This window comes from Lycorma delicatula, chromosome 6, assembly GCF_047948215.1.
Source record: "Lycorma delicatula isolate Av1 chromosome 6, ASM4794821v1, whole genome shotgun sequence".
Lineage (NCBI taxonomy): Eukaryota > Metazoa > Arthropoda > Insecta > Hemiptera > Fulgoridae > Lycorma > Lycorma delicatula.
The window spans coordinates 121,541,282-121,652,323 of record NC_134460.1 but is presented as its reverse complement, the minus strand read 5'-3'; the positions used below and the strand labels follow the sequence as shown (position 1 = coordinate 121,652,323).

At 29.8% G+C, this 111,042-nt stretch overlaps 3 protein-coding genes across 5 annotated transcripts in view; 2 read left to right on the top strand and 1 right to left on the bottom strand.

Moving 5' to 3' along the window:
• LOC142326184 (putative 2-oxoadipate dehydrogenase complex component E1 homolog) overlaps positions 1–12,516 on the top strand; it is a 59,169-nt gene extending 46,653 nt beyond the window's left edge. For all 3 annotated transcript variants that reach the window (XM_075368457.1, XM_075368458.1, XM_075368459.1), the window contains 5 exons: positions 3,797–3,999; positions 5,622–5,742; positions 7,559–7,750; positions 11,392–11,477; positions 12,270–12,516. In XM_075368457.1, the coding sequence (XP_075224572.1) occupies positions 3,797–3,999; positions 5,622–5,742; positions 7,559–7,750; positions 11,392–11,477; positions 12,270–12,377 (710 nt within the window). In that variant the 3' untranslated portion in view covers positions 12,378–12,516. The remainder of the gene's footprint in view (positions 1–3,796; positions 4,000–5,621; positions 5,743–7,558; positions 7,751–11,391; positions 11,478–12,269) is intronic.
• Positions 12,517–31,122: 18,606 nt separating this feature from the next.
• LOC142326183 (poly(A) RNA polymerase, mitochondrial-like) lies at positions 31,123–33,312 on the bottom strand. The gene has a single exon (XM_075368456.1). It carries the CDS (start codon positions 33,113–33,115, stop codon positions 31,271–31,273), a length of 1,845 nt encoding a protein of 614 aa, XP_075224571.1. The 5' UTR covers positions 33,116–33,312; the 3' UTR covers positions 31,123–31,270.
• A 445-nt stretch (positions 33,313–33,757) lies between these two features.
• On the top strand, positions 33,758–91,735 carry l(3)72Dn (UTP4 small subunit processome component l(3)72Dn). The gene is made up of 16 exons (XM_075368454.1): positions 33,758–33,967; positions 34,544–34,718; positions 35,212–35,283; positions 39,316–39,400; positions 41,968–42,166; positions 46,100–46,218; positions 47,814–47,957; positions 48,844–48,914; positions 54,395–54,628; positions 58,436–58,634; positions 63,958–64,058; positions 72,040–72,135; positions 79,094–79,279; positions 84,864–84,950; positions 87,297–87,437; positions 91,178–91,735. The coding sequence occupies exons 1-16, from the start codon at positions 33,864–33,866 to the stop codon at positions 91,295–91,297; spliced, it is 2,133 nt and encodes a 710-aa protein (XP_075224569.1). The 5' UTR covers positions 33,758–33,863; the 3' UTR covers positions 91,298–91,735.
• The last annotated feature ends 19,307 nt before the right edge of the window (positions 91,736–111,042 follow it).

The following is a 111,042-nucleotide window of genomic DNA, read 5'->3' as shown; positions in this document are numbered from 1 at the left end:
TTTATTTAAATTATCTCAAATTTAAATTCTCTATTAGTTAAACATTTTTGTTTATTTGGAAATTAACAAATTTATTTTATTTCAAACCATAAAAAAGTATATTTTTCTAGAAAAAGTTTTCTTGGTTTATTCCGTTTTTCTTAAAACCTAAGTAAAATAGAGGTCTGGGACTACTTTTATTTAATTTTTTTTAGAAAAAACCCGTAAGAGAGCACGCAACTTACCCCTCGATTTATCCCCCTAGAATTTTAATAAAGTTTAAGTTCACAGAAAGAGCTAAAAGATTCGTGAGCCGAAACTCGCTAACGAACCGTACTCTGACTTGTTTATGTGAATGTGAATTGTTTTTTTTTTTGCCTTTTTTGCACTCTATCCGACGAACAATATTTTTTGTAGCTTTCCGTATTTCGGTTTGTTTTGTGTTATTTACACCGCATTTAGAATCTAACACTTCACTTGTGTTACACTTAATCTGATGCATTGATGAATTCAAGTGGCCCACAATCCAGAGTAGTCCAGAGGGGTGTTAAGTTAGATTATCTTGAGGCCAGTTGGTAATTATTAAAATTTGTCAGTTGATGAGTTATTGATAAGTTATTTTACGCCAAACATAAAATAGTATGTTTTTCGATCCCAATCTTTTGACTAACTACACATTTCTATAAAATTACTTAAAATACAGTTCTGGAATATATTATATTCCATTTCTCATATCACACACACTTACTTTGTATGTATATGTGTGTATATGTGTGTGTATGTATGTATGTATGTATGTATATGTGTGTGTGTGTGTGTGTGTGTGTGTGTGTGTGTGTGTGTGTGTGTGTGTGTGTGTGTGTGTGTGTGTGTGTGTGTGTGTGTGTGTGTGTGTGTGTGTGTGTGTGTGTGTGTGTGTGTGTGTGTGTGTGTGTGTGTGTGTGTGTGTGTGTGTGTGTGTGTGTGTGTGTGTGTGTGTATCAATCGCTTCCTCATCTGCACTGCGCAGTAATTCTACAGGTATTCTGTCTATTCCAGGAGCCTTTCTGCCATTTAAATCTTTTAATGCTCTCTTAAATTCAGATCTCAGTATTGTTTCTCTCATTTCATCCTCCCACCCATGTATCGACTTTACCTTTCGTATTACATATTGGTGTACCATCTTTGTTTAACACATTATTAGATTTCAATTTATGTACCCCAAAATATTCCTTAACTTTCCTGTATGCTCCGTCTATTTTACCAATGTTCATTTCTCTTTCCACTTCTGAACACTTTTCTTTAATCCACTCTTCATCGCCAGTTTGCACTTCCTGTTTATAGCATTTCTTAATTGCCTATAGTTCCTTTTACTTTCTTAATTACTAGCATTCTTATATTTTCTACGTTCATCCATCAACTGCAATATATCGTCTGAAACCCAAGGTTTTCTACCAGTTCTCTTTGTTCCGCCTAAGTTCGCTTCTGCTGATTTAATAATTTCCTTTTTAACATTCTCCCATTCTTCTTTTACATTTTCTACCTTATCTTTTTTACTCATACCTCTTGCGATGTCCTCCTCAAAAATCTTCTTTACCTCCTGTTCCTCAAGCTTCTCTAAATTCCACCGATTCATCTGACACCTTTTCTTCAGGTTTTTAAATCCCAATTTACATTTCATTATCACCAAACTATGGTCGCTATCAATGTCTGCTCCAGGGTAAGTTTTGCAGTCAACGAGTTGATTCCTAAATCTTTGCTTAACCATGATATAATCTATCTGATACCTTGCAGTATCGCCTGGCTTTTTCCAAGTGTATATTCTTCTATTATGATTTTTAAATTGGGTGTTGGCAATTACTAAATTATACTTTGTGCAAAACTCTATAACTCTGTCCCCTCTTTCATTCCTTTTGCTCAACCCGTATTCACCTATTATATTTCCTTCCTTGCCCTTTCCAATGCTTGCATTCCACTCTCCAACTATTATTAAATTTTAATCTTCTTTTACGTGTTTAATTACTTCATCAATCTCTTCGTATACACACTCTACCTCATCATCATCATGGGCGCATGTAGGCATATAGACGTTAACAATCTTTGTCGGTTTAGGTTTTGATTTTATCCTTATTACAATGATTCTATTGCTATGCGTTTTGAAATATTCTACTCTCTTCCCTATCTTCTTGTTCATTATGAAACCTACTCCTGCCTGCCCATTATTGGAAGCTGAGTTTATTATTCTAAAATCACCTGACCAAATATCCATAAGCAGCAAACTATAAACAATATTAAAAATTAAAGAATGCATAAAAAAGAAATGAAAAAAATAATAAACAAAGAAGTGTTGTTTACTGGTTGTTGTGCTTTATATGTAGCTGAATATTATTTGATAACTGTTAAAATGAATGCAATACAATTGATGAAAATCATGAAGGATTTTCATAGGGTACATACCGATGAAAATAATAAGAATTTGTTGACTACACTTTATGGTTAATGAAGACATAGTTATTCCTATGAAATAAAAATATAAAAATACAATGGATATCCTGGAAACATCCACATTATTGTATGATTTGCTCTCTCCCATTAAATAGGTAAAATTTTTACTTTCACTCAAGGATGAGTTAAAGTCTGAATGTTGAGTGACTAAAAACAAAACCTGGCTTGAAGACAAATAATTTTGTTTTTCATCTATAGCATCAAATTCCCTCAGTATTATATTGTTATTTGAGGGAGCTTCAAAATATTCCTGAAATATTTATTTTATAAAAACTCATGAATAAATTGGAAAATTTTTATTTTATATTAACCTTCAAAGTAGTTTCCTCTAGTAGCTATATGCTTTTGTTAAATTTATTCAAAATTTAGGGAAGTATCCCTTGAACTAGATTAAAAAAAAAACCACTGCAATGTTGTTACTGGTATAATAGTATTATTTTTCTTTCAAAGCAGGTTTTAAGTGAGAAAACTAGTAAAAAATTAGTTACTACCAGAAAAAGTCAAGTGAATGTTCAATAAACTCCTTGATGGCAGGGATAAATAAGCTGGTAACATTTTGGAACAATTTCTTGATAAGCAATTGTTGATAATATCTGGCAACTTCTTACTGATATTTTTATTTCTGATGGCATTTTCTCAAAAATTTATTTTAATCACTTCTAACATGCTCAATGATTTCATTAACAGTCCCAATACAGAGCTTATTATCAATTTCATCTAATTAACTCTCATCGAAATGCTTGCACCATTCATAAACTTATGTATTTCCAATGTCATTTCACCATTTATGTTTACAACTAATACTAATGTATTTTATGGTGATTTTTGGAGCAAACTTTTATGATTATATACTATTTAATGATGAATATTTTGAACTATGATGGTGTCACTTATGTTGTATAAACAGACAGATGGTAACGAAATAAGAAGACTCCGTCCATATTCTGATGTCATTAATAATCCAAAAAATAATTCCCTAACATTATTATTTCAAACAAAATATGCTTATTTTAGAAAACAATTTGAAACTACCTCATACAAATGGTTCCAATTTGAAATTCAGTGTATTGATAAGTTAAAAATTGTTATTATCAATTATTGTTATAATAACATTTGGGAGTATTTATTATTTTTTTTTTTTACTGTAATATTTTTATGTAAGTAATAAATCTTTTTTTTAGAATTATTCATATTCTCTTTTTTAATATTATAAACTCTAAATAATTAAATTGTTGATACCAGAACTTGAGTGTAGTATAATTTTAGGTTTTTTATTATTTTTTTCTATAAAAATTTATATAATTTTATGAGAATTTAATGTTTTAAATTTTAGCCAAATGGATGCAATTAAGTGGATTAGTTATGTTATTACCACATGGTTATGATGGTGCTGGTCCTGAACATAGTTCTTGTCGTATTGAACGATTTTTACAGTTATCTGATTCAAGTGAGACTCATCCTGATGGAGAAGATGTTAATATGCACATTGCTAATCCAACAACACCTGCACAATATTTTCATTTATTACGCAGACAGGTTGGTTCATAAAATTTATTACAAATACTTAAAATATCTTAATATTAATTTATACTCTAGAAATAGTCTGAGAGCTTGATTAGAATCTGTAAATTTTAGATTATGAAATATGTTACAATAAAGTAATTTCTAATGTTTAATTTATGATCTTATTTCATATTTTCATATTCGGGACCTTCTATCATTATAAGTATTTAATAAATATGGAGGTCAATGGATGACACTTTTGTTACTTCATTTCTTGAACCTTGTTCAACTGACAGAACTCTCCAAGAATTATTAGACTGTATTGCTGTTCTTATTTCTAAGAGTGTTAGAAAGTGTGTGACTGGCTGCACCTATCTCCGGTTGCTTGAGTAGAGAGCATAAAATAAAGAATTGATCGCTACGGAAAACACAAGTAATCATATAGTGCAGGTGAAGCTGCGATCGGGAGCTAGTGTACAATATTTTTCTATTAATTCAGAATTATTGAAATTAAATTCATATTTATGACAGGAACTTGTTACAATTTGCTCGAACAGCTTATGTTAGCACACTCAGTAATATATATAGTGTCTTGCATCAGTTGTAGCTTGCTGACTTATTTCTAGAAATTGCCAAATCATTAAATTGGTAAAAATGCAGATAAACATCCTATATGGGACTTGATTTTTTTATTATAAGATGTTTTATTATATTACCAAGGACCAGAAAAAGAGGTTGTATACTATTAAAGAAAAAAGAAACTATGGAAATGAAAATTCTAATCGGAATGAAAATTAGTTTTTAATATAAGAAAGAATGTTGGTTAAATAATAAAAGTTGCCTTGTTTTATAAATAGATTAATTTAAAAAAAGTGAAATACACATATACTTACTTTTTATAAAAAGTAGAGTTTATTAATTATGCCATTAATAAAATACTGTTTTGAATATTAAAAAATCTGATGTGGACACATGACTTCCTTGCATGCCTATTAAATTACATACACATATTTTTTTTACAATCAAAGGTCAATAATTATTAATAAATCAATATATTAAAATTAAAAAAAAGGAAATGAAGTCGAGTTCGAACCGATGTGCCGTCCCTTGTACGATCCAAATATTTCATTAATTAATATTTTATTTGGCTATAACTCTGGAACCAATGAAAATAAGTACCACTTAATATCTTTGAAAAGCTTTTAATGAGGGCTGATTATTGCAGTTAAGAAAAAATTCAAAATTCAATTTTTTTTGGATTACGTACATATTTTTTTTTTTGGAACTACTTACAGACGTCACACCGAAACTAGTCAAAATGGATTCAGGATGGTCAAATGGATATTTCCATTGAAATCTGAAAACCAAAATTTTGCGCAATCACAATACTTCCTTTACTTCATACAAGTAAAAATTTAACTTGTTTCCTGTAAATATTCTTGCACTTTCAAAAAACCAATTATGTTTATGTCTTGTAACTAAATTTGTCTATACAAAAGTTGAAGAGCCAGTAAAATAATAGTTATCAGAACTAAATTTTGTATTTTTATTTTATAAATATATTTCTAATAAATTTGCTTTGGTAGAATATATAATTTATATCATTTTAAACTGTTTTTATTGATTTTTATATTATTTTATTTTTATTGTTATAGATGATAAGAAATTATAGGAAACCATTAATTGTAGTTGCTCCAAAAACACTTTTGAGATTACCGGAAGCGACATCTCCACTTACAGCTATACAACCTGGTACTAGTTTTCAACCAATTCTTGGTGAGTAAATGTAAATAAACAATATTAATATCATTCTCCTTTATTTATTTAATGATGATGATAATAATAACAAGAAATGAAATATTGTTACATATTAAATGGATTCTTCATGCTGATGATCAATTAGATTCTTAGAGATCATCCAAAAAATTAAAATCATGAACATCTAGTTCCATTTTTAATATAAAATTAATGAAAGTTTCCATATGACAGGAAAAGCATTTTGTAATATAGCTATGTGGACTTGGACACAAAATGGTATTTTCAAAATCCTTTCAGATCTATTGTTTCAATAGAATTTAAAGAAAATACTAATATCTTTTTTTATAAATGATAAAAGCTAAAATCTTTTTATTTATTAACTCTTTCATTAGTATATTATATGACCACTATGTCGTGTTGCCTTCCTGTACAGGAGAGGCTAGCAGTTTGAGGCCAGACCAGATCAATTATATTCAAATGCCATCAATTCCTTGACAATTTCTTCTGGTCACCAGCATGTTATGAAGTTCTGACTAACAGCACATCCTGGGCTGAGTGGTAATCCAAGGATGTAATAAGAATGAAAAATACTCATTTATATTAAGAAGAGATGCAGCAGTCAACATGCCCTTATTAAATAAAGATATACAAGACATCTGTCATTTATAGAATGTGATACAAATAAATAAAAAAGTAATAAGTTCTTTACTTGTATACTTGTTAGAAGAGCATAAAAATTTGTTTTTTTAATTGTACTTATAATCTAAAAATTTCTCTTCATTAAATCATAGTGTTCTTCGGTTATTAAAAATATCTGATGTGCTTGTTTATAGTGGTTGTCTTCCTCAAAATGTGTTCTTTGTTATTAGTTACACTTAATCTAGTACTTTGCATTCTCAAAATATTTATGGACTAAAATATTTTTAAATTGGTTTGCAGCTGTGTGATTTCTTTCTTAACTTATTTTCATCTTTCAAATTACAACCTGTTAAGTGAGATCTTTAATTTGGGAGTAACCAGAAATTATAGGGACCTATCTACGTCTGGTAAGGTGCTATCCCATGGATTGTATATTCTATATTCTGGTATATTGCCACAGAGATTGTAATACACAGAATTTTTGCTTTACCAAAACATATAATTGCATATCTGGATAAAAAGTTGGGGGCTTTGGTAAGTTCTAGAACTGACAATGTTTTGTGGTGATAGTTTCCGGTTACATAATTTCCATAGGTCTGGTCTTTTGAGGCAAACATCTCACATGATGGATTCCATCATCTTGGATGATGCATTTTTTGATAATATTTATTTGACCATCTAAGGCATTCTGATAGTGTAAATTTCATGACTGTTGAAAAAAGTCAGTATCATTTTGATTCTACTCTCTATACTTGTTTTGCATTACAGAAATAATCATCCAATTTTGATGAAATTTTTTAAAAAAACTTTGGTAAAATCTCATTCTTTTATTTGTGTATTCACTGTATCATTGTTGCGACATGCTTGTTCAATCTTGCATATTGTTTTAACTTTTACCGCAACATTTTTGGTAGTAGTTGAGCAGCAGTGTTACTTAGTATATTATATTATATTATAATAAATAAAATAATAATACGATGAAATCATTTAACAAAGTTATACATAAGGCTTTGTGGTAAAAACGACTTTAGTGATCAGGCTATAAAAGATTATATATATCTATCATGATTAATTTCAGAACTGTAACAATCCCCATCTCTTGACTTAAATTTTTTGTAAGAAAAGTTATGAACATAATACTTTTTGAACAGTATTTATATTAATGAATAATTGAGTTTTTTTTTATTGTTTGTAGATGATACCTGGGCTATTGATAAAGAAAAAGTTAAAAAGGTTATATTTACCAGTGGCAAACATTATTATAATTTATCAAAATATCGTGAAGAATCAATGATCAAAGACACTGCAATAATACGTTTTGAAGAACTCTGTCCATTTCCTCTTTTATACATCCAAAATATTATCACAAAGTACAATCGAGCTAGAGGTACTGCATTTTTATTATCATAAATTTATTAATTTATATTTTGTACTGAAATTTAAGACCGAAATCCTGAGACACAAGGTACAGACATTTTTGCACCAAAAATCAGACAAAAGAAATCACGACTGATTTCCCACTTTGACAAGTTACTTTATTTTACCCTAGTGCTGTTTCAAAATGATTAAATGTTATCATTATAACTTATTAATATTGTTATAAGATATCTTATAAAAATAAATGGCTTAACTGTTAAAAATATATAAAAGTTAAAATAAAAATATATATATTGAGTTTGTACCCTAACTCTTCAGAGCTTCGACAGCTTTAGGCAGGCATTCCTCAGTATACCACTTCCCTGTAACTATCTTCTGAGCTTCCAATACAACTTTCTCTAAAAATCCTCTCATACTAAAAATATATGGCCAGCATTCTTTCCTTCACTGATCTGGATTTTCTAATAGTCATGGGGTCTCCTCATTGTCTGACGCCTACATTTTGTTCTGAGCTTTGGTCAGGACATCATAATAGTACAGTCAGATTTTGTCACCTATAACAATACTGTTCACAAAAGGAGGTTTCCTATTTTCAAATTTTTTTAGTATTTTACAACACAATGAAACATGATGTGCAAACTAATCAATGATCAAATTATGTGACATGCAAAGGGTACAAATACTTTCTAACTTGAAGGTGATCTTGCAGAATAACATGCACTGCTGATGCATTAATGCCTAAGGACACCTCTATTTAATGGTACGTTGCATGCTGCCTGTCTTGAGTGTCTTCAAGGCCAAAATTTCCTCTTTCAAACTCTTGGTACCACCTAAATATTGTTGTACGATGAGGACAATTCTCTCAAAGCATAGGAGTTCATTTCCTCTAGTCACTGATCAATATTTAACCCATGGAAAATTGCCTAATATTCAGATTTCTATCACAATGACCTCTTTTTATTAACACAGCCAAAAAGCAAATGACATCGAGTAGAGTGGCTGTAGTGCCAGTTGGGTGGGACCTGTCTAACATGCATTAACTTGTAATTGTCTTTGATGACCTGATTCCCAGTGTCCTTTGTTTATATATATATATTTATTTATGGTAATACATAATGTTAGTATTACATAGTTTTAGTCAAGATTTTAACCCGCTTAGTGGTGAGTTTATGTGAAGCAGATATATATATATATATATAAAATCTTGTATCTTTTTATTCAAAAATTCTTATAATTTTGTTATCATTTAACTTTTTTGTTTTATAACCTAATAAAATCAAAAATAAAAGGTACAAAAATTAAAAGAAACAAAATTTTCCTAGTCATAAAAAATCACACTTAACATATTACTTATACTTATACACTGCATGAAGTGAAAAAAAATTCAGCAGGTTGGATAGATCAATGGAACTGAAAGAGCGGATCATATTAAAAAAAGCGACAGACATAAGAGGAAGTTAAAGTGTTGTTTGTAGTAGGCAATGCAAGCACATTTTTTAAGTAGAATATTCTAATATTTTATCTTATACAATATTTTCTCTGAGTTGCTCTAAAATGACTTATATTCTTTAATTTGATTAAAATGATTTATCCAATTCTCTAATCTGGGTAATTAATCATCTTAAATTCTACAAGAGCTATTTTGTGATGCTCAATTCTAGTTCATATTCAGTTAAAGGGATATTTACTTGAGTATTTTTTTGTCTGTATCTGTGGTTAATTATATAAAATAATTTTTTTTTGTAAATGAATTTCAGCAATTTTAAAAATTTTAGTTTTAGAAAAGTTATCAAAGAAATTATACGAGCATTTTTGTTGTACAATAAAGTCAACAATTCATCTTTTTTACATCTTTTTTAAATCACATAGCTAATTATAATTTTTGTAACAAATTATCTTGCGCAACATTTTATACATTTTACTGATTTAATAAATCATAAATTTAAATAAAAAATATTTTTATTTAATATGAAAGTAAAAGTAAATGGATAATAAGAAAACTAAGACCAAAAGTAAATGGATAATTAAGAAAACTAAGACCATAAGTTTAAGAAGTTCTCAAGTATACTGAAGGGATAGGTGTTAAAAATTACTTTTTTCAGCTCTGTTTATATGTTGGGAACGTTTAACAATATTTTAATCTTGATCAATTTAATTGGCTATCTGGTTTCTTAAACCACTTTAAAATGACATCATTGACAACAGCATCCAGTACTACTATAAGCATAAGTTATCTTATAGAAGATAAGTATATCTTCTATAAGCATTTTTTGAAGTATTTTGAATACATAAATCTAGATACTAGATCTAGGAATCTCAATGCTAAATCTAGAAATGTTATTATTTAAAAAACTGTAATTAACCTCATTTGTACTTTATGGCTGATGAAGCACATTTACAGCTTAAATGGAAAGTCAGTTAAAAAAAGTATTAGTCTGCAAAACCCTTCATCAGCTTTATAAGAAAATAATTACAATGAGGAAACTGGGTAACAGTATACTACTTTTGGTAATCATAATTTAGGTTTAATATTTTTTTATGAGATTGTAGTTGCAAAAGTAATACCTCAAAAATTTCAAAGAATTATAAATTTGACTGATGTTGATCGCAAGAACTGCTTCTTTCAACAAGGTGGAAAATCTAATATGTCTCATAATTCATTAATCTGTGTATATGATGGAATAAAACGTCAACAAAGATTTATAGTACGTACATTTTTTGGATTAATCTATATGCTTATCTGAATAAAAGTGAGTACTAGCGGTTTTTTAATTTGTTTTTTATATTGAGATGAATAGAGAGGATTCTAGAGATAGAATGTGAGAGCACAAGAAATAGTCTAGAGAATGAACGAAAAATAAATATTAAAAAAAAATCAAGAAACTGTTACAAATAGGAAAACCTTTTTGAACAGAGTGTAACATTCAAAATTATTAAAATTCTGGAAAATAGAAAAGCAGCTTGGACAACAGATCTTGTTTTGAAACCATTATACTTGAAAGAACAAGGGAATGGATCAGCTGCTTTACGTCAGGACAGCCTGTAGGCTCGCAAGAATATACTTGCAAGTTTCATATGTGTGACAACAGTAAAAAAGAACAAGTCCTGAGTATTCAGTTTTGTGATAAAAGTATGACAGTGTTTTGTTCTAATTAATTGCAAAAACTGTTTTGTGAATTCAGTGTGAACAGGGAACAAGATTGTAAAAAGTATAAGCTAGTTTATTTTGTAAATAGTAGAAGTGAATAATCCTATATTCCTTGTATAAAGTTTATTGATTTATATTTCTTAATACTTCTTTACTTACTAACTTTCTTTACTTACTTCTTTCTTTACTTCTTATACTTCTTTTTTTGAATTAATTTCCATTCATTCTAGGAAATTTTTTAAATAAAATAGAAATATTGTTTGTGACATGTAATTTACTTTTGTAAATAAACTATATTTGTAAGAATTTTAACATGTATAATCTCTTTTTATTCTCTTTGAACAGCAACATACAACAATATTATTGTAATAGTCTATTTGTTGCCACAAGGCTGACAGTAGTAGGCTCTTTATAGAAGGCTAATTTTTAGTAGCTCATTTTCTACTATAGTAAATCAAATTATAATAGTTTTAATTTGACAATAAAAAAAAAAAAATTTTCAGCATTTGTATGGAGTCAGGAGGAACCACAGAATATGGGAGCCTGGTCTTACATTAAACCTCGTTTTGAAAATTTAGCTGGAAGGAAGGTAAGTTTTGTACTTTTTATTTTTATTTAATCATTTACCTATAAATGAATAAATTGAATAAGATCTAATAGATGCTTATTAGAATAAAACCCAACTAACAGTAGACTAAAGAAATATTTTAAAATAATAAAAATTTAGAAATAAATGTACATTTTGATTTTTAAATTATTCATTAGCAGTTTTACTGAGCTGTTTTTTGAGACACTATGAAATACTAGCTGCTCTCCTTTTTACACTGTTATTACGCATTTTAAAAGATTGTGTTGTTAATAGAAAGTAATAGTAAACACTTAGTCTGTAGTCCTGGCAGGGATCTCTTTGGGGTTCCTCATTAGAGGTGAGGTGTTAAGACCAAAGTCCCGGTGAGGGGAACCTTTTGGGATGGTCCTGGCTGCCTGGGCAGGGCCTGAGGTAGTTTGAGGCGATGGCACTCCTTGGAGCTGAGCTTATACTTTGTCACGAATCCAGCTCCAAGAGGTGGGGAAATTGATGGAGGAAAAAAAAAATGGTAGACACTTATCTGAACTAATGTAAATATATACATAAAGGGTCACTAAATTAAACACAATAAACAAAATTAAAATTAAATTAAACAAAAATTAATTGTAAAAACGGTTACAGTAAGGCACAATACAGTGCTGTATTCACATCGTGTTCTCTGTTTAATGATACACCTTAGACAAACATTATGCACTACTCTGTTAGATTAAAAACATTAGCAAGTTCATGAATCAAACTTAAAATACTTGTATATTGCCTTTATAGCAGTTTCTTATTTAATTATTTTTACAGATAAAATACTGTGGAAGGAAACCCATTGCTGCTCCAGCTGTCGGTATCGGAAAGATTCACAAAGAAGAAGCTGAATATGTTATAACACAACCTTTCCAAATGAAATAAATGTGCTTGAATATCAATAAATATTTTTATAATAAAAATATAAATCTGTAATTGTTTCTTTTTAATTTCTGTTATCTACATTTTGTTTTTGATGGAAGTTGTAACAATGTTATTTGTAATACATAATGCTGTTTGTTGATTTATTTTTATGAAAACATTTACTTTCAGTTTGAACCCAGATGTCATTTCAGGTGTTTTAAGTCTGCAGGAATATAATGGATAATGGTAATGGGATTGATGCACTTAAAAGTGAAAATATTGGGTGATAATGGAAATTTACAATATATAATAAATGATATGTAATTATTATTGAACTGTAATACTTTTTTTACTCTTATGACCAGGGACATGCTTTTGTAAGTAGTTTTAATGAGAAAAATGATAGGTGAAAAACTGAAAGACCCTTGCCAGGTATTGAACCTGAGAACATCTAATACAGAAGTCAGCATGCTAACTGTCCTGGGTAAGGCAATAAACTACTTACTACCATAGTTGTTTCCCTCTGTAGTTAATAGTTTCTTTTCTCTACTCCTTTCCACTTTCCATATCCTTCACATCTATCTTTTCTCTATACATTATTGTGGCATTGAATTTTTTTCATAAAATCTCAATTCCTAAAACTGTTCTCAATATGGCTGAATACAAAATGAAATCTGTGGTGTGACAATTTAACGCTTCACTTCTATCAATTTTAGGAAAGGAGGTTTTATGTTTTTAAGAAGGCTAATGATATGTTGTAAACAGCAAAAGTACTGACAGAAGCTATGTGTCTCATCATTGGTTGGTGGTAAGTAAATACAATATTATTAATTTATTAAAATTTGGCAACCAATTTACAATACATATTTGAAATAATTAACAGCAGATGTGAAAGTTTATCTGGCAACAAAAATTCCAGGTACAAATCCCTGTCAATCTCAGCACTGTATGTTTCCAAATTTTATCATTATACCATGCAAATGTTTTATGCTTATCTGGTAAATGAGTAATATATACATATATATTTATTTATTTTATTGTTATTTTATTCTTCAGAATTTTTTAATTAGCTCTGTTTCTATTATTACCCAAGTTGAAAGATTCTTACAGTGTCCAGAATACCATAGATAAAGTAAGACAAATATTCAAAGTTGTCTTGGCATATTATTCTTTACCTAAGTTTTTAAGTCAATGATAAATGATTGATAGCTTTCACAAAATAGTGATTTAAATAAGTTTGAGGAATTAAAAAAAATAATATTTACTCAAATTATCAAGCAAAAGATATACAGTATTAATTATTAAAAAAAAAAAAAAATTGTAATTTAATAACATATTTAATACCAAAAAACATATACTGGAATTATAATTTTCCTATTTATTAGTGTGGAGACTAATGTACAGGTACTGCTACTGAGTGTCAACTAAGAAAAGAAAAGACAAAGATAGTGTTACAAGGCATTAGTTAAGGCCCTCTGGATTGCGGGAGTATATCACATTTTAACCCTAGGATCTGAAAATAATTTTCATGAATTTTTACGTGAAAATATACTGAATATCAGAATGATATCAGACTATAAAATAAAACTGAAATAAAAATCCTTAAAATTGGTACTTTTAGTGAAGAGTAAAGCTGGAGAAAACCAGTTTGAATTACAAATTTTCTTGTTTCATTGAAATTAGTTAAAAATATTTACATATAATAAAAAAAGCCCTTAATACCGTAATGCTAAGTAAATGGTTTTTGACTGGAATGACTAGTTTTAAAAATGAAAAAGGTGAACTAATGATGAAGTCACAAGGTGACATTGAAGCTCCAGCTAAGTATTTGAAAAAAATTCTTAATTGCCCAGTTCCAAAAGAAACATTTAAATTTAACAAAATTAAGTGTAAAACATCAAGTTCGTAATCGCCAAAACGTAAAGAAATAAAAGAAATGATAAAAAATCTAAAAAAAGATATAAGAAATGATCAAAAATCTAAAAAAAAAAATTATCAGTGGTGAAGAAAATATCATTGTGGGAATGGTAATAATGTGGCAGATTAGAAATACTACTAAAAGCAATATAGGATAGGAAAAAATCACAGAAATTATGAAAATGTGTTAATGCATTCACTCCATAAAAAAAGGAAATAAAACTGTCCTGAATAACTACAAAGGTAAATCACTTTTATTTATCCCATATAAAATACTATGTAAAGCACTATTAAACACATAATTGAAAAAAGAACTTGGGATTAGTTGATAAATGATAGAAGAATTGATTCCAAACCTCCGGAGATGGCTGGATTCCAAACATAGGGATTTCAGCATGATTACCTCAGATATCATGAGGACTATACGGGGATCAGTTATTTGGAAACTATATTATTATTAAAGTAACCCTATTTCATTTTAAACTTGTTAAATCTAGTAAATGGAAAGTGAGGTACTGTAGCTTAGCTTTGACTTGACCTATTATTGTTAATTAAAAGAATGGATACATTATTTGGCCACATCAAAACACAACCATCACAATTATATGTATATTTACTTAAACAACTTTGTCTAGAAAAATGTAACTTCATGATTGTGATCATATTGGCTATATGTTTTTATTTTAATTAAGAATGCTAAAAAAATATGGAACACAGTTAAGAAATAAAAACAAACAACAATACTTCCCGTAAAACAATACTCCATCACTTTTACATGAATATCACATAGTACCTACATGCAATATCTTGGATTTTATAAATTCACATTTCACTAAGTAGAGCCAATTTAACAAATTGGCTGGTTAACAGCCAATAACAAATATAATAGGTAGTCTAAAAAGTAGTGAGCCTTTTGTGTACGAGATGGTGTTAGCATCCCAAATCTCAGGGTATATGAGTTGCAATGGGTCAGGTTGAACATCACTTGACAGCTGGCAGCTGAAGCTAGTAAATGTGCACAATGTGTTGGAATTCTTATACTCAGACATAAGGTATTGTGCTGTGAAGACACTTTCCTCAAATTGTGCTACATTTTACAATTTTATTTTGATGAAGGTGCAAATGCTATGCAGGCCCATGAAGAAATTTTTGCTGTTTATGGGTAAGATACATTTTCAAAAATTACAACCAAAAGATGGTTTAGTTGCTTTCGTTCTGGAAATTTTGATGTCCAAGATGCTCCCCACAGTGGGTGACCAATCATAGAAAAACTGAATGATATTCTCACAAAAGTTTAAGAAGACCTGACATGTAAGCACTCACAACATCACCAATGACCTAAACATCCATCATATTAGTGTTAAACCACTTGGAGAAAGCTCGCTACAAGAAGAAGCTTGAAGTTTGGGTGCCACATGTCTGCGAATCCCTACTGAAATGTAATGAAATCGAGCTATTTCTGAAGCAGTTGATCACAAGTGATGAAAAGTGGATAACCTATGACAACAGTGTGCGAAAAAGATCATGGCCGAAGCTCTAAGTCTGTGGCAGCCTACACTGATGCCCAGGAGGGTTATACTTTGCATTTTGTGGGATTGGAAGGGCATTGTGAATCATGAGCTGCTGTCGCCAGGCAGAATGATAGCCTCAGACCTGTACTGTAGACAATTAGTGCAACTGCACCTAGTAATTCAAAAGAAACTGCATGAACTTGTCACAGAAAGGGTGTGGCATACCCCACTGATAATGCTAGACTGATATATCTTTAGCTACCTGTCAAATTGAGAGAACTTGACTTGGGGGGTTATAAAGCATCCGCCATACAGCCTGGACCTGGCACTATCAGTCTGTGTAGAACTCCCTGAATGGTATTATGTTAGTTTCAAAAGAGGCCTGTGAAAACCACTGACCAGAAACCACAGAAGTTCTATACCGATGGGAATATGGTGTTACCGGAAAAATGGCAGGTCATCAAAAAAGTGGTGCGAACAATAAATGTATTCTTAATTTTGGCCTCCAAAGGCTCAATACTGTTTAGACATCCTGATATATAACTAAGATTCAACTGCAACTAACTTACACTACTGTTTGTAAAAATATAACTTCTATCAAATTCTTACTGAATAAATTACAGACCAACTGAAAATAAATTTTATAAAATTTAGCATCTCCATCTATTTTATAAAATAAATTATAATTTTTATTTTATTTATAATTTATAAATTAAACATTTTTCATGTTACATTATCTGATTTTATTAGTCAGTTACTTGCCTCAATTTCTAGTTGCAGGGTCTAAACATGTAAAACAACATTCTGTTTTTCCTATTTTTAAGAAAAGTGTGCAGAGAAACTTCAAAAAATTATTAGCCGATATCTATATTTTCTGAAATTTTCTTTAGTACTTACTTGAAAGAGTAAAATTTTGTGTTAAAAAATTTCTTAACAGCAATGTTATTTCTATTAGCACCAGTATGGATTCAGCTACTTAATTATGATTTGGGATACAAAGAAATTAAAAAAAAAACTATTCATTAATAAAATACTTGTGTATTTTTACAAAATTAATTGAGTGATTTACCAAATCAGTTAACATTTCGGAATGGTTTCATAAAACCTCTGAGATTAGTTAAAACAACTTGTTTTACAGATTAATGAATTATCTTACATGGGTTGACCATTGAGTTTGAAAAAAAAATTAATACTCTTGTTGTTTATAGATTTAAAAAAGCTGATTCATCAGAACTATTCTTGCCTGTACATGGTATTTATTTGGAAATATTGCAGACAAATGCATATGAAAGTAGTTCAGACGAATCAAAATAAAGCTACTATATTAAGCTTTTCAGGATGATGGTTGGGATATACATAAATGATAGTAATCTAATGCTTTAGTGTTAACAATAATGTAAGTAATTTGCACATCTACAATGTTAATAAAACAGCAATTAAAAATTTTCATATTATATTTAACACACACTTACTATATAAAGATTTAAATCATTATACACCATGAAAAAAACTAAAAACAAATAGGATCTCTAAAGAAAATAGACTGTTTATTTATGCAGACAATTAAATAATAATGATCTATTTATGATTAAACATTCTTCTTTAAAAAAATGTGCAGTGCATAAAATTCTACTGAAACATTTAAAACTTTACCCTACTTATTGAAAATCACTTATTCATTTTTTATAATTAGATATTTTAATATAAAAAAAAATCAGCCAAAGTATTGCATGACATGCCCGTATATTAATAATAAAAATTTGAAAAGCAAAGAACAATAAAACAGAATATAAATATTTTTTGAGGTGGGGAATAGATTTTAAGAAAATTTTTTCTAAAAATATTCATATGCAGATTAGGTTTAACAAATTTGCTTAAAAAAGTTCTCTAAATCTTACAACCCCTTCAAAAAAGGCTAAAATTAGAAAAAGAATTTTCAAAAAACTTTTTTGCATTAGGAAAATAAATTTAAAAAAAAATGTAGACATTTCTTGATAATTATGTATAAATGAACTTTAAAAAATTCTTGAAAAATATTTAAACTAAAAGGAAAGAACAAAAGAAAGAAAAGTATATATTTCAATTTTAAGAAGTGTGGATTGATTTTTTAAAAATAAGGCAACAAATCTGCTTTATAAAATTCTCAAAAATGCCCCTAAAGAAAATCAAAATTGGTTGTTTCATGATATTCCTGCTTCCCTTACAAAATGTTGAAAAAAATTACTACAATCAATGACTCATCCGTAGAAATTTGATCTAAGTCAGTTTGGTTAATCCTGAGATATAAGGCCAAAAGGACACATACATACATATCTTTTTTGGTCTAGATAAATTAGTTGAAACAAAGATTTGCAAAAAAACCCATTTTTGAAAAGTCACCATACTTTTCCTCCTTTCAGGAAATTTTCTCCTTTTATATATTATTTATTTTAATAAATAATGTATAACAAATACAGATGATTCAAAGAAACGGGAAATTTTGAAAGTTGTGTTGGTAGCCGTGGGCGATTGGTACCACTTGATAAGTGGCGCCAGCCTCTCTAACCTAACCTGCCATTTAGTTGTCATGGATCCTTGGAGTGGTGCGCAACGTGATTTGCTATCAAAGCGTTTCACGAAAACAATGACAGTGTGGAGAGAGCGCGTAAAGAATTTCGCCGTCATTTTAATCTGGGACGCCACGACTGTGTTCCATCAGCACATGCAATTAAAACATGGATATCTAATTTTGAGGAAACTGGTTCGGCAATGAAAAAGAAACCTCCAGACCGTGAGCGAACCGTCCGTACACCACAGAATGTTCAAGCTTTACAAGATGCTGTCACACGAAGTCCACATCGGTCAATCCGTCGTCTCTCAGCATCTTTACAATTGCATTGTTCAAGTGTTCGAAGAATATCAATGAAGGACTTGCAATACCATCCATACAAGTTGCAGATCGTACAGGAACTGAAAACGAACGATGCAGTTGTGCGAGCACAATTCTGTAATGTAATGCTTCAGAAGATAAATGATAACGAAGAGTTTGTTCGCGAACTGTGGATGTCAGACGAAGCGCATTTCCACCTCAGTGGATTTGTTAACTAGCAAAATTTCAGATACTGGGCACAAGAAAATCCTACGCAGCTACACCAGCGTCTGTTGCACAGCCCGTGACTGTGTGGTGTGCTATGTCATCTTACGTTGTTATAGGCCCTTATTTTTTTGAGGATGACAACGGTCTTGCTATTACAGTGACGTCGGCTCGTTACGTAGCCGTGCTTGAAACCTTTGTTGTGGAACAACAAAAGAGATTTCCACCAATCTTTAACACAGCCTGGTTTCAACAAGACGGAACAACGTCACATACTGCACGAATATCGATGTCAGTTGAGATGTTACGTCAAACCATGAACAATTTAACGAAGAGACTTCGTGAGTGTTTACGTAGAAGAGGGCACCTGCAAGATGTCATCTTTAAAAAATAAACTAAAATGTACGTATCCTAAAATGGCAACATTTGTACAATTACATGAAATAAAACTCATTTTCAAAAAAAAAAAAATTTCATTAACGTTATTTCATTTTTTTAATTTCCCGTTTCTTTGAATCACCTGTTTATACAATATTAAATTATAAAATATTTTTTATATTTAGAATTTTTTAATTTTTTAATTATTCCTTCACTGATATTTTAAAATGTAGTAATGAATTAAAAATATACTATAATATATAATGCATAGCATATAAAATTAAAAACATATTATAGACTTGATAATGAATTGTTATCAATAGTGTAAAATATATTTTTTGTAATTAGTAGTATGATAATACCTCAGTTAGGTGTAATTAATCTACATATTAACTTTGCCTTCCTCTATGAATCATGAGACCTTGCCGTTGGTGATGGGGCTTGAGTGCTCAGGGATACAGAGTAGCTGGACCGAAGGTGCAACCATATCGGAGAGGTATCTTTAAGAGCCAGACTAAGGAATGATTCCTGAAAGAGGGCAGCAGCTCTTTCAGTAGTTGTTAGGGGCGTGAGTCAGAATGATTTAAACGGCCATATCAACATCACTCAGTCCTCCGAGTACTGCGCAGCTGAAAGCAATGGAAACCTACAGCTGCTTTTTTTCCAAGAAAATGTGGTTCTCTGCATTTTCATATAGCAATGATGGAGGCGCCTTCCTTGGTAAAATATTCCGGAGGTAAACTAGTCCCCTGTTCGGATCTCCGGGTGGGGACTACTAAGGAAGGGGTCACCAGAAAAATAAAAAATAACATTCTACGAGTTGGAACGTGGAATGTTAGAAGTTTAAAAAAGGTTGGTAGGCTAGAAAATTTAAAAAGGGAAATGGATAGGAAAAATGTGGATGTAGTAGGAATTAGTAAGGTTCGGTGGGAAGAGGAAGGAGACTTTTGGTCAGGTGATTTTAGAATAATTAACTCAGCTTCAAATAATGGTCAGGCAGGAGTAGGTTTCATAATGAACAAGAAGATAGGGAAGAGAGTAGAGTATTTCAAAACGCATAGTGATAAGGATAAAATCAAAACCTAAACCGACAACGATTGTTAACGTCTATATGCCTACAAGCGCCCATGATGATGATGAGGTAGAGTGTGTATACGAAGAGATTGATGAATCAATTAAACACGTAAAAGGAGATGAAAATTTAATAATAGTTGGAGATTAGAATGCAAGCATTGGAAAAGGCAAGGCAGGAAATATAGTAGGTGAATACGGGCTGGGCAAAAGGAATGAAAGAGGGTACCGACTTATAGAGTTTTGCACAAAGTATAATTTAGTAATTGCCAACACCCAATTTAAAAATCATAATAGAAGAATATACACTTGGAAAAAGCCAGGCGATACTGCAAGGTATCAGATAGATTATATCATGGTTAAGCAAAGATTTAGAAATCAACCCGTTGACTGCAAAACTTACCCTGGAGCAGACATTGATAGCGACCTAATTTGGTGATAATGAAATGTAAATTGGGATTTAAAAACCTGAAGAAAAGGTGTCAGATGAATCGGTGGAATTTAGAGAAGCTTGAGGAACAGGAGGTAAAGAAGATTTTTGAGGAGGACATTGCAAGAGGTCTGAGTAAAAAGATAAGGTAGAAAATGTAGAAGTAGAATGGGAGAATGTTAAAAAGGAAATTCTTAAATCAGCAGAAGCGAACTTAGGCGGAATAAAGAGAACTGGTAGAAAACCTTGGGTTTCAGACGATATATTGCAGCCGATGGATGAACATAGAAAATATAAGAATGTTAGTGATGAAGAAAGTAAAAGGAACTATAGGCAATTAAGAAATGCTATAAACAGGAAGTGCAAACTGGCGATGAAGAGTGGATTAAAGAAAAGTGTTCAGAAGTGGAAAGAGAAATGAACATTGGTAAAATAGACGGAGCATACAGGAAAGTTAAGGAAAATTTTGGGGTACATAAATTAAAATCTAATAATGTGTTAAACAAAGATGGTACACCGATATATAATACGAAAGGTAAAGTCGATAGATGGGTGGAATATATTGAAGAGTTATACGGAGGAAATGAATTAGAAAATGGTGTTATAGAGGAAGTTGAGGAGGATGAAATGGGAGAAACAATACTGAGATCTGAATTTAAGAGAGCATTAAAAGATTTAAATAGCAGAAAGGCTCCTGGAATAGACGGAATACCTGTAGAATTACTGCGCAGTGCAGGTGAGGAAGCGATTGATAGATTATACAAACTGGTGTGTAATATTTATGAAAAAGGGGAATTATCATCAGACTTCAAAAAAAGTGTTATAATCATGATACCAAAGAAAGCAGGGGCAGATAAATTTGAAGAATACAGAACAATTGAGAGGAGAGTGGAAGAAGTGTTAGGAAAAGACCAATTTGGTTTCAGGAAAAGTATAGGGACAAGGGAAGCAATTTTAGGCCTCAGATTAATAGTAGAAGGAAGATTAAAGAAAAACAAACCAACATACTTAGCATTTATAGACCTAGAAAAGGCATTCGATAACGTAGACTGGAATAAAATGTTCAGCATTTTAAAAAAATAGGGTTCAAATACAGAGATAGAAAAACAATTGCAAACATGTACAGGAACCAAACAGCAATAGTAATAATTGAAGAACATAAGAAAGAAGCCGTAATAAGAAACTGAGTCCGACAAGGATGTTCCCTATCTCCGTTACTTTTTAATCTTTACATGGAACTAGCAGTTAATGATGTTAAAGAACAATTTAGATTCGGAGTAACAGTAAAAGGTGAAAAGATAAAGATGCTACGATTTGCTGATGATATAGTAATTATAGCCGAGAGTAAAAAGCTTTTAGAAGAAACAATGAATGGCATAGATGAAGTCCTACGCAAGAACTATGGCATGAAAATAAACAAGCACAAAACAAAAGTAAAGAAATGTATTAGAAATAACAAAGATGAACCACTGAATGTGAAAATAGGAGGAGAAAAGATTATGGAGGTAGAAGAATTTTGTTATTTGGGAAGTAGAATTATTAAAGATGGATGAAGCAGAAGCGACATAAAATGCCGAATAGCACAAGCGAAACGAGCCTTCAGTCAGAAATATAATTAGATTACGTAACAAATTAATTTAAATGTCAGGTAAAGATTTTTGAAAGTATATGTTTGGAGTGTCGCTTTATATGGAAGTGAAACTTGGACAATCGATGTATCTGAGAAAAAAAGATTAGAAGGTTTTGAAATGTGGTGCTATAGGAGAATGTAAAAAATCAGATGGATGGATAAAGTGACAAAAGAAGAGGTATTGCGACAAATAGATGAAGAAAGAAGCATTTTGAAAAATATAGTTAAAAGAAAAGACAGACTTATAGGCCACATACTAAGGCATCCTGAAATAGTCGCTTTAATATTGGAAGGACAGGTAGAAGGAAAAAATTGTGTAGGCAGGCCACGTCTGGAATATGAAAGCAAATTGTTAGGGAAGTAGGATGTAGGGGGTATACCGAAATGAAACGACTAGCAGTAGATAGGAAATCTTGGAGAGCTGCAATACATATATAATATATAGCTATAGTATTATATACCGGGATAGAATAAATAAACATCCCGGTAATATTTATTTTATTTAACTAATATATAAAGAGTTATTCACGAAAAATGTAATAAATATTTTACGACGTGAACTAAAAAAACATTTATATCATATAAACATAGGTTTGGGAATTCTTTTGTTAACGAGTGTAGGCTGGCGAATGATTTCTTCGTGAATTCTGCGTCTTGGGTAAAATTAATCCAGTTTCATTCCCATTATTTTTTTTTAATTTTGTTCATAAATAATTTTTGTTTTTATAAACAGAGATAGATTTGATATAAATAGCAAGGATATTTTTCAAACAAAGAACAAATTCAGTATTTTTTTTGTAGAATTTTATTTTTTTAATAATTAATCAAGAGTGTAGCACCGTTTTGGATCGCAGCACCACAATAAACATAGGTTACTGAGTAATAAACATTTTTTTCATAATTTTATCGTGTATATTGTTATTTCTGTGGCATTTCTACCAAACATCTACTTTTTCTGAAAAAAACGTGCTTGAGGCTTTTAACTAGTACTTACAAAATAGGCTTGAAGCCATCAGGATTAAGTATAACTTTGTATTTAATTAGTCATTTAATATTAAAATATTTATAAAATAACTATTTTAAAATTTGCAAAAATAAAAATTTATTAGGTATATTTTAATGATTTTGAAAACACTAATATCATCATAATAGTTTTAATATAATTTTGTACAAGAAATTACAAAAATAGTTAGTAGTCGTTTATAATCAACATTAACTGTTTTTTTATTTTAATACACTTTGAATGATGGTTTATAAATATATCAAAAAAGTGATAGTCCAACCATGATTTTCTTCGTAACCTCTTAATAGGTAGCATGAATATCTTAACGAGATGAATCAATCTTTTTCCAATATAGATGGTAACATTTCCTTTCTTCTTTCTTCTTATAATGTATATTATATATAGTTTATAGATAGGTCATTTTGTACATTTTTATTCAGACTTTATGAAATTGGCCGATATATGGCATGTTTTAATTTGTCGTTGGTAATCATTAACGAATTATCAGTTAATAATAACCGAAGCACTACGTTTTATCCTTCATCTTAATATCTTCAAAACTAACAAAAAATTGAGATGGGGGCCCACCACCCCACCTCACTTAATCCCACCCCACCAGTATTGTTATGGTTCAACCATGTTTACTCTTATTATTTTTTTGAAGTTATCTAACTTTTATATAAATACCTTTTATTATTATTCCTTATTCTATTTCTTTGTTGTTATCTTTAATGTATCTTGTTTTTCTTTAGTTTATTTAATTTCGATTAGGATTTCTTTTTGTTGTTGGTATTCCCCTTTATTTCAAATTGCAGTGGTTTTTTTGGTGTTATTTCAATGCTCTCTTTATCTGTGAACTTTTTCTTTTTTTTTCTTCTATATATTTCTTTTGATGTAGCTTTTATATAATGTCAAACGAGCAGCAGAGATTCAATACGTATAATTCTATCAGAAATTCTAATAGAACTGAATTAAAAATTAAATAACAGTTGCTTAGAAACTGTATAAACAATGCATACATATAAATTATCTATATAAATAAAAATGTAAATGTTTGTTTGTTCACACACACACACACACACACATATATACTCACACACTCTCTCTCACATACATACACACTCACACACAGACACACACACACACACAATAACATTCTCCTATAGCACTGTGGTGCTATAGGAGAATGTTAAAAATCAGATGTGTGGATAAAGTGACAAATGAAGAGGTATTGCGACAAATAGATGAAGAAAGAAGCATTTGGAAAAATATAGTTAAAAGAAGAGACAGACTTATAGGCCACATAGTAAGGCATCCTGGAATAGTCGCTTTAATATTGGAAGGACAGGTAGAAGGAAAAAATTGTGTAGGCAGGTCACGTTTGGAATATGTAAAACAAATTGTTAGGGATGTAGGATGTAGAGGGTATACTGAAATGATACGACTAGCACTAGATAGGGAATTTTGGAGAGCTGTATCAAACCAGTCAAATGACTGAAGACAAAAAAAAAAAATTAACTTTGCTGGTTCATATTTTGTAGTAAATAAAAGGCATTGTCCAGCTGATGATTAAATTTTAATTTTAATAAGCTTTAATCATTAAATGTAACATTTAAATAATTTTACATTACATTGTTGAAAAAAGATATATGTTAATGAATGTGTATGTTGACAGTAAGAGCTCAAATTTTAGACTGAACAATGCATTAATAATAATGAATTACTAATATAAAATATCAGCTGATAAAATAGGCTAGCTGACATACAAATTTATTTAATTTTACAAAAGAGCAAGAAGAACAAGGCAGTTTATGTATTTATAAATTTATAAGAAGAAATATTAAGTAAATGTCAGTTGTTGAGTGAATTGTAAGAACTTAATACTTTAACGAATAAGACGGCAGCAATTCTTTTAATTATAAAAATAATGAAGAAGAATTGATACTTCAGTCTGAACATACTGCCCGCCAAAAATCGATGTTATAATTTTTTATAACATTAAAATGAAATGTTATAATAATTTGAAAATAATAATGTTTGATTTGTTATCTCAAAATGTCATACAATAATATGATGTAAATAAATGTATTATACATTAAGTAAATGAATATAATTGATTCATCAATGGATACATTCATGCTGCATAGATTCATTAATCTTGATGTGTTAGTCATAAATAATAAGAGTAATCATAATGCTCATAATATTTACCACTTGTAATAATATACATAAATAATATATATGTTCTTGCACACTTGTATCTATAATCTATATAGACTAGGATTTCTTTAAATGTGGTGTTCGTGATGCAGGAGAAGATGTGTTCAATGGTCTGAATAACCCATTGATAGAAAGTGCAAATAATGATGACTTATTGCATATTTAGTGACTTATCGCATCTAGCACACATACATTATCTGGGTTTTGTATGTGTTGTCTACATGTGTGTGTGTTCTCTGTGTATAGTATATATGTAGAGTGTAAATATTACATTAATAACAATATGTAACACTTATGACCATAACATAAATCACAATTTAAAGCATATAATACAATATAATAATTAAACCATTATTATCAAAACAAATATCAATCAAGAAAATTATTATTTTAATATTCTCATTTATTAACATGTGATGTATTTTTTTAAATTTTAAATACATAACATTCAAATTGTCAGACAGTGGCAGCAATCACAACTTATGCACAGGTGTTCAGAGCTGACCATTAGCAGAATTTAAATCGATAACCCTGCTAGGTTGACAGAACCTGAATAATGTGTTACTTGCAGAATGTAGATAACTGTAGTTGTGGATTACTTGCACGAAGTGGATGTGTGTGTTGATTTCAATGCATGGTAAAGTATTCTTGTTGGTGATCAATACTAAATTTCCAACAGAAAGGTTATGTAATAACTGGCGTTGCTGCAAATAAATTGGAAGAATTTTTTAAGTAATTGCAAAACGGCCTAAATGATTAATTGGAATTTTTTGGAAATTAGGTTCAAAAAAAGACATGAATGGAATCCAATGAAACCATTTCGGTGATAATGACTGATAATTAAATTATGAACGATATATTTTGTCAGAACTGTCGTGAGAAAAGACTTGAGTAGGTATACCACTAATTGATATGAATCTTTTAAAGATTGCGATAAATAACTGACGTCAAGTTAGACATTAATTCCAGATGAATACTTTGATAGCAAGACATAAAGCTAGAGATAAGCCTTAGTGATGAAACATATAAAAAACATGACAAGAATTGATCAGGGCTTTAAACCTCTGCCTGCCATGAAGAATCACAATTGGACAGATTGAATCATGCTACTATTTATAAATGAGAAATCAATAGATTCATTATTGTAAGTGCCTAGTAAACTTCCAGATTTACCAAAATACAAAACATTCAATTTAAGTTTACACACATCAGAAACATATTTAATTTTATAATGAAATATAATATAATGATAGATTATAATCGAATTATAACAAATTTATTATAAACTGTTGCTATCTCTGTACACTATTAAAGATTGTTTAATCCATTTTAGCAATTCAATTGTTTACCATCAATCATTAACTCTAATCTAAAGTCTACAATTATTTGATGTCCTGTTAATACAGTAATGAATCTTTGACATGATCACCATCATTCTTGTTTTTTGTATTCACCGATACATAAATGTAATGTGATGATATTTGAAAAATGATTCTTCTTTTATCTTATTTATAGATGTCATGCTATTTTAATGAACAAACAACTGATGTAAAGCTTTCTTGAATATTTCTAACCTGAATTATTACAAACCACGTTGGTATTCATCAAATTGCAACTGGACATCTTAAGTAACTAAACAGTTTAAAATTGATTGAATTAATTAATGATTGAAGATCATTTATTGATGTTTATTTATACTGCTTATGCTATGATGATCTAAGTGTTAACAGTAGAAATGATTAATATATAAATCCAACCTGATGTTTCTACTATATTATTTTTGCAATTCAACTTACTGGTATTTGAAATAGAATAACCTTTATTAAAATAACCATTACCTTTTAGATCTAAATAATTTAATGTAGGTTTGTTTCTATAATCAACTTATTATTGCTCGTTTCAAAATCATAATTTTTATTTATTTCAATTTCTTGAAAAGGTATTAAATTTACACTGCTTAATAGATGAAAAGATAGTCTTGATAAATTTAAATAAAGATCTTGAATGTTTTTATTGGTATTAACATCTGCCTTGTTTGTTTTTAACATCCATCTAATAGTGTTATAATTATTTTAAAATAAAGCATTGGTTTTGGAGCTGTTTTAATGTTTAACTCGTTTAAACTCCATTTGAAATTGATATAAAGTTCAATATGTTTCTTGAAAATCATTAAATTGCAATTCAAGCTGAGTTGCAACAATGATATGTCTTCAACACAATACCTATTTCATATTTTAAATTCTATATTGATGTAAAGATACAATGATGTAAATGATAATTCAAATTGATAATTGATGTAAATGATAATTCAAATTTTAATAAATGATTATTTGGCATACTCATATCATTCATAAATATTTTATACGCCAAACTTATTATGCTTTAAATTAAATTTTAAAGCAGATGAAAATGTATTTTTTAATATTATTTAAAAAGGCATTTGTAAATTTAATAATTTAATAAAATAGATTTTTTTTTTGTGTTCTCAACAGAAAAATCTAATTTGTATTTATTGTTAATGAATAGAAAACATTTTAAAATCTCCATAATAGTTTATCTTGAAACCAATGGAATTTTAAAAAGTCATTTAACAACCTTTGCCATTCCTGTCAATACATGATTGTGCTAACTACCCAGTTTAAACAATTTATATGTATAAATAAATGAATCAACATTAACATTTTTAGATATCTTATCTATAATTGATTTTTTTTCTTTCTTGAACAAAATGTTAAATTCTAAATTATTCTCTTTATTTAAACCATGTTTTTTTTTATTCTGTAATAAGTGTAGGAATATTCTATGGAATATTTGAAGGAAATAAACTTGTCTGAAGAAAACTTGTTTGCAAATAATATTTGAGGACCTTGTATTAAGTCCATTCTCAATACAAATTACATTTTGATGTGAGCTCTTTTCTGTTTCATGCAAGAAAACCTGCCTCAATAAGTAGTTCCTATTATTTTTTTTAAGTCATTGTGCATATAACATTTGCTCCTGATGAAAATTTTTTTTTTTTTATAATGTCTGAAATGACAATAATTATGAAGGCATGGATTACTACTGTAGAAAGGACAGTTAATTCAAAATATCCCTTTGATAGTGGCATTGATCTTGTATTGTTATAAACTAGTTGATTAAAGTTATAATCATTACAAGTTAACATTTAAATAATAATTTATACAGTGTTGAAAAAGATATATCTTAATGTATGTGTATGTTAACAGTAAGAGCTTTAAATTTAGACTGAACAATGCATTAATAATAATGAATTATTAATATAAAATATCAGCTGATAAAATAGGCTAGTTGAATATACAAATTTATTTATTTTTACAAAGAGTAAGAAGAATGAGGCAGTTTATGTATTTATAATTTTATAAGAAGAAATACTAAGTAAATGTCAGTTGACTGAATTGTAACAACTTAATACTTTAACGAATATAAAGACGGCAGCAATTCTTTTAATTATAAAAATAATAAAGATGAATTGATACTTGAGTCTGAACATAAATGGTGGTATTTGAAATATTTAGATCTTGCAGCAACAATTAAACAACCTAAACTTATGTTCCATAATGTATAAGCATGATCATCTGCTTTCTAATTTTTTTTAAATTTCTAAACTTATTTCAAATAAATCCATTAATCTTGGAATACCCTTTGTTTACATTTCACTGACCTTTTTTAACGTCAGTTTTTATAGCTTCTTTTGAGTAATTAGGGAGGAAAGATGATAATAGTTAAAAAAACGAAGTCAAGGATTATAGTCTACTGTGTCGCAACCATTTGTATTTATATTTGAAGATAATTATTTATAAAGTAATTAAAAATTTTACATTAAAAGTTCAAAAAATTATTTTTTTTGAGTTGCTTGTAACATAACAGTATTATTTCTGTTACGCATAAAGCAAATCTCTGGACAAGATCTCTTCGGATGATCAAATTGATTTCATTTGTAAGATAATCAAACCATGCAGTTTTGCTTTGAAGCATCTAAATAAGATTCTAAGCTTGTCATCATTATTAAATATTTATTGTGCTTGCATGTATTATCATCTAAATATAATGTCATGTCTGGATAACATTCTGACCTTCAAAAAGTCAAAATGAGTCTTGAAGATATTAGTTTTGAAAAATGGGTTACTAAATGGGTTTGGGTCCCTGTTTATTCTTATTTTAGGTTTATTCTTAAAAAAACAATAATATCCAAACTGCCAAAATGAACTATTTTGTTAAGTCAACACATTACTTTACTTACAAGAAAGGGCCTTCCTTACTTTGCTTTATTGCCATTTTTAATAAATTACTGAACTATTTGAAAAATCCCCCCCAATTTATTAAAAATATGATTAAAAGATTTTATTTTTCTAAATAATATTACTCAGTTAATGCATTTTTAAATAATATTAATTAAAAAATAAACAAAAACCTTGAATTTCCTGCACCATTCGATGTGTATATAAAAAAACGCTCAAAATAATTTTCAATACTCTTTTAAACTGTGAATTATTTTTCAGTAATTTTTTTATTTTAATATTATTTCATTTGTTTATATTTTAAATAATTAATATGAACTTCAATCACATCTATTTTTTATGTTATAATTTATGTATTTATACTTACAATTTATCTTATATAATAATGTGATCTATGTAACACATATTATAGCCTTATTAGAATAAAGGATTTACTTAATATGAAAATCAAACTTCTAGGCTCTTGTTCTTTCAAAGCAAACAATATTTGGTTCAGTTAAAGAAATTTACTTTTATTAACATAAATTAAAAAAAAGTAATCGAAATAGAATGACAGCTTTTCATACATCCTTATAAAAAAAAAAAAAAAAAATGAATTGTGTAACTTATCTAATTTTGCAGGGGGAATAAATGTGCCCACTCCACTAATAAATCATTTTTTTTTTACATTAAAAATTTACTGGCATTATATCTCATAACTATGTCATATTACTAAATTTCAAGTTTTTATGTTAACATTGGGAGATACAAGCAATAACTGAAATTTATCTTCTCCAATTGTTTTGATATATTTATAAAATTAAAACATTTATTACCAATAACAAACTATTAAATTACAACAAAATTAGTGAAAACCAGTATTTATAGAGATAAGGCAGTCCCTTTATACCACTTCATGCATTTAAATATTAAGGTAGTAGTAAATATTGGCAATCACTCTACCAAATTTCAAGTTTCTTTGATATTAAAGACAAAATATAAACATACATCTTTGTAAACAATTTTTTGCCAGATCTCGACATTTTATGGACCCCTAAGACAGAAAATATACCATTTCAATGTTTAATTTTTGACATGACAGCAATATTTTTCCTATTTTAATATTCTACAACAGTAGGGAAACTGTTGTAGATATAAACTTGAAACTTAAAGCAAAATATTTTAACTATGTATCCCTGCTGAAAATATTTAATAAAAGTAATTAAGGAATCAAACTGATTTTCTTTGCTAAATTGTTATACCGGAAATCAAATTTTTAAAATAAAAATATGACATAACAGTAAAAATAAATTTATTGTTAATTAACTTTTATAATAAATAATAAAACAAATTATGCTGTACAATTAATCACAAGATATTACAGTCTTAAACAAATTTATACAAAAAACAAAACTGTTTTCTTTAAAAAGAAAACAGTTATAGTTATCTTTTCCTAGTTGTTGTCTTTCTGGGTAATTTACCCTGGTGATATAAAGAGTCACTTTCTTCCATATTTTTTGAATCTACAATTACATCATCATTACTTTCTTCACTAAATAAATCACTAACTGCAACTAATCGGTTAGCTGACACTTGCTTTTTTTGTACAGAAGAATAAAATATATCTTTACTTTTAGACTTGAAATGTTGTGATTGAAACAATGTTATTAGGCCCCAATCTTCTTGAGAGTCAACATTAATGTGCTCAATTTGTAATTCTCTATCTAAATATCTTGCCGCATTACAAATTTCAATTCTCAGTCTCCCTAACTCTTCAGGACTAACATTTTTACTGACATTTAAATGACTTTCTAATGGATTAACAATGTACAGCGCTGAATGTTCTTGTTTTGGTAAAGCTTTTCCCAATTTTAACGAAAGTGCATGTGAATCAAAGTCAAACTTTACATAAAAATCAAAAAATCCTTTAAGTAAGTCAGCTAATGATGATTTATTTATCAAAGGATTATCTAATAATGAATCAATATCACGGAGAAATGTACAATTAACATCTTCAGCAAATCTTTTATCTTCAGGTCTTGAAAGCTTAATAAGGTGATCTAATGTCGGTATAACATTAACAGTTTGTAAATAGAATAATGTTAATAATGTTAAAGAAAAGTTTGTAATCCAGCGTCCTGGTGTTGGATTTGTTAAATTAACAGTTTGGGCCCAACATCTTACTGTGTAAACCAATGGACGTACTCTGTCATCAATAGATCCAAAAATATGCAGTAATTCAGACATATATACTCCTGTCATATTTGTTAATGAAAGATCACATTCAATTCCAGTATATTCTTGCTTAAATTTCAATATTGGCACTCTTGCCATTAAAATTCTTCTCACATTACTACATCCGGGAACATAACGTTCAATTAAGTCTCCAACTGATTCAATATATCTCTGTTGCTGAGTTCTATTATTGACTAATGATGTTTTTGTTTGAAATATTAATCTACTGTTTGGTATAACTTCTTGGGGTTGAAACTCAAGACGAAGAACTACATCTAAATCACAGCCGAGTTTACCAAAACTATTAACTGTTGAACCAAATGGTATGGCATTAATGAATGGAAATAATCCAGATAACGTATTTTCAATCTGTAATGCTGTAATAAATCTCATTCTAGTACCTAAATCATCAAGATGCATTGCATTAAATAACATTAACATCTGATCAGATATATCATTGCAGGATAGTAACAAAGAAGACAGTTCTTCAAAGCTAGGAGATTTAACATTACCAAACTGTGATAACGGTATGTGTTCTAGATTTATATGTGCATCTTTTTTTTTCTTTTTCTCATTACCATTAGCTTTAAACCACAGAAACTGTGAACGTACAGGTACTATTTGTGAATTATCCATATGATTCGATTTAAAAACAACAGCATGAGCTGAATTTTCATCATTAAATTCAACTATAACAAAATGTAAATTTGGCTGCATTGTATAATGCATCATCTTATTTATTAAACCGAACTGTGAACAATATTCATGTAATTGCACACATGACTGTTCTGAATGAACTTGAACAAGAATACTCCTTTTGGCTTGTAATCGTCTCATTTCCAACATTTTTTCAAACTGTATATATTTTTTACTGGCCACATTATTATTGACATTTAATTCAACTTTTTCAGAGTGAGTGGATCTACATGAATGTTGAATACTTTTCTTTTTTCCTAACAAAAAACTTTTAAATAAATTACCAGAAACATTTTTATTATATTTACTATACGGTACAATTCGAAAATTAAAACAACTTCGAAGTAACACAAACATTTTTACATACCGTTTATTTACTTCCGAAAAAATTAATGTCTTTATAACATGCTAAAAAATTCTAAATCACCAATTGTTTGATTTCATGTAGGTCAATTAATAACATTTAACGATGACTACTGAAACCATTACATCCCTAAAAACTTTCATAACACACAAGCACAAAACAACTGGGACTTAACCTTAAAGAACTTAGCTTTCCACGGATTCGAAACGATCGAAGTATTCGATTATTTGTAACGCTATTAGCTTAGTCGATATTTAAGCATATTGTATTACAGTGTTTAAATAATGTTAACCGTTAATTCTGATAAGCACTGGTGATTTTATTTAAACTTTCCTTGACAAAAATTATTTTAGTATAAAAAACGCTAAACATGTACGATTAAATTGGTTTAACAGGGTTTTACAATACAATTATACTAAAAAAAATTATTTAAAAGAGCTACCTTATAATAAATAAATGAAAAATCCTTCATTTAAAACAGAATAAATGAAATTGTAATTAATAAGTTATAACATTTTCTGAAAATAAATGTCTCATCGATACAATTAACAACTTATCTTCAATTTACTGAAAATCGATTAGTCGAAAAATTGAATGTTCGTGATCAGTAGTTGCATGTTTACATATTTGTAGGTTATGTTTATTACAACATGCGGTCCAACATAGGTTAAGAAAGAATAAACTTGGTTTTTAGCGGTTTTCTGATATTTTTACCTTTAAAAAACTTGTTTGCTTACCAAAATGGAAGCACATCGTGTGCATAGGTTAATGTGTTATAAATTGGAACCAAAAGCTATAATGAATATGTCTTATAATGAAAAGACAGATCTTTTGGCTGTTTTAAGGTAAGGACTATATAGTTAGTTTTAGACTGTTTATTTTCTTATATACGAGCTTTTAAGTGTAAGCGAATCATGTTAAATGTTTCTAAGTCGCATTTCAGGGAATAATTAATATTATATCAAAGAAAAAACACAAATCTACTGGTTATACCAAAAATTGTTTTTGCCCATGATATTGAACATTATTTTTAAATATTTATTTTTTAATGATTAATCGAACTAAATTTATTTAATATGACATTTGAAAACATTGATTTTATAACATATTAAATTAATTTTGACATTAAAATAAATTAATGACTTTATACGATTCTTAAAAGGAGTAAAAGTGCAAAAATGCTTGGAAAAGAAGCCGAGGTAGGGTATGTGAATGTGAAAAGGATGACCACTGTTGTCTTCTATCTTTCTCTTTTAAATGGTTATAATCTGTTAGTTAGACTGATACTAATGCTTCTGTAAGTCAATGATTGTAGGTTTATTCATTATAGGTATTTGAATGTAATATTTTTAGATTGTACATTTTGTGTAGTGTGGTGGGTGTTTTATGAAGTGCATTTATTTTTTATATTTTGTGTGTAGAAGTGATAACAGAATAGAAATATGGAACATGGAGACTGCACCATTTATTCAAGCTACAATACTACTCAAGCCACAAACTAAATTACGAAGTCTTGCTTGGTGTAAAAGACGTTTATTTGGTGCTGATCTAGATGGATCTGTTAAGGAAATTGATACCATTTCATTAAAAGAAAAGGTATTTATTTAATTTAAACATTTTTAATATATTTTAGAATAATAAATTATACAAGTATATATTTAACATTATGTAATTGGTCTTATTCAAAACTATTTATTTTATTGGAAGGTACCAAATTTGCCAGTCATAAGTCTGGAAGGCTCTGGTTTCCAATCCATATTGCAGAAGATATTTTTATTTACATGCTATAAATTTTTATTTTTATTCAGTAGTAGGTTGGCAGTATTAAGAATGGCATCTGACTGTGAAAATCCTGCCAAACCGCTCCTGTTTCATTGCACAGTCGACTAAAAACGTAAGGCTTTCTCTGTCTTTTATATTTACCTTCAGTGACTAGTACATTTGGTTTTCACTCTAGTATTTATGCACAAAAGCTACTGAAAGTGTTTAAATTTGGAGTTTAGCATACATTAAAGATTAATTATAACATGTAATTTTGCATTTGTCATGGATAAAAAACAAATAATAGTTTTATTTGTTATTGTTTCAGAAATCTTATCCAGTTACTTCAGGTGGACCTTGCCATTGCTTAGCTGTTAATAGGGCAAATACACTTCTCGCAGTATGTTTTTATTATAGATAATTTAAATTTGGATTATGGTATTTAAAATGTTTATATTTAATATATCCTCAATGAGACCTTTGGTATTGAATGTTAACTAACTATCAGGTCTCCCTAGTCCTAGACATGTTAGCATATTGTGCATAATTTTTTCAGCTTTACAGGAGAAATGTTGTCTTGGATGCGTTGGCATATCTGTTCATTGGTTAAGGCTCACAGAACAGAATATTCTTCAGACAAACATGTTGATAAATTTATTTGTATAAACTGAAGAGTGAGGAGGACATTGATGGAAGCCAGTATCCTACTTTCCTTTCTGCTTACCGTAAGCAGAGGTTATCAAAATAATGGTAGTTTAGAAATAGTTGTGCATGCGTGTGTATGTGTAAAAGAATACTTCTTTTATCTCAATGACTATTTTATTACATTCAAGTCCAGAACACTGCTTGGCCAATATGTAGGATTTAGTTTAGTATACAGTTTTAGACTTAAAGGCATTCCAAATAAATTAATATTGTAGTAATAATATATGGTGTTATTTTATAACCCTGATCAGGTTTTTTTTAATCTTTCATGTTATAAAAAAAAATAAAAAATAGTACTTGTAAGTTTTAATTTTTTTTTCATTTTTTAAATATACTTATTTTTTTGTTTTTTTTTCATTTTTTAAATATATTTATTTGTTATACAGACTTCATTTTAAATTTTTCTATGCCCTATTTATAATTTGTTAAGTTATTTATATATTTATACTATTGAATGTAAGATAATTATTTTATGTAATGTTGTGTAAGTACAGTTACATATAATTTATAATTATAATTTATAATTATAATTTATAATTTTCTCTAAAGAGAATATATATATATACTCACACACACACATTCACACACTCTGTCTCACATACATACACACATATATAAACACACACACAATAACATTCTCAGAATGTTAAAAATCAGATGGGTGGATAAAGTGTCAAATGAAGAGGTATTGCGGCAAATAGATGAAGAAAGAAGCATTTGGAAAAATATAGTTAAAAGAAGAGACAGACTTATAGGCCACATACTAAGGCATCCTGGAATAGTCGCTTTAATATTGGAAGGACAGGTAGAAGGAAAAAATTGTGTAGGCAGGTCACGTTTGGAATATGTAAAACAAATTGTTAGGGATGTAGGATGTAGAGGGTATACTGAAATGATACGACTAGCACTAGATAGGGAATTTTGGAGAGCTGCATCAAACCAGTCAAATGACTGAAGACAAAAAAAAAATTAACTTTGCTGGTTCATATTTTGTAGTAAATAAAAGGCATTGTCCAGCTGATGATTAAGTATTAATTTTAATAAGCTTTAATCATTACATGTAACATTTAAATAATTTTACATTATGTTATAATTTTTTATAACATTAAAATGAAATGTTATAATAATTTGAAAATAATAATGTTTGATTTATCTCAAAATGTCATACACATTATTATAATTTATAATATTATTATTTATTTATAATTTTCTCTAAAGAGCTAATTTTCATAATGTATATTTTTGTCTTTGAAAGTCAGTATTTATAATTAATGTAGAAATATTGAAAGATTTTCAAACTTTTAAAGATATAAGACTGTAATTCTATTAATTTGAATAAAATTTACTACCTACATCATCATACTGTTGAAATCACTTACGAGAATTCTATTCACTGTATTAGCAATCTTGCATCTTCCTGATAAGAATAACTTATCGGCTTTATTTTTTTTAAAGTCAGATGGTTACACAATCTGTCTAGTGAAAAATTTTTTAAACTGCTATCCTGGAATTTTCAATTACTTTTAAATAATTATCTTCAGATAAGTATGTATTCTCTGCACCCATATTATTGTACATGTTAGAGACATGATTGATAAATCTGGGTGAAGAATTTAAAATATTAACATCTGATTTCTAAAATACCTCTTAGGAAAAAAGAAAGACAGGGTAGAGAACCATATATATTTCATTCTACTGGCTGGATTGGGCTGAGTTTTATTTTTATTTTACTTGGAAAGACCCACAGATATGTCATAAAGCGTCATTGGACCCTGAACTTGAGTCTCTGAGAATTTCCTTAAAAAATCCTCATGTATTACTTAATTGAGCAACTTTATGAGATTATTAGGTCCATTGATGCTTGATAACATATCTGTGGGCCATCCCAAGCGAATAAAACAATAAAAGTCAGCCCAATCGGTTTGGACTAGAAATAGGATTTGAGGATGCGTTTTATCTGTGGTAGGAAAGAAAAGAAAAAGGGTTGTAAGTGGATTAGGTGTTAGCTGATTTTTTAAAATATGTAACTTTGCTGAGTAATAATAAAGCTGCACAGCAGCAAGGGGCCACAAGTATGAATATTAAGATGCTTGGGAATACAGGAAAAGACAGATGAATAGACTGAAGTAGTTTTATTATTTAAGTAGATTGTAGAAAGGAAGGATATTTAAAATCTATTTTCAACTTATTAGTGGTAAAAATGAAAATAAAAAAGTAGATCAGAAAATAAGTAAATGTGTATAGATATGCAAGAAAGTTGTTAAGAAAGTATGATATAAGTTTGGTTTTTTATGGAATATGGTAAAACAAAATGACAATGGCTGTGTGTACACAGGTGTGGTAGTGATTCAGGTGATTAAAGATACACTGTAAATAAGTAAAGAAGTATTACTCCATTCCTTTATTATATATAAAATAAAAATAATTATTTAAAACTGACTGTCACCATTTTGTTTCATATTCATTCCAAGTCGTGTGTAGGTTACCCATTACATTTTGCAGTACGACCACGTTAATTCAAATCACCTCTACTGTTATCCATTCTTTAAGGTTCTGGAGGTTGTGTGTGTGATGTTTAGAAAATGTCTTATTTCAAGTAACCCCAAACAAAAAAAAAATCTTATGCAGACTGTTCTGATAATCTTACGGATGACAGGAATGTTGCCATTCTTTGAGATGACATTATTAGTAAACAATTCCTTTTATACTGTGATAGAGGCCTTGAATTATGACTTGTAGCACGAATTTGATAAAATAAAGTACTTTGATTAACAGAATGAAGAGTTAATTCAGGCTGAAGGAAGTTTCCTAATATGTTAACACAGCATAGTGAATTTACTGTAACTGCATTGTTCATTACAGTCCTGAAAGAAATATGACCTATAATAAAAATAATGACTCTATAATTTAAAATTTAGGAATGCCACACTGTACTGTAATTTTGACACTATGAATTGGTTTTTCATATTATCTTTGATTTACATTCTAACAGTAGTGAAAGTTTTGCTTGTGGTGAAACCCAAAAGATGGAAGTGAAAAAAAATTCTTGTGGTACATCCAAAACCTTTCCAGGCTTATAGTACAAGTTCACTGGCTCAATCATAAAACCAGTATATATATTTTATCTTCTTTTTATTAGCACTTAACCTTTTTAATTTATACATTTTACATAAAGTAATTCATAATGTCCAAGAGAACAACAGTATGCACAACTTAAATGTTATATGGATGGTACTGGAGATTTGGATGTAAAATTCTCCTTACACTGGTATGAGAAATTGCTATTCCCTTTGATACTGTGTGCTGTTGTGGTGACTGGGTAAAGCGCATCTACTCACGCATCATTTTCTTACATATGTATACTTTTAACACTTTGTGTTCTCAATGTGGAACCTGTTTCCTGAAAGTTTCCAACTCATGTTTTTATTTTGTAAGCAAAAGACACTGGATCATTATGAGGAATGTTAAGGAATCATAGTATGCACTGCTTCACAACTTCATCAGAACTGAGTGTTAAAACAAGAGCTACAAAAATGGAGGTACTTTCATTCTCCCCCACTCATCAATGTTACTGCTGAATTTCCAGCACTGCTGAATCCTCTATATTATAATTAGATAAGTAGTGAACTACAATTCACAAAACTGCAAGTTTATTATAAATTTATTTGTTTCTCTTAGTTTTTATTAGTATCATTTTTTTAATATTTTTTACTTTTATTATTTGTAGGTTGGAACTGAATTAGGTTACATAAATATTTTTAAAATAAAACAAAATGGTTTGTCATTTGATAAAATAACCCAAACAGAAAGTAGTAAGTATACCTAATTTGTTTATATTACATTTATTATTTAATTTAAAAGATTTAGTTCTTATGTAATTTTTTTTTTTTTTAAATTAGATATCTTTTATTTGTGCAGTCTGTGCTGTTTTAAAATTAAAAATTACTGTTTAATTACTTGTTTACAGTGTATGATTTAGATACTTTATTTCATGACTATCATGTCGTCTTGTATAATTAATCCCATACTTAATGAAATGATATACTCACTAACAACTCATTTCTTGAGTAGTTTACAGTGTAATAATAGTTCTTTGAGTAATATTAAGGGGTCTAATTTGGCCTTATTCGAGTACAAAGCATTTTCAATCTCAAGTCAGTTACATATCATCTTTAAACCTGCTTATTTGGACTTAAAGTGACATCAGATCATAATGTCTGTTATTTTGCAAACTTTCCATCTTAATCATTCAGAATGATTTTGTTTATTATTTCTTCAATTTTTGCTACATTTGAACATCCATTACAGTAGCCATCTTTGCAATTTGTTGACTGTATTAGAATTTAGTATTCCGTAATTTAATCGCTTGGAAAAAAAATTAAGCCTCACCAAGTACAACATCTCACTTAGCTTAATCGTTTACCATTTTCCCCTTAAAAAAAATAAAATTGTATAATAGCGCAAATCTTTTATATATATGAGTATAAAAATGCTTGTGATATCTTTTATTTTGATAATAGGCATCTTTTATTTTTTCCAGTAAAAATCAAAATTAAGTAACATTATACTGAAACTTGACATGTCCTGATCTATTCTCAGTCCCTTGCCTTGGAACCTGGTATTCGATAGATTTTTTGTACTGACATTCCCAAGAAGGGATCATGGCCCAGGCTTTCGCCGATGACTGTCTCCTGTTAATTCGTGGTAACTCACGATTGCAGCTAGAAGGCCGAGCACAGGCGGCTTTGTCTACCGCAGAGGGCTGGATGGAATTCAAAATTTAAAGATTTCTATGCCCAAGACGAAGTTTATGCTTCTCAAGGGTGCAGACAAATTATCATGCAGCCGTAACTCCCGTATTAAGTATAAAGGCTGTGTGATCAGCCAAGTTCGAGTTCCTAAGTACCTAGGTGTTTTGTTTGATGAGAAGTTGCTTTTAGCAACCACATTAGGCAAGTAGTGGTGGACACCATCTCTGTGATGCACAAGCTTAGGAGGATTGCTCGAAAGTATTACGGGCTGTCGGGCCATCATTTGTACATGGTGTTCTGAGGCATCTTCAAAAGTGTGACCTCTTACACGGTGTCCATTTGGGTGCATAGGTTGGAAAGAAATCGAGCACTTATTTAACATTTAAGGAGTGCCCAGCGCTGAGCCTTAATTGTATGCACTGGTTTTAAAACAGCCTCTAACGAGGCTACCACTGTATTGGGAAAGGCTCTCCCAATCGATTTAGTGGTGAAAGTTTGGGCGGCCATGTGGAAATTGTAAAGAGGCAGGGAGGCCGAGGTATTTGGGATGTGGTTTTGAGCTGGGCCTGTACCGAAGCGGAATGCTGATCTCAATGCACCAGTTCTAAATTTTGAACAATTGCCCATCTCCCGCTCTGTGAAGGAGGCTTTACATCCTCGTGATGGAAGCAAGAATGGCATACAATGACTAATAGAACTTCCTTGTATAGATTTATACAGGATCTGGGGGGATGGTATGCCTCCTTCGTTTTTTAAGGGCAACAGGAGGCTGTGCTCTCCAACCATGTAAATTTAAACCAATATTTGTTTCGGTTCCACCAGGCAGCTGATGAGTTGTGTATCTGTGGGAGTCCAGTCAAAAGAACACATGATGTTAGACTGCCCAGCTCTTGGGGGGGGAGGGGGTGTCAGAAATCAAAAAAATGGAACTGGAACTTCCAGGAACTTCCTGGAACTTATAGGTCAAGGGGAAAATTGGCCACTCACAAGCGGCGAGTCAATGTGGCGAGAGCCGCATTGTCAGACTGTGTGGGAGTTCCTTTTGCGGTTGCTTTGTTCAACCGACATCAGTAGTTTAAGGGAAAAGACTCCTAATGCGCTGCTGTAGGAAGCTAATTGAGAGATATGTCTGGTTACCAGCCAAATTAAGGGTCCAAGCGCTTTAATGGTGGACAGGTACTTTCTGGCATTCAGCTGTTTTGAGGCTCAGTAGCCATTTATGGCGCAGACATTCAGTCTTTATCCTTTAGGGGGACCGAATGGGGTGGTGGTGGGAGAAATGCCAAGCAAACCAACTTCATCTAAAGAATGTAGCTGTATGGCAGCAAGATGTTTTTGCTCATCATCCTAACTAACATATACAGGTCTTTCACGTTATCTATTAAATGATCACACAGATTTTTACTTCTCTTTTTCGTTTTGCTCTTGGTGTACCTTTTTCTACTAGTTGCTTTTCCTTGCAGTTATCTTCTTTTCCATCGTGTTCGCTTTTTGATCCTGTTCAAAGGATTGCTTGTTTTGTACATATTTATGCCTTTATTTGTCTTATATATTCATATATATTACTGATTTATGTATGTTTTTTAACATTTCACTGATAACTTTTCCTGTTTTATTTTTAATTTTAGAACGAGTGTTATCTATATGCTGGGATGCAAGCAGTCAGTACATTATAACGAGTGGTGTTAATCATATTAGATTATTTAATTATGAAGATGGTAGTCTTATATATAACATGAAACCAGTACAGCCAAGTAATTCAAAAAAGCTCTGTGTCTGGTGTATCACTATAACAGATGACTTTATTATACTTGCTGGAGATTCAAGGTATTGTTAATTTCACTTGTGTCATGAGTTACTACTTCATTAATTAATGAAATCAACAGGTTGTCTTTTTTTGGGATATTATGACTTTATATATATATATATATATATATATATGTAAAAATATTAAGTCTCAAAAAAAAAAAAGACAATATATATATTGGAAGATATACTGTGTATTGAAGATATATATATATATATCTTGATTTTGTTGTTGGACCAGTGAACTTGTACTATAAGTCTGAAATGTTTTGGATGTCCCAAAACAAAATATTAAAATATTTTCCATCATTAGAATTTATTTCAAGAAAAAATTGCTTATTTTTTTACGATCAAATTTATGAAGTGAAATAATGCACACTACTTAATTCACAACACTACATAATTTTTCTAATGAGTGTCAAAATTAGGAACTGAAAACTGAACATTAATGTATTGTAGACATTTTATAAGGAACTAAGCTATTTCAAAGAGAGAAGTTTTGTGCATAACCTTTCAACATCCTGCTTTTCTATTCCATGTCCACCAGCACTTGAAACTGTACTAGTTACACTGTACATTTGCCATGTACTTGCAGGTTAATAACCACTTTGTAATGGTAAAATAACACAAATGACTTTATTTTATTCTGTAGTCACTTTCTGATTATACAACAATTATTGTACATAAATGACAATTACAATTTACAATTTTGTAATTACAATTACAATTTTTGTAGTGCATTAATGATCTAAAAAAAAAAAATGATTTAAGATATGTCTTATAAATGGTCTAATATTTTCTTATCAACCTTGGGTAAATAGTATTCCAGTTATCAGCCATTATTAAAGAAATAATACTTTAGTCAAGAATGATTTTTTAAGAAATTGAACAGAATGGAGAAAAAGCTTGTGTACGCATCTTTAGTTTGGTAAAAAAAGTGTACATTAATAAAAAACAACCATTATTATATTGTACTGTATGCCTGAGAAGTTTCCATACCCCTAGATAAATACATTGTCAACTCTGTACTTATTTTGAACATTTATATATATTTTTTGTATTTATGAATTATTTATCCAGTTAATTTATATGTGCACCATCATCCAGAGTACACAGAACTATGTGCTCCACATTCTTGACATGTTATGAAGCATCTCTGGAATTATGGTTTGAAAGGCTTCCTTCATACTATATACTACTCTTCATTTTTTATGTATTATAGATGGTGGGATTTTGATGTTAATTATGAAATTAGGACTTGATTATTTCCCCACAATGAATTGTTGGTTGTGATAAAGTTGGTGCTTCATAGTGACTATTATAAAAGGGCTGGTAATGCTTCTGAACCATAGCCAATCCAACAATCTGGAAGTTTTTCATTTAGAAAATTGTGTATTTGAAGAGCAAAACAAGCTGCAGCCCCATCTGTCATTCTATATCCAAACACATTCCCTGACATCATTCTCTTGAAGTCATGGTATTATTAACCATCCTTCTGACATTTGCAAATAAGAACTCCCTTTCATGTACTCTTCAAAATAATGTAGTCTGAACAAGTATTGTGATGTCATCTCAGGCCATGTCGTGACATGTGGATTTGTTACCAACTTGTGCACAAAATGAGAATTCTTCTTGACCTAGAAAACTACATTCCTGGCTTATGAACCGCAATAAATTGTAGATTTATCAGAAAATAACACTATGCTATATGCCCCATTTGGAAATCATGTTAATAAAGTGTGGCAGACAGCAATATTCTCTTCCATTTTTCCATCATATAAATAATTCATTCACAAAAGTTGGTTAAATGGTTTCATGTTGAAGCAGTCTTTTTATATGATCATGAATTGTTAAGCAGTATATTAAGTTAGATCGTTTATGAAACCTAATTCTAATTGGAGACTGCTCAATCAAATCAGTGATGGCAACACATGCTTGTGTTTATATCTTTGTTCGTCCACTATACCATTCTTTTTTCTCTTTAACACTGGTGGAAGAAAATGCATGTTTGCTCAATCAAACATTGTTGCTTTATGTGACGGATCCTTGTAGAAGTGTTCGTGAAATTCACTCATTATTTATGACATTGTTTGTTCTCTACATCATCATTTTGTGCACCCAAACATGTCATAACTATTTCTCAATATCACAATTGCTTTTACTTACATCAGCTATAGCTTTGCAACTAAAATAACTGAGCAGGTGAGTGTTCTGTGCTACCTTGTGAGCAGGGATACTAATCCCAGTAAAGAAATTATTTATTAGGAGCTGAATACAGCATGACAAAAAACTAGCAACATGTTAATTGCAGGAAGGAGTGACAGGAACTTATTGGTTATGCTGTACATGAATTGATGTAAAACATGATTAAATATTTCACACCAGAATAAACAGTTTGTTCAACTTAATTATTTCAGTTTTTCTAAAAAAAAGAAATAATAAAAAAAATTGAAGCGAAAAACAGCAGGTGCAATTTATATTGATTAATGTAGTAAAGACTTCATGTAAAAGAAGATGTATTTGTTAGACAGTGATGCAGAATATTCAGGCTTAAAACTATTAATCAACATATTTTTTTTATAAAATCATTTTTTTAAATTTAATTTAGAATAATTGAGTCTAAAATTGTTTTAGATGGTTAGGTAATATACTAAAAACAGGATTGAAATAATACAGCTTTTTCTCATAGTACTATGATGCATTGCATAATCTTAATAGAGAGTAATATTGCTGTTGCATTATATATACATGATTTGTTAATCTTATATAACAATAATAATAAAAAAAAATGAGTTGAAGACCTACTTCCAGTCTATCTGGGTGTTCTAATGGCTGGATCAGGCTGATTTTTGTTTGTTTGCTCAGATGACTCACAGATATGTCATCAAGTAGCATCGGACTCTAAAAATTGAGTCCCCTCTGAGAAATCCTCATTTATTCCTCAATTGAGGAACTTTCCAAGGTTATTATTCACAGAAAAATCACTCTGAAGGTCCATTGATACTTGATGACATATCTGTGGGCCATTCAGAGTAGAATAAAAAAAATAATAAATCAATTTATCTGGAGCTGGAAATAATTTTTGAGCATGCCTTTTACATGTGGTAGAAAATAAAAACGGGTTGGGAGTGAGATGTGTTGAAAATGGAAATAGGGCTTTAGCTGATTTTTTAAAATTTATAACATTACTTTATAATAATAATGCTACGGAGCAGCAAGGAGCCACTAATTTAATGTTATTTAGTTCAAAATTATAGAATTTTTTTTAATTTAAGTTAATATATAACTTGAATAACTAAATAAAACAGTTATTTTTGTTCAATAGATATTTTTGTAGCTGAAAAAACCCTATAACATGCTAACATTTGGAAGTGTGGTTGCCAATTATCTTACCTCAGCAACAATTGGCATGTGATGGTGCATCATTTCACAAAGCAAAAAGCAACAGCATTATTTTTGTTTATAGTAATAAAATTTGAGATATTTTTGTATTGTTAAACCATACTCACATTTAATGTTGCATATTATTGCCATATGCGTATTTATTCATACAAGCGTGAATGTTATATCTTATTACATCTATAGTATTAAGTTTCAATGATAAATTCTTATAGAATTTTTATAAACATCTTACAATTTGATTAAAATTGTTATGATTACAGACAGTCTATTTGTGATAATAAAGCACTGCAATACGTATAATCACGATAATGATATAAACTATGAGTTTTGACTTGCTATTATAGTAACAGCGATAACTTGTGTTATTTGCTGATAATTTTTGTTAAAAGCCAGCCCTGTAGCAATTTTCTGTAGATGTTTACAAAGTAATTAGTGCTAATTGGTTATAGTTAACATTACTGGTCACTAATCCACAGGCTATCAATTGTCATAGTTATTCCAAAATATCTTCAGTTATATAACTACAATATATATTTCTTTATCTGTTTATAGTGGTAGATTAACAATTTGGGATGCAAGAAATGGTGTTTGCATAGATTCTTTTAAAAGCCACATGGAAAGTATATTAACAATTTGTCTCAGTAAAGATCAGAAAAAAGTTTATTGTGCAGGTAAGAGGTAAATTGTATTTATTTTCACTGTCATTTATCTATTATTTCTTGCATATATTATTATTTATTGAATGCAAAATGTTTAGATTGAAATAACTGAACTGATAATATGCGAGTTTTCTTTATATAATACTAAAATACTGAAGTTTAAGTAAGAAGACTTTCATGTAGGAGTTGAGTGAATCTGCCAAACAACAAGAGTGAAAAAACACAAGAATACTACAAACGGATGTTATTCACAGAAACAGTATAGCTTCTTATAAAAGGCCGCCTTATGTTCATAAAAAAAAAACATACACTAACATGATACCTGGTAAAACCACTTTATTATGCATTTTTCTTTATACAGAGTGTCCCATGAAGAAACAGATGAACTTTCAGGACATGTTCTACTAGTGAAAATAATGAAAAACATTCATATAAACATAGATCTGGAAATACTAGATTGTGGATACTGGTGTCCTTTAGTGGTTAGGTTTCAATTAACCACACATCTAAAAAATGGTTGACCTGAGACTGTACAAGACTATACTTCATTAACATTCATACATATTATTATCCACATTCATCCTCTGAAGTAATATCGCACAGAGGCTAAACAAAAAAAGAAAAGGCCTGGAAATGTTTTGTTTTCAAGTTAGGCTAGCGAAAGATTTTGCCTGGATTTCAGCTCTTATATGAAAAAGAATCCCTACTGTAATTTTTAGGACCCAAATTAAGGAATAAAGTTGGTGGTTTTTTTTATATGATTCATCTGGGAAATAAGATAAAACGGGTAGAACTGTAACTCCAGTAGTTTTTAAATATCTGATGTAAAACATGAAATTTGATGTTGAAAAACAATTTTTCTTTTTAGGTTTTTAGTTCAGTACCTTTGTTAAATAACTAATAAATGTGTAAGATTTATTAAAAAAAACTTATAGAAAATTTAATAATGAGAAAATTAATGTAAATATAGCCATTTCAGTAACTAAAGCTGGGTTGGATAAATTTGGTGAGTCAACTCCATTGTTTAGGACAGTTTGGTGGTTTGATTATTTTTGGAGTAGTTATATGAGCACAAATAGTAGTGAACCATCTGGGCAGTCTGTTAAGGTTATAACTGCAAAGAATATTGAAAAAAAGTCATGATATTATTAAGGAAGATAGAAGATTATAAGTATATGGAATTGCTAAGGCAGTAGGCATATCAAAGGAATGGGTGTTTGAGATGTTATTGTTTATGGGTCCCATACTTTTATAAGTAGTAATGATATAAAATTAAGTGAAGAACTTAACTGTGTTAAAAATATTGCAAAGAACATTGGGTATTAAGGTAAAATAAATGATTACTTTGAATATTAGAATTAGCAATAGAATTACTTTGGCAGTTCTTTTCTGTTTAATCGTTTTCTAAATAAATGATTTATTAATTTACAAAATTAATGGTTAATAGTATTAGAATTATTTCTAAGTTTTTTTATATTAATGTAAATTTTCTGTAATTTAGTTACAGCAAGTGTTTTTAATTTTCTAACAATTAAAACTTTATTAATATTTGTTAGCTTACATCCTATCTCTTTTACAATATTTAAATAAATTTTTTACCATTTCAGGTGTTGATCCAGATATTAAGGTTTATGATAAAACTGTAATGAAAGATGAAACTGTAAAATGGATTAAATCAAAAGATATTATTAATCATACTCATGATGTTAATGCTTTGGTTTATTTAAATAATGGAAAATTGTGCTCTGGAGGTAATTATGGTAACATCCATCAAATAATAAGAAGAAAATAAAGTGTGAAGTATTTAAAAATAACAAGATCCATGCTATTTGATTGGGTTAATTAATTTTTGTGCTTTTGTTTTACTAAATTTGATATGGCTTATACAGTATATCAAGTTATTGATTATATTTTTGTGGGTGGATGATTTTACTGTCATAATAATTTTGGAATATTATATAATTAATTTAAATAATTTATTAAACATTAAAAGTAAATTATTACATCAACTGAATAGCCATGAAGTGTAGTGGTTTGTGCTGCCCTCTGACTGATATCAACTTAAATTCCTGGCTTGTTATTTTTTTAACTAGTAATGTACTTGATATTTCTCATTAAAATGGTGTATATGTCTATGATTTAAAAAAAAATTCCTGCCTATTATATGGAAGGGAGGATCAGTAAAAAATTTAGAATAAGGTTGCACAAAATTGTTCTAAGTTTATTTGATTTAATTATTCTATGAAATCTTTTAATTTAATGTAACTGCAGGATATAAGTAAGACAAAAACAGTTTGGCTTATTTGTTATTTCAAATTTAAGAAATGGTTTGCATGTTGGTTAAAATTCCATTTTGTTTACATTTTTGTACTATTTTGCTAGTATTCATTCTAAAACAGCAACAGAAATTAAACAAAGGCAGACTCCTGTTTTCAGTCAGAAAGAAGTTTCTTCCAAATTCTTTTTCTAATTTTATTTCCTTTAATTCTTGTTCCCCAACATGTTTTACATGTAAATCATAAAAAAATAAATAGGCTTAGATCTTCAATAAACATTAAAAACACCCCAAGAACCATAGAAGTTGATGAAACATTTTTTTATTTTTATCATATTTATTAATTTGTTTTGTTTTATTAGGTGTTGATTCGTATTTATCACTAGCTACTACTTCTCCATTTTCTGTAAAGTTATTTCCACCAATTTTACAGGTAAATATTTTAAAGTTTGTATTTTTAAAAATATTGTATCCGCATGTATACTGTTTGTTTTTCAATTTTTTTTTACACTAGATTAGAACCATTAAGAAATCACCTTATGGTGGTGTAAAGGTCTTTTAAATAAACTAGTTAATTAAAACGTGAAACTACAACCATACAGTTGTTTAGTGTCGCATATTAATTGTCTAAATTGAAAATGAAAAATATCAAAAAAAATTATCGGTTAAAACTAAATTATATTATTTTATATTATTACTTTTACTTTAATGAGATGATTATATATGGTTACATTCGCATATTATGTTATTTTGGTTATTATTTGTGGGTGAACCTATATAGAAATTATTTCAATTTTAGCAGTCAGGTTTGTAGACTCCAGGTAAATCAAATCTATTAGTTCATGTTTAACAAGAAGTTCTACATACAAGATAACAGACTATTTAATGGTTGACTTATATCAAGCATGTTAGATTAAATATTTTTACAACTCATTGAAAAAACAAAACAAACCTCATAAACTGTTAGAAACACACATAAAAAAATAATCTTCTGGCTTAGGTCTGTTTTTAACTGACTTTAAAAAAGAGGAGGTTATCAATTTTTTTATTATGTTACACAATATCTCTGGCGTTAGTTAACCGACTTTTGATTATTTAGTTTTGTAATCAAAAGAGTATATTTTCAGAATGGTCCCATATAAATTTTAACCAAATTCGATGATAATCTTAGAAAAAATACAGAAAACCGAACAGCTTGACACCCTTAGCCGCTGACCGCTCACACCAGTACCGTGTCGCTTGTGCCCTGTATGACTAGGATATTAATAATAACAGTCTTACTATTGTTGTTTAGTCTCCTTAGATATATTTTTATGACATTTCTTTCTCTATTTTTTTTACATAAACAATCATTATTTTTTTGTTCTTGGCTACTTTCCTCTAAACTCCATATAAATATTATATCTACATTTACTATTTATATAAAATGTTGAAAAAGTGTATAATCCCTAATTGCAAAATTTTAATATTTATATTTTGGTATAAGTTCTAATTTTGCAATATTAAATATGAGGGCAAATCAAATATTAACTGGATTTTTGTTTCCGAGTGTCTGTGGACTGAATTCATGCTTCTAGTATGCTTGGGTGAGGTCATTAGGAGTGGGAAGAGCCGCCAGCTATTCCACACTCCCAACCAATTCGTCAGTAATGCTCACGATGTCGAAGCAACAGGTGCACCTCTCCACTGTGCAGCGCGTAATTATAAAATTTCTTGCTTGTGAAGGAGTTCAAGCAACAGAAATTTTCCGGCAATTGACTGCACAGTTTGGGGACCATACATTATCAAGGACTCATGTGTTTACTTGGCATAAAGAGTTCAAGGAAGGTTGAGAATGAGTTGAAAATCAGGAATATGATGGCTGTTCTCAGACCAGCATTACAGACGAAAACATTCGCTCGGTTTGAGACACTTTTGAAGATGATTGATGGCTGAGAGTATCTGAAATTGCAGTACAGGTCGGAATAAGTTATGGGAGCTGTCAAACGATCATCACAAGACCTACAGTTCTGTAAAGTGTGTACCAAATGGGTCCCTCGCCTTTTGACTGCAGATCAGAAGTTTTTAAGTTTCATCACATTACCTGTGATGAAATATGGGTCCACCACTACATTGCCCAGTCGAAACAAGCTAGTATAGAGTGGCAAGGGAAAGGGGAGGCAGCCCCAGTGAAAGCCATGATTCAACTGTCAGCTGGCAAGGTTCTTTCAACGGTTTTTTCGACTGGCAAGCCATTTTGCTCATTGAGTTTTTGCATGAGAAATACACAATCAATGCTGTTTACTACTGCAAGGTGTTGAACAAAGTGAGAGCTGTATATCGCCACAAAAGATGAGACCAACCAATCCAAGAGGCCATCCTTCATGACAATGCCAGGCTCCATACTGAAGCTTAATGGCCTGAAAACTAGAAGAAATGCACTGGACTCAACTTGATCATCCTCCCTACAGTCCGAACCTATTGCCCTGCGATTTTCATTTGTTTGGGCCGTATAAAGAAGCTGTAGGTGGGCAACAATTTGAAGATGATGAGGGCATGGAGGGATTCGTGCGCATTTGGCTCCTGATGCAACCAGCTTCATTCTACGATGCTGCAATAAAAAACCTTCCTTTTCGCTGGGAAAAATGTATTTCTAAAGCACGAAATTATGTAGAAAAATAAATTGTATTTGCCTTTTATTTTTCAGTAAATAATTTAAAAAAAAATAATAGTCATTATTCTATTATATTATTATAACTTCATAAATAGTCATACAACAAGCTGCCAATCAAGATCACTCTGTATGAAGTGAGTTACATGTTATAATTTTGCAATAAATAATATTCTATAATTATTATAAACACTTCTTTAACCGGGTACTTGTAAACCTTGTCCAAATGTTTACTCACAATAATGAAACCTATAAATTGGATAGCTTATGCAACCTCATCATTTCTGTCAGAGCTTTCTCATCATGAAGTCTATTTAATAACTTATTTGGGTCCAAATCAGACAAGGCGATGCCCTCTAAAATTTTAACTCAACTAAGACCAACATAAATCTGTCCCTTGGCAAAATTTTCTTTGTCAAGGTTTATCACTGCCCTGTCAAGAGTTTACCCTGCAGTTTGTGAACAGTTACAGCTCAGCTTAATGTTAGAGGTAGCATTCTGCGCTCGACATCTTCGTAACCCTTTGTCCCTTGGAATGTTATACAAACTGCTGAAATAGCTATGCAATCATCAAAATCTTTCATTCTAAGAACAATAGTATCATCATCAAATTTTATTAGTACTGCTTCTGGTAACTCCTTCCTTGTATATCAAGGTGGTGAGAATGTTGCTCTTGTGTTTTGTTTGACAAATGTGCATTAAGCTGACACAATGAGCATAACTCTTTAGATTTTCGTTCTGTAAGAATTGACTATTGTAAGTTCTTATTTGTGAGAGTCTACATTCTTGTTGTTGAGAAGTTTCTGTGAAAATATTCATGGCATTTCTTTCTCTACTTTTCCTTAAACGATCATTCCTTTCTTTGCTACTTTCCTTTAAACATTGCTGTCTCATTTGAGCAGCACGTTTAGTAGGCTTACCATATTTTAATTATATATATAATATATCTATTATAGTTATAATATAATTTAATTAATTTAAGTGGTACTAGATACCACTAAAAATTGTGAAATAAGATAATTTATAGAAAATAAAAATAAAAACAGACTTAAAAAAATTATAGTACTAAAAGTTAAAAATAATTATATTTTATTTATTAAATGAAGTAAAAGTACAAAAAATTAATTAAATAAATTAAAAATTAATTTACAACAAATTCAAAAATTATTTTTGAAGTCTGTGCCAGCCAACACAAGTTAAACAAAATAAAAAAACCTATGATCTATATAATTCAAATATTACTTCAAACAATGCAAAATTGGCAATAGAAGTTTTAGTACAATAAAATGAGATCTACAAAAGTATAATACAACAATAAAATGTGACCTACAAAAATATGATATAAGAATAGTTGATAGATGCTTAGGTACATATATTATCACCAAGTATATCTGCCTTAGTGAACTTAAGATGAGGTATGACTGTGAGGTACTCTCTTATACGCTCTCGAGATCCAATTTTACATGTAGGAATCCTGTTTAGCCGCTCAGTGGTCAGTTGAGGTACTAACTTTACGTAACTTTGTTTTTAATTTGTGTTGGCTGGCACCAACTTCAAAAATAGTTATTTGTTGTAAATGCTTTTACTTTAGTTAATAAATAAAAATATAATTATTTATAACTTTCTAGTGGTATTATTTTTTTAAGTCTGTTTTCATTTTTATTTTTTATAAATTATTTTTTTGACATAGTTCTATTGTCAGTAAATATACCAAACAATATTAATCTCTCAACACTATCAAAATGTATAAACCCTTATCTTTTATTGCTGAATTCAAAAAAAAGGCAGAAGCATAAACTTCTTAGGCCTCACAATTATAAAATATGAATATAGTCATGCACATTGAAGGTGTGCACAATAACTATTTTGCACAATATGGACAACTCTTGCAATCAATATGGACAACGTAAAACTTTTAGCATTCAAAACTGTGCTATACAGTCTACACAAAATTTTGTGTTCACAAAAGATTACTTTGATAAACTCTATATAGTAAAATATTACTTGAAGCAAATGGCTGCTGGCCTCAAATATAATGGTAAGACTTCCAATGATAGCCTTTGAAGGAGATTGATTTAAAGTGTAAGGTACTTCAGATAAAGTATTATAACTTTCATGTTGAAATGTACTGCAAAATTTTATGGTGTTTGAACAATTCAAAACACATTTTATTTCAAGGATAAGTAAAAATTTCAAATTTTTTTATTTCAAGGATAAGTAAAATAATTTTATTGTAGATCAATTTTAGTGTCATAAATGTTAAAGCCCTTTTAGTTATTGAATCAAAAAAATAAATATTTTGTAGATATGCTACCTATTCTTTTTCTAAAAATATTTTGGAAAAAGTAGAAAACAAAATAGTGTAAAAAGGGTTTAAGAACTGCTTATCCTTTATCCAATTAATAAAAATTGATTAATTGCAAAATTTGAACAATTTTTTTATTTATTTTTAATGCATTCTATTTTCAGAAACAAGTAAAAACAATGTTATCAAGGAGATTTGATTACCGTTTGTGATATATCAGCTCCCTGTACACAGTTAACAGAAATTTAAATATTGTGGTTCAATTCTTATTCAAAAAAATATTTTTTTTTCACAGGAAATTAAAAAGTCCAACCAAGTTTAAAAAAAGTTTGAACATTATTGCCCCTGCCAGTCTTTTATATCTAATTAAAAAAATTTAAATATTTAAGCTATTTTTTCAAAAACCTTTCTTTTACAGAGGATCAGTAAATGGCTCATTGATGTCATATATTTAAGTCCACTTCTTTCTTTTGGCTATGTAAACTTTCTAATTCTGTTGTTGTATTGAAGAAAATTGGAATGTTGTGATATTTAAATAAAAAAAAAAACAAAAAAACAAAATGGGAAAGCAAAAATTTCATTGATGTTGAAGCAGTTCAACTTTCCTTCAGTTAAGAAATATTTAAAGCACATTTCAAAACAAAATTAGTTATGGTAAAAGTGAATAATTATTGAGAAAAGGATTTTCATTAGTAGCAACTCCTGCCTCTGCTGAGCTGCTGGTATAGTTACCATGAACATCTGTGTGTATGTGTATTATGATAATATGTTTCACTATTTAGTTATTTAAATAAAATATATTTCTTCTGATTTTAACTGTGTCCTAAATGCCAGTGAGATGGGCAGAGGATTAAAATCATTGGTACCAATTATTAAAATATCTTTACTTTGTAATAATATTTTAATTGTAATTGTGCAATGTAAGTTTTTAAGTAATCTATATATTTTGTTTGTTTAGAATCCTAGTGTGTATGTTGCCCAGGAATGTCGAAATGTTTTATTACGTTATCCAACATATCTTGAAGTATGGCATTTAAATAGTATTTCTGTTGTAAATGTACAACCATTCTCAAAACTACTTGAAATACATTCAAATAAAAATGAACTAATTTGTTGTTGTGATTTATCAAATGATGGAAATTGGATTGCTTATTCTACAAACACAATATTTCGAGTTTTCAAATTTTCTTTTGTAAGTAATTCGTTTGTCTTTTTAAATTAAATCCATTTACTACTTTTTATAATTTATTGAATTTCACTTTTGTGAAACACAATTTAATGATTTTCATTTAATTATAGTGTAATGTTTACCTATTAGATTATGCATAGTATATGTATCGGCACATGTGGTGGTTGGCATAGGGACTGAAAGCCTATGTACTAATATTTTGCATGCATTGGCTCTGTTTCAAGCAAACTAAAAAGATTTTCTATATGTCTTTTGTGGTATGGTAATATATAAAAAACAGGTTTCATAAACATGCTGCAGCATATGTAATTGTTGAGTTTTATTCTAAATTATATATTGATGTGCTCTAGGTCTACTTCCTGTTGTATAACAACTAATAATAGTAGACTCATCATGAATCACACATGCATAATGTGCTGTTTATGAATTATTGAAAATACAACTTCATTTACTTATTTTTAATCTACTCTAATCACTGTGCTGTGAAGAATCATATGTCACATATCAATTTTAATGTTATGTTATGGTCTAGAAGTGATTATGACAGAAACATTTATTGGGGTGTATATTTTACTTAATGAAGTGAATAGCTGTTAGTGATTCATTTTTACTATTTGTTGTGTTTTCATTTAAGGCTTTGCCATAAATTCAGACATTTAAATTTTCTTTAATTCATTAAATTTTTCTTTTCATACAACTATTTTCTTTTAAAATGCCCAAGTTAGGAGGAAAAGGTGCAGTAGTTCATAGTCAGGGGTGGGAGATTGTATTCAATGTTTACAATTTCTTTTTACAAAACAATGCTGGAACTGGAATAGTGAGGATAACAAGTGCTGAATATGGTTGTTCAAGCGACAAAAATATCAAAATGAATGGTGAAAAAAATTAAAGCAGAAGGGAAATCAAATGAAACTGAGAAGCCATCTGTGTTCGTTTTGCCGAGAAAACATGTAAATCGCTCCAGTGCTGTTTGCAGTTTAGATTCATTTGACCTGATGCTTTAAGGCATTTAATAAATAAATTTTATGTAACAGAAAAATTTGTTCTTACTGTGAAAAGAATTATCCAGAAAGGTTGAGAAAGTGAGATTAATTTCAAAGGGAATGAAAGACCTTTAAGAAGAATATTACATGAAATGGGATTTAGATGAAAAAAACAGAAGACAACTGGAAAATACTGGTAGAATGGCATGACATTAAAATGCAAACAATAAAATTTCTATGACAGATTTACCTGTTTTATGAAGAAAGAAGACAGATTGTGTACACAGATGAAACCTCTATTCACAGTAGTCAAGCAACACCAAAATCGTGGGTAGACAAAACAAATCTTCATGAGGGTCTGAATACCCTAATATCCAAGGGCTCACTATTAATAATTGTTCATGCTGGCTGTAATAAAAGATTCATTAACCATGCTTTACTTACACACGAGTCAAATAAGAAAGATGATTATCACAAATTATTCGGTTCTGAAACTTATATGAAATGGTTATGGGAGAATTGTATTCCAAGTTGCCACCTTGGTTGGTCATTGTACTAGATAATGCATGATATCAACGTTCTGCTGCAAAAGCAGCCAAATTCTAATTCTTTAAAAAGCGATATGATAAAACGGTTAGCCGAACAATGAATTAACTATTCTCCTGCTATGACGAAGACTGAATTATAAGATATTATAAAATTGCACAAGAAAAATCAAAAAGAAATTTCTAATAGATGACATTTTCGAAAATTATGGTCACACATTTCTACAGTTGCCACTTTAACACCCTGAATTAAATGCCATTGAAGTGATGTGGAGTCTACTGAGAAAGGGCAAGTAGCTAAAAGAAATGCAACTTTTAACATGTTGAATGTTTTTAAGTTAGCTGAAGGGGAATTTCATAAAGTGTATGAAGCTAAGTGGAGCAATGTCTGCGACCATGTTATCAATGTTGAAAAAAATACATTGAAGATGAACATTTATATGACGTGCACATCAATAATTTTGTGATAAATGTGAATTCAGAATCGGACACAAGCTCTTTAGAATCCACCGATAACAGTGACTTTGGAATTTGCAAGCTACAGCAATAAAGTGGGTAGAAAAAATAATTATTTAAATTACTTTAAAATAATAATATTACTTGGGGTACTAATCTAATTTAAATAAAATATGTATTTTTGATTATAAATATCATCTATATTAAGCTGATAATGTTTTCAGTTGGCCTAGTACAACGCCAAATGTTTGCTGATTACTAGTAGTTTTTTTTGCCAACTTTCATGCTGATAGTTCTAGACAATTTCTATTCAAGTCTGTTAAGACAGTAAATATGTAACATTTAAAACTAGTTTAATTTTTATTATTTTTTTAACCTCTTTATTTATAACATCTAAAACTGATATATGAGAATTGAATGTGAATTAAATCCATTTCATTCAGGTGATATAAGAGCATTTTAAAATCCAGAACACAGTTGCTTTTAATTATAGTGAACCTCATTCTGTTATCAGTGTTTTGATTTTTGGATTTCAGTTAATTTTATTAGATCAAAAATGGTTTGTGTGAAGAGATGAGGTTGTAAATTTAAGTAGGTATGTAATTGTGATATAATATAATCTTGAAAAAGAAAAGAAGAATACCTATTTGTATAAATTATATTGAAAATTTTTCAAAAGAAGAATTTGTGAAAAAATTGTTTAGGTTTGTACAGAAAAAGATATATTTCCTTTCAAGATTTTGTTGACAACACAAAATAAAGTGTGCTTACAGATTTGTAATCCCTTTCTAACTGAACCTGCTTCTTGTATTATTTTATGTACCTAGAATTAAAAATATCAATGAAAGATAAATTTCAGCTTTATACTGGGAATCTGGTTTGTAGTGGCTTAACATACAAAGAATAACTACTTAGGAAATTCATTTGAACGCTTCAAAAAAAACAAAAAACAAACAGAAACTGAGGGATGTATGTGTTGAAAACTGAAACAATAATGCACAGTTGTTGATTTTCAGTGTGTACCAATTAGGATTTCTGAAACCATTAGACCAATAAAAAAAATTAAAATGGGAAAATTCACCTATTTTTCTCTAAGCATTAAAAGTGTGGTATTGGCATTTTTTAATTCACTTCCATTTTTTCAATATGCCTGCCAACTTTATTTTTTTAAATAGCAATCTGTACTTTTTCTTTTGCCCATTTTGGATAGGAAAAAAATTACTTTAAGACTTATATTCTTGGTTATGTTTTCCCTAATTGCAACCATTTAGAAGCTATGTTTATGTTCAGTGTCTACATATATAGGTCTACGTGAAGATCAGATCTAGTTTTTGAATGGTTATATTAGAGAAAACTACCCAAAAATAATAATAATAATAGTAATAGAAAAAAAACATAACAATAATAGTCTTGAAATAACATCTCCTATTATAAAGTTGCATAAAAAAGTGAGTTATCTCCCCTTCATATTGGTGTTCATCAATATTAGTACTGGAGTACCTAAAGCTTATTTTCCCTTTTTGCCGTTTTTCTTATACTCAGGACTATGTTAATTCCTGAAGGAATATTTTTTTCTATTGAATTTGTTTGTGAATAAACTCATTGAGATGTACATTAATTTGATAGATGATACCTGTAATGAAGGGGTAGTTTTTATTCTTTTTCTGAAAAAATTTAATTGATTCTGGGAATTGAACTAGGAACAGTAAATACTAAACAATTTCTAATTGTGATTAAAAATAAATCTATTTCAATTTCTGAATCATAACTTTAATGTTACAAAGATTTTCAGCAAGATTCATTTTCAGCATTTGCATTTTTTTCAGGTTGAAGATAAACCAGTTTTACAAATTGTATCAGATGTATCTACATTAGATGGTGTATGTCATATTTGTTTTTCTCCTAACAGTAAACGTCTGATAACTGCAGATAGTTCTTCTACCATCCAAGTATTTTCAATATCTCCTAGTAGTGTGTCATTGTCATATGATATTAATGTATCAAGCAATAATGTTCATGTTAAATGTCAGTAATTATTAATTTAAAAAAATTATTTATTAGTTATTAATTTATTTATTATTAATGATATCAGTGTTATTCCAGTTTATTGATATAGCCTTTGAATTGTTATAATTTTTGTTCATTATAATATTATTAGGATCTTGTTACATAATATTATTAAATAAAAAATTCAAAATTCTTATTGTCTGTAGTGTTGTATAATTCTCATTGATTAAGGGAAAAGTGTTTGAGATTGTTACTTATTTATACAGGGAGATTACAAATGAAATAGATACTTTTGATAGTTTACAGAAAACCTAACTTTTGTAGATAAAGGCAATAACTAATATGGCTTTTTAAGGGAATGTTCTTAAGTTGATAAAACTGCTGTTTTTGATGTCGGTATAAACTATTGTGTCATTACTAATATGGCCACTACACTCCATGAAAAACTGCTTTTGGTAAGCTTGAATTAGCCAGAATAACAGCGCCAATATTATCGTGCAACAACATTTGGGAACAAAGTATAGTAAACATAAATATTTCTGAATGGACATACAGGAATGTACAGAAATGGTTTCATTCTTCACATAATGTTTGGTGATGATTGTATATTTCACATTAGTGTCTATTGTATATTTCACAATAGACACAATGTGCGAGTACGGGAAACAGAAAACTAGGGAAACTGCAGTATGTATGAATTTGCCTAAAGTGAATGCATTTTGTGATACTTCCTCAAAAAGGTATATGATCCATTCTTTTAGCATAGATACATAATACCAAGAGGAAATCATCTTCAAATGTTAAGTAATTGACTAGAGCCTCAATTTGAGGAAGAGCTGAGAATTTCAATCTTGTACAAGATGGAGCTCCACCTCACTGTCACATGGAAGTTCAAAATTATGTAGATAAACAACTTCCAAGACTTGGTTTGACCTTGCATTTGATGAAAACATGATATTGATATACCATTTTAAAGTCCAGATTGATGCCTTTGACTATTTTTTGTGAGGTTTTTTAAAAGGTAATACCTTTGTTCCTCTCCTTTTTATACATGTGACTTAAAATAATGTATCACAAATGCTGTTGTTGGTATTGAGTGGGTTATGTTTTCATGTATTAGGGATAAATAGGATTACTATTGATATCTGTTGTGTGACTTGTAATGCACACATAGACTACTTATATAGATATTAACCTAAATAAAGTTTCTGTAAATGATGTAAATAATAATCTCTCTATTTGAAAATTAAATTTTTCACAAACTATTGAAAGTGTCACTTTCATTTGTAATCACTAACATTGTTTGATTTGATTATTTGGTCAGGTCACTGAAAAAAAAAATGAATATCTGCTAAACTATAATTTGGATAGTAGGTTGTTATAAGACGATCCAATGGTACTAAAATGAAAAAAATATAAAACTCTGTGGTCTTTGTGGAATTACTGTTATTATATGATGCTAAAAACTGATCCTGGGAGGCATATTGACTTTCAGTTGATGAGATACTCTTTGTTGATTGCAGTATTTTATAATTTTCAATCAGTGAGAAATAAACAAAGTCAGTGCAATGCAGATAACTTTAAATTATCAAGCAAATTATAAAATAATCACTGTGATTTAATGGAAAAAAGGCAATATTTGATCAGAAATTAAATATTTAAAAGCATTTTTATATTTTAAATAGATTTTATAGATTAATTATGTAATTTTCATGATTTACCATGATTTTTAGTTTAAAAGAAGTATACAGATTTAAACCCATCTATTGATGTTAATAATTAAACAAAATTATGATAATAAAAAAAATAATTATAAAACAATCATGCCACGTACATCTTTTAATTAACTTCAAAAAAAAGGAGGAAGTTCTCAATTTGACTCATATATTTTTTTATATGCATTTATGCATTACTTTTTAACAAATACAGTGATTTAAATGAAACTTTTTTATTTTGGGATTGTTCCTCTGAAGAATGGAAGCTCCTCTGAAGAACTCTCTGATAACTTAAATGGAAGATTATTTTAAATGAGATGACATGGCCTGTAAGCAATTTTAAGATATTTAATACTTTTTGTTTCATTATTGCTTAGTATTAGATAATTACATTGTAATTATATATACTGTTATGCAATTTTGATATTTTATGTGAAACTTCAAGATAATTGATTAGACAATAAATGATTGGGCAATGTGAATTACTAAAAATTTACTGAATGTAAAACATTCAAAAAAAAATTCTGAAAAAATAGTTTTTATACTTAATGAGAATAATCAATGGATGAAAATCCATCACAACAAAAAGAAAAAGCTGACAACTATTGGTTGTTTCCAATGCACAGCTTACACACACAACTTTCTTTAAAATAGTTATAATTACATTTAAATTTAGTATTTTTTCATTTATTTAATTCAGCGATTCTAACTAAAGCTTGCACTCATATCTTATTTAATTCGTGCTGGTGTGGCGGTATTAGTGGCGATGGCCGGACTTAACTAAACTAATGTAGTTTCACAGCTTACTCTAAACAGATTTCGCTTGTACAGTCGGAAGACTGGTGTAGCCGTGAGGCTTAACGCGCCAGGTACCAAGTCAACCAGGTGATCAGGTTTGAGAATCAGCCAGACCTAGTTACTTTTGTACACTTTAAATATTATTCATTTGTTTAATTCTGTTGTTAACCTATGATGTCACAATGTGGCAGTAGTTTAGAACATTTTTTTGGGTGGGGTGTTCCTGTTCACATGGGTGTTCATGCAATTTTGCAAATATTGTTAACAAATGTACCTAAGAAAAATATGATCTTAATTAGGCATATTCGAGATACTGATGGTGACCTTGACCTTTTAAGTTGAAAATTTAATGGCATCACCGTCCCATATATAGAAGTAATCTGAACCAAGTTTGGTCAAAATTGGTTTACGATTTCTGGAGATATAAGGTGATTTAGAGGCCCAACACCACGTACACACACACACACATATATATATATATATATATATATATATAACATTCAGAATAAAAGAATATTAACATATGGAAAATTTCCATCCGGTTTTTTGGTTTCTTTAGGTGTCAAAACATCAAGATTTGATGAAAACTGCGTATGCCCAAATTGTACCAATTGCAATACTTTCCCTTCTAGAGCTATAACTCTGCTATAGTGCTGTCTAGACGGGAAAGTAAAATGGAAACAAAATATGTTTTTTTTATTTTCACAAAAATAATTAAAAAATGGTAGCTGTTACAAAATATTGTATTCTGTTAACATCTGAAGAAGGTACTGTGTATTGTAACAGCTGTCATTTTTTAAATTAATTTTGTGAAAAACCTAAAAAAAAAATTGTTTTTATGTGAATATATGTTTATGTATAAAATAAGAATAATTGCATGTTCCCACATTCTAAAGAGGTTAACTCATGCTTGTAGTCGTTCCTTTATGCTATTTCTCTTGAATTATTTTCTACTTTTTTTATCAAAATGCTGTTTTCTTATCTTTTGTATATTTTGCAAATAGTTTTGTGTTTTAATATGGGTATAGTTTTTTTTGTAAGCCTAATAAAAAAACCTAATAAAAAACGTAAGCTAAAAGTAGTAGGCTGTAAGCCTACTAAAAAAAAAATAAACTAAAAAATTTAAAATTAAGTAAAAAATAAATCCTTTTTCAGTTCTTTTAATTTTTGTATCTTATTTTGGCTGAGTCCAAATTAGGGTTTTGTAAGTTGTTTTTAATTTTGTGCTTTCTTTAAAGTTAAAAGATTTGAGCTAAAAGAGGTGATGCATATTTTTTTTATTTCACTAGTGTTTTTGAAGTTGATTCCAGTTTGTTTTAAAACACTGTTTTATCATCATCAAAACTATACAATTCTGATTTTTTTGCTTATCATTAACATCAGAATAAAAGAATAAAGTATAGAGATGCTTTAAAGTAAGTAAAGAAGAAGCGGAATTCAGATTTTTATTTCTAATTAATTAAAAAAGACAGAAATGGATACCAAGCATAGATAGAAGAAGGTTAGAATTTTAAAAGCTCAACTATTAGTTCCATTCAATGTCATAATAGTGGTTTTTTTTTTGTTTAAGGAAAAAAATGATGCCACAGGGAAAGTTGTTTTGTGTGCTGCAGTTTGCAAAGAGTGACTCCATTGTTCAAATGGAACTTGAATTTCACTATCATTTTAATGACCAGCCATCTCTCATTGTAAAGCTACCTAAGGATCAAATAAAATAAATAGATTTTTATACCCATAAGTGCATAAAAATTCATCGAAGATGGTTGGATATGTAAATGGAAAAGCACTGATAAGCCTAGAATGCCAGGTGAAATGTTGAGCTTATCTGAACTTTTTTTAAATGGAAAACTAGGAAATCCACATATATGCAAGCGTTGAACTCAGAACTCTTCAAACAGTGGTATGGTCGTGTTCTTAAAAAGCTTATGCTTGTAAACTGCAATTACCGCACACATTGCTTCACATTGCTCACATTGCTTCCTAGCAAGCAATGTGTGCGGTAATTGCATAACAGAAATTCAAATTTTGTACTGCAATTCTAGAGGATATGAAAGAAGACAATTTGTTTGGTTGAAAAAAAATGACATTCATATTTCTGATAAAGCTAATCAGTACAGTGTTAGAATTTTGGGAAGTGAAAATCCTTGCCTAGTGTTGAACATGAAAGACATTCGTCGAAGCTGGATTCATTTTCTGCCATTTATATAAGCAAAGTTTCATTTTTCTTAATAAAATGTGTTTGGTATTTTGTATTTCCAGACATGCCACAAAACTGTTTATTAATCCAATTTTAAGAAGGTTTGAATGTCTCAATTTTCATACAAGATGGTGTCCAAGTTAATTTCCATTTGGAGGTTTGGCGTTATCTGTACAACACTGTTTCAGGTTGATGGATTGGAAGAGATGGAATAGAGAACCTGCTTATTGTCTATGGCCTCCCAGGTCACCAGACCAAAGAAAATGTGTTTCTATCACCTTCATATGCTACTCTTCAAGACCTGAGACATCAAATTGTTATAGCTATCAAAAACTATGGACCAGCTAATTTGTGTGGCAAGAAATCAACTACCATGATTTTTGTTATGTAACACATTATGTTGAGTGTACATTAAATCAAGAACCATAAAACTTTGAAATTTCCTCTACCCATGATTGTGGTATATGTTTCTTCTGTCCTATATAGTTTGTTGGAAATAAAAATTTGAAATGTACTACTTCTTTTTGAATTATCCGGATTTTTCTTTTAAAAAAAGAAATTTTATTTTTATCTTACAATAAAAAATATTTAATATTTAAAATTGTTATACTATACGTGCTTATTTTTACAGGGAAAAGTGATAAAATTACACTGATAGCAACTTCATATGATGGGAAATATATAGCCATAGCTGGAACTAATGGCCAAATATGTGTTTTTAACGACAGTCAAGTATGTAATTTATTCATTTTACTTTCTCAATTTTTATGATATTTGTCAGGCTAAAAGTCAAATTTTAAATTCTGTAACAGATGTGAAATTATGTTTTATTGTTATAATTACTGTTCAATTCTTCAGTCAAATTAAAAATTTATTGGGGGCCATTTTTTATAATTGTATCTGACAATATTGAAGGCATTGGAGGAGCCCCACAATCCAGTAAAACTAATTATTATTTAGAAAACAAAAAGCTTGTTGCAGAAACATTAGTAAAGTGCTCTTAAATGTTAACCAGAAAGACTTCTGTTAGATGGAAATACTAAGAAAACTTTTTTCAAAGATTCTAAAAAAATGAGTTTCAAGTGCTATTGACCAATATTACGTCATGCACTTTTTAAAGATAATTTGACTGAATTGTGAAATTTTATTAAAAATTTATTATTTGTGAAGCAAATCTTAATTTTTCTACTTAGTGATATGGTCTGATAAAGTGCACATCAAATTAAATGGTTCAATAAATTGGCATAATTATGTTTATTGGTCTGATTAAAATTTTCCCTTAATTATAAAAAAAGGAACTTTTATGTAGAATTCATGTTCAGTATTAGATGACAATAAAAGGGGTATTGGAAACTTATTTCATAGACGGAAGTGTAAAAGGCAATCCCTATATCGATATTTTTTTTTTTGTCTTCAGTCATTTGACTGGTTTGATGCAGCTCTCCAAGAAACCCTTCGGTTTGTTTTGTGTTAGTTACACCGCATTTAGAATCTAACACTTTACTTGTGTTACACTTAAGCTGATACACTGATGAATTCAAGTGGCCCACAATCCAGAGTAGTTCAGAGGGGTGTTAAGTTAGATTATCTTTGAGGCCAGTTGATAATTATTAAAATTTGTCAGTTAGTGAGTTTGTGTGTGTGTGTGTGTGTGTGTGTGTGTGTGTGTGTGTGTGTGTGTGTGTGTGTGTGTGTGTGTGCGCGTGTGCGCGCGCGTGTGCATGTGCGTGTGTGTGTGTGTGAACATACGAACATTTACATTTTTATTTATATAGATAATTTATATTTATGCATTCTTTAGACAGTTTCTAAGCAACTGTTATTTAATTTTTAATTCAGTTCTATTAGAATTTCTGATAGAATTACACATATTGAATCTCTGCTGCTCCATTGACATCATATAAAAGCTACATCAAAAGAAATATATAGCTGAAAAAAAAGAAAAAGTTCACAGGTAAAGAGAGAATTTAAATAACACCAAAAAAACCACTGCAATTTGAAGTAAAGGGGAATACCAACAACAAAAAGAAATCCTAATCGAAATTAAATAAACTCAAGAAAAACAAGAATCATTAAAGATAACAACAAAGAAATAGAATAAGGAATAATAATAAAAGGTATTTATATAAAAGTTAGATAACTTCAAAAAAATAATAAGAGTAAACATGGTTGAACCATAACAATAATGGTGGGGTGGGATTAAGTGAGGTGGGGTGGTGGGCCCCCATCTCAATTTTTTGTTAGTTTTGAAGATATTAAGATGAAGGATAAAACGAATTGCTTCGGTTATTATTAACTGATAATTCGTTAATGATTACCAACGACAAATTAAAACATGCCATATATCGGCCAATTTCATAAAGTCTGAATAAAATTGTACAAAATGACCTATCTATAAACTATATATAATATACATTATAAGAAGAAAGAAGAAAGGAAATGTTACCCATCTATTTTGGAAAAAGATTCATCTCGATGTAAAAAGATATTCATGCTACCTATTAAGAGGTTACAAAGAAAATCATGGTTGGACTATCACTTTTTTTATATATTTATAAACTATCATTCAAAGTGTATTAAAATAAAAAAACGGTTAATGTTGATTATAAACGACTACTAACTATTTCTGTAATTTCTTGTACAAAATTATATTAAAACTATGATGATGATATTAGTGTTTTCAAAATCATTAAAATATACCTAATAAATTTTTATTTTTGCAAATTTTAAAATAGTTATTTTATAAATATTTTAATATTAAATGACTAATTAAATACAAAGTTATACTTAACCCTGACGGCTTCAAGCCTATTTTGTAAGTACTAGTTAAAAGCCTCAAGCACGTTTTTCAGAAAAAGTAGATGTTTGGTAGAAATGCCACAGAAATAACAATATACACGATAAAATTATGAAAAAAATGTTTATTACTCAGTAACCTATGTAGATTGTGGTGCTGCGATCCAAAACGGTGCTACACTCTTGATTAATTATTTAAAAAATAAAATTCTACAAAAAAAATACTGAATTTGTTCTTTGTTTGAAAAATATCCTTGCTATTTATATCAAATCTATCTCTGTTTATAAAAACAAAAATTATTTGTGAACAAAATTAAAAAAAAAATAATGGGAATGAAACTGGATTAATTTTACCCAAGACGCAGAATTCACGAAGAAATCATTCGCCAGCCTACACTCGTTAACAAAAGAATTCCCAAACCTATGTTTATATGATATAAACGTTTTTTTATTTCACGTGTAAAACACGTCGTAAAATATTTATTACATTTTTCGTGAATAACTCTATATATTAGTTAAATAAAATAAATATTACCGGGATGTTTATTTATTCTATCCCGGTATATAATACTATAGCTATATTATATATATATATATATACTCTCCAAGATTCCCTGAATCTGAATATTTGAATAACTCTATATATTAGTTAAATAAAATAAATATTACCGGGATGTTTATTTATTCTATCCCGGTATATAATACTATAGCTATATTATATATATATATATATGTATTGCAGCTCTCCAAGATTCCCTATCTAGTGCTAGTCGTTTCATTTCGGTATACCCCCTACATCCTACTTCCCTAACAATTTGCTTTACATATTCCAGACCTGGATTGCCTACACAATTTTTTCCTTCTACCTGTCCTTCCAATATTAAAGCGACTATTTCAGGATGCCTTAGTATGTGGCCTATAAGTCTGTCTTTTCTTTTAACTATATTTTTCAAAGCTTCTTTCTTCATCTATTTGCCGCAATACCTCTTCTTTTGTCACTTTATCCATCCATCTGATTTTAACTTTCTCCTATAGCACCACATTTCAAAAGCTGCTAATCTTTTTTTCTCAGATACATCGATTGTCCAAGTTTCACTTCCATATAAAGCGACACTCCAAACATATACTTTCAAAAATCTTTACCTGACATTTAAATTAATTTGTTACGTAATCTAATTATATTTCTGACTGAAGGCTCGTTTCGCTTGTGCTATTCGGCATTTTATATCGCTTCTGCTTCATCCATCTTTAATAATTCTACTTCCCAAATAACAAAATTCTTCTACCTCCACAATCTTTTCTCCTCCTATTTTCACATTCAGAGGTTCATCTTTGTTATTTCTAATACATTTCTTTACTTTTGTTTTGTGCTTGTTTATTTTCATGCCATAGTTCTTGCGTAGGACTTCATCTATGTTATTCATTGTTTCTTCTAAAAGCTTTTTACTCTCGGCTATAATTACTATATCATCAGCAAATCGTAGCATCTTTATCTACTCACCTTTTACTGTTACTCCAAATCTAAATTGTTCTTTAACATCATTAACTGCTAGTTCCATGTAAAGATTAAAAAGTAACGGGGATAGGGAACATCCTTGTCGGACTCTCTTTCTTATTACGTCTTCTTTCTTATGTTCTTCAATTATTACTATTGCTGTTTGGTTCCTGTACATGTTAGCAATTGTTTTTCTATCTCTGTATTTGAACCCTAATTTTTTTAAATGCTGAACATTTTATTCCAGTCTACGTTATCGAATGCCTTTTCTAGGTCTATAAACGCCAAGTATGTTGGCGTTTATAGACTAATATATCGATATATCGATACATAATATATCGATATATTATGAAATATTATTCCCAAGCTATTAATAATTCTATGTTTGGCATTAAGGTGAGATATCTTTTCAGTATGGTGTTGAGGTTGGAGACCCATTCTCATTCTGACTTTGCCTGAATGGATAAGACACCAAGGAACAATTGAATGGTCACTATCATGTAATTTGATCTCTATGATCTTCTACTTGGAGAATTTTTAAAGAATGGTATTCTCTTGAAATCCAGATGAACTGAAGTACCTCAAGCTGTCAATTAAAAACTCAGTTTTAGAAATCGGAAAAAAATTAAAAAAAAAAGTAATTCAATAGTTAAGTACCTTTACAAATACAATATAAGAGTAGAAAAACATGCTGAACACTTCTTTTGAGTATTTTACTAATATAATTATAAGAATCTTTATTTTATTTAACAATTTTTATTAGTAATTGGGGAAACTGATTTTTAGCCATTCTGGTAAAACAGTATTATTATAAATTAGTGTTTAATGTCTTATTATAAACTAGTGTTTTAGTATTTTCAATACCAGTAAAATTTTATTAAAAATTTTAATTATAACTTTACCGCATTATTCTAGCAGCATGACTGCCTTCCTACTTTTTTCACAGATTGCTAAGAAAGCTATTTGTGTTTGTAATTTAACATCAGTTCTTTTATTAATTTTTTCAGTGTTTCTATTAATAGAAGGTTTAGATTTTTTCAGCAGTTAATGATTAATTACCATGCTTCATCTCATCCCAACCTTTTGAATGCTTACTCTATACTGAATGTTTGCAATGTGTAGCTCCCATATAAAGGACAACTACATTAGCATTTTTTAACTTCAGTGATCTAAGGGAGTCAATTTATTAATCATATTACTAATTATTGGTGTTTTATTTTTAATCAGATCATTTTTTTTTTTAGTAGCTGTTAGGGATGTTTCAGTTGTGGAACCATCATGTTGTTATAAGATATTAGTTTAATTATTGCTAAGGACTTAGACTGATTGTAATTGTTTTTTTAAAATTTTTTTACAAAAACAGTATTGCTAAGTTTCTGATAAGAATTTAGCAAATCAAACAACTTACTGCTGAAATATTCAAAACAAAAGATTACTAACAATTGAACAATAGAAATTAGTAGGCAGACAGCAGCTAATAATGAAAATGTAAATTTTACTAGAAGATGAATTAAAAGTCCATTAACCATTATTATTTTGTAGTGCTGTAGAATTTAGAAAAAAATAAGTTTCTTTCAAGTTTCAATTTCAGTATAAAATAAAAAAATAAATTACAGAAGTTACACTTTGTGTACAGTTGATCTTTTATTTAGAAAAACACTACAGCTAAAGTAAAAGTAAGGACAGAACATCTAGTAGCTGACTGATACAATTTGAGTCACATCACTGAAGGCAATCAAAATAGTATTTTCAACGAACTGTTTATTCCACAACTTATATGCTGCGCTAGTTTGGATGAGCAGTGAGTGCATAAATTAATATATTAGACATAAATTTAGTGCCTTTATGTAATTTATTATAGGTAATGTAAATCTACATTTTCTGGCTGCCAGTAATAAGGAAAATAACTTCCTGTAATAAGGAAAAAGCTTTTAAGATGTTGCCTAAGATCCCCTTTATACTTTATGTCAGAAAATGAAGATGCATGCTCATTTTGGACTAGATGGGGAATGTGCAAGCATAGGGCGAAGTGGGAATTTCTAACCGTGGTTGTAAATTATCCAAAGCAAGCCATGGAACTTGTTATGGAGGAATGGCTCATCAGAAAGTTTGATGGTAATGTGCCAGAAATTCATAAGTTGATGCATTTACCAGTATCATGATGGAGAAATATGTTGTATAGCATTAGCTATGTATATTTTAACTTTTTCTTATTTTTAATTATTTTATGACAACTCTGAATTTAAACAGGAATGATTTTAAAAAAACAGGTGCAATTAAATATGAAATGATATTGTGTACAAGCCATATGAAAAAATATGAAATATTAAAACTAAACTTTGTCTCACTGAAACTGTGTAGCAAACCAAAACACAACAGTGTGATGATTATAATTTAATTTAATTTATCACAAACCAACTGAGAAAAATATTTTTCTTTACTTGTAACATAAAAATGTTGAAGTAAAAATAACTTTAGTACAAAAATTAAAAAATTGTATTGAAATTATATATTTACCTTAAAAATAAAAATTTGAAGAAAGTACATTTCTGCTATATTAAAATTTCATTAAGTAAAATAAAAAAAGATGTTGGGGACAACATCTTTTATGCATTTATTTAATACCTAATAAGCTGCTGTCTGTGGAACTGTTATCATTGTTTCCCAAATTTATCATAATATCTTCAATAATATTTTCATAGGAACTGTATGTACACCTCCCATGCTTTTTTCTTCTTTAATTACATGTTGAGTACAATTTTTCCAAGCATTTACATCTGCTGTATTAATAGTTTCTGTCAATAAATTTTTTACATCTTAACTTAATGTTATATATTACTTCTAATGTAGCCTTTGACTTGTGCCCGTATCAAGTGTATAGGCTTAAGATGGCAATGGAATGAAGGAAGACGCAACACAATTTTTTGATTTTGCAATTTCATTTACTTGGTAATGAATGTATCTTTGTTTAACTGATTTTATTATTTTTAAAAGTTCTACTTTTAACATATCTTCAGTGTACGTGATTTTCTTTGATTTTAACCATTCGGCAATTTCTGGTTTTCAGGTCAAATTGTTTGAAATTTTTTTCAGTTTTCAGGCAATGGTATGGTGTATTATCTATTATTATGTCAGATCCTTCAGCAATAATTTTACAATTTTTTTAAAGAACTAAATAAAATTGTCAACATTCACTTGCTGTGATGATTCAAATACCTGTTGGATGTGAAAATAAGTTACATGCATTACTATTTATCGTTTACTTTTTCTAGCCAGGATTTTACCCCACTTGACAAACCTTTCATAAAACTGACTTTTGCACTCTTATCTCTTTATCCATCCATACCTTTTCCCATCGTACATGTTCTGTACTAATCCAAGTTTCATCTTAGTAATAAATTGTCTTATGTTCTTCATGAAATCGCTTAATTTCTCTTAAATATTCCCTATGTCATGAAATAATGTCTTTGTGTTCAATCAATAAAGAATTATTTTTTCTAGACATTAAATGAAAATTTATTGATCTTAAAACATAATGTGATGTACTACTTGAAAAATTTGGCTGTTCAGAATCTGAATTCATGGCATTTAATATTTTGTTCAAGTTAGGGAGCTTGTTAATAAAATGAATGAACTTTCTTTCTGATAGTGGTTTTAGTAAAATGGTGTGAATAGTAATGGTGTGAAGCATTACAAATGATGTCATCATTATTAAACATCAATAAAAAAGAAAAAAAAAAATTTTAATTGCTTGTCATCGGCATGCCATGGTGCCAGTCAAATTTTAGCTTATAGTACATTATTATACGCTTAAAAAGCAATAGTTGCACTTGCACTTAAAAAATGATGATACTATCTGGCTTAATTCACTGGCGGGAGCGTTTTATGACGAGGGCATTAAAAAACGTTTTTACAGATATGACATTTGCCTTAATTTGGACAGCAGTTATGTAGAAAAGTAGCTAAAAGATATAGCTATAAGACAGATATAATAAATTGTTTTTTATCAATTGGTGTTTTTTTTTAATAAATCTGAAGTTACTTTCCGAATAACCCTCATACTTTATTATACCAAACATTGTCAACAAACCGGTTGATCTTAAACCTACAGATGTTTGAACTTTTATATTATTGGAAGGTGGTTATTTTCAACATGGTCATCATAACTGTGGATTGATGCTGATTTTGTGGCAAAGTGGTAACATCTCTGCTTTTATCTGGAGGTGTCAGATTCAAGCCCCGATCAGACATGGACGATTATCAGCATTCTTGGACGATTGATATTATCCTAGTTGTTGTAATTGGGTGTCAACTCTTGTTGCTGCTATATGAATGAATGAATAAATAAATAAATAATGTAACAAATTTTTTTTAATAATTTTATATTATTGTGAGTTATTGTTTTCTACCTTTATTTTACAGTTTCATACAAGTCTGCCGAAATACAACCTACCTGCAACAGCTATTTCATTTCACCCGACTGAAAATACTTTGTATGCAGTTTATTCAGATTATTTGGTAATGTTTTTTAAATATTTATTTGTAATGATTTAAATGTGAAAAAAATTGATATTTTTTATTGGTTTCTTTTTTGTAATACACTATATATTTGTTTGGTATTGTAGTACCTCACAGTAGATGTTGACCAAATTAATTATTATTATATTATTTTGTCTTGTCCAGCAATCTCAGACCAACCAATATTGAGAGAGTGCCATTTATTGAACCTCAGTATTAAAATTATTTTTGTCAAGTAGAAATTGAATCCAATTAAAATTGATTGCAACTTTTGCTACATTTGAATCCAAACCATTAGCAGGACATTTTTGTCATAATAGCTGATTATTATAGTAGTAAGTGATAGATAAAACCATTAAAACAAAATTGTTAGATAAAATTTTGTATAAAAACAAATAATTATTAGATAAAAAGCAATATGAGAATAAACTTATTTTCCAGCCGTGTTTACAGTTATTTAATTTATTCATTTTTGCTAAAAGGTTGTTAATACTGCTCTATATCTTTGTTATATATTAATGGAGTTTATAAACTTATTTACTTAAGTGTAATATTTTTCTGTTAACTGTTAACATAAAATTTTTGGGTATTTTATTTTACGAGATGATCCAGTTGAATTTTGTTTGCAAAAAATCAAACGGTATTGTTTCAGTTTAAAACATCATAATAAAAGCTAAGCTTGCCGTAATTATTAAATAATTATTATGCTTATCTACTCTCTCATGCAAAATACAATATTATACCTTTTCTTCTTTCTATGATTTTCCTGTTTAGCCTCTGGGAATTACCATTTAGGTATTACTTCAGAGGGTGAATTAGGATGATTTATATGAGTGTAAATGAAGTGTAGTCTTGTACAATCTCAGTTCGACCATTCCTGAGATGAGTGTGGTTAATTGAAACCCAATCACCAAAAAACATCGGTATCTACAATCTAGTATTCAAATCCATATAAAAATAACTGCCTTTACTAGGACTTGATTGCTGGAACTCTCAACTTCCATCAGCCGATTTGGGAAGACACATGCACCACTAGACCAACCCGGTGGGTTAATATTGTACCTTGGGGTGCTATTAAAAAGTCATTATAATTCTTAGATTTCAAAATCAGTTCTGAAGTCAATATAAATATATTATTCAGAAAAAATCATGTACAAGGTGTGTTCAAAAAGTAATGAGAATTTTTGTTTTTTGCAAAGAATTTTATTTATTCGTCTACATTAATGCTATCCCCTTCAAAATAGTCCCCATTAGATATTATACACTTATACCAGCGTTTTACCAATCCCTGAAACACTTCTAGAACTCAATCTTTGGAATAATGTTTAGCTCTTTCAGCGATTCACTTTTAATCTCATCTATGCTTGTAAAACGACGGCGCTTTATGGTTCTCTTTATTTTTGGGAATAGAAAAAAGTCACTTGTGCGCATGTCTGGCAAATGTAGCAGCTGATGTATCATTACAGTATTGTATTTGGCTAAAAATTGACAAACAAGCAATGAAGTGTGAGGATTATTGTGGTTCAAATGCCATAAATTGTTTTACCACAAATCTGGGTGTTTTTTCAGATTGTTTCACGCAAACAGCATTGAACTTGTAGCTCCTTATTGATGCTGTTAAAATTGAAGAACATGTGAGCATAACCTTCACATTTGACCGTATTTGTTGAGCTTTTTTTGGTCTTGGTGTTCCAGAATTCCTCCACTGAGACGATTGAGCCTTAGTTTCGACATCATATCCGTAAACCCATGTTTAATCACCTGTTATGACTTGTTTCAGTAGTTCTGCGTCGTTGTTTACTTCATTTAGCGACTTCTGAGCAACTACCATTCGTTGCGTTGTTTGAAATTCAACAATTTTGGAACAAATTTTGCAGTCACACGTTTCGTACCCAAAACATTCGAAAAAGTTTCATGGCATGAGACAATTGATATCCCAACATCATCAGCGACTTCTCTGATTGTGATTCAGTGATCATTCATAATCATTTCTTTCACTTTTTTCACATTTTCATCATTTTTGATGTGCTGCAATCGTCATCTTCAATGTCTTCATGACTTTGGAAATGCTTATACCATTTGTAAACCTTGCTTTACTCAGCAGACTCACCAAAAGCAATATTTAACATTTTTAAAACATTGCTACACTTTATTCCATTTTTATAACAAAATGTAACACAAATTCTCTGATTCATTATTTATACAAATAAAAAAATCGCCAGTCATACCAAAACACGTGTTATCCTTTTGACAGTTGACAACAGACAATTAGACATTTAGCCACATCCAGTGTGGCTAAAAATGTACAGATACTTTTCAGATATGTTTACCAATACAACAACGAAAAAATCCAGAGAATTGGGGACTAATACAACCCGCAAAATTTTTGTTACTTTTTGAACACACCTCATGTATAAATTTAATAAACTGAAGATTTTAATATTTTCATGGGTTTATATTTATGGATATGCAAACTTTGGTAAACGATTTCTAAAAAAAAATAGTATTCTTTTTTATTTGAAAAGGAAGTGAAACTATTTTTCCATTAAAGGATAGAGTATATTTGTTTTTGAGAAAGAACTTCATTATGGTTTCATTGCTATTTTTAATAGAGTTATCCAAAAGATCTTCCAATCATTTTAAATTAAATTACAAGGTATTTTTTGCAGAAAAATTGTTATTGTATTCTAGATTAAAAAAAAAAAAACTGATTAATAAATAAACTTTCTGTGTTTTTTTATACTCAAATATTTTTCTGTTAAAACTTTAAGAATTTATCATTATATTTTATGCTGATTTTGCTTATTTTATTACCTTAATACATTGCAATGTGTATCACACAAAATTATTACACTTATGCATCAACAGCAATCAAATCTCTTTTTTGTTTATTAATTATAAATTGTTAATGTTGTTCTAATTAAGTTTTTCCCTTTATTCTTCCAGGCAAATGCTAAAGAAGAAATGCTAGAGAAGTTACGAGGCATATTCATAAAGTAGGGGCCGTTGGCTTTTATTTAAATATTAGTTGGTCTGAACACAGTTTCATACATGCAGGGCTATCTATCAGCTATTTACAAAGCCACTGCAGTTGTTTGGTTCATTAGTCATTTGCCTGCCGGTGAATGCATATCACAATGTCCTTGATAATAATTTTCCCTGTCAGTTGTGAAGTGCACACCGTAATTTGATTTTTATGTGCAAAAGGATCTTCAGCTGCTGAAATTCATTGGGAGTTGTGCCTAGTGTATGGACCTACAATAATGAGTGATGGAAAGGTTAGACAATGGTGTTGAGACTAAAAATGGCCGCACAATTGTGCATGACGAAGAGCGGAGTGGCAGGCCCAGTGTTCCGACTGACAAAATCGTTGAATAAGTGAACTGAAAATTGTGATATGATTGGCGATTGACGATTAGTGTTCTTACTGATGAATTTCCTCGTGTTGGATACATCTCTATCTATACGATTTTCACAGAAAAGCTCGGTTATCACAAATTGTGTGGAAGGTGGGTACCAAAAATGCTCACTGACCAACACAAAGAGCAAAGAATGTGTAGTGGACGAGCTGTTTTGGACTGCTGTCGACAAGATGGAGATGATTTGTTTTCCCACACTATTACGGGTGATAAAGATGTGGATATCCTACACCAACACAGAATCGAAACAACAGTTAATGCAGTGGCACCATTCAGGTTCCTCAAAACCAAAATAGTTTAAGCAATCTCCATACTCGAGTTGAAAAATGTTGGCTAATGTTTTTTGGAATGGAAAGGGTGTCATTTTGGTTGATTTCTTTGAACGTGGATCAACAATTACAACTGACATGTAATGTGAAATGTTCACCAAACTGAGACGTGCATTTCAAAATCGACGATGTGAAAAACTGTCATCTGGTGTATTCCTCCTTCATGACAATGCACATCCTCACACTGCTGCCTTAATCAAGAAGAAGATGAAGATTTTCATTGGGAACTTTTTGATCACCCTCCATATAGAGTACCCACCTTGCACCTAGCAACTACTTTTTCTTCATGCATTTGAAAAAGTGGCTCGGTGGACAATGTCTTGAAAATGACGAGGAACTCAAGACTGCCGTTGTCAACTAGTTCAATTCCCAGTGGTGAACTTCTATGCAGAGGGATTAAAGAAACTGGTGCAGCGTTACAAAAAGTGCTTAGAACTGAATGGCGATTATGTGGAAAAGTGAAGTAGATATGCAGTAAACTAAAATTAAGTAAAAACCTTTTTTCACGAGTTAATTTTTTTTAATGACCAAATGACCCTTACTTTATGAATGTGCCACATACCTTGTGAATTAGCATACTTGTTCATTCTAGGTATGATTTTTATAATGTAGAATTATCCACAGATATGAATAAAATTGTAATTTAATTTAAATGTTGAAGAGAAAGGAACTGACCAGTACTCTTGTTCTCTTCTTTAGTATTAATACATCTGAAATAATTTCTAGCTATTGTTAGATGTAAAAAAAAAGCTAATGATAGATTTTTTAAGGTCTTCGTGCAGTAATTGTAAGGATATGCAATTGTATGTCACATAATGTAATATGACACACTTGTATATCACACATGTAACTTTTTACATTTGTTGTGTTTTCTGTATTGGAAAGAAAGTGAAGGTAATTGGTTACGTGCTAGTTTATGTCAAGAGAATTTGATTTCCTTAGAAGCTAAATCACTGAATTCACTTCATTAAACTATTTAAATCCAAAACTTTATTGTTTGAAAATTTATTTATTTAGTTAATAGAATTATCTTAGTTATATAAAGATAATTCTTTCAGTTGTACTGAGGTGGTCCAACATTTTTTATTCTTCATTTAGATGTAAATTTTTCTGATAAAGTTCTTTTTCTCAAATATTCTTGTTTTAATATAAATGATTTTAGTTATACTTTGTCTTATAGATAAAAATATTTCTTTTATACACATGTGTTTAGTTAAGTGGTGTTAGAATTATTACCATTTTAACATGCTACAAAAAGTTACACAATATTTTATGGAAAAATACTATTGAATTATATAATTGAATTGTAATCATGAATAAGAAAATATGGAGAGAAAATATGAATTTAATGGAGAGAAAAAATTGATTTTATGTCATTAATTTATGTGATTAAGTCTATAAGTTAAAAATGAAAATTTCTGATGTGTTTTGTTCATTACAATTTTGTACTGTTTTGATCAAGAGTAAGAGTTGAATTTGCATATGTACCACAAAAATTTTGATCACAAAAAAAATAACTTGACGATAATCATTCCAATGACTTTCAAGTAACATAAGTAATGAAATTTAATACAGTTTTGCTTACCTTGTATGGAATTCACTTGTTGATCTCATTCAGTTCATATTTTTTATCAGCATCTCAATTTCTTTAACAAATGTTAACTTAAATACTGTGTTACAACTTTCTAAAATTCTACCAATTAATGAATATTTATGCTGGATATCATCATTCATAGCTGTAAACAAAATTATGTATTTAACTATAAAAGCATAACTTTGTAACAAGTTTAAAATTAATTTAGTTATGACGGTCAACCAAACAAAGTGTACTTACTAAGTGCATTAATATTCACTTCAAAGTTGTAAACTATAATAAAGCATTATAAATTGTTTATAGTTTCTTGACATTATTACTGTAAATAGTTACAGCAATTTAATAGTAATAGTAATTTAATAATAAATAGCAATTATAAACTAATTGAAAATAAAAGAGAAATTAAAAATACATCTTTATACTTTAGAAACATGTTTGCTTACATAAAATTACTCATCTCTTGACATATTTTCAGATTGTTCTTTTGTTGTGCTAGGAGTATCTATTACATACCCATCTGAAGGTCACTAAACTAGAAAGTTTCTGAATTTTTAAGGTTTATTTCAAGTATTCAATATTTTGATATGTTATTTCAAATATTCTTCTATTGTTATTGCAAAATTGCAAATTAGCAGCATCTTAATTACTAAAAATTATTGCCCGGATGAAATAATTACATGCTAGACAAAACATTGTTTTAGAACATTTGAATAGTTAGTATTTAAAACGAGTATTTTTAAATATTGTAATTATTTTGTTTCTTAATATTCTATAGTAAATTAATTATCTGAGGTGTAAAATGGAGTAAATTATTGATTAGAAATAACGATCATTTTTATTTTTATTTTCACTGTTAAATTGAAGCAATTATTACATCTATGATGCCTTGCTACGATGCAGTTTTTACCAGAATATAAAAATACAAAATGATAATAAAGAGAAGAACAAGAGTAACAATGAGAACAAAAAGTACAAGTGGATACTGAGGAAATGCAGGCTTCTGTAAAGAAAGGAATGCATCAAAATATTGGTATCCCTGTGCTTTTTAATTTATTTAATGAAAAAGCTGTAAACTAAAAGGAAAAAAACATTTGAAGTTAGAATAACTATCCAGAAAAAAATAACACTATTAAAATTCACTAATTATGTTATTTTGGATGCAATTAGCAATTAGAAATAGTTAAAAGAAATTCAATTTGAAAGTAAACAAGAATAAAATGAAGTGAACCAAAAAGAATGATAGTGAAAAATTAAATGTTTGTTAATGGAGAACACAAGTTATAGAATTTGCGGAAATTTCTTATTTAGGTTATAAAATTAATAATAACCAAGAGACCTTGATATTAATCAAGAGAGATTTTTCCAGTAAGAAATTTCCTGGCATATTACCTAAATTTAGAAATTACAGTTACAAAAAAATTAGAAAAAACTTCTTTGTAATTTCTAAGTAAAGAAATATATATATATATATATATATTTTTTGTAATTTACCTTTGTAATTAATTCCCTTGTATGAATTGTTATTAAAATAAAATAAATAATAATAACAAAAACAATAGTAGCAACAAGTATATTAAATCGTTATCAATATATTAATGTATATATTCTCATTTCAGTTTATAGAATTCTCACTTGATTTGAAGCACTACACGTCATTTTCAAGATCATTTAATTCTTCATTATTGAACAAGTATTTTGGATATCACAAGTTACCAGTTACAAATATTTCATTTGATTATGATAAAAGAAATGTTATTACATTACATTCATCATCAGTCATATGTGTATTTGATAAAAATAAGGTACAGTATTTACTTATTTATTTATTTACTATTTAATCTGTCATTTTATTTCACAAAGCTAAAAATAAAGTATTGTCATACCTCACAAATTAATATGTTAATATGTTTTCAGAATAACAAGATTTAGAAAAAAAAATATCAAAATGTTAAGCACATATCTAAAATTAATATTTTCCAAGACTACAAAATTGTTAAATATGAAAACCAATTAAAGTAATAAATAAAAAACATGGTTAAATTAAATAAACAGATTAAATAAATAAATTAAATAAACAAAAAAGGTTAAATTAATAACATTAATGATAAATAAAATTTTGTGATTAAACCCATTTTAAGATTTCATAGAAAAAAAAAACAATATGGAAAATAATAAAATGTCTGAAAAAATATTAATGTTTACAAACATTACTATAAAATCATTGATAGTAATCAATGAAAATGTTTTACATTTAATTTAAAAGTCTTGTTGCACTATTAGGTCTGTTTAGAAAATAACCGAACATTATTAATTACGCGCGAATGGTGGAGATATTTAGTGATGCGCAGTTGGCATCATCGTGTTCCACATAACCTCCTCTGTAACCACATGTTCTTGGGTTGTTGATATCTTGTTTAGTTTTTGTGTTATTGTTATTTGAGTGCAATGTATTTAAGTGTTAATAGCGGTTTTTGTAATGTACAAGTTTTGGGAGCAATGATACAACTTAAAATTTTGTGTGAAACTGGAGAAAACTTTCTTTTGGTCATACACAACGTTACAAATGGTTTTTACGATTTAAAAGTGGTCATCAGTCAGTTGAAGATGACCCTCAACCAGGAAGGCTTTCAACTTCGACTGATGATACCCATGTTCAGAAAATCAAAGGTCTGGTGCATGCAAATCAGGAATTGACTGCAAGAGAACTTCCAGAAGAGGTCAGCATCTCAATTGGATCATGGTGTGACATTCTGACTGTAAAATTGAACAAGCATTGAGTTGCAGCAAAGTTTGTTCCTCGTTTGATGATTGAACAGCAGAAAGAACATTGAGTGTATGTTTGTCGGCAACTTCATGAACAAGCCAATGATGATGGAAACATTCATGCAAAGGATCGAGACAAAAGCTGGGTTTACAGCTACAACATCAAGACAAAAGTTCAATCATCACATTGGATCAGCAAAGCATATTTACGCTCCAAGAAAGCATGCCAGTCTCGATCCAGTGTCAAAGTGCTCTGTGTTTTTCGATTTTAATGGAGTTGTGCATTTTAAATAATTGTCTCAAGGTGAAACAGTGAACCATGCATACTATCAAGAAAATATACAACGGTTATGTGAAAAATTCTTCAAAAAAAGACCGAAGTTGTGGCAAGAAAACTCATGGATCTTTCACCATGACTATGCATCTGCACACTCATCTCTGTCAATTTGTCAGTTTTGTGTCAAAAATCAGATGAGTGTCCTCCCTCACCCTCCCTACTTGCAAGATCGGCTTCTTGTGATTTTCTCCTATTTCTGATTAAAATTTAAATTAAAATTAGTGATGATTATTTATGACATTAAAGCAAATTTGTCATGGACCTTAAAGGCCATTTCAAATAAAGCTTTGCAGGACTGTTTTGCGAAGTGAAAACATTGTGGGAAAAGTAGGTGAATAGAGAAGAGTAGTTTGAAGGGGACAATGACCAACAATCTATAAAATTAATAATAAAGATTAATAAAATAATGTTTGGTTATTTTCTGAACATTGTATTACTCATTAACATTGAAGATACTCTACATGTTTAGTCATGTTCTAATATTTTACATGACTATAAAAGCACACACATTTCATAATATCACAGCTACGTACTAAAAATTCTTATAAATGCAACATACAAGTAACAATATAAAGAAAGATTTCAGAAGAGTGTCTTAGTTACAATGAGTATTACCCATTTCAACTCTACTATTGCTGCACTGATCTAATCTGGAAACTTACTCTATTTAAATATAATCTCTATTGTTGTTTTTCATCTGTTAAATTAATTCAGAGTCATTGTTAATAGTTGATCTGAGATTTGCTTTTTGTTGAAAATTAAACAGTTTTGGAACAAATTTTTCTGCTATTTATTTCATATCCAAAATTGTCAATCAAAGTTATTTCATACAAGCAATAAGAGATACCTCCTCTTCAGGAACTTCTCTAATAGCGATTTGATGACTGTTGATCAAAACATTTTTTATTTGGTCGATATCTTCATTGGTTTGTTAATGTGTTCGGACATCCAACACTTATGTTATCTTTTAAATTTTCACAGCTTTCTAGAAACCATTTATACTACTCATAAACATTTGATATCAATATGAAATCTATTCCAAAAACAACCATTCTCTAACATTTTTACCACTTAGCATTTTATTCCATTTTTAACGCAAAATTTAATGCAAATCCTTTGTTCCATCATTTTTGAATAAAATAAATTGCCATTCATAATATAATACATAATAATTACTTGGCTGTCAAGTTTAAATTACATATCTAATATAGCTGAAAACACTGATATACATTATAGAAAGTCCTAACATGGCATGGGAAAAAGAAGAACTAAGAATTTTTAAACAAACTCAAAAAGACAGCATGCAGAATTAAAAAAATTCTCATTATATTTTGATCATATCCACCTTGTATATCTTACAGCAATGCTGGTCATATTTTAGATCTTAAGGTATGTTTTTCTTTGGTCTTTGTTAGTATCAAAATTTCTACTATGCATTCTATCATTTTAGCTATTGTTTCTTTTTGCTTGTGCATATCTTACGCAAGTTTTATGTATATACATATATATATAAATGTATATGGCATATACACAGTGTGCCAAATAAGTAATGATTCAACTAGCATTACATTGAAACTAAGAACATTATTTTAATTTTGCAGTTAGATGGATTCAAAATAATCCCCTTGCACCTCCACATGTTTACATCGATCATACAAATTGTTGAAAGAACGCTGGAAATCCTGATTGTGTACCTCCTTCAGTCTGTTGGTTACAGCACGTTGGGTGTCCTCAGTGTCACTGAAACATTCTCCTTTTAAAGCTCATTTAATTTTTGGAAGTAGAAAAAAGTCTGCAGGTTCCAAATCAGGCGAATAGGATGGGTGTTCGAGCACACAGATCTGTTTCGATGCTAGAAACTGTTTCATGGGTAGTGTGCAGTCAGCCAGCGCATTGTCATGCAGAAGAACCCAACTCTTACTTTGGAACAGATGCGTCATGATACAACACATGCAAGCAAATAGACATTGCATGACTCTTAAGTAATACTTTCCGGTCATTGTTGTACCCTCAGAGAGAAATTCACAATGGATCACTCCAGAACCATAGAAAAAAACAATCACCATTGTCTTGATGTGTAATTTCTGAAACCTGAGTTTCTCGGTGACAATGTTCCATGCCATTCCATACTCTGATGTTCTGTCTCTGAGGCGAACTTAAAACACCTTTGTAAACTTCTAATGCTGTTTTTCCTAATTTACATTAAAATTTTATCACAGCTCTTTGATCCGTGATGCTATGTTTAACCATTGCTACTTGCACAACGTTAAGTTCATGGCTGCTGTGCATGCACTGGCTGAGTCATCGACACGATTGAAGTGTCTGCGTGTTCAGCACAATTTAGCGGGTGAAATGGTTATCACATTTGGCATGTTTCTTAAAAGTGTTCCTAGAAAAAAATTCAGTCTCATTACTTATTTGGCAAACTGTGTATATGCAATATATCATATCTTCAGAACTATCCGTGAAAAAAATTTTAATTCATTGTCAGAAAATCAGTTAAGATGTTAAAATATTTGATTATACTAAGTCATAAGGTGCAAGGAGAACAGAAACAATTATATCTTTTATCTTAATCTTTGGTGCTGCTATTAGAAAAATCCAATTGTATTCAGTTATAAGCAATAATTAGAAAAATAAAAAGAACAATACTATTAGAGTTAAAAGTGGAGCTGAAATTATTTAGGTTAGAAATTTTGATATTAATAGTCTCAGTACTGTCTCCCAGTTTCAGTCTGTCTTTGTGTGGATCCTGGTTTGGTGACCAATAATGTAATTAGGTAGATCATCATTCAGGACAGTCTGTGTAGAACATCATGTAGGAGTCAGTCAGTATAAGACTTTGTTTACTTTGGAACTTGACTGAACTAAGCTGCATCCTGATACTTCCTGAGTATCATTTAAATTGATTATAATTTAAAAGATTTATTCATAGATTATTTTTACTCATTTTTTTTTTTACAATTATATTGGTTTTGTTTATCTGTGGGAGTAAATTTGTTAGTCATGTCATTCACAGCTAGCATTAACTCTTCTTGCAAGTACTTTTGTTTAAATAATCTTACTCCCAGAGATTCAGAGGCACCAAATACAGAGTTCTTCTAGTCCTTCTGGGATCAATTTTGAGACCTTTATTGGCTAAACATATTCATAGAATTTAGACAAAAGCTGTAGAACTAAAAATGAATAATTAATTAAATATAAAAATGTAATAAGGTTTGCAAACAAACAGTATTTGATTTTGATAATTAAAAAAAAAAAAAAAGTTAGTATGAAATCAAATGAATTTGTGAAGTATTTTAATGAAAATAAATGACTTTTATAGATTAAAAGAAAATATATATATAATAATTGTATCTGATTAAATAAAATTGAAATTTTTTTTAGCTACTGGCACTACCATGATATTTTGTCAACAGAATCTACAAAATTCCTTATAAAACCTCATAAAAAAACTTGGCTTGTTTGACTATTGTACTTAGATTATTAAAAAACACATTCGTTATTTAGAAAATGTGCAGTTTAGAAATCCTCAAAGATTGCATCTATTGCACATTTTTTATAGCTTATATTACATTCTGTAATTTTTTTGAGAAGTAGTAGTGCACAATAATTCAAAAAGGTTTTGTAAGCTATATTTTCTGTAGTATTATATTTTTAAAATTTTTATTGTTTGTTCTAAATCTATCAAATTATTTAGAATCATTTACTTGTTCTCATCAATCAAGTTTAAAGCAGGAATCTGCTTTACCAAGTGGCACATCATCCACTTAATTGGCATTTTATGCCATACCTAGATAGAAAATAGAGTGCTTAGACAGTACCACAGGTATTCAGAATCACCACCCCATGAATTTTTAATAAAGAAGTATCTGTCTTGCTGCCTACCAGAAGGTGCTAGCATGATGCCACAGATGAAACCAAACTCCCATGCTTGGTCAAGAAAGAAAGAAAGAATTAAGGAAAAAAAAGAGGAAGGAAGAAGAAAAAAGAAGACGACCAATTTTAGAAGGATTGCCTCTGATTGGGGTAGTTGCTCATGTTAACCCAAGACCTATTATAATTAATTTAATTTTTTTTTTAAAAATAAATTAAGAAACATGTAAATAAACTTTGTATGTAGTGTAGAAACATCAGTTTGTAAAAGGTACAGTTTACAATCTTATTCACAATTCTAATGAATACTGGTTTTGTTGTAGAGTACCTTATTTTATGAATGTTAAGTTACATTATAAAGATAATTTTAGATAAAATTTTAAAATAATCCTCTGTGTTAATATTTTTAGGTTGTAAGTGTCAGACATGAAAACAAGAGGATGAAACGAGATCCTGATTTTAAAAATTATGACCAGTTGGCATTTATTAAAGAAAATGTAAGTATACAGATGAGTTTAGTATAGTTTTGCAATTTGATCAATTAATATTTTAGTGATCAAGAAGACAGTACCACAAGTACTGTATGGCTTGTAATAGGGAGAAGAATGAAATCCAAAGGAAGATGTTATGAAAGAAACCAGAGGAAATTATAAGGTATGCAGACACTGGGAAAGGGAAGAAAATAAAGTTTGTAGACAAAGAAGAGAAAAGCTTTATAAAGTTAAGTGGAGGAGATAGAGGATGTTTGTAAACAAGAGTGGAATACAGATACTTTACAATGCTGTAAAGAAACTAAATGATGGATTTCAGTCTAAACTGATTGATCACTTGTAAGAAAAATTAGGGATACTCATTAAGTGAAAAAAGGAATATATTAGAGATATGCATGTATTTAAAAGAGATTCTCAGTGAAGAAAACAGACAGCAGATACTGTAATGTATGATGAACTGTAGTGTGTTCTTTCTTACTAAAGAAAGTTTTTTATTTTGAAGTAAATTGTAGAAAATTTTATTTGTTACACTTAGAATATTAATTTAAGAATTGATTTGATTGATCATCTTATTAATAATACACATTCAGTATCTGATATTCAAACAAATTTAGAAATACTGGAAATTAAAAAATTCAATATTAATACAAATAATAGGGAAATTTTAGAAAAAGTTTTTATATATAAATACAAAAGTAAATTTAATTTGATAAACCTTCAAACTGAGTATGAGAATGACACAATTATAAAAGTTGCTGTAGATAGCAACATTTTTTCAGACATTGTTAATTTATATTTCAACTTTGTACTGTTATGTAACATTGGCTAGCTAGACCACATGCTTTTTTACTTTATTTAAACTACTTATGTATTTTTATTTTTAATTAAGTTTTTATAATTGACGTCATATTTTTATATATGTTATTTTTAACTTTTAAATTTTTATTTTAATTTTAATATGTAATTTGATATGAATAATTTGTAAAAGTAATTTAATGCAACTGATGATGCGAGAAATTTGTGAAAGCGCTTTTGCATGCATAATGGAATAAGCTAAGTGTCATCCTACTCTATTTATTATTCTGTGCTTAGGTTGATCAAATAAATATAAAATCATTATCACATTAGTTTTCAAAATTCACGTAAGTAAAACGAAAAGTGGTCAGTAAAAGTCAGTGAAGACTTCTTCAGTGATTATAGTTATTACTATCTATAATTATAATTATGTGTATAAAATTTCCAAAATACTGAGAATAACAATTGAAGTAGAGGTAACAGATAACAAAATATACAAACTAAAAATGAGTATAAAAAAATATTGAATATTCCAAGTTTCAAGGTAGCATCTCAGGCTTTTGTCTGAGAGGTCCTAGATTTGAGTGAAGCATGATTTTTTCTTTTGCTACAGAATTTCTTCATTCTCATGCACAGGTTATAAATTTATATGGTGAATTAATTATGTAAAAAGAAACAAATATTGAAAAGTTTTATAGCATACAGCAGAAGCAAAAAATCCAAGTATGGATCTGCATACCTTGATAGCAGTGACGGATTGTGATTAAGCACTAGCTGATGGATATTTAATGCATATATATATATTTATGAGGGTCATTTAGAAAGTTCTTGGCCTGACATAGAAATGGTGCAAGTATAACCATATGACTATAATGTTTGTCAAGTATGATCCTTTAGATGGCATATTGTGAAGTGTCAGATACTTGTGTTCAGTTGCTTATTAATGGCGATTGTATAAAGCAAACAAGTTTTGCCATTTTCTGAAAAATGGATAAAATTGAAGTTGAAGCTGTCATAAAGTGTGTACTTTGTTTTAAAGTATTTAAACCAAAAATACATAAAAAGTTAGATTCCACTTTAAAGGATTCTTCCCTTTATTTTTTGACAGTAAAACAGTGGGCTGTAGAATATGGCAGACCTTAGAATATGTAGAAGACCTTATGACTTGTAGTCATAAGGTCTTCTACAGTCTAGCAAAATGCTTGTTGTTCAGACTCAGTTTTTACACTCTTTTGTTATCTATTTTTATTCTCTTGTACATATATATATTTATATATATATATCTGAAAATGAAATTAATTGCAAAAGAAAGTCTTTTTATATGATGGCTCTGATAATGTATAGCAAAAAATAAAGAATTCGTTTTTTATTACGTGCAATTTTTAATTATAACTAGTTTCATGAAGAAAAAACCTTTTATTTTTTATAATTGCAAAATTGTTGTGTCTTAAAATTGTATTAAATGAAAAAATCAAAACAACCTCAGCGAAATACTTTACAATTTTGATAACTTCTAAATTTGATTTTTATGTAAACTTAATGTTTATTTTTTTCCAGTTATCTAAGAAGAATAAATATCGGCCAAAAACTCATTATAGTCATTTTCATAATTTAAAATCATATTTTGAAAAGAGTTGTACAATTTCTAATCATGATTTGGCTGATGATGAAGGTTTCCATGTTTATGAAAAATTTCAGGTAATTTCATTTAAAAAAATTAACTTAAGTTTCATTTGTAAAATTAAACTTTTATATACAGGGCGTTTCATACATAATGCTCTTAAGAGTTAAAAAAATTCAGTACAAAAAAAGTATTTCACTTACCTAAATGAAAGTTGCACGAGGTGATGCAGGGACTCAAACAGTTTTTGTTAAAATCTATAAATGTTTAATATGTGCTCCTCTGGTGACACAGCACACATGAACATGAAAGTCTAGCTCTTGCCAAACTCGTTCTAACATGTCATTTTCGATAGAGTCGATTGCATTGATTATGCGATCCTTTAGCTCAGCGATATCATGCGGCATTGGTGGGATAAACACCTTATCTTTGACGTAACCCCAGAGACAGAAATCACATGGCGTGAGGTCTGGTGATCTTAGTGGCCACAGCATAATGTGTTGGTCTTCCCTTCAGACGCACGTCCTATCCACCACCAAGGTAATGTTGTGTTAAGGTACTGTCGTACATTTTACATATGTTGTACTGTTGTGTACCTCGTTATGAAAATGGGCAGAACAACCATCTAGCTGGAAAATGAAGTCGTTAGATGAGGCATAAGCCATAATTGTAACATATCCAGGTATATCATGCCGGTTACTGTCGTTTCTATAAAAAAGAACGGCCCATACACTGCCTCACGAGAGATCGCACAAAAAATGTTTACTTTCGGAGAATCCCGAATGTGTTTCACATAAGCATGTGGGTTTTCAGTTCCCCAAACTCACATGTTATGACGGTTTACTTTGCCGCTAATATGGAAAGTAGCTTTATCGCTGAAAATTAACTTGTTTAGAAAACCTTCATCTAACAACATCTTTTCCTGTAACTGTAAACAAAAATTGAGCCTACGTGTTTTATATCCATCAGAAAGACGCTGGATTAATTGAAGATGGTACAGTTTGCATAGTAAACATTTACGGAGAACACTCCACACTGTTGTTTTTGGAATTCCTAATTTTTATGGAATTAGGAACCCTGCAGCCGCAGTCGATTTTGATGGGCTGCGAATGAAACTTGCACGCAAACTTGCTCGACATTGACTTCTGAGGTTGATGGACGACCAGTTGATTTTTGCTTGCACAAGCAACCAGTTTCACTGAATTGTTTATACCATGCATGAATTGAATTGTCACTTGGTTGCTTCTTATGAAATTTCAACCGAAACGCACGTTGCACAGAAATTACTGACTTTGAAAAGTGAAATTCTAACACACAAAACGACTTCTTGCTTCCCGTGGCAGCCATTTTCTCTACTGTCGATGCCTAGCGAGCAAATGGTTTACTAACTGCCTAGTATATGTGGAAAAAACTATTTGAAGTACTCTTTCGTACAGTACTTGTTTTATTCTTATGAGTGAAATAATTTTTTGTTAATGAATTTTTGAAACTCCGAAGAACATTATGAAACGCCATGTATATTTTGTTGTGAAATCAGACTATAGCTAATGTATAGCCTGTCCACAAATAAACAAAGTTGAAAAAGTATTCTTGAATGTGATGAACTCCTGAAAGTGTGGTACCATCTGCTTTATAGTTGTGAAGTAGGGTTCTTTAGCAATCCTCATAGACTGGTGTGAGAGGATTATTCCTTAATTATATTTTATGGCAAGTTGAATGAATCTTTATCGCTTGTAGACTTATTTTCTGCATCCATGTGCCCACACACATGCACATAAACCAAAGTGATTGGATCAGCCACCTTAGCTAGCTTCATACATGGTATTCCTTTGGCACTATTTGGTTAGCTGATGCTGCTGTCAGATAATGCCTGGATATATTTCATTATTAGAACTTGGTGTGGTAGCAACTGTTCTATGGACTTGTCCATGAACACTATTTCCTATCAGTTTGTTCAAGGTAACCAACTGATGGCATCTGAGATGTGTATCTAATGATGAGTCGCTCAGTGCTCATGTTATAAATGGAGATTACTTTATTACACTACTATAAACAAATTATTTAAAAATTTTATTTTTATTTAATATTATTATTAAATATTTATTAATTTTAATATTTAAAATTATTTATATTAAATTGTTATTATTTAATACTATTTTAGAATGTTAAAAAATAAATAAATAAAATATTACTTTCAATTTTTTTTTATTTGATGAATAAGATGAAAGTTATTTAAGAACAATGTGTGTGCACGTATATATGTATATATTTTTATAAGGAAGAGAAAACTTTCACTAAGACTTTTAAAATGTGACAAGATGATTAAGGTGGTTTAATTGTTTCTAACTGGGTAACTATTGAAGACAATGAAACAGCTTAACAGTCATCATTAAAAACCTTGGCAATGATATTGTAAACCATGAGCTTTTATGAAAAAAAAAAATCATTGGTTTATTTTTACCATAGAAGCGTCAGAAAAGTTGGAATTTGATAAGTTTTATGTAATTTCATTTTGACTGAAAAACTGAACATGTACATCTTTTTGGTTTAATTCTATGCCATTGCTGCTGACTGAAAAATGCAAAGTTGGCAGGACAACCTTTTTTTGCATGACCAAAATTTTATGGAAATTTTCATAACAAGTCTTGAAACTTTGGTTATGATTGTGGTATGGAAATGAATATATCTTCTTAGCCGTTGGGTAATTAGTTTTTCATTTCTATCAAAGCAAAAGAAGAAGAAAATATTCTGGCATCAGGAAATGTTGATTCCTATTGAAATGTGTTTTTTGTTTGTCCCCTTTGGGACAATTATGAGTTTTTCTGTGACTCAATAGACAGTGAATTTTATTTGACATTTATACATAGAAAAGCAATGAAGAATTACTGGTTGAAGGTATTTGCTGGTCTTATTCATAGTTGCTGTACCATGACAGCATGCTCACATAAGTGTTTTCTTATTAGTTAAATTTTGGCTAAATGTATGTTGACCATTGTTTCTTAGTGTCCTTACACTCCCAACTTGGTTCTAATTTACCTTTTGTTATTTAAAAAACTGAAATTTGTTGCTTTCAAATAATCAAAGATTAAGGAAAATTCAGTGGGGTAACTGCGCTGTTCCATAAAGAGTATTCTAAGGAGAGGTTTTAACAGTAAAAAAAAAAAAAAAAAAAAACCGAGAGTGAGTGCAATAAGAATACTTTGAAGGAAGCAAGCCGGAGTAACATCTAAGTCACCTGATAATTTTTTTGTAACAAAGTTAGTTTTTTTGTGAAAAGAAAACAAACCCTTATATAATTGTTTTTTTTTTATCTATAGCAATTACCTCTAAATTCCACAGTGATAGTTGCTCTATCAGGCCATGAAATTAAGAAAAACTATTTCACTTAATTCAATATACTTTCGGAAACAAAATAAATTAATGTAAAATGAGTGAACTGTGAAGTAAGATGACAAAAGACAGAACTAAATGTATGCTAGTACAAGCAGTAAGTAAATAACTGTAGTTGGTAAAGCATAACAAAGTTTAAATTGCAGAATGCGAATTATAAGTTAGTTGATTTACACTTGGACATGATCTATAGTTATTAGCTAAAGCTTTTAACTTAATTTTAACTGTTCATACTGTACTTGTGCAAAATTTATATTTCTACCTCAATGGTCACATATATAACAGCTGTGTTTGAATATGCGAACTGAAATTAAAGATTAAATTACTGTATTCATTTTTTTAAAGGAGTAGAGAGAATTCAGATTATATTTTTAAAAGTGTTTTCTTGTTTGAAATTTTAATAGATATTTTTTTCTTTTCTTTATAGCACTTGGTGTATTTTGGAAGTTTGGCTAGTAAGGAAATGATTGCAGTTGAAATACAACCAGCTAGATTCCTCGAAAATTTACCTCCATTATTAAAAAAGAAAAGTTTTGGAAAAATGTAAAAATAGTGGTATATAAAATAATTATATTCTGTATAGTATTCATGTCTACTATAATATTTACTGATCATTAAGGTAATGTTTTTTATTACCTCTTAAGATATATATACACCACACAGAAATCAAAAAATATATTTTATTAGGGGTGAAATAGCTAATATAACTAGGAATATTTGTAAGACTATAAAGAAGTGAATTTAATTTTAATGTTACTCCTATTTTTAGTATTGGTGGTAATATCTTAATTCTTAATAAACTTTAGCTGGAATGTGTTAAATAAATTAAAATTTTTTACTGATAAAAAAATAACTGGAAATTGTCATTTTTGATTGATTATATTATGTATATGGTGGCGCGGTGATTTATATACGGTTTCTGTTTTTATTATGACATCATTTGGAATCCTGATTATGAAACAATCTAATGTACTATAAAAAATGAGTCTGATTTTTTATTGAAGTAGCTAGTGATTGCATAAGTTATAATAGTGAGATACTGGATAGGTGATAAGTGAGGGGAGATACTAGAAGCAGTCAATGGTGTGATGAGCTCTTGAATAAATTGTTATCTTAAATGGTTAAAAGTGATTATTCTTGAAGTATTTTGTGTCTTGGTGATTAGTAGCAAGTGCTTAATGTATTGGTAAATCTATAATGTTTTTAAACTTTTCTTTTGTTACATAATCTTTAAAACACATATTTATTTAATAGTTTCTGTAACCGATATAATATTTCAAGATAATGATGTATCCAGAGGTCCAGGGTTCGAATCCCAGTCAGGCATGGCATTTTCATACACGTTACAAATAATTTATCTCATCCTCTGAAGCAATACCTAATGGTGTTTCTGGTAAATAAAAAAAAAATGTTATGAAATTAATTTGTTCACAGTACTGTTATTTTAATTAGTGCATATGGACAAAATTGCTATCTGCAATCGGGATATAACTTATTAAAATTGCCCTTTGAACATTTGCTGTGATAAGTTGTGTGTTATATATAATAGTAATATTTTGTTTTATTTAACTGAAATACTGATGGTTTAACACCCATCTGACCTTGATATTATCTGATAGAACTTACTGTTTTATCTACAGTAATTCTTGTTTGTAACATTGGAAATAGATGTGTTTTCATTATTAATATTAAGAACATCTATAATAAAATTGATTTAAACAGTTTCACTGGAAGTAACAAAATAAAGGCATGTTCTGATCTTGTTGGTTGGGAGGGTGTGGTTGATGATGGTGTAGCATTTTTTCTATGCAAATACACAGTGAATTATAATCCTTAATTGACAAGCATGGCCCAGAGGACTATGCTAACTTGATTTCCGTTATTGTAGGAACTCTTAAATAATGCAAATGAGCTGTCGCTTGCATTTAATCAATATGATCTATCCTTGGGAACTACCAAAAACTGAGAGTCTACTGCTTCAAGGTAAATTGTATAATAAAAAAAAAATTATGTTTAGAATTTGAGACAAGATTGTTAAAAATTGAAGACATTATTTCGGTGCTAAATAGCCAGACTCATTGGTAGTTATAAAATTGCAATTAAGAAACTATAAAACCAACTCTGAAAATTTCAGATTATAGTGATTCTGAGACAAAGCATTAACTTGATTTAGAAGGTGATCATAACAAAGACACTTTGATCGATTAACTAAAGAAATCCTTTGGTTGCCAAAGGAATTATTACACCCATTGAAGTAAAAGTTAATAAATTTATTCTCCACAGGGCTAATACAACAAGTAATAAATCTGACAATGGACAAATGAAATCCAGGTGCATCATATTTGGAATAATAATGGTTGGTCGCTTGCTGGTATAGGTAGCTGTCTGTCTTATTTATCTATACACTGGTGCACCCTTGAACTACATTGTTTGTGCCTTACTGTGGTATAGGATGTTAAATTCTTAAATAAAAGAGATTTCTTATTTGTAATTGGTGGTAAGAATAGTATTATCATGGTAGTGAAATTGGTGATGTGAGTTTAGTTTGTGGCTTGACTGATAGTGTGATTCTTCCTTCTAAACATGCTAATCTAATATTATCAATGTTACCATACATGTATAATTTATATGAATATTCTGTTGAAAACAGTAAAATTTCTATTATAAATAATCAAATTGCAACTGCTGCGTTGCAGAATAATATAAAATTAATTGATGTACACCTATAGATTTTATCATATTATAAATCTGTTTATAGATTTTTATCATATTACACATGGCTTACATTTAATCTAGAAAGGGAAATATATCTAAGTAGAAGTTGTGAAAACTGATCGACAGAGTGACTGATAGAAATGTGAATTGTAATTTTAATAGTGGCTATAATTTGAATCCTAATTTTTTTTAGTTTCTAAGAATTGTAGTACTTGTTTAACATTTATTGTGGTGTATGTGAAGTTTAGTTTCCTAAGTGATCCTATTGAGTTTTGTATTGATACTGAAGGGTCATTCTATACTGTTGACAACACTCTTTGATTCCTTGAGTGGTCTTCCTACAGCTAAATTGCTTCGTTTGGATATAAGTGAATTGAATATTAATCTCTCCACTACAGATGTTTCTTGTGGATCTCCATTTCATGGTTTAGATGATATTACTCTGCTGTTTTCAGAATATGATCAGAAACTTGCTTTAATGAAAGATGAAATGGATAATTTTTTTAGAAATAAGGTTATTTATATATATATATATATAACATTTTGCCTTGCATGTGACAAATCTCGTTTAAAGATTTTGAGGGTTGTCATATCCTTCACTTGAATGTAAGTGGTGTTACTCAGTCTGGTAAGATTGATGATGTAAATTTGTTTTCAGAGACTTTGCCAAGATGGCCTGATTTAATTTGCCTGTCAGTACACTGGGCCCAAAATGAAAAAAAAAAATTTATTGAACAATATAAATGGAATCAGGCTGTTTGCCAGTTGTAACAGAAATAAAGCTATAAGAGGTGGGGTGTACATCCTGTCAACTGATTTTGTCTTGGATGCTTTTGATGATGTTTAACAAAGTGCTAAGTTGGATGTGGAGATGTCTGTTCGAGGCCTACGAGAAGGTGAAATTTGATATGTATTTTATTGATGCAAATGTCTGCCAAGGCATTTACATCCGACCAAGGCGTAGCTGATGACTGTGAGATGTAATCAGTTTAAAGATGACCTCCGGTAAACAGAAGGTCTAAAGACGAGCTCCTCAGGGCTCGGAACGGAGAGAGGGTGGTGTGGTGACCGGTAACATCACAAGGTGGGTGTCTTCCCCCTACGGTGTTGGGATGTTTAACAGAGTGTGAAAGATTATATAGAGAGAAATATTTTGAATGTTGCTATGACTAATTTTGAACCTTCAGTGTAATAATTTTATGCTTATACACAGTTGTTCAAAAGAATGTCAATATTATAATATCTGCCAAAATATTATCAGACTTAAGGTATTTTTGGCAGTATTATCCTAATAACTCCACCAGGTTTCCATAAAAGGTTTCAAAAGCAAATTTCAGATTAATTGGGGATTTATATAAGCATATAATTATTACACTGAAGTCTCTAATTTGTACAATCCAACATTCAAAATATTTCTCTCTATATAATCTTTCACATTCAAACATTCCATCATGGCAAAATCAGTTGACAGTTGACAGGATTTATATACCACCTCTTACAGCTTTATTTCTGCTATAACTGGTAACCAGCCTATATCCATTTATATTGTTCAATAAAAATATTTTTTCATTTTGGGCCGATGTTCTGATAAGCAAATTAACTTAAACTGCCTTGGTAAACTTTCTAAAAACAAATTTATCTCATCAATCTTACCAATGATTAATACCCTTACATTCAAGTGAAGAATATGAAGACTCTCAAAATCATTTAAATGAAAATAGTCATATATGGGGAAAAATTATACATCTGCTATCTGCAGAGGGACTTATAAAAACGATCTAATTCATCTTTCATTAAAGGTAGTTTATGTTAATATTCTGAAATCAACAGAGTTATATCATCAAAACCAAGAAAAGGAGAACCAGGTGATGCATGAGAGACATCTGTAAAGGAGAGATTAATATTATTAAATTGGCTTGTATCTAAATGAAGTAATATGCCTATAAGAAGATCAGTCAAGGAACCAACAGTCTCGTCATTGGTATAGCATGATCCTTCAGCATCATTACAAAACCAGTCTTAGTACTATTCGTGGAGAACAAACTATTGCTTTACTTTTTGCATCAACAGGAATTGCTTCTTATCTGCAGTAATGTGGAAAAACATATTTCAGTCAGTTCAAATTAGTACCACTTTTAACTGAAACCTCCACTCAAATAATAAGTTTAATTCTTTTGGTAGAGAATTAATTTGATCAAGTAAAGCCATTATTTGGGATGAAGCTTCAATGGCTCCCAGTTTTGCTTTAACTGCAATTGATCGACTACTGAAAGAAATTACAAAAAATCAAAAACCTTTTGGGAGTAAGGTAATTTTACTTGGATGTGATTTTAGGTAAACTTTCCTGTTGTCAGTCTTGATGACAGAACAAAAACAGTCGAAGTAAACATTAAATTCCATTAATGTGAGGAAATTTTTAAATATTAGGGTTTAAAAATAATGTTTGCTCAGTTGAACCCACTTTCAGCAAGTGGCTGTTAGGACTTGGAATTGGTAACCATGGAATAACTGATGGTTTATTAGAGGAAGTGATAGAAATAACTCCCCATATTTTATTTGACGTACATATATATACACAGTAGGTCTGAAAAATTACCGACTAAATTTCTGTAGTCGATACAAGTAGTGCCATCTCTTAGGCAACCAAGGAACTATGTAGTATGATGTCTGATGAGTGTATACAAAATTTTGTCACGTTTCGTCACTCCAGTTTCGAGTTATATTCGGCTGCGTACATTGTGTTCATGTGACTTTGTGAGAGTTTGTGACATGAAATAGAGAAGCACAATAAAATGTTGTGTTTGACTTCAAATATCTTTCATTGAAACTTATTCTATGATACAGCAAGCATTCAGTGGTGAAGCCGGATTTCTACATGTACATGGTGGAAGTGGTTTAAAGATGGTAGAGATTCATTGGATGACGATAAATGAAACGGGAGGCCGTCAACAGCTGTTCATGATGAAAACGTTGTGAACGTGCTCGCGCTCCTTATCGAACAACAGAAGGGCTAAACATAGCAGAAGAGCTAAATATTGGTAATGATGCAGTAAGTGCAATTCTAACAGAAAAAATGAAACAACCGAAAGGTGTGCTCTTGTTTTGTTCCACACTTCTGGACCAAAGAACAAAAACAGGTGCGTCTTTCTTGCGCTCAAGACTTTGTTGAAACTGCTGATAGCTGACCCAAATTTTTTACAAACAATTGTAACTAGGAATGAAAATTAGTGCTTATGTATGATCCGCAAATGAAGCATCAGTCCCCTGTTTGGTTGAGTTCTGGAGCACAAAGACCGGCGAAAGTCAGGCAACAAAAATCAAGCGTGAAAATGATGTTGATTGCATTCTTCGACTCAAAGGGCATGATTCAGCATGAATTTATCCCAACTGGTCAAACTGTGAATTCTAAATTCGAATAGATTTATTTGGAAGTGATGAAACGTCTGATGCATCGCATTCATCGAATTCAGCCTGAATACCAGGATCTGGCCAGTTGGACTCTCTTGCACACAATGCCCTGGCACTCATGGCAACAGTTTTAACATGTTATTACAACACAAATCATCAGCCATCAAATCACCATCTAGCAGACTATTTTCTGTTCCCAAAATTCAAGTTGAATTCAAGGCCGCTTTTTCGTCGACATTCTGGCCATCCAAAGGGTTTGCATCAAACAGTTTAAGGCAATTCCATAAAATAATTTCTTCAGTGTTTGAGAGACTCTATCGGCGCTGCCATGAGTGTATAACTAGAGTAGGATTCTATGTAGAGGGTTGATGTGAGTGTACTTTTATTTCAGTTAGTTCGGGAACTTTTCAGACATACTGCAGAGCCAAAATAATATTTGGCGATACTTAAAAGTTTCATAGTTATTCAGTTGCTAAAAAAGCCATTCTTTGTCCCAAACATTCAGATGTAGACACTTAAATGTGAATTTTTTATATCTTAAAAAAATATAAATTTAAGTTTCGACTCCATTGATTCTGATAGTGGAGAAAATACTGAAGAGTATCCAGTGGAATTTCTAGATGCGCAAACTTCTTCAGGAATGCCCCTGTTCATGAATTGAAATTAAAGATAGGAACTATCATCATACTTTTGAGAAAAATTTAATATAGATCAAGGTTTGTGCAATGGAAAAAGGTTGTCAAAGAACTAAAACCAAATTAATAAGGAAGTAATAACCAGTTTGTTGTCATGTGAAATGTTTTTCATTTCCCAAGTCGATCTTGCACCTACCAATACCAACCTTCCCTGTATAGTAAAAAGAAAACAATATCTTATAAAATTTTCATTTCCAATAACAATCAATAAATTGCAAGGTAAAGTAGGCATTTATTTTCCCAAACTGGTGTTAGGACAGCTTTATGTTGCATTGTCAAGAGTATAAAGATTTGATGATATAAAAGTTCAAATCATCCACAGGTTAGAGCAAGGCAAGTTACTTCTGATTTCAGAAAAATATTTATAAAAAATTTTGTTTTTAAAAAGATTTTCCAATTTAACCAAATTACAATGTATTAGAGTGCAGATACAAATTAAAATTTTAAGTTAATGACTAATGTAAGGAATTTAAATTAAGAAATATCACTATTCCAACATCTTCAGAGATGGGAAGGACTATTTTTAAATTGAAACTAAAGTTAGGATCTTTAGAAAAACCAGTAGCCACTTACATGTTATGCATTTTCTGTCAAAGAAAATAATATATTGTACAGGATACGGGTGAAATATAATATATTATGTATTCTAGCACTAATTAATTTTTGTTTCAAACAGGCTTTATTGCTAGTGCTACTACAAACATACACAACCTGCCTCTTAATTTTCCTCAATTCTCTACTATAAATGTACTTTCTTAATGGAGGGAGATTTAACCAAATAAGATGCAATGTAAACCTTCAAAACTGTCCATTAGATATCACAATTACATGTTTAAAGCAGACATGTCTGAAACAAGACAGACTATTCACAGTAATAGTACAATCATTCTTAAGAATTACAAGTATCTCATGCCAAGCTTATTGAAAGAGAACAGTGAAATTATTTGCTGTTGCCTTCTTTACAAAGTCACATACTGCTAAATATCAGCAAAATAGATCATCAAAATGTAGATGACATTTAATAGAGCCCACAAGCAATACCCTCATCCTAATTCCTCCCTACACATAGTAATTTTCATTACTACCAGAGAAAGCAACTCTGACTGAATGAACCATGTCATAAAAATAAAAACTAGCATATAAGGTGTAAATAACAAATGAATGTTACAGCTCTTCTATTGAAATCAAACAATTCTCGTACTGTCTGTATTCAATAAAAAATAATCTGAGACTGTATTAGTAATTTTGGGAGTGTTTTGCTTAGAAGTAAAGTTTAGATCAAATGCTAATAATTATATTTCAACATATAATTTTTATTTTTAATTTTCTAAATGTTCAATAAATGCAGGCTCAAATCCTTCAGTAACTCATGGTGGTCTTTGTGATCTTAAACAAGTCTTATACATTTTATCTCTAATTAAATACACATGACACCTAAAGAATGTTAAACATTAATTTCCATGCACCCTAGAAAGTTCTAAAAATAGAAATTTGATTAAAGGAAAATTTTGTCCTTGAAATCAATCGTAGAAAAAATAGTAAACTACTATTTATTCATTTTTAATGAATAAAATTGTAAACTACATTTTATTCATCATCCAATCTTTGCTGTTAAAATACTTGTAAACATATGTATGAAGTCATTTATTTTAAAATAAAAAGGGTCAGGCAATCCCACTGTGTCCCATCTCTATTCTTTCTTTATATATATAGTATTCATGTTATATTATACAGTACCATTAGACAGTGTATGTACGAGGTCTGTAAATAAAGTAATGAGATTATTTTTTTTGGCAGCCAAGTGCTAACACTGTAAAATTACTAGTAAGCATATGGTTTTATTAACAGCTGATTTATATTAGGTAATAATATTTTTAGTCTACTGTTGCTGTGTGAGATGTTAAATAAACTTTTCATGAAATTAGTTTTTAGTGTGCATTACAAAAATGAGTAATACTAATTATGAGCAATGTTATGCAATCAAGTTTTGTGTTAAACTTTGTGAGAATGCTTCTGAAACTTTTTAAAAGTTGAAAAGGGTGTACGGAGATGATGCTCTGTCACGAGCCCAAGTATTTAGGTGGTTTAAAGCATTTTCAGATGGCTGGGAATCAGTTGTAGATAATCCATGCACTGGAAGACCATTAACGTCAAAAAGTGATGACAATGTTGAGCGAATGATCAGAGATTTGATATAGTATGACTGGCGATTAACTGTCAAAATGACTGCAGAACAATTGAATTTGAAGCGTACCACAGTCCATCAAATTTTGACAAACAAATTGGATATGAAAAAAGTTTGTGCAAAATTGGTCCCAAAAATCCTAAGTGTTGAACAGAAAAATATCAGGGTGGAAGTGTGCCGTGTATGCCATTCTTCTAGGATGAATTGAAACTGATCCTGATTTTCTAAAAAAATGTTATTATGATGATGAATCTTGGATATCCAAGTATGAACCAGAAACAAAACGCCAGAGCAAGGAGTGGCACACTTCAAACTCTGCATCCCAAAAAAGCAAAAATGAGCAAATCAAAAATCAAAACCATGCTAATGTTTTGTTTCTTTGATAGTAATGGCATTGTCCATAAGTTGTTTTTACCTAGAGGACAGACTTTAAATCAGTATGTTTACTGAGAAATTCTTGAAAGAGTGCAAAAAGATTTGCCCGTGTGAGACCAGCCATCAAAGACAACTGGATGCTGCATCATGACAATGCACCTTGTCACACTGCACTCTCAATTAATGAGTTTTTGTAAAGAAAAACATTCCTGTAGTTCCTCAACCACCTTATTCACCTGACTTGAATGGGCGACTTTTTCCTGTTCCTGACTGTAAAAAACCATTGCAAAGGACACCATTTTGGAACAGTAGAAAACATTTAAAAAAATGTAACCAACCATCTGAAGGTTATTCTGGTTTCTGAGTTCCAATGCTGCTATGAAGATTGGGAAAACCGTTTGAAATGTTGTGTGGAACTATTTCTAATGTGATAGAGTCCATGTATAATTGGATTGTAAATAAAAAGTTTTTCTGAACCAGTCTCATTACTTTATTTACAGACCTCATATGTATATATATATATATATATATACTTTAAATAAATCCTGTTAGAAAACAGTTTCCATGGACAAACCCATAAAAAAATTGACACCACACCAATCTATGGTAACAAACCATGTCCTGCCCGATTGATCCATATATATACCTAGCTTGAATTATGAAAATACACAGGTATCTTGGATCAATCGGACAGGATGTGGTTTGTTACCATAGACGGGTGTGGTGTCAATTTTTTTCTATGGGTTTGTCCATGGAAACTGTTTTCTAACAGTATTTATTTAAAGTGTCCAATTAATGGTGTCTGAGGTGCTTATAAATTATCAGGTAATGCTGAACTTCTGCTTATGTTATAAATGCAAATTTAATTTATTACAATACTATTTAATATGATTATAATTTTTTATATTTGTATTTAATATTATTTAAAAATATTAATAAATAAATAAATAAAATAAAATTTACTTCCTTAAGTTCTTTTGATTAAGTCAGCTATTATTTCATGATGGTAATGTAACCTTGAATAAAACAAAATATTAGTTATAGTACAACCCTCAACATATTGATTACTTAGCAAAGTTACTAAATAACTGTCATGATATTGTTAACACATTGAGGGTTATGCTAGAAGATGTACAGGATATTGCTGGTAGGGTGGTTAATGTCTGATGGGAGGGTAAATGTAATGCAGTATACCAAAAAGGGTGATAGAAATGGTGAGATGGTCATATTTCCTGACAAGTTTCATTAGGGTCTATTTGCTACCTACTATATTCAGTAACCCCTAGTTCAAACGAAGTTTGCTTTGTGACCGTCCTTAATAATACAAGTAATAAATATAAGTGTATATAAATTGTGGGGTAAAACAATGACATCTATTCAGACACAGAATCTGCGTTGTAAAAATAAATACATGTATACCCTAGTACACATACATACAACATGCAAACACACGATTATGTGCTAAGGATGGATGCAATAAAAATTTCAGTAATTTAATTCAGAGAAAAATTTATAAGATTTTCTTGGTGAGAAAAAAATACAAATAATCCTACAAATAAGCTTTGCTAATTTTTTAGGGTGTATTTAAGATGGTATTAAGATAAATTAACTTAAGAAAAAATATCAGAAATCTTTTATAAAAAAAAACTAGTAAAATCTACTTATTTTCATCAGTTAAAGAAGAAAATCAAATTTCATCCAGCTGTCTGTTAGATGAGTAATTAACATTAAAATTTACTATAGAAAGAACTTATCTGTGATACAATAATATCTTAGTTTAAATCCAGATGAAAATTTATTCATGTTAATTGAATTTAAAAGTATTCTGTTTAATCTTAGTCAAAATGTAAAGCATTAATCATGTAAAATTTTGTACTAATTTTCTGACCGGTAAATTTTCATTACCTGTTATAAGAGTTTAATTTTTTTAGAATACCTTAGTCAGAAGTAACAATCCATTAAAATAATCACACAGGAACACTTAGAACAATTGCTTATTATACATGTTAGTAACTTTTTTTGTAAAACTGTACTGTAATTATAATATTAACATGTTTAAGAATCATGATGAATCAGCATCATTGTAAAGATAAAAGATTACAAAATATTCATTTCCTCTCAAAGGAACTTTTCATTGAGTATGTTGTAATTTTTCACTTATATCACTCAAAAATTCAAAATTTTACATTAATAATGAAACATTTGACCTCTTTAATTTTTTGCTTTAAATTAAACATAAAATTTTGGAAAATGTGGTTAGGGGATGTATTTGTCTCCTATTTTCAGAACTCGTACAATAGGATTAGAAATTATAATTTTATTTGAAAATAAAATAAATTTTTTTAAGAATAAGTTTTAAATTTATTTTCTTCTGGAAAGGTACAAGGGCGGTTCAGAAAGTAACTTACATTTATGCCTAGCGTGGAGATGGTTGGGGATAGAGCCACCATCTTAGCGTCAAAACGTTTCTATACTCAGTACACATGTACTGAGTACTGTTAAAGCATGTTGACTGTGATTTTTTCTACTTTGTTTGTTGTGAATTATTTGCTTTTCTATTCAGACAGAAATTCTATTTTCTATTGAAATTCGCTTCAATAGAAAATCCTGCGAGTTGTGAGGTGCGTTCAGTGATTAGGTTTTTACTGGCAAAAACCTCTGAAACCAACTGAAATTGCAACTTTGTGCAGTGTACGGAGATGAAATAATGAGTGAAGGTGGAGTGAGGCAGTGGTGCATTCAATTTAAAAATGGCTGCACCAATGTTCATGATGAGGACCATAGTGGTCGGCCAAGCTTTGTGACTGAAAAACTGATGATGAAAATCAACAATAAAATTTGTGAAAATCACCTCATTACAATTACAGAACTCACTTGATTTCCCTCAAATTTCACAAAGTTTACTGCATGAAATTGTGTCAGGGAAGTTTGGTTATCACATTTATGTGCAAGATGGGTGCCAAAAATCTAAGCAGCATATTTTGAAAAGCTTGTGCATCGTTATGAAAAGTGCCTCAATTTAAATGGCGACTATGTAGAAAACTAGTTTACGATTGTCCCTTTCAAATGGATATAATAAAATGTCTTTTTTTTATTTGGTTGGTTTTTTATTTCAAAACGTAAGTTACTTTCTGGACAGCCCTTGGATAACAACTCTTCTGCTAACCTTTTTATTTGTTTAATGTTCGGGTCCGCAGTCAAGCAATTCTTTTCACAGAGGATGGGATGAGAGTTTTGTAGCATGTGTGAAAAAAAACCGTGCCTGACCGGGATTCGAACCCAGGACCTACAGGTAAAAGGCTGAGACGCTACCACTCGTGCCACGGAGGCCGCTAACCTTTTTATTGTATTCTTTTTGAAAAATTAGTATTTTATAAAATGCTTGGTTTGTCTTGTTTCTATGTAAAGATTTGGAATCACAGAAGGTAATGTTTGACCCACCGGCTTGGTCTAGTGGTGAACGCGTCTTCCCAAATCAGCTGACTTGGAAGTCGAGAGTTCCAGCGTTCAAGTCCTAGTAAAGTCAGTTATTTTTACACGGATTTGAATACTAGATCGTGGATACCGGTGTTCTTTGGTGGTTGGGCTTCAATTAACCATCCATCTCAGGAATGGTCGAACTGACACTGTACAAGACTACACTTCATTTACACTCATACATATCATCTCCTCATTCATCCTCTGAAGAATTATCTGAAAGGTAATTACTGGAGGCTAAACAGGAAAAAGAAAGAAGAAAAAGGAGGTAATGTTTGAAGTTTCAATTACAAACTGCTTGTAAGAAATAACGTGACAAAAGGTATATGAAAGATGCTGAAAGTTTTTTACCTACTAGTTTCAGTATTCTTTTAATTAAGCTGTTATGTTTAAGCCCAGGAAGATTTTGGAAGGTCAAGAAAGAAGTGATCTAATTTAGTTAAACTGATGAGGCTATTGGTATTTGGAGTAATAGAACTTTTTTCCTATAATAAAGGTTTCTTTTTGATTAACTGAAAATTTTTCAATCTGTTTGATCAATTACAGTAATGCAGTTGTTTCATAAACATTTCTGTTTATTGATTCCCTCTAAACGAATTATGCTGCTAATTCTTAAAATTACCCCTCCAAAAAAATAAATAAAAAATAAAATAAAATATGTTCCTGTATTTGGATTCGGACTGTCATTCAGTATCACAAAAGGATTGTGATACCAGTTGATTGTCAATAATTCTAACCTCAACCAAATAATGAGTTAGTTGTTTGCAGTTATAGTTTTTTATTAAGTAGCATTGTATAATGGTATTTTTTGATGATACTACAACATGTGTATATGCACAGTCACATACAAGTCTGTAATTTATTAAAATATTTAAATAAAAAGCAACCTGCATTACAATCGCCACAATTTAGTAGTACTAGCAAAAGCATCAATGTAACCCACTCTTTAAATATAACTTTATATGTAAAACTTTACCACTTTTACAAACTTTTTAACAGAGAAACTTTTTTGTATTTTCCTGGTTACTGTTGTATTATGTATAGATAAAATGACATCAACTCTTTTAAAGCATTTTGAGTTCCGTGAGGTGAAGTAAGTGGAGAAACCAGTACTAGTGAAAAGAATATAAGTTAATGCGTTCAAAAAAAAAAGTATAACTTTTCTCGACTTTAGTTAAAAATATCAACCAAGTTTTAACTGAACTTCTTTGTACATTTTGCTTAAATGTGATATTACAAGTAATTTAAAAGAACAATTGTATTATTATTTTCTATTTATAGTATTATTATGTTAAAGAATTTAATATTTTTTATAAAATAAAAATAAAAAACTTAAGTGTCTTTATACGCATTTTTAAAGCAAATAAGGTATATGTCTGTGTTTGTAAACACTTACCATTATAATTGGTAGATTGATAGCATCATCCTTTCATCTTGAAGTTTCTGAATTCAAGTCAGGCATAGTATTTTCACACATCACAAAATTCATTTTTCATAAGCAACTCTAATTCAGTGTTCATCTGTTGTTGCTAAAAAATTAAAATAAATAATTCGTATAAACATCTTATCTAAACAAAATAAATCCAATAAAATTTATTAAATAAAGAAAAAATATATATAAAAAAAATGTATATTATAGGATTTCAACAGTTTATTTTCATAGCTACAAAAGGATGTAATAAGAGTGTGAACTTTTGCCAAAATCATATTGAGAAGGTAATGACTATTGATAAAAAATTTTAATGGCTTACAAATATTTATATTTCTCAATATCTTTGGGTCCTGCAGTACAAATGTAAATATTTGAATCTTTTTGGTTAATGATACTTTTTACACACACATATTGGCTGTAGTGCATGGTATTTCTTTAACATAACATAACAGAAGTGCTTTAACATAACAGAAGTTTTATTACAGTTTTTTTTTTTTTTTTATATATAATGCCTCAGTATATATTGTTTTTGCAATCATTAACATTATGACAAATGATTTCATACATCAAACTGAACACTCCTAATCAGTACTGTTAACTGAATTCCAACACTCTAAATATACCATTAATATAAGGGCAGTTAATGCCAAATTTATCAAATATTCTTTTCCATTGATTCATAATTAAGACATTTATAGTGTGTTTGGTGTGGCTAAATATGATGTTTGGCTTAGCAATTGTAGCCAACGCAGGACTGAATGTCCTTTAGGAAGATACAAAATGGTGTTAATGTAGTAGGCAATCTGCCACTGTAGTTAGTTAGTTCTTAGATTGGGCCACTGACACGCTGCATTGAAATAAGAAAATAAATAAATATATAAAATTATAAATATAATTTAATTAAACTTAACCTACGTTCACTCACTAGTAAAGGTTAGCAAGCATGTTATACTGTGTTTATACGATGCTTTAACAAAAAAATTCAATAAATTAAGATTCGTTTATTTGAACAATGATGTTATTCATTATCAATCTCTTATACTCATCCTCGGATATGTGGTATATCGGAGGTCACTTTGAATGTTAAGTAACATTCTAAAGCCATTAAGTAACATGGCTGAAAAGGTAGTCAATAGTGACGGTTGAGGAAGGCTGGGATAAATCAAAATAGATGACTATTACAACAAGCATTCGGTGTGCGAGCTCTCGGAGTTGACAAAAATGGCGACAGAGCCAACCGGAAAATCTTAACCCTGAATTGATTCAATAGAGAAGAATTTTGACTCGATGTCAGGTTTTTGGAGTCGGAATACCGACTAGGATGATCGATTTTAATAGTAAAAAGATTCTAAAACGAATCGACTGTGCTCACCAGCAGTTTACAAGATCTTCGTAGAAGTTGATAGTGGTAAAGTGGCGGAGCTCCTGTACGTTGAACTTGCAGTCCGTTATCATCAGCATTTTCTCCACGCTGTCGTACTACCATCGATGGCGCGCTCTGTTCCGGCCGTAGAGGCAGATTCTTTATGTATTATCTGCCGGACAGCAGTGATGGGGGAACATGTGATCCGCTAGAGTGGCGCACGGTCTTGGATCGATTGCTGTTCATAATCGGTGAAATACGTCTCTCATTAGGCTGTTTTGACCTACCAATCGCGGAGCTTTTTCATTAACACTTGGATATCTCTGAATTCTTAAAAAAGTACACTCTAATTCTATACGGCTATTATATGAAACGTATCAAAACCGAAGTATATTTAACTTTATGCGAGTGTCCATGTTTTTGGTATTTGACCATCGAAATTCAGTTAACGGTTAATCTATGACTCGAGTTGAAAGATCAAGTTTTTCACTGTAACTGGATTTACTTAACCTTTTGTTTGAAAGAACCAACTTGAAAGGAAATTTACTTTGTTTTTGTAATAAAGATAAACCTTTTCTGTAATACATCTAAAACTTAGACAACAAAATTTTCATAAATAAAAAATACGAACGTGTACGTTTTTACGAACATACAGAGTAGTAATAAATTATTTTAACAATGGAAAGTATCAGTTCTATAACACGTCATGGATCGCATGAAATAAAATAGTTAAAATATCTCCTGTTTAATAATTGCAAGATAATAATTCAAATTATATTACCTTTAGTGATCAGAAAATATATTAGTATTATTAAATAAATTTATGACAAAAAAAATTATTTTAATATACATAAAACATAATCCATTTTAATCAACAATATTTGATATTTTGTTATTTTCTTTTTTTTATTATATTTTTCCATTTTTATAATTTTCTATTCCTACCCTAACCACGGCTGGTGTTTACGTTTACTTTTATACTTGTTTGTATTGAATTCCAACCTGTGATTGGGGGATTTGTTATTGTTTGATTCCATGTTTGTTTCACATAAAACAACGAACAGTAATCTAAAAATCTCAATTTTATCTGTGAAATATTAAATTTCTGAAATGTTTTTTTCCCCAATAACGATAATAAATAAAAACATTTTTATTAATATTATATATATATTTATAAATTATATTTCATATTTTTTCAAAATTAATAAACTTTATTTTAACCAATATAAACCATACAAGTTTATTTCAATTCAAAAAAATCCATCGAAGTTCATTTTTATTGATTTTTGTTTTAGTCGGTTCAGATTTAATTTCTGTCGTAATACTACATCCTTGTACAACGCCTACCCAAGCAAGACCATATCCAAGTTTAGATAAATGAAAAAAGTAAAAACAAAAACATATTACTTTTTTTTGCATTTTATCACCATAGAAGATTAAATGTATAACAGTATTTATTATGTGAATAATATCAGTAAATCAGTCTATAATGTAAATACTAAATTAAAAGCCCAGGAATTATAATAGTTGACCTTAATTAGTAGACCTTAATTAATGTAATCAGTACTCGAGTTTCCGTCATCCGTAGTAATTGCATTTACGTTCGTAACCACTTTACCACAAATAATAATCATCCTCATTGCATCAAGAGCGTTCAAAATACATTTCTTGTACGATTTTTTAATCAAATCATTCTGTATTTCTAACCTAACCGCAATAATCCATTTACAAATCTGTATCAAAGACGGTTTCTTAATTTTACCAGATGATTTAGTCTTATGTTTCGTGTTGACCGTATTGTAGTAGTTTACAGAGATTGGTTTTAAATGGTCGGTTTATGTAGATACCTAGAAGTTGAAGAATAGAATATGTCATTCCGCCAGGAATAATAACTTGATCACCACTTTCCAGCAATCAGTTTTCACTTTATATCACCGGTCGTATGAACTCTAAAACTGTCCGATCCAAGTAAGGAATCTGTCCATAATAAAACGCCTGGATTGACGATCCTAGACCCATTTGATTCCGGTCCAGTACTAATACATTATTTATCTTTGTCGTTGTCTTTTAAAAATTATATACGGGAATAATTTTTTTACATCGGAAAAAAATTGTCAACATCTCTGAGCAACGTTGTTTTTCGTAACCGGCAGTTAGGATCTGAACACTCTTCAGATCCTAACTGAATTACTAACTTTAATTATACAACTAACTTTAATTATAGTTGTCGATGCCGATTCAAGTCATTAGTGTCCGGTAGGCATTTCCAATTTGATCTAGGTAATAATTGTACCTTTTTCGTAAATTTATGACATATCTTTGAAGATTTGTCAGTTTATCTTCGTATACTTCTGCTGTGCTATTGTCATCCTTCTTCAAAAAGAAAAAAACTATCGCCAAAGAAATCGGCGTAAGCAGTTAAGACTGACGTTAAATTTATCCCTACCGATATTTAATTCTTCAGGATTTCCAGGGCTTTCATCCGACACATTTTTGTGTAAATTGCGTATCCAAATGACCTACATTCCATATATGCGTTGTAAGATTTCTTCTATATCCGAATATTTCGTGTTTTTCCGCTAAAATGCTGCTGTCTTTTTTTTACTGGCTACGAGAAATTCGTTTCTTTCTTTCATCAATCACGAAGGCAAGACTCTTCTAAATTAAATTTTCTGTCTGTAGCACGATTTCCACGTTCCTTTGCGTAAGCAATAACAAGTAACTTTTCTGTAACAGTGAACGAACGCAGTCTCTTTTTCACTCGAAAACTGTACACGAAATTTTACTTACTGTATGATCGTTGTCAGAATGAAAACTGATCGTAAAATTATTACAAAATGATCGATAAAAATGTCTTCGAATTAAATAAGAATAGCCTATACGTAAGAAAAACAACAAAGAACATCTTCTGATAAGTGTAGATGATTAGATCATGTAGATGATAAGTCACGTTGTAGATTTTTCAAATTAGAGTATAATTTTCTAATACCGGTAATTACTCATAATCAAGTTTTTTGTTTTATCTAAATAGTTTTATTTCACTGGATGCAAGTTCATAGTCAAAACAAAACAATTTGTATTACAATTCTGTTTGGATTGATTAAGGTATACAAGTTTATTTATCATTAAACTTGGAATTTATATCATCAATATGAGACTAAAATCCGTGTACGGTGCGCAAGCTAATTTTGCAACTGTCAATCTAGACAAAGTATACAAACACAAAGTGTCAATTTAGACCAAGTGTGTTATATACCACACTTTGGATATTTACGGTAGTATATGCAGCGTACAGCAAAAAAAAAGAGGAGTACGTATTAAAATGATTACTTAAAATTAAAACGACTAACTGTACTTTCTTATCATACAAATAATTATTATCGTAAATCTGAGTTTGTTTATAAGCTGTTTGATAATAATAGTATTTTATACTTCTCTAAATCTTGATCTAAAGTCGTATTTGTAATCTCATGAATAAATACATTTTTTCTATCTACACATTTATTTTAGCTATAAAAAAAGATTGTAAAAAGCTTTCGTAAGGTTTTATTTTTCAATAACAATTCTACATGATGACCATTCAAAATCGTGATTACAGTATTAATAAAAAACAAAGTTACAAGTTGCGTAACTTTCCTGGCAGGACTGGCCTTAGACGGTAGGCAAGGTAGGCAGCTGCATACGGCGGCAAAACCACCTGAACTAGAGCGCAAAAAAAAAACAACCCACAAAAATATATTTCGATTACTTGAATCTAGAAAATAATGTTATTTATCCGTACAATATTATTATTGTACTAGTTAAGTTTATTGTTTTAAAAGTATATTTAATAAATTATCTCTGAAAATAGTAGCTACTAATTTTAGTTTCTAAGTTCGTTGTCATTAGCTAATTAAAAATGTAAATTTTGTTTTTCAGTAAAACAGTTTTCCGTAAATCTGTATTATATTATTGTCTTAATTCAATTGTAGGTAATTTTTCTGGTTAACATGGTTCTTTTATAATTCTGTGTTTTTTGAAAAATTTTAAGTTTTTTTGAAGCTTGGGGGCGGCATTTTTTGGGTTTGCCTACTGCAGTAAAAACGCTAATGTTGGCCCTGTTCCCGGCTTATGAAATATCCCCTGTTATCCTCTGGTTATTACTAAAATATTATCTGGAAGGTAAATGAAGTAGAAAATTCAAGTAAAATGTGAGTAAAAAAAAAATATTCTACTTTTTAAGTAAAATTTTATGATGACTGTAACTTCCAACTCCTTGATCAGTTGTAACCAAAGTTAATGGCCCAATGATCCAAATTCAGAAGTCATCGAACAGAATTTCATAAAAATTGAATCTATCCAATTTGAAGTATTAAAAAAACGGTAATAACAAAAAAAGTAAACAGATTAAGTTTATTACGTCTCTCCACTCATATTGTTTATGAATGAATTAATTTACCACAGAAGAATTGAGGCTTGTAAGTGGGAATATGGAAACTGAATTTTGTACCATATGAAAAATATCATGCCTGACCGAAATTGGATGTTGAGATCCCCGGATAAAAGGTTGAAATGCTATCAGTCTGACATGGAGATTGGCAAAGTTCAGTAGATGGCTTAAAATTCAAAAAAACACAGTTCTATCGATTTGATCACATACATG

What these genes read in the sequence shown, in the direction of transcription:
- LOC142326183 (XM_075368456.1), bottom strand. Translation starts at nt 33,115, where the DNA reads ATGTTTGTGTTACTTCGAAGTTGTTTTAATTTTCGAATTGTACCGTAT.